This window comes from Alosa sapidissima, chromosome 2 (genome assembly GCF_018492685.1).
Source record: "Alosa sapidissima isolate fAloSap1 chromosome 2, fAloSap1.pri, whole genome shotgun sequence".
Taxonomy (NCBI): Eukaryota; Metazoa; Chordata; class Actinopteri; order Clupeiformes; family Clupeidae; genus Alosa; species Alosa sapidissima.
This window is the reverse complement of record NC_055958.1, coordinates 36,560,251-36,685,824: the sequence shown is the minus strand read 5'-3', so window position 1 is coordinate 36,685,824 and position 125,574 is coordinate 36,560,251. Positions and strand designations below refer to the sequence as shown.

Genomic DNA, 125,574 nt, shown 5'->3' with positions numbered 1-125,574 from the left:
AGGATGGAACACCTGTGAGTTCCAGCACCATCATCCCTGAATGCCTCCTCATTCAAGGGCCGCTCCTCTGCCCTGAACCTTAACTCATGAACCTCGGCTTGGAGCTGTGCATACTCACTTTCCAGTGCTGACAGTTGGAGCGCTTTTTAATTTAGAGGCCGGAGCGGCCGCTCTGTTCCGCTCCAATTTCGCTCCGATACCGCTCACACCATGAGTCTGAGGCATGCCCAAATCCACACAGAATTCATGTCTTCCTAATAAAACCAAGATGGAACGTTCAAATAACCCCCAGAGTTCAGTGTCCATCAGTCCCAACATTTAGAAACATAATAGACATAATAGAAAAGTCCAAGCGTGAATTGGGTGTGTTTTGATTTTGAGAGAGACTGGAGAAGGGCCGAATGTCTCACAGCAACTGCGATAACCTTGTTTCTTGAAGGCTATCCTTGCCTTCTAATATCCACATTGAATGAGGGTCGGCGACTCTCCCCATTGACGAATGTCAGTGTACGGCACCAAAGTGCATGTAACTAGGACAATCACATTCATTGATTTAAGTACAATGATAATTGTACTGGCATTTATATTAATACAGTAATTTCCCGCATACGCTGCATCATGCATAATCCGCACCAATAAAGGCCGCACAAGTTTCACATGGGCTAATTATGTAGGCCTAATGAATAGTCATATTATACTCTTCAGCCGTGGTCATTGCAAATTGATTGAATTTTGTTTGTGTGTCGTGTGTTGTTTAAAGTTGGGACGATTACTGTAGGCCTATGCTGCCCATATTGGAATAAAAAAATAAAGGCCCACCCTAGGCCTATACTTCGCAAAAGTCCACTCCGTTGAAAAATCCTGGCTACGCCACTGTTAATGACCTTGTGTCAGAATGGCAGGACGTTTGAAAAAAAAAGGTCAAGTGTCGCTACTCCGACAATGAAAAAAAAAATGTTGCAATAGTGGGACGCTTGAAAATCAATGTTAATGCCGCCACTTCGACAATTAGGCGCCAATGTCTAAGTAGCGGCATGTCGGAATAGCTGCATGTAACCGCTGTTGTTTGTATTGTTTCTAAAACATTCTCATTGAATTAGTCAATGAGGGGCAGGAAAGCATAGCGACCGTTTCTATGAAGAAAAAAAAACAAATGGGCTAGTGGGAGAGCATACGATAAAAAAAAAAAACGATAATGGTTTACATTAACAATCCCATTTTTACATTTCAATATTGGCCTTTACATTTAAATATCTGTTTAATGGTAAATGCATGCTGTCTTTGTATTTTCTGTGTCATGCCAGGTTAATGAAATAATTGAATGTCTCTTCAATCTGTCTCGTTTGTTCGTTTAGTCGTTCGTTCTCACACGAAGACCCCCCACCTGTTTGACTTTGGTCAGTCATTCTCGTTCAGTCAGTCCTTCGTTCTTGGCTACTACCCCAGAGTGATTATGGCTCTGTAGCCTAGGCAAAATGGGGACTTTTCATCAATATAATCTTTCTGCCAAGCCTTTAAACATGTTTGTCGGCATACTGGGTCTTTGTTCCTTTATGAATGAACACATTTTTAAAAAAGAAATTAGCTGATCTAGCCTAGTCTACTCTATTTACCTTCAATATGTTAATTTAATGTCAAGGTGAATGAACACATTAGCTACTGCTGCTTTGTCTAAAAGTACACATAATCATGAAGTTGCAGCTATATATTTGCCGCTACAACTACAGTGTTGTATTGACCGTTTGCACGATCGTTTGTGAACGAGGAACTGAGAACCTGCATTCCATGATTCACCGCTGAACTACGTCGTACCGGAAATGCGACTGAACGAACGATTCAGAACGAATCATCTTGGCGAACTGAACGACGCAAACTGTGTCATGAGAACGAACAATAAAATCCACCACTAGGAGCGATTTCACCGGAGCGGGATGATTTGGGGAAGTGAAGAGGGGAGCGAAATTGAACGGAGCGGAGGAGTGGCCGAGTAAACAGCCACCTACGTGAGGTGCGTTGAATTGCTCGACAGCTGCTTGATGACTAGGGTCTAACTCGTGCCGTGGCACCTACGTTATTTGCTCGACAGCTGCTTGATGACTAGGGTCTAAGGGCTGAGCTACACCAGGCGCGTAACTGAAGCGTTCTGTTCGTGTTGTGTCTGCTGCAACAATTAGCTTCCATTATAATCAATGGAAGTAGCTACACCAGACGTGGCAGTGGAGCGTACGTTCGAAAAAAATAGACCATTCATCTAAACGGAACGCTTCAGTTACGCGCCTGGTGTAGCTCATACCTAACTTGTGCCGTGGCAGCACTTTTTTCCCTCTAGTTCCATATAATATTTCCCTTGCGCACAAAGTGAAGAAACATGCTCCTGGTTGGCGGAGTTTTTTTTTTTTTTTTATAAGTATATATTTTTGGGCTTATTATGCCTTTAATGATAGGACAGTGGAGAGTGACAGGAAGCGAATGGGAGAGAGAGCAGGGGTGGGATACGGAAAGGACCACAGGGCGGGAATCAAACCCGGGTCGCCGGTGTACGGTGCAGGTGCCTCAGCCAGTTGCGCCACAGCTGGGGCTGGTTGCTTTTTGACACCAGCTTCCAAAGAGCTTTTCGTCTCTACCCACCTCTATCCAAGACCAGCGCCATTTATTTTTTATACCTTTATCGACAAGTTTGGTGTCTTCCCCTGGCTTCATAAATCTGCACTCTATGACTTTGACTACGTTTCGCGTTGCCAGTGTGGAAAACACATTCGTAGTGTATAGGAAACACAAAAGATGTGCATGTGAGATCACGCAAACCTGATTTTTTTTTTGCGTCAGTACGCTGGAAATCCGGCGTAGTGCCGGAGCGCTATCAGCCCTGTGACAGTAAACTGGAAAGGGTTAAAAATAGAAATGGTCCCCTAAATCCAATGTAGCCTACACACAGATAACTCTTACACCAACCTTATTTTGTGCCTTTTATTCACATTTGCGCAAATATTTCATAAGTAGGTTATATCCTTACTTACACCAACACGCTTATCCAAAATGTCTAAATAAAAAGACTGTCTGTTTAGCGTGTTTTTGCCATTTTAGCTGAAATCTAACACATCATTTTACACTTAGAAGTGTGTTTTGCAGCTGGAAGGAGAGTGGACGACCCAGTAACTGGGGGGAGAATGGATGACCCAGAAGGTGGAGGGAGAGTGGAGGACTCAGTAGCTGGAGGGAAAGTTGACGACCTTGGTGGTGGGAGGAGAGAGGAGTTGGAAGGTAAAACAAAGAAAAAGAATCCTCATTAATTACCACTTGCTCTTCCACCACCTCCTCCTCTGGAGGGTTTGATTCCACAACCTCCTCTTCAGATGCTATGATCCCCCACCTCCACCTCTGCTTGGTTTTCCTCCATCTCCTCTTGCGATGGATTTGGGTCCACTTCCTCAGGGACATCCTCTTCTTGAGCACCTAATTCTGCAACTGGATTAAGAACGTTAAGATGAAGGTCTCCTTCATCGATGGTGAGTGGCTTTGCTTAGTTTCTCGTTAGCCCTGAAAAGGGCTGTTTCATGCCCCTCCTCCTGCCCCTGTCCCGCGGTCAGGTCTCCTGCTCCCATCCCTAGCGGGACGGGGGGCAGCTCTCCTGAACGTTGAGGCGTCCTCCATTTTAGCCTCTGACACCAGTGTAACAAACCTGTTGAACTTGTGCTTTATTAAGTTCTGGAGCAGGGACACAGACCACAAACACAGTACACACAAGGGAGGTCAAGGATTCACGTGACACAAACATGGCGCCCACACAGCACGGTGCCTCTCACACGCACCCAAAAGTCAGGACACACTCACAACAGTCACACTAGAGGGCCCCCCACCCTCTTTCCCACCCAAAAGTCAGCGCACTGCTCCCGGTTCCAGTACGGCGCGAACCAGGCGCGTCCGCCCAGGCTTCTGCTCTCCCTCCGGCGAGCCTTGGTGCGCAGCTTCGGAGCCCTTACAAGGGCTGGTAGCGGCAGGAGCTCGAACAGCCCCTGCCCCCAGGATAACTCCCGGGACGGGGGCAGCTGCGCCGCACGCTCCCATAACATCAGAGGCTTCCATTGCTTTCACTTCTGACACCACTGTAACGTTTTAAGGTTCAGAGTCAGAGCTTTGTTCAACGCAAGCTTTATTCGTCAGGAAACGAAGGGCAGGGACACAGACCCAGAACACAATACACACGGAGCAGGTCAAGTACACACACACGCTACACATACAGGGGTGGACGCAGCCACCCACACAAAGAGGATCACACACGAGGGAGAACTAAAAGGGAAACATGTTACAATAAAGACGCTAACATTAGCTACACTGAGCCAGGGTCTACCCCCAAGAGATCTTCAGCAAAGCCATATTTAGACTCACTGGCATAAGGTTACCATCACTGTCCACCATAACTTCAACACTAGCCGATTTCCCTATACTTATTTTTCCAAAATGTCTTGCAACGTGTGATTGGCGCATCAACGTTCACACTCAAAATGTCATGCCGTCTGGAACACACATGAAAAACTTTGGCTCGTCTTCCCACGAATGATTTCAACAAAATCATCATTCAGCACACAGCTGTAGCCTGCTCTACAGATTCAATAAAGGTTGTTTCTGCTGTTGTAGTGAGTACTGTGTTACTTAAAAATATGCACACAGACACATTTAAAAACTCATACCAACAGTCCAGTTTTAAGAAATTGTTGCCCCAAACGGTCAGTGGAATGCTTGCGGTGGCATCAGCAATGATATAGGTAGCCTTGTTCATAATTACTTTTTGTCGAGTGACACCATCACCCTCTTCACACAACTTCACAGCTTTGCTGATGACATTGACCTAGAACACAGAATATTTTTTGTTTTAAAAACTACACATTACATGCACATATTACATGACTATCACATAAATAACCGAACAATATTCCATTCCACTTCAATCATCCCACTTCACCACCTAATAACTGTAGAAAAATAAAATTACATATGGCAACATCCACCTTTTGAAATTCTCTACAATCCCTTAATATTTCAGTGATCTTTTCTTTGATCCTCTCCTTGGCTACCTCAGCAAATAAAAAGTCCACTCGTTTAACACAATTCACAATGGTACGACTGTTGATCAGCAGATCATTTTCACCAGCCTTTTGCCTTGAGGAACTCATGCCAACATATACACAATCAATATTACATCGTCTTGCAGCACACCAAATTTGGTACAATTCGATCCATAGGGGGCGGTACAGCCTCCACCTTCATTCTGCTAAAGGGCACTTATGCCATTTCGCTTGGACCCCGACAATCTCTGCTTGCGAATATATTTAGGGGTCCAAGCAGAAAAGCTGCTGGAACCCTATTGTTTTTGTTCTGATTATTCATCCCTATTATTATTATTTTTTTTCCGTGGCAGAAGCGTTTCTACAGCCATAATAGGTACAGACTACAAATCTTTACTGTAGGTCTCAAATTAGTGCATGATCTCACACAACAAGAATTACTCATTTCTGTCCATAGGGGGTGCTATAATAATCACATTTATGTTTGTATCTCCAGAGCCATATGGACCCCGACAATCTCTGCTTGTGGATATATTTTTACCATTGTTTTTACTTCTTTGCTCTGTTTTTAGTCCCTCGAAAATGTTCCTTTTAGGTCTGGACCGAGCGTTTTTTTTTATTTCCTGTGGGGGTCCAGATGGGAGAGGCTGAGAAGGGAGGTCCTACAAAAGAAGCCGGAGATTGGAGGAAAGAGCCTCCTGGACCCCCACCTGTTTTTAGGCGGCAAATTCACCACCCTACATTTTAAATATACAACGACCCCATCCAGAGATAACAAAACAGCCACCATGGTGAAGTTCTAGATGGTGTCCTACCTCAGACAGTTGCATATTTTAGACACAGACCCCAGATTTTCAGTTGGTTTTAACCTGCCAAAAGATAGACATTTTTAAACAAATTTGATGTTTCAAAACCTGTTATGTCACCATTTTAACTAATGCCAAATCCCTTGTCTACATAGTGCAGGACCGGGAAACAGTGAGCGCCAGTCCTGGCTTCACAAGTGAGGCTGCCCAGCCCATGCTCCAGAACAAACTGAAGGATCTGGCGTGGATGGCGCTCCATGAGGTCCTCCCGATCAGAGCCGTGAAGCACTCCCGGGGCATGGCCAGGACCGCCACCAGCCCGCGGCCAGGATGCGGCCAACCTGAGACCGTGCGGCACCTGCTCTGGGAGTGCAGCGTGGCGACAGGCCTGTGGGCCATCACAGTCGCAGACTTCCCTGCGTTCTGGCTCATTCTCAACCGTATCAAAGCCGCACTGTAGACTAGGGCTGTCACTTTTGTGAAAAAATCCCGTTCGATTTTTGAGACATGTGTTCATTGAATCGATCGTAAAATCGATTTTCCATGTCTAAAGACGTTTCCATTTTCAACGCCAAATATAGGCCAATCCACGGAAAACTAACAGGCATTAGGATGAACGTAAAGAAGGCGCTTGAATACACACAAGCCAGCAATATTTCTGATTTATTGGCGTGAAGTTTCGTGCACAATGACAAACAGGAGTGCAACATTCTCGAAAAACGATAAGCAGAGTAGACTACCATAACATCAGTGAAAAACATTACTGCAGGCTTCAACGTGGCTGTTTACGATTAAAAAGGTTAAACAAATTTCGCCTATGTAGGAACTCATGACTGCACAGTTTGCATACCGCTTTGTCCTTCTCTATAGTTTGATCTACCCAAAACCCGAAGTGCTTCCATATCGAACTCCTCAAGTTATTAGGGTGTATCACTCGTCTCTCTCATGTCGCACAGGTTGATCGCGTTGTCCTCCATTTTTTGACAAAACACCAGCAGCAGCACAGCAGCCTATTGAAACAGCTGTTTCCGGTGCGTAAAATTGGTGGGAATTTTCTTTTTAGCTTTCGCAATGCCTACTGCACTTTCGGAATTTTTTATTTTCTTTTTCTGCTTGTTTGTGGGTTTTGTTACATCTATCTATTTATTTGTTTCATTCCTTTAAAATGAAAAGTACATATTTGGTTAAAATTGATTCCCTATTTTAGTTCTCGAAACTTGTGTTGGTTGGTCCAATCGATTGTACAATCGATTTTCGACCGTAAAGTGACAGCCCTACTGTGGACCTCCTGCAACCTGCTGGTGGCGAAGCGCGTTACGGCGGCTAGTTACATCCACGCAGCAGGAGGCACTACACGTCGCCATTCGGAGGAGGGGACTGGGGTCACACGCAAGAGGGTGGATTTTGAACCACTATGCCATTGGGGTGGAGGCAGAGATTAGGTGGTGATTGCCAAATCGCTGTTGGTGGATGAGCAGTTTCGGCGGGACTGTGGGGAGTTGTTGGGGGCATGGAAACTGTCGGTCCGCGTTCCCCACAGTGACTGAGTGGTGGAAGGCCATGAAGGAGCGGGTCGCCTTTTTCTGTAGAAGGTGGGTGGCAGCTGACAACCTACGGAGAAGGGAAAAGATCAGGGGGATGTCAAGGGAGTTGAAAGTATTTGTGGGGGATGCAGGGACAGGGGACGTGTGGGGTGAGGATCAGGGCATTGAAGGAGGAGATGAGGCAGTTCTTTGAGGATCGGGCCAGGAGGTTTGGTCTACAGGCCAAAAACAATGGCCATATTATGAGTAGACCTATATTTAGGCGATATAGCCTAGGCATATCCACTCGGACAGAGCAGGCTATCTGTTTTCTCAGCCGAACGTCTCATGTCATGTCCTGCAACATTGAGGCTACATAAACGAACGCTAGTTTTTTTTCTAACTTGTGTGCTCGATTTCCAGTGCATTTGCTTTGCTTGTAAATAAAGTTGTAGGCCTACTTTTCTTGTACAATGTGATTGTTGAACGATGCTGTCCAGAAATGAATATAGGCAAAAGTTTCTGTGTCATGTCATACCTCTTGTCTCATTGCTACTCTGGCAGTCTCACCTGAAGATGCAGCACCTGGGGGGGGGGGCGCTGTGGTGCAGCAGGCTACAGCGCCCATACCATATACAGGTCCAAGTGACCATGGGTACCCAGGTTCAAATCCAACCTGCGGTCATTTCCCGATTCCCGTTCCATCTCTTTCTCCCACTTACTTCCTGTCACTCTTCACTGTCCTGTCCAAATAAAGGCAAAACGGCCAAAAAATATACTTAAAAAAAAAGATGCAGCAGCTGGCAGGACGTCATTGCGTTAACTGAGCTGTTAGATATATAGAACATCTACTTCCGTGTAGTAGCCTACATAGGCCAGTCATTAGTTTTACAATCGCAGGGAAATGAAGCAATGCATTCTGAAGCTCTGTTTCTTGCGCACACATTTTATGACGTGGATGGTGAAGAGGTCTATTGTGACTTGTTAGGGGAGGGGTGCTTGGGGCGGGCCAGTTGAAGGCCTCTATGAGGTCAGGCCTGGTCACACTTCTTTACAAGAAGGGGGAGGAGACTAGGTTGGAAAACTGGAGGCCTATAATTATATATATAAGATCCTGGCTAGTTTTAGCCATCCATATGTGGAGAGTGATGCCACTGAGTTGTAGGGGAGGATCAGACCTGTGGGGTAGGGTTGTCGTTGTCCCTCTTGAGGGACGTCGTCAGCTGGGCCAAACAGCGGAGGCTGCCGTTGGCAGTGCTCAGCTTGGACCAGGAGAAGGCCTTTGACAGGGTAAGTCATGGGTTCCTTCTCCTGGTGCTTTGGAGTGGATCAGGCAGGATTTCAGGTGTGCACCTTCCTGGTGGGGGCGGAGTTGCAGCAAAGGTTTCGGTATTTGCTGATGATATGACCCCTTTGTATTAGTACAGATGTGGGCTTTAGATGGGTGTTGGCGGCGGCGTAAGAGGGGGCTTCTGGGGCGAAGGTCAATATGACTTTGACGGGGAGGGTGGTGGCGGTACAGGTGGATATCCTGCCATTGTTTGACCACTTGGCGGTGGTCTTCCTCATGCCTTTCATTTGGGGCAGGAGGTTGGAGAGGGAGGTGTTTTCTTTTATTTGGGGGTGGAGAATGGAACTGGTGGAGTGGGAAGGTGGCCATCAGGGGAGGGGCGGGGCTGTGCTTGCCTGCGAGTGCCACTGCCTTGTTTGTGGCCTTCCAGAGCAGTGTGGCAGTCGGAGTAGGGAACCATAAGGTGGAGTTTTGGGGGCGGTTTTGGTTGGGTTTTTTTAGTGTGGGGCCCCAAAGCTTTGTTCACTGTGCGGCTCAGACATAGGGACTGGGACTGTCCGGGCCGGGCAAAGACCTGTGCGGGCGCATGGCTCGGGTGGTGGGAGAATGGATGTGCCAGCAGCTGGGCTTCTGGATGGGGAGTTGGAGCTGCAGGGCCGTGCGGATGGTGATTGTCGAGGTGGTGGAGCACGTGGAGGGGGACTGCGAGGACGAGCAACTGGTAGCGGTGGCTGTGCAGGTGGAGCTGACAACTGCGGTAGGAGAAGAGCAGGCCTGTAGCAGCAACCAGCTTGCCGTGCTAGCTGAGCAAGAGAACCAAACAAAGGAAGCACATGTGGTTGCTAGCGCCTAGCGTTAGGCCCCTGATTGAGCTGCCAGGCCAGATGGGACCATCGTGTGCTGGTGGGAAGGTGCCGGTACTGCGAATCCAGGAGCCGTCAGAGGTTCACAGGATGTGTTGCAACAGGCGGCATGGGCCGGCTTGCCGGTTGTGGGGGTTTCCCAGGAGGAGGGGATGGACGTGACCTCTAAGGGGGCCTCCAAGAGAAAAGGGCGACCACGCTGCAAAAATGTTTTACACTGATGATGGTCTGAATGAGACTGAAAACGTTTTGCACTTCGTAGCACATGGTAAGCACTGCACTTTGCATCACTGATTGGATTAAATGTTTTGCATCAGCAACATTGGTGTGCAAGTTCTTTCTTGACTGAAGGACTTTCATTTGAAATGCTAAATAAATGCTGTTTGCTGCATTGTCGCTTTAAGAGCTGAGTCTCTCATAATGCCCTTTTGTTTGAGCGACATTCAAAGCACAAGACAAGAATGTGCACAATATTCTATGTGCATATGTGCTATGATTTACACAAATGTTTAATTCATTGTTCTTTTAATAAACATAGCAATACATACATTTAAAAGTGGCATGTGTGACATTTAATGTGATAAATGTAAGAGTGGTCAAGTAAATTCATGGACTACATTTAGCCTAGCTAAAGCACTAAAAACTATCAGAATAAGAAAAAAAGTTATGCACTCCAAATAAGTGAATGTTGAATTTCACAAATATTAGCCTAATGAATGGACAAATAACGAGGCAAACTAAGCACAACAGACTGGCCTACATTTACAAACTGGGATACTAGCCCTAGAATTCCTGCATATATACACTGCGTTCCAAATTATAATGCAAATTACATTTTTCTCAGATTTTCTTAAATAGTTGATGCAAATGATAGTCAGTATAATTTTCAAGTCATCAACCGAGTATAATTCACATTTTACTAAACAAACCTCCCAATGATAACACTTTTTTTTTTTTTTTTTTTCAAAAATAAAAATCTCAAAAGTCGCTGTTCCAAATTATTATGCACAATAGAGTTTCAAGACATTGTATAGGTTGTAAAAACCTAAAAATGGTCATTTGTTGAATTTGCAGCATTAGGAGGTGATATAAATTAAATCAAAAGTTATTTCAATCAAAAACATCTTAAAAGGTTACATATTAACATAGGACCCCTTCATTGATATCACCTTCACAATTCTTGCATCCATTGAACTTTCTTGAGTTCTTGGAGAGTTTCTGCTTTAATGTCTTTGCAAAATAGCCTCCCAGAGCTGCCAGAATGTCAGAATAGCCTCCCTGAGCTGCTGCTTGGATGTGAACTGCCTCCCACACTCAGATCTTTTGCTTGATGATGCTCCAAAGGTTCTCAATAGGGTTGAGGTCAGGGGAAGATGGGGGCCACACCAAAAGGAGTTTCGCTCCTTTCATGCCCATAGCAGCCAATGACCCAGAGGTATTTTTTGCAGCATGAGATGGTGCATTGTCATGCATAAAAATGATTTTGCTACGGAAGGCACGGTTCTTCTTTTTGTACCACGGAAGAAAGTGGTCAGTTAAACTCTACATACTTTGCCGAGGTCACTTTCACACTGTCAGGGACCCGAAAGGGGCCTACCAGCTCTCTCCCCATGATTCCGGCCAAAAACATGACTCTGCCACCTCCTTGCTGACATCTTAGCCTTGTTGGGACATGGTGGGCATTCACCAACCATCCATTACTCCATCCATCTAGACCATCTAGGGTTGCACGACATTCATCCATAAACAAAACTGTTTAGTCTTTAGTCGTCATGTATACCTGAGCCAGAGTTTCCGCTAGAAAAAAATGGTGCCGGTCAAAGTGACCGGCAGAGGTTTCGTTTTCCGGACATTTTGATGATATTCCGGTCAAATATCCTATTATCGCTTCTTAATTAGTCAAATTGAGGAAAACTGGAGACAGGCTATGTAGCTTAAAGAATTACATAATCAGGCTGTATAGAATGCAACATGTTCATTAGCCTGACTTAAACATGCCTAACAAGATCTAGCCAGTATCTTTTCATGGACAGCAAGAGTCCGCTGCTTCGTTCGTTGTTTTAAAAAGGCTACGTTGTTTGTTGCTGCTACCCACGTTCTCCACATCTCCAGTGGTGACTGTTTAACTTACACAGATGCGTACACACAAGAATGAGCGCTCACACCACTACCCCCTAATGCTATGCCTCTTTATTTGAAAACAATAAATTAAGAAATGTTTCCTATTCTGGGAAATGTTTAGTTTCTTTCCACAGAAACCGAAAATTCTCAGGACAGCAGGATGTGTCCAAATTTCAATCTTAAACGTTCTATTTAATCATAAACTATCTGAAAACAGGGCTTTAAGTGTAAAATACCGAACTTGTCCTTTAAGGCTAGTCTGCCTGGGCCTGGCCATGTTTGAACTGCCTCACTCATTTGTTCATTGTTTAACATGGACGTTTTAAGCGTGCGCTTCCTATTTAAAATGCAGCATAGGCTATGCGTGTTGTTTAATAGCTTACTTTTCAAACGGTAGAGCCTGTTCATTTAAAAACTTAGCCAGAGGACCTATAATATAGGCTTACATATTAAGGCTTATTCTCAAATTCAGATTGCATTAGGGGACGGGATTATTGGCCAATTTCAATCGGACAATTTGACCGGAGAGATTTAATTTTGTCGGACATTTAATTTTTTTTCCGGCCAATGTCCGGTAATTACCGGACAACGGAAACCCTGACCTGAGCCCACTGCAACCATTTCTGCTTGTGAGCATTGTTTAGGGGTGGCCGAATAATAGGTTTATGCAAACTTGCAAAGGATCCTACACCTTGAGGTTCCCGAGACTCCAGAGGCACCAGCGGCTTCAAATACCTGTTTGCTACTTTGCCATGTAATTTTTTAGCAGCTGCTCTCTTAATCTTATGAATTTATCTGGCAGAAACCTCCCTTCTCATGCCTTTTTCTTCACAAACCTGCCTGTGCTCTGAATCAGCGACATTCACAGTACGATGATCACACATACGTTTTGGGGAAATATCCAATGTTTTCTTATCTTGTCCAAGGTAGTCCACAATTTCACGCTTTTCAGCAGTAGAGAGATCCTTTTTCTTTTCCATATTGCTTGAAACCTGTGGCATGCTTAATAATGTGGAACATCCTTCTGAAATAGTTTTCCTTTGATTGGGCTCACCTGGCAAACTAATTATCACAGGTGTCTAAGATTGATTTCAATGATCCAAAGAGCCCTGAGACACAATACCTTCCATGAGTTTAATTGAAAAAAAAAAAAATGTTTATAACACTTAAATCCAATTTGCTTAATAATTTGGATCAGTGTAAATCTTCCCCTGGAAGGTACACAACATTTGGATTAACATTGCGTGCCGTCCAAGCGTTATGTCTCTCGCGTTTCATTTGAAGACGCTCTTCTTCGATTTCCAAGCGTCTTCATTCAATTCTCAGTCTCTCTTTCTTGATGGTCAACAAGTCGCCCGGAAAGTTGTGTTCCTAAATAGTGACCTATGCTGGTGCCGGAGCATGCCTTGCATTAACAATCACTGGTGTTGGGGGGAGTGGTGGGTTCATCATTATCATCATCACTCATGTCAGTAGTGCTGCTGTTAGGTGGAGGTAGGCCTATGCCACTCTCTATTCCCTCAGTGATTCCATCAATAGCTGTTGGCCCTAGAATGCCTAGCACTCTCTCCTCCAGTGGGTCTAAATCTTTGCTATCGTTCTAACCAGCCCCTGTCCTCAGCTACTCAAGTCGTTGCTTTGCCTCCTTCTTCTTTGCATTTGTTTAAATGTCCTGTCATATCTTTTTCACGTCCTGTGTGTTCCTGATCACCCCACTACTTACAGCATTAACTTTTTCAGTTATTGCATCCCAAGTCCTCTGCACTTTAGCATGTGTTGTTGTATTGGTTAGCTTGCAAAATAAAGTTTTTTTGTTTCTCTCTACTTCAGTAATTATTATTTTATTGTCTTCTGTTGTCATCCATGAGGACCAGACATGGGGTGCGGGGGCGGTCAGCGGCCTTGACTCTGGCCTTGATGAGGGACGTTGTGAGTTGAGTGGGGCAGAGGGGGTGCCCGCTTGCCGTCCTGAGCTTTGATCAAGAAAAGGCCTTTGATCGGGTTAAGCCCTCCTTACACTGACAGACTTTGCAAAGATTTGGAAAAGATTTTTGAAAGACTACAGTCTCAGACCCTCTCACATCTAAAGACAAGTAGTAGAGTTTTAAGTCACAGACTATGATTTTGCAATGACTAGGGATCTTGCAGGGTCACTATTTACAAGACTGCAACTAGATTCCTTACCCATTTATTACCCATCGTGCAATAGATAAACAGGAACTGAAATGATAGCCTACTAAACTCAGTCGTATTTTCGTGTTTCTGCAGCATTGTTTCATGCTTGACATCCCTAACCGATATAGAGTTGTTCTGTCACGTGGAAGAGCCGACTAAATATGTATAAGAAATGACAAATATTATAAGAATAACAAATAACTACATCTGTCGCCTACTTTGCCCCTTCCTGTTTGGTGTTGGAGAGAGGTCACTATTGTTTTTTATAGTTCACGTCACTATTTGCATTAGCCACGACTAGAAAGACTTGCGATAATATCAAACATGTTTGATATTGTTGTAACGGCAAAACTAGAAAGACTGACTCCGACTGACTTAAAACCGCTAAGATTGGCACTTTACACTTAACGATCTAGTTGACGGGGGCGCGCCGCGATTCTAGTACAACTCCCATGATTTCTGTCCGACTTTGGAAATGTAGTCGCCGACTGTGAAAACAGACCAAAATCGTACAATGTAAGGCTGCTATAAGTTAAAATCCCTAACTATATCTAACGTCTTATCTAACTTAAAATCCTCCCCTACGTTCTTCCTATCTTTTTTGTTTAAAACACAATTAAAATCCCCTCCGACAACTAGGGGAGCCCTCCCTAGCATGTGGGGCTGCAGGTCTTTTAAAAGGTCGTGTCTGTCATGTTTGTCATTAAAACCATACACATTAAGAACATTAAGGGCAGGGAGCACTCTTGCAGCAGAAATATATCTGCCTTAAGAGTGCTCAACAGGGATAAAATGATCTGAGCTCTCACTAGAGTCTTCTTACATTTATGGTAGAGATTGTGAGACTCATGAGCGGTATGATAAAAATGAACATGACAGAGTTAAAAGACTACAGAAACATTAAAACCAGGTCGAGATCAGATCTTGTGTGACACCGGCTCCTCCTTTATCACCAAAGAATGAGGTTCAGGAGGATTGCCGGTGTCTCCAGCTCCAGCTTGCGTAAGAACAGTTTTTTTTTTTGTATTGAATGTTTAATTCACCATTGCACGTTTACAGAAACATGGAAAAACAGAAAGCTCAGAAAAAGAAAAGAGAAAAAAGAAGGCTGAAACAAACAGGCACATATGCCGCATAAACAAAGCTCAGGCACGCAGGCCCAGCCAAAAAATAACAAACAGGTTAAGACAGACACACACAAACAACCCACCCACCCACAATACACTTGTAATCCCCCGACACGTCAGAACACACCCACAAACACAGAAACACAACCCCATCACACCAAACAAACTACCCCAAACCCATCATCCGTTTCACACTTTCCACATCCCAACCCCCCACTTGGGCAGCAGGGGGCGGCCTCACCTCCCTCCCAGGCACCAGTCCACTTCCCTCTCCGGCCACCGGGGGCAGGGCCCGGCCCGGAACAGCCACCGCCGCCTCCACCTCCTCCGCCACACTCCCTTCCTGCAGAGGGCGCTTCACCGCCCCCACCACCGCTGCCGACACGACCACCTGCACCGTCTTTGCAGGCACCTTCTTCACCACACCCGAAACCGCGGGAGCCCCTGTATCCGAAACAGAAGCCCCCACAGCGCCAGAACTCTGGTCGCCTCCCGAAGATGTCGACGGACGCTGGTCGTCACCCAACCGGAGCACCTCCGCGTAGGAACGAGGCTCCCCCCTCTTCGGGCACCCACGAAACAGATGCCCCTCCACTCCGCACAGACAGCAGGACTTCGGCTTGTTGCAGGAGGCCGCTGAGTGCTCCCCTCCACAAAAACGACACCGATTCCCCGGGCAGGCCGCCTTTTCATGGCCGAGCACACCACACCGCCGGCAGTACAGGGGCTGTCCAGGGTAGGTCAAGAAGCCCCGATCCGGACCAATGGAGAAAGACCCCGGGGGATGTAGAAAGCCTCCAGGCTTCCCCGGGTCCCCCTTCAGCCGGACCGTGAAGCGCCACCGCCCGGTCCAGATCCCGGATCCACGTCCCTCCACGCAGCTCCACCACAAACCGCAACAAGAACAGGGCCACATCCGAATCCGGGATGAAGGGGTTGTAGACGTGGACCTCCAATGGCACGAACTCCTGGAGGTAGAGCGGAGTCATCTTTAAGGACTCCAGGAGAGAGCGATCCTCCACCATCCCCCACCTCGAAAACTGCAGGAACGCAGATCGAAGAACGATAAATCCATAAATCCTTGGCTAGGGCAGTCCTGCAGACAGAAGACCCCCATCGGCTCCAATCCAAAAACGCCCTTCAGAAGGGATTCCACGAAGAAATCCCGACCTAACCCCCGCCGCTCCTCCGCCGAAGTCCCCCGAGAAGATGTTCCGACTGCCGGGCCTCCCACTCCGCCATGATCCTCTGCGCCGTCCTGAGTTCCGTGAAGGTGGCGTCCACGAACCCGGTCCCCACAAAGCCTTGGACACAATAAGCGTCCCTTGACTCCACCTGAAACATACCCCTCAATACCGCCTTCACCACAAAGTACCTCGAAAAAATCCTCCGTCGCTCCATCTGCCAACTCGATCCGAACAGAGTTCCTTAACCGTGCCACCAGGGCCGGCCTTACAGCGCCTTCTCGTTCCATCTAGTGATTTATTTTTTTTATTGAACTTTAACAGAGCGGGGCAGCCTTGAAATACAACACACAAAAGATACAGAAAAAAGTGCAGTTAAGACTAGAAGGCTGCAAATACGGGCAAACAGTACAGTACCCTGAAAAGCTCAGGCACACATAAACCCCGCCCCAACTAGGCATCGCCCTATTCCACACCAAAAACATACAACTTCCCCATCCCTCCCAATCAAACACATCCCCCATCCTCCCGAACATACCAAACTCCATGTCAAATAAGTATTTGTTATTGGAAATGACTTTTGACATGACCTTTTATAGTTAGCCTAGTGTAAGTTGGATGTGTGATTTCTGATAGGACGGATAATTTACTTTGGGTGGAGTGATGTTAATTGGTTTCAGGTAAAATGTAAGTTGATAATTGGTAACCATTTAGGGTTCAATCAGTTTTACACTTAGACAATGCAGGAGAAGGATCATTTGCTGTCCTGTACCAATCCAAAACCATTCTTGGAAATAACCACATGGCCATTCCAACCCAAATCACCACCAACAAAAACAACTGAGTACAACCAGGTATGTTCTCCTTCACCTTCTCCTTTTCTTTCTCCTCCTTATCCCTTTCTCTCCACTGTCAGCTGGAAAGGCACACATTTAAGTCATCATTCAAAAGGATTTCAATGCCACATCTTTCTCACCATCAAAAGTTGATTTGTTTGAAAATGATTGAACATCTATGGCACTCTTAATCTGACTTTACCTTGTGGACTATTGTATGTAAAAATGTACATTCAATTAATTGTATTAACAGCTAACTAATGTTCCCTTTTTTATTGTCATCAGATTCCATGACTGACGGTCAAGATCCTACAACTAGGAGAAATCAAACAAGTCCATGCCTATCACCAGAAAAGAAATGTGCACCCCTGCATCATGGCAGATGATTCAGGTTTTATGCAACTTGGTTTATGGCAAAATCAAATCACCCAAATTGAACTAGAGAAGACGTACACATTAACCAACTTGACTACACGCACATATCAAAATGAAACACAGCTTACTTTAACAACACAGTCCACAATCCAACAAACAGACAACATAAACTTGTCTGATTTCGACCTTCCACACAACACAAAACATGAATTACATGCCAAAATAAATGGCCTACATGTAGACAAGAAAACCATCTGTACACACTGCAACACTACACAAACAGACTTCATGTAGCGCCCTCAATTCAATGTGAGTGATTTAAAAAGAAAGATAACAGGTATGTGGTGTTTGTTCAAGAGTTTGGGTTGTATTTAGTTGTTCACTACATCAGCCACGCCAGTAGGTGACAGCAGAGCGCTGTGGAATCAGTCTGTATTCACGAGAATCTCAGCAGGGAAGTAGAGTAACTGCGTTCTTTGTTGAAGCAAGCGTGAATGTTCGTTGTGTCATCCTACTGAGTGTATTTTGATGTTTCTACAGGTGAGCTGGTGTTAAAAACAAACTCGTATAACCGTATTAGCGTAAGTGACATGTAATGATACAGAAATGAGATTGTATCCGTTTCATATGTTTAATTTAGAAGTGAGATATGTGCCGTTTGCCATGCTAGCTGTCTAGCTTGTTGTGTGTCATGAATAGCCTGCGTATGGTTTCCCTCCATTACATGTATTAGTGACGCATTGGCTATGAGTTTTCGATGTAAGAAAAGTAGTAGAGTAACTGCGTTCTTTGTTGAAGCAAGCGTGAATGTTCGTTGTGTCATCCTACTGAGTGTATTTTGATGTTCTACAGAAACAAAGATTCATTAAATATGTGGCATCAAGACCATTGAGCCTTTGAGTCCGCTACACACGCACCCACAAATCTAAAACACTGTTGCCCAAAGTGCAAATTTCTCATGCCCACAAACAACTACGAGATAAGATACAGTGGAAAACTACTCATTAATAGCATCACATTTACATGCACTGACACACCCTGCTATAGCTCACTACCTCAAAACATATCCATGTCATTACACCACAACTGATGACATTGAGGAACATTTCTTAGATCTGAAATCAATCATTGTGACTCATACAAAAGACTACAACATAATTGACCTTAAACCGTGTGACTTTGAGCCCATTGACACCCTCGAAATCCTAGAAATAACCGAATAGAACATTGGACATCCATCCTTTTTTTTTAAAAAAAATCTAGTAACCTATTGGTGTATATTTTCTTTACACTTTTTATTTTTCAATATTTGTTTAAAAAAGATCTTGTTGAAGCAAGTACATTGTACTTTTTTTCTTTTTTAAACTGCTTCATACAATGTATGTTTGTTATTGAATTGAACTCCTAGAAACTACTGAATAGAACATTGGACATCTTTTTTATTATTATTAAAGATGTAAAATCTAGCAATGTTTTGGTATGTTTTCTTTACAATTTTTTGTTTTCAATATTTGTTTAAAAAAAAGTAAAACTTTTTTAAAACTGCTTTATACAATGTATCTTTATTATTGAATTGATACTTGCTGATGACCATTAACTGTGACCAATAACACAAAATCTCAAGTCCCAACCTATCTTGCAGAGCTCAGACTTAATTTCGTCGCCTATTAAACAAACTGACTAGGCTACAACAACAAAATTATCTGCCTATTGATAAATCAGAATAATGACATCACTTACATTTGTAAAAGGGCAAGGCAAAAAGGCCAATGGACGCAAATGGAAAACAAAACCTCCGGCTTTCTCAAGTCCGTTGACTGATTTTACTTGACCAAGACCTTCACATGATGTAACTCTACAGGTAACTAAAGCATCATGGGTGCATAAGATTGGCTAAACTCTCTGTGACCCCAGATCTCCACATGAACCACAATGGGGGTCCACACTGCACAGCTGGATGCTTTTGCACACGGACATTTCTGTAGGCTACACGTAGGCTATCTGTGCACAGATCTCACAGTCCTTTGCACTCCACTACATGTTACGTGCACTTAACTGTACAAATGAAAATACATTTGCCTATAGCCTATAGACTTCATCAGGTCTCTTTCCACTAGGCTACTGTATCAAATCATACAAATCATTCAACCTAAAACGAATTGACACGCAGAGAGTTGCAATGTAGTTTATCGGCTATTTCAAATTTGAAACTATTTTGCATTGTCAATGGATAACACGTTATTATAATCGATACATGGAAACATGTTATATTTTATGTACCCTTTTTATATGTAACTATAAAGTTCTACAACAGAAGCCTAATCACAAATAAATGTCTAAGTAGCCTAAATAATAATAAAAAAGGTTACATTTTGACAATGTCAGGTAAACCTAGAAAACAAATGTGACAGTGTACAAAGTTGCAATTGCACCCAAGATTAAGTAAGTCAGCACCGTTTACAGCCCCCACCCCCTCCCCCAATGGAAAGTTTCAAAACACCCCAATGTTTATTTAGCAAGCTAACCAGTTATTCTATAACTTATAGTCTATAATAATGACTTGTGGACAAAGAATTAAATAATTTATTAAACAAAGATAAAACACAGACATAATCTAACCTATACTAAACACTAACCTATAGGCCTACATATAATAACCCATAGACTAGTTAAAATAAATCATTGAAAATAATCAAACAAATAATAATAATAAAATAATAATTAACTGTTATAAACAAATTAACAAGACAAATGAGTCACAAATGAGACCTAAAACTATTGCACACGAAACACAACAGCATTGATAATGAACCAACATGGTTGGACTAACAGAAAAATACAAATACAAACATTATGTGAACAATTAGGCTTTCGATAGCCTACAAAACAACAAATCAAGCCTCTTTTCCTTGCTCCTCCTCGTCTTCCAGTTGTAACCATGGCTGAGTGGTTGTTGGCGGTGGCACATGCACATCTAAAGAGTCAAAAACAATTTAAGCTTGTTTACGTAGACTGATGTCCTAAAAGGATCCTAAGGATCCCATTCATCCATCCTTTAGTCATTAGAGCAACTTTATTAGTAGGCTAACCTGATTCACACCAATCACCCTCATATAACGCCAGCCTCTCCGTCTTTTCCTTTAACTCCTTGGTCAAACTCTCAATTCTCTTTTCCAGGAATTTAGTCTGCTGGACTGGGGCTTTCTTTTGCCTCTCCGTTGAATTGATCAAGTTGATGGTGTCATTGGCAATCTTCACCACTTTTTGGGCCAAACTGCTCCTTTGCACGTTCTCATCACAAGACTTGTACTGTAAACAAAGAACAAATGGTAGACAAAGACAATAAGTAGCCTATGTTTTAGCCATGTTTAATCTATTGTCATAATGTGGCAGTAACGTTACATTCTAATCGTTACATTACAAAACAATTCTAAGAATGCAAATTCTTCTCATTATAGCCTAAATTATTTTTATTTTTCATTTTTTTCAGTAGGCTATAGCCTGTGTTCACGGTCCGTTCATGCTATGCGTCTGCTTGTGCTGTTTAGGCTAAACTATAGCCTAGGCTACGCTAGCATAGTTAACAGTTACAATTTTGTATGCATATACTTTTTGTTTCTTACAGTCAAAATTTGAAACCTCTCCCTCAGATAGGAATTATCTTCAGAGTCCGATTTTGCAATCTTAGACGGTGAAGAAAACGCCATTTCGACTTGAAAATGATAGTTCTTTAACCTACACTTGGGCAGCCGTGGCCCACTGGTTAGCACTCTGGACTTGTATCCGGAGGGTTGCCGGTTCGAGCCCCGACCAGTGGGCCGCGGCTGAAGTGCCCTTGAGCAAGGCACCTAATCTCTCCACTCACTAATTCACCAATTGGGTTAAATGCAGAGACCAAATTTCCCTCACGGGATCAAAAAAGTATATATACGTATACACGTTCTTGCTCGAACACTGATTTTCTATTGGTCATGCGTTATACTGCCTCTTACGCATACATGTAGTTGGCACAACAGGCGCGCAGACAGCGCAGGGATGTGGGAGATATGTCCTCTGCAGTGCTGATAAAAAAAAGAACCATCGTCCCCCTCACTTTTGATAAGGGAAAAGAACCTTATAGGTAGGCCTACCCTAAATAATAATAAGCTAAACACTAACTATGTAAAACTCTTTAGCGCAGTAAGCACACATCATTTAGTGACTTTATGCATAAAGCGAACACATTCGTGTTTGTCAATGCCAAGTATAGATTGCAGTCTAATGCAGATAAAGGCTTCCATGCTATTAATATGACACAGGTTTTGACCAGAGATGAAGCTAAAGGTGAATATATTATTGGATCAGCAGGTAAGACGAGACGTCCAAGTTCCACTCGCATGGCCAGACTCACTAACCCTAGCACAACTATTTACAGCAGTTTTGAGAACCACTGATGGGATGCTTAGAAAGACTTGTGATTTCTAGATGATAACCTACACAAACGAAAATGATTTCTGTCAATTAAAACTCTTATCAGTGCAAATTTATTTATGGACATCCTCATTTATTGTGATGTCCAAGTTGTTAGTTTTTGTTTGTTTCACGCATGCAGTATGTGATTTGGATGAGCCAAACAAGCAGCGTGCCTGTCTTCAGCTTAAAGTTTCTGGGGGCCGGCCTTTATTTGGCCTGGTATAAATAGAATCAATCCCAGGTATAATTTGAGAATTTATAGTAGCCTAGCCTGCTCATCCCAACATTAGCTGTTATGTGTATTGTTCATTGATAACAAACTCAATAGCTTACTAATCAACTCGTTTTCACTAACATATATAAAATATAAGTCTTACCCAACGTTATTGTTCTAAGACATTTATTTCAAACATTATATTGGCTACTTCAGTTACCTTGGTGCATAAATCCCAGAGAGTAGGCTACCACACCCCAGAGTGATGTATAGCGTTCTTATGCGTTCAGTGTGGGAAAAGATCCTTGATTAGCTCCGCTTTAACCCTCTGTGGTGTGGGGTTCTAAACAAGCTGGGAATTTAGCGATGTTACATGTACGTCTGTCAGTAGGCCTATCTATTTGATCATGTAGGCTATTTGGATCATACTGTAGGCATGATGAACTTTTGTTCATTCATGGCTTCATATAATATCAACATCCCATGTTGCTATTAAAGAATTCTACCATTGGCCCAAGTAGTGGGAAATAAATAAGTAACCCCTGCAAGTAGTTTTGAATCTCATTGGTAGCCCTATTGCATCTCATATTGTAGGCTATTTGCTGCATAACCATTAACATTCTCACCTTCCCTCCTTCTCCTTGTCTGCTCAACTTCTGCTGGCTTAATTCCAAATGATAATTTAGTTTGTTGCCGCCTTTTCATTTTCGGTCATTAGAATGAAAATCACAGGCAGAAATTAACATGGCGTCAACTTTATTTTGAGCAATGGATTTGTGGGTATTGAAGTTTATGCGAGATGTGCGAGACACTGCGTTGCGTTCTTTAATTGGTTTAGGAAGCACTCCGCTATAGCCGACTACTTTCGTTTTGAGATGGCAGTGGTACTGCAAGTACGTGTCACGTGACAGTCCGTAGATGCAAGGATAATTGTCTCGTCGGCTATTTTCACATCAAAATGAAACGAAACTTTAAGTAAGAAATACCGAGGACATGACCTCAGTGTCCTCAATGGTAGCTATGGCCATGCCCAGACGCTCACCTCGTAAGCCCCACTCCAATACGATCCGATATGCCACCAATCTACACTGTCTGGGGGTGGAAATAAGAAAGCAAGAGCAATCAAGGGTCAGCGATATTTAGTAATTTGGATAGATATTTAGTAATTTTAGTAAGCTGTGGACAATATCAGCCCATGGCTACAGAGGAGTGTTTGTGTTGTCGGGACTCGGACGTGTTTCGCCAAGGACTGGAGAAGTCCAAGGCACGCTGTCTTACAGCAATGGATGACTTTCTGGTGCTAATAAATCCTTCTGTTGTACAGACATTTTTTCACGTGCCTTCTTCTTCACTACTTTACCAGTAGTCACTTCCGGCAATAGATGTGCTCTGTGCGGGATCTTGCGCGATCGCCTGGTCTTGCTGAAATTGTTTTTTGATCTATCCAACGTTTTTAATTATTTTTTCCAAATATTTACAACTTAGTGTTAACTAATAATTGTTGCAAACTGGTACTACTAACAAAATATTAGTTAATTCCTGGAACTTGGCGTCGTTCAACTACATCCTTATGCATCGCTTCCTGCCAGGACTTTTACGGGCTTTTCCAAAATCACGGAAGTGACGTCGACGTTGCAGTGGCAGCAGAGAGTAGAAGCCATCAGGCAAGTGTTATTTAAACTAGATGTACCGCAGAGCGGTACAAAATATGACCGCCGCTCAGTCCAGCACATTTTTTCCAGAAAAATGCTTGTCAAATTGTGTTCATTTCCTACTTTGTTCCTTTTTTGTGTGTTTGTAATTGAGTGTCTGCAGAGTGTGTGGTTGTTTTTGTGTATATGTGTTTTGTGTGTGTTTTTTTGTGTGCGAGTGTGTGTGTGTGTGTGCGTGTGTTTGTGTTTGTATGTGTGGGTGCATGTGTGTGTGTGTGTTTATGTGTTTGTGTGCGTGTCGTGTGTGTGCATGTATGTGTGTGTGCGCATGTGTGTGTGTCTTTATGTATGTGTACATAAATAAAGCAAATCAGGGAACCACCTACTCTTTGCGATAAGTGCCATGGGATCTTTAACAACCGTGGTGAGTCAGGACCTTGTATCAGGGATCTCAACTCTCATGCATTGACCATGAAAAACACCTCACAAAGATATTTGTTTCCTCCTAATGTTATGAGTTGAACTGACAACAGAATCAGTTTGCAGGTTACACATAAACGTATCCTATAAGCATGGTAAGATGCCACAGTACTCTACATCAAAACAAGTGCGTATTATTTCAAATTCACACATTCAAGGATTAAAGTTCTCCGTCGTAGGATGGATTTCCGTCAATTTGATTTTAGAAATGTAATATTTGAGATTGATGCAGATCCGATGAGAAAAAAAATAGGAGGGGGGGGGGGGGGGGGACTGTCACCTTTGCTTTTCCTTTTTTAAGGCAACTACAAATATTAGGTAAATGATTAAAGACTTAATAGTGTTCTTGAGAACTTTCTGTGTCTCAATCAGTGACCACTCAAGAAGATAGCCTACGTCAGCCATGAGTTTCGCTTTGTTTATGTTGTACACACTTGTCTCGGGCGTTTGCTTAAAAAAAAGAACACGTATGGAGGACTATAACTGTCTAAAAGTTGGATTATAGTGACACAATCGAGACAGCTGATGAGGTTGGCCAATCCGTTTAACTTTTTTGGATATGATATGATGTGAGCTCTGTGCGAATTCGGAGAAGAAGCGTATGCTGTGTTCTTTCCGTGCATCAATGTAGACAATTTCTTACTATCGCGAACTCTTGTCAGGGGAGGTCATTCATTTTGGGTGTCACCTATGACTTGAACAGATAGCCTGCTATGCCACCCGATGTAGGCTACTGTTATTGTTACAGGTTTTAATCAATGCAACTAACATTATGTGTAAAGCGACGCAATACAAACCGTAGCCTATGCAATTTATTATCCCGTCTGTTATGACATGTACAACAATGTTTTTCACAATTTGCGACGGAAGGTTTTGACTGAGCGTGTTAACATACAATAGTAATAATATTGTCATCATCGCGAACTGTCGAGTAAGGGGGTCAGTCGTGTTTGTGACGCACAGACAGCCTTGTAGCCTATTTTGCTTAGGCCTCACTTTTAACGACAGTAGGTTGTGAGGGTATGTTGACAAAAAATAACCATACAATTAAAATAGGCAACTTAAAACTTTGCTATAAAATATTATTAATTTATAGCACAAAACCATAACCAGTAGGCCTACCAGAACCTCGCATATTAGCGTCATGATTTGTGTGCGTCTATTTGACAAGGCCACTAGCTGTCATGGATGCGTTGTTGCTAAAGGAAGGCAGGTGTCAAAAGTTAAAAAATAAATGGAGATGGGCAGCTGTTGGAAACGGGGGAGAACTAACAAGCCATGGTGTAAAGAAATTAAAGTGCCAGGGGTTTGCTTTTGCGCGGTTCGCTGCAAGAAAATTGTTTATGGATGCAATATGAAAACGTTTTAGCACGCCACCAATCAGAAGACTGCCATAAGGTTAACGTTCGTGCACTTCAGGACATCTTCCCTACCTGGTGCAACTAGCCACCACGACAGAGGTAGGCTACGTTTATCTATGGCTGACCGTTTTTACGTTTAGAAAGTAGGCTACGCATGTTCTTTCATAGCGCAACACAACCTGTCCTTCACCATATCGCAACCTCTTGTCAACCTTATACAATCTGTTGTTGAAGACAAAAGCGCCGTCTCCAGATTGTCGTTATCAAATGCGCAGACCTCCTGCATGAGCACACACAGTATTGCTGCTCATTGGAAAACTGAGTTGTCTGTAAAACTCAAAATTACCATGTTTTCATTAAATGCGGATGAGGCAACAAATGGAAATATGAACAATAGAATGTTCTGATTCTTTGATGAGGAAATGGGAAGTCTTGCAAACTTGATTTTATAGATTTTACTTGGTGTTGAATCTCCCCTTTAAACACTTTTGGCCTGAAGTAATTAAATAAGAGTGTGTTAAAGCCTTTCTACAATATTGCTGCAGTAGAAAATAACAGCAATGGTCAGGGATGGTACTAAAATATATTTTTGTTCATCAGGAAAACTCAATCTCAATCAAGAACACTCTCAATTCGCCTTATTCACATGGCGGCCATTGGCGGCTAAAACGAGGCTACAGGGTACACAAACCATAGGATTGTTATGTTCTATGCATTCACCTGTAGGTGGCATTAATTATATAGTAAGTGTACCCTGTAGCCTCGTTTTGGTTTAAACAATGGCCGCCGTGTGAATAAGGCGAATACTCCCTTTACTTTGCTGTTTGCATCTTTTTGTACATTAAAAACCAATAGGTCGTGACCGCAAAAGGGGTGCTATCTCTATAGGTAGATATGAACAACGTATGACTTATGGCCTGAAAATAATTCAGTCAAACGATTTTTTTTTTCACTTTAATCCCTGCACATTGCATGGACTAATTTATTTGTCAAAGAATAAGGGATAATGGACGACACAGTATTCGGTTCACAGAAAGAAATGCACGTTTGAGGTGGTAAAATGGCCCCAAGGCGCCAGCCGTCATATGCTACAATGTTGTTATGTTCTGAACATCTGTAAACTTATTTAACCTTCTAACACTGTTCCGGTCAAAAATGACCGATTTACTCATTCCCTGTACCATAAATATGGCATTTTTCATCAGATTGCCTCAAGATCTTATGATATCCTTCACAAAAGGCTTTTGAACACATATAATTTATTTTGACTACTTTCTTTGAATTTTGAGTGATTTATTCAAGGTAGAAACACTTTTTTTGTTTACGGTCAAAAATGACCGCCATAGGAAATGAATGGGAAAGAGTATACATTTCATCCAGGAGATAAAATATATCTCCTTACACACACTCCTACAACTTACCACCAATGTTCCCACACACATGGATGCATGCACAGAAGCACACACACCCACACCCACACAAACAGACACACATACAGTACACACACATGTACACCCACTCACAGACACACACACACACACACACACACACTCAGTACATGTTGTCATGTTGCCACTTGTACGTGTGAACCACCAATGTCCGCACAGGCATTCACGCACATACGTGAATAGGGGTGAACAGAAACACACCCACCCACACACCCATAAACAGACACACACACACATGTACACCCACTCACACACACATAACACACACACACACACAGTTCATGTTGCCACTTGTGCATGTGAACCACCAATGTTCGCACACACAGGCATGCATGCACACACAGAAACACCCCCCCACACACACACACACACACAGTTCATGTTGTCATGTTGCCACTTGTGCATGTGAACCACCAATGTTCGCACACACAGGCATGCATACACACACAGAAACACACACACCCCACACACACAAACAGACACATACTGTACACACACATGTACACACACACACACACACAGTTCATGTTGTCATGTTGCCACATGTGCAGGAAAACCACCAATGTTTGCACACACATGCATTTTCACACATGGAAACACTCACACCCACACACACAAACAGACACACACTCTCTCTCTCTCTCTCTCACACACACACACACACAGTTCATGTTGTCATTTTGCCACTGTGCATGTGAACCACAGTGTCTGCACACATTCACGCACATACAGAAACACACACACCCACACACACAAACACACCTGATGTAGATGTTAATGTTCTAATAAGGGTCTGTTTACAATAATGTTCTATTAAATAATACTTTTTGTCATGGTATTGGTATTTAAGAGCAGTTAAAACTGTTCGGTCAAATTTGACCGCGAACAGTAAATTAAGGGGGGTAGCAACGAACAGTGTTTAAAGGTTAAGCTGCAGACACACACACACTGCTTTCTGCCTGATGTGTTGACGCTTTAATTCACCCAGCCTGTATAGATCACAGCTGGTCAGAGACTGACTGAAAGTAACCTAGCCAAAAATAAAACGGGGAAGAAGACCCTAGTAGGCCCTGTACATAGCACTTCTGAGAAACAACAATTTATTTTTAATACTGTTCACATGATCACATTGAACCATGCAATTTGTTTCTAAATTAATTCCCTGCAATACTTAGGTTTTTGTTCATATCATTATTTTTATGGTTTTAATAACAAACAATCAATGCACATTACATATAATATGCCCCCCCCCCCCCCCAAACACACATTCAAACACTCTATGGCTGTGACCTCTTTTAGAATCCATCCAGAAGTAACACATCAGTGGATTCTTACCTCCTGCAGGCCCTTGGCCATCTGATTGAGATTCATCTCCTTTAAGATGTGAACCACGGTCTTCCCAGAATGTTCATCAGTATATTTTTGCATTATTAAAACTATGGCATCATCCAAAGCTTTCTCAAGCTTTGACCATGGAATGTCACACTTCAAATGGTGCTTGAACGTCTTGAATTCAGCATCGCTGAGGTTCTCTATGGTGCCCAATAATGCGTCCTTAACTGGGTTTGTGGTGTACTCTGTCATGTCAACTTACTGCATCTGAAAAAAAGTCTGTAGGAATCACACTTGTCATGCACAATACTCTGATGATACACCTACTTTTGCAAGGTCATATATTAATATTTTATGTTTGTCATCACACTGATGAGTTCAAAGCAAAGTTCAGGTCCAAGCTGGGCTCTTTAAAGTGCCTTAAGCCTATTCATATGTTTTTGTTGTTGTACACCTGCAATCCTTTAGTAATACCGTAAAACTCCAAATAATAGCCCGGGCTTTTATTTTCCCAAATCGCCAAACTGCACTGGCTAGTATTAGAGACAGGCGTCTATATGAGACAGGCCTTTAATTCCCTTTACACAAAACTTTTCCTTTGCAAAGATGTAAAATATTATCGAATTCATTATTTCAAACACACTGAATGTCTACCTATATGACTAGGCTATCTGATGACAATTACGTATCATCATTCATTTAGTGTTGAGATGTTGTTCATTGAGTGAGATACAGTAAGATCCAAATAGCGGGGATAACCAGAACAGATGAAACACGTTTTAATTAAACGTAATCTACAAAGAGATTGTATCACACCGAAAGCTCATATTTTGTCACAGCAAATAGCCTATATCTGTCCTTTGTCAAATACAGTTGCATTATCAGCCCTGACCAAAATTGGAAATGGAATTATAAATGGAATTATTTATGCAAAAGTGGAACGTGCTTATTGTTTCATTCTCCCTCCTTTTCGGCACGAATGAAATGGCATGAGAGAGCATGAACTATATTGTTTCTCCCGTTTTGTATTTGACAAATTTGACAACAGTCTACATTCAAATCATAGCCTACTTCCAGGCTCGCCGGAACATATTTTTGACCAGGGGTGCTGAATAACAAAATAATCATGGATGTCCGACGATTTCTCCACCAGCATATGATTTGAATTTAGACAGCTAAATACGCCATTTCATCGCCGAGCATGAGTAGGTCTAAGAGTGAGAAGTGTTATAATGCCCTGGGCAGCCACATTCCACTGCAACTATGCGCAGCACTTGCCACTCCGACTCATCAATAAAAACTGTGCGCGCGCACACCACTCCCATAGAAGCGCACTTGACTTTACATCATTAACCTATTTCAGTAGGTTATATAGCCAGAGAATGTCCGTAGACGGGCTCTGATATAGCCTAGTCTAAGGTAAATTCCTTTTCTAACTTCTTTCTCTTTATCTCCATGGCATTTAGAATAAAGAATAACGTTCGCGAACCGTTCTGGTTTTGTTGCCAGCATAAAAATAAGCTTACCATCGGCCTATCCGCAAATTTTAAACACAAGGGATGAATTGAACGATGACGAAGTCGGACATATAGGCATAGTTCATATTGGAAAAAAACGTTATACAATTTGGAACTTTTCCCCACCGCAGTCTTTTAATGCCATCTAATCATAACGTGCGCAGTCTGCGCCATACTTAAGCCCAAATCACACCCAAGATTCGCAACGACATGAGCAGCAACTTGATGCTACATTCTAAAACCTTGCAACTGTGACCAGACATGTGAATGCTTTGCGACGGCTTGTAACGACGTGCAACATCTAAATCACACTGCTGTAACCTCCTTTCTGTAACGGTTTCGTGTCATTGCGAATCTTTAAACAGACGATCTGACGGGTTTTAGAAGATTAAATACAACCCGAAACTAAAAAACAGACCAGGCCTCTACTGGAGACCTGCCTTTAACCCAAACCTGTAGCCACGGCAGGCGTTTAAAAGAGACAGGCGTCTCTTAGGGACTCGGCGATTATTTGAAGTTTTACGGTAGTATTGACTGATACAGTTGTAATTCCTAGCTACGGTCTCCTCTTGACTTTGGATACAAGTGAAATGAAATACATATAAATGTATTTAAATACAACTGAATTGGAATTCAACATAAATCTTACAGACATGTTCCATCGGGAAAGGAGTTCAGCAGTAGGTGAGTGTTAGTAACTGACCAGTGATAAGAAATCAGAAGAGGAGAGGAGACATACAGTACCTTATACATTACTTCTCTTCTCGTCTGTTCTCTTCTGATCGCTGCAGAAATGTGGTACGTTTAGTCCTCTCTCATGTTATTTGTATTTGTGTTTTCACTTGTTTATCTTGTTGATCAGAGGGAGGGGGAATTCTCATTGGGTAGTGCTGCATGTAGAGCGATAAGGTGCTAATGTTTCTATTGTATGTGTAGATGGTTTACTTGTTTTATCTTAGTTACGATATATGCAGGTTAAAACAAAAATAAATGTTTCCAGGAACTAATTTATATCATAAATTTACATGTTGAAGTATCTTAACTACCTTCTCTCTTCTCTTCTGATCTCTGCAGAGATTAAGTATGTTTACTCCCCTCTTATGCTACTTATGCTATGTTTCCATGAGCTAATTCATATGATAAAGTTATCATGCCCCAGAGTATGAGCTTAGGTGGACTGGCGAGCTAAAGAGTCTGTTCCACTCAGCTGCAGCCTATTTCCTCATTCATGCAGAGGGGGACAGAGGGAGGGGGGTGGATAGGGAATACTACTGTAGGTTAATACTGAAACTGTATTTAGACATTTTCACAAACACTCAAACTGTTTTGTAACTATTTCACAAACAAAGCATGTCTGGATCCTAAACTACTTCTCACATCTTGTAGGTGAGAGATAGTCAGGACAGGGAGGATACCCACACACAGAATGACAGCTTTCAGACAAGCAGTTTAGCTGGTTAAACTGCATTCCCTGAATCACTACCACTGTGATGTGCCAGATCTGTGATAAAACACACAGAAACACCAGAGAGAGAGAGATTGATAATGTATGCATGATAATGGCCAACATATAGACAATAGACATAGAGCATAATTATATGGTACTAAAACCATATATGGCATTTATGGTTATGTGAGGGATAATGTGGAAAGTCATTATCGGGAAAATATGTCCCGACCAGGCAAACCGGACCCCGACGGTCAGCGGAGGGGTCTTGCTTCACCCTGAAGGGACTTTTTTCCCCCGATAATTATTGGCGTTCCATTCATTATCCCTCTTATTATACGGCTACTTGCCAAAACGAACAAAAAAATGGTCTCTACATTTATTTATCATCATCGTGGCTTTTTTGCTGAGAAACAAATAGTTCGCAACACACGATGAACTTGAATCAAACACTCTTTAGAGCACAGCAGATGTTTCACTGTTGAATGAAGTTCCATTGCAAGAAGTGACCGGACTACTTACGGAGTGATGAGAATGATTCCGTTGTTTGAATTGGATGAAATTCGTTGTAATAACTAACTTGCACACACACACTTCCTGAATAGGATGAAATTTGTTGTAATAACTATCCAGCTCACACATTTCCAGAGAATGCATTCCTCTGCCTATTATCTGGTCACAGGGACACAAGACAGGGCGATCCAGACCCCGATGTGCGGGCAAAGGAGTGTTGCTTGCTTATTATACGGCTGCTTGTGAAAATGAAAAAATAAACTCCACGTCATGATATGTCTCTTTATATTTATTTGTTACCGTTTTGTTGTGGCTTTTTGCTGAGAAACAAATACTTTGCAACACACACTGAACCTGAATCAACCTCCTTGGAAAATGAAGTTGCTGCTGGAAGTGGTGTAGGTGGCTGGCCAGTAAGTGGCACTCTTCTATCTGGTCAAAAAAAACAATCCCAATGCCTCTGTGTGAAGTTATGGAGACACTGAACTGCAGGATCTGAGAATATGGCTCATTCACTCCCTCACTCTCCATGCAAGGTTATGAAATATAACAAACAGGTTTGGTTCTTTGCAGCAACTCTGTGGCTTGAATAGGATGACATTTGTTGTAATAACTACCCGCACACACACATTTCCAGAGAATGCATTCCTCTGCCTATTATCTGTGAGGGTCACAGGGACACAAGCTGTCCTATCAGTGCAGGGATCTCAAGTCTTATACAAGGATACAAGGAAGTTTATTGTCACATGCATATAGTTACTGGAAGTAAGAAATGCAGTGAAATTATGTCTGGTGTCAGCCTATTTGTGCATTAATGGGGGAGGGGGGGGGGGGGGGTAAAGAGTGCAGTAGAAGAGGGGTTTAGTAGATTAAGTGGCAAGGGCTGCATAAAAAAGGTGGGGGAGGATTGGGATTGGGTGGGGGGCACCAACAAGGAGCACCCAAGAGCAACAGGGGCAAGGAAAAACTCCCTTACCAAGGAAGAAACCTTGGGCAGATCCACGGCTCAAGGGGCTAACCCAACTGCCAGGGGTCTTGGTGTGTGTGTTGGGGGGATGACAGGGGAGATGGGATAGTGTGCTGTGTATGTGGGGAGAGGGCAGTGTGCAATATGTGTGTTGGGGAAGCTTCCTCATGAGACAATGTGCTGTGTATTGGGGGGGGGGGCAGGGACTTACTATTGCAAGCAGAGTACTGGATGTATGATGTATGTGAGTGATGACAGTGAAGATGTGTGTGTGAGCGGGAGGGGAGTGGAGCAGTGACTGTGTGTGTGTGTGTGTGTGTAGTGTGTGTGTGGGCAGTGTGCTGTAAGTATGTTGAGGATGTGTGTTGGAGAAGCTTCCTGATGAAATAATGTGCTGTGTATGTAGGGGGGGGCAGGGACTTACTATTGCAAGCAGAGTACTGTATGTATGATGTATGTGAGTGATGACAGTGAAGATGTGTGTGTGGGCGGGAGGGGAGTGGAGCAGTGACTGTGTGTGTGTGTGTGTAGTGTGTAGGTGGGGGCAGTGTGCTGTAAGTATGTAGAGGATACACTGATCATGAGCCAGACCTGCCTTTTCTGACGATGATGTCTTTGTTTCCTCCTAATGCTGAAATGCCTTTTCAACTAGAAAATTAAAAAACTGTAATGACCATTTTTTATATATCCATGGAATGAATCTTAAAATAACAAGAAATTATACTGTACCATCTCAGGCTACGTATTTTTTTATGAATGTTTTCTCTACTTCATATTTCTATGTCAGGCCTGTTACAGACAGAAGTATTATATGTACTATATAGTTTCAATAAGAAATATGAAATATGTTATATATACTGTAAACAGTATGAGCAGTATTTTAGTCCCTCTTTTCACTGGAATTACTTCAGATTTTAGATTTATTTTCTTTGATATTATATTTGTCATTCAAATGACCAAGATGTGACATGTTAACGATAGAGTGTGATGACATATCAATTCAGAAAAATATATATTTTCACTAGAGAAATATCAAAAGAAGAGCCTTGTCCAAAATACCATTTAAAATGACTTAGAAGGTCATTTCCATTGCCATTTTTACATTTTTTATCAAATGAATCACAGTAACAGGCCTAACATCACAGTAACATGACAGGCCAGAGTAACAGGAATGATGGGACACACATTCTTCAGCATGCATTTCACACTAGACATGATCTGAACTGTTTGGCAAGAGGAGATGGCGACATTCTCAGATGTTGGCAGACAGGTTCTGGACAGCATTCATCAAACCAGCTTGGGCTGCAGACCAGAATCCTTCTCCTGACATCAAAGTCGGTATGGTGGTGATGCTAATCGACCTCCAGTTATCACGGTCATTATGGCCAGGCCAATAGGAAAGTAACCAAGGTCTTTCCGGGCCCTGATGGTCGAGTGAGGACTGTTGAAGTTCAGTTAAAGGACCCAACCTATCACCCGCCTGATTGTCCAAGACCAAGATGACAACCCTGACAACCATGATGGACCCTATGACATTATTTTATCACCTGAAAAATATTGCCACGCTGAGAGACCTTATGTCCCAGTCTGACCTGGAAAAGCTTGTCCATGCTTTTATTTCAAGCCGGCTAGACTACTGCAACGCCTCTTCACAGGACTTCCAAAAAAGACCATTAGACAACTTCAATTAGTTCAAAACGCTGCAGCACGAGTCCTAACAAAGACAAGCAGAAGAGAACATATCACCTCTATACTTAAGTCCCTGCATTGGCTGCCAATTTATTTTAGAATAGATTTTAAAGTACTGCTACTGGTTTTTAAAGCACTACATGGGATGGGGCCAACAGACATGTTTAAATTTTACATCCCCCTCAGACCACAGAAAAGCCAGGTATTATGTATACCTTCTACTCGCACCAAACAGGGTGAAGCTGCTTTCAACCATGCAGTCCAGATATGGAACAAACTCCCTGATCACATTAAGGGCCAATCTCAATTCTCTGTTTTACCCCTTCCCCTTCCCCTATCCCTTCATCTTACCCCTAGCCCTTGTCCCTCGAAACCGAGTGGCAAGACATAGGGGTGAAGAATATTCCCCTTGGAAATGAGATACCACTAGCCAACCATAAAGGCTTCTACATACCTGACGCACCCGACCGGTAGCGCGACAATGTGACGTCAAAATGACGTAGATCTCTCTGGCGCGCCAGGGTTTTGGCCGTGTAGCGCGAGGTAGCGCACCACTCATTTTTTTTCAGACGAGCGCGACAAGGCGGAAACAGGAAGATGGACTAGTTCGAGGGCAAGCGAGTTGCAGTGTTTTGTTACAGTCGTGAATTTTTAATAGTTTGCTGGATAAGTTAACAAAGTTACCAGTGAGAGTTGCAACACATGGAATTAAGAGGAAAGAATAGAAACGATTTATTTTCAAACAAAGGATATCTATTAAGGCCTGAACAAAATCTCTTTCCTCTTCAGGAAATTACACAAACTCAGCCAGCTGCTAGCTAGCTAGCTAGCTAACTAAACTGTTTAAATTATTAAAATTTCCCTCGGGATGACTAAAGTACCTATCTATATATCCATCTATCTATCTATCTATCTATCTATCTACCTGTGCACACACCTTGGAAACTACATGATAATGATGATGGTAGTTGTGAATAGTAGCAACCAAAGTCTGAAGTACCATCACAGAGGCTAGCTACTGGTGTTTCTTACTGCAGCTTCTTCTGCTGTGTAAGTAGTTAATGTTAGTCTTTTCACAACAGCGACACCTCTGTTCAGGAGAATATTGCAACTAGTGTTGCGACCACCACGCGCGAGTATAAATGGTTACAGTGCTTCTGTGACGTCACATTGTCGCGCTACTGGTCGGGTGCGTCGAGTATGTGGGACGTTTAAGGGAGAGCTGGATGATTGAAACACTTGAATTAACGTAATTTACAGAGATCGTACCACACTGAAAGCTAATATTTTGTCACTAGCAACCTGTCGTCTGTCAAATAGGCTATAATTGCATTTTCAGCTCGGAATAAAACCGTTCAGGAATTATTTCAACAGCTGAATGTGCCTATGTTCGTTCGCAGCCTACCTTGGTCCGGGTGAATGAAACAGGGATGGGGGACAAAATAAACATGCAGTTTGCTATGTAAACATCCCACAACTCCTTTGATATTTTACAATAATATCCAAATGGTCGTTACTTGACATCAGAAGCAATCGCTACCTGCCTATGCGAGGAGTCAGCAGCAGGCCTATGCAGCATTCATATCAGACGAGCGGTAAAAAAGTTCAGCGAATTTAGCTGCTGTTGGACTTTACATTTCTGACATGGTATGCTGCCAATTCGCGGGGTAGACATGGAAATATGTAAAATGCGAGACATTCGCGCAAATAATGATGTGCTGTTAACATTCACAAAACAGCGATTTTTTGAAAACTTCCTCGTGAAGAACAGGACCTTCAATATATGGTCACAAGATTGAATGCAACATAAAACAATTACCATTTTAATTTTATAATCCTTATTAATGCCAACACTTCATGTCAATGAATCTCTCGGTGTGCTATTTTTCCGGTGTGAGCGGTGTATGTTGGGTATTTCTCTTACCCCTCGGTTTCAAGTAAGCTCCCGATCTTACTTGGTTTTAAGGGGTATGTACCCCTTGCCCTTATCCCTACCCCTCGATCGAAATGAGAATTGAGATAGCCCTTCGTCTCACGTGCACGCGCAAAACTAAGGGGAAGGGGTAAAATAGAGAATTGAGATTGGCCCTAAGACTGCTCCAACCATTGCCAATTTTAAAACCCAACTGAAGACCACCCTCTTCTCTATGGCTTTTCCTGTTTTTAATTATAGTGGATGGCTAGTTAGCATTTTTAGCAAAACTGCTAAAAATAATTAGCTAAGGGTTAGCTAAGTAAAATGGTTAGCATAGTTAGCATGTTAACATTCCAGTTAGCATAGTTAGCATAACTGCTAAAAATGATTAGCTCGGTTAGCTAAGTAACATGGTTAACATAGTTAGCATGTTAGCATTGCTAGCATAGTTAGCATGTTTAGCAAAACTGCTAGAAAATGTTAGTTAAGTTAGCTAAGTAGCATGGTTAGCATGTTAACATTGCTAGCACTGCTATAAAACATTAGCTGAGTAGCATGGTTAGCAGAATTAAAAATCTTAGCATAACTGCTAGTAAACATTAGAGCCATTCCAACTTTCAGTTATCACCATTACACTATTTGAATATCAACATTCATTAAACTGCTAGAAAACGTTAGCTAAGTAACATGGTTAGCAGGTTAGCATTGCTAGCACTGCTATAAAATATTAGCTAAGTAGCATGGTTAGCATAGTTAAACATCTTAGCATAATTGCTAGCAAACATTAGAACCATTCCAACTTTCAGTTATCGTCACATATCTACCTATACACAGCCATTAAACTATTTGAATATCAACATTCATTCAACTTCCAGTCTGTCAACAACTTTTAAACTATTTACCTTCAACTTTTAAACGGTCTACTTTTAAACTATCTATTAAACTAGCTGTCTATCAACAACTTTTAAACTATCTACTGTCTATCAGCAACTTTTAAACTATCTACATTCAGCTTTTAAACAGTCTACTTTTAAACTATCAACTTTTATTAAGCTATGTAACCACCATGTCTATCCTAGCATCACCGTAGTAACCATCTCTGTATTATCTGTTTTAACTATACATGATATTTTACATCACAACTTTAGCATTTTCATGCACTGGTAATTCCTTGGAATTGCATTTCTAGTTATTATTATAACCTTTTCTTTTTACCTTTTCAAGAATTAATGCGACTCTAACCGCTTAACATACAGACATGTTGAAATAACCGTTCTGAAGGTCTGGAGTGGGGCAAGAGAGTTATTTTTTCAGATTTTTAAAAAAGTTTATACTTTTTGAGAAATAGGGGATTAAAAATGGTAAAAAGCTCATTTTTCCCCCCATAAACTTCAAAGGCTGTGATGTCATAATGGCCTAAAGCCAGCTGCGCTCGTTAAGCTCCCAGAGTAGTTTCCGGGCAAATTAGAACACTGACACAGGTGTGAAATCAACTGTCTCAGCTTCTAATGCATACAATCTGGTGCTCCCTAAAACTACACATCCTGTTTAAGTGCTTCCCGTATATCAAAATAAAAGTCACAGCCATATCTCATGCTTTGCACATTATATCTCCAGAACGGTTTGACGCATATGCTTCAAATTTGGTACAAGTGTTTGTAAGGACTCAAAGATGAAGTGAGTTGATGTTGGAGGTCAAAGGTCAAGTCAATGAACACTCTGAGTGCGATATCTCAAGAATGCCTTGACATACATGCCTGAAATTTGGTATGAGTATTTGTATGGATTCAAAGATGAAGTGAATTGATGTTGGAGGTCAAAGGTCAAATGTCAAGGTCAAAAACACCTTGAGTGTTATATCTCAAGAACGCCTTGACACACAAGGTCTTTTGGTGCGAGGGTTTGTATGAACTCAAAGATTAAGTGATTTAATGTTTTTTTTTTTCCAGGAATTTCCCCACCAACATTAAGCCAGCAGCTTTCCATCCACTATTGTAATTCCTCTGGCATTACATTCTAGTTGATTTTTATTGTTTTTACTTATTCTACTACTGTGATATATTTTATACTTGTGATATGTTTCATACCTGTTTACTTTTATTTGAGGTAATGCTTAGCTATATAAAGCACATTGTGTCTACCTGGAGTATGACATGCACTATATAAATAAATTGCCTTGCCTTGCCTATGAGGCCTTTCCATGGTACAAATGTGGACCCACATTTTGGGGTGGCTTTGTTGGAAAGGCTGTGTGTGCGTGCATGCGTCAGTATGAACATTTCCCGACGTCACCTTGAGTTGGATGCAGCAGCGGAGTGAGAGGGAGAGTTATGTGTAAAATGTGTGTCATTGCTACAATGTTATTCTGTGTAATTCCTATATGTTTAGATTTCTTTAAACTTTGTGTCAGATATGGTTTGAGTATTGTCATGTAGTTTGCTTAGATACATGTTTAGAGTTTGTTAATAGAACCTAGCCTTTTCAGAGATTACCTTCACTTTGTAACCCCTTATAGTTTGTGATTAATGTCGCTGTCTTCCTAAACTGTTGCCTGTATATCTGCCCTACTGTATGTTAGCCTTTGGATGTGATATTATGTTTCCTTATTAGACATGTTTCCTACGACTTATAGAATGTACAGGATGTGGTGTGTTTGTAATTCAATTAATGGCCACATTCGTGGAAAATTCCAGAGCCCTTGTGCTCAGTCTAATGTTAATTCAGCTAGCCACTAGGTAGCTCTGTTGTATTGCATGTCACTGGTAAATACTCTTATGCCTTTAGAAATAGTCAGCATAGTACAGAAATGTCAGTTTATTCTAAATGTATGCAAATGTTTATATAAATTGATAATGAGACATTCATAGACATGTTATTTCTTATGTATTGTAATGTCAGACCGCATACAAATCCAGAAACATACAGTGCATGCGGAAAGTATTCACAGCGCTTCACTTTTTCCACATTTTGATATGTTTCAGACTAAGTTGATGTTGAGCAGCCTGACTATGTCAGATCTCCACGACTGGCTGATAGGCTCTTTTGAAATGCTGAGTTGTTGAGGACTGAGATGTACCAATATCCTCCAGGAGTGATATTGTCAATGGCAAGGAGCTCTACACAAAAAGGATCTAACTGTGGGGTCAAAGGTTGTTCAGGATTCAGGAGAATTGATCTAGAGGTCTGCGCGGGACTGATTTTTCAGTCCCGCACCCGCCCGCTCTCGCAATATTCTGTCCCGCTCCCGCATTAATGTGTCATTTTTAGTCCCGCTCCCGCCCGCATCTGTACCATGATGTCTCGCTCCCGCCCGCTACAGCCCGCATGCAGGAGGGATAGCCTATTCAGTTTTTCTTTCTGTCTCTCGAAAGGAGCACACACACCTGAGAAAGACTCCAGATGTCAGTTTCTTGGTTCTGAATGTCAGCTAACAACTGAAGTAAGCCTAGTCTGGTGCCCTCTTCCTCTGTCATGCTTTCGATTTCGAGTTTTGACAATGAGCAGCAGGAACAAATTGAACCCACGTAAACGACAATATAGGCTATAGGCCTGCTATCCGTCAGTTATGCTTAAACCCCGTTTTTTTATGCTGCCTAACAGAACATCCAGCTGAACTATAGTTTTGAACACTACTTTAATAATTTCCATATTTAATTTTACACACATATTTAATTTGCGGGAGTGCAGTGAATCATCGGTTTGTCCCGCACCCGCGAACGCACCTCTCATCCCGCCCGCTCCCGCAAAGAGCTTTCAAAAGTTGTCCCGCGCCGCACTCTTTTGCGTCGGGATCCGCGGGTCTACCGCGGGAGTGCAGACCTCTAAATTGATCTGCAACTGAGCAGCTCAAGTCCACTAGAACGCCCTGACACTGAGCACTGAGAGCTTACATGCCACAACCAGCAACTAAATCCCAGCACTGAATAAGCAACCAGAAGAAACATTCATGAAAAGTGTGCCATCTAGTGGCGGTTACCAAGCACTGTAGAAGGTTTGAAAGACTGCAGTAGATAGAGCAGTGGTACTTAACTGGTCTGGCTTTGGGACCCACAATTTCCCATGTTCATTTAGTCGCGACCCATATTTTTTTTTTTTGTGTTCAAGCCAACAGATGAGGTGAGCTACATGGTAAGACACGCAAAGTGCCTGTAGGCCTACTTGTTTAGAACATGCTGATGTTTGGCATTACATTTGTGAAGTCTTCAGGACATTAAGATAGTACTGTAGATCTGACAAAATAGCACATAAAATGGGTGATTATTTATTTATTTTTTTACCCACAAGCTCCACGACCCACCCAGAATGGTTCCGCGACCCACTTTTGGGTCCCGACCCACCAGTTAAGAAACACTGAGATAGAGAATGAAAAAAACGTACTTATAATGTATGTTTTTATCCCTATGCCTATTAATTTATTTGTTAACCAGGTGCTTTTATCTAAGTCATATTGCAAACGGTGCAGTTATACATTATGAAATGACCTTGGGGTTGCCTCCCCAATTCTGTATTTCATTGTGCAATTGTCACTTTATTAATCTGGAGACAAAAAGTCCGTTTTTAATCATAAACTTGTCTATAGTCCACATAAGAGGCATAGACACAATTGTATGCTCTTATTCTTTAACATTAATGTTTACATTGAAGATGTCACGTGAGGAACAAGACTGTTTAAATCTGTTCACATAACCACAGTCTGTGTAGATAGACAGACAAGTCAGTTACACACACACCCTTGTTAGTATGGACCTCTGAAGTTCGCCTACAAAAAAGCTGCCATCTTTGAGATCCGGTATCTGGCGATTTTTCCTATGGGAAAATAACATGGGGATTTTGAATTATTGCACCTGTTAAACTCTCGCGGGGACGAAAAAGTCTGAAATGCAGACATTTTCCCAAACACACTTTTGTCCTCTGCCTTCGAGTGGACACTGTGATCTCCGGTAAGTGAAGGTGGCACACTTTGATTTTTACTACCCCAGAGCTAACTTCCAATGCAACTTGCCATAGGTAATTAGCTTCAATTAACACCCGGATCTCCTTATATGGGCAAAGATAGCAGCTTTGGTTCTTTTTTGTAGGCGAACTTCAGAGGTCTATTTGAATGACTAGTGCCAACAGAAATGGGAAAAGAGACTTCATTTGAGACTGGCCAATCATATTCCCCTAAAAATAACCAAGCCCCACCCTTTGTTCGTCCCACTTCTCTGAATGAGGAAGTTCCCTGAAAGACACAGAGCACCTGCAGGTCATTTTCACAGGAGTGATAGAGCTTTTTGTTTGGACAAAAGTCATTTCAGAGTGAGATGTAAACTCTTATGGTTAACAGACGTGTTGGAGGTGGATAATCTACACCAGGAAATGGTACACACAGGGGTCATTTAGACTAAACCACATTTTCATTCTTCACCCTGTAAAAGTGAAAGTAAAAACTAACCAGACGAGTTAAGATTTTCATGGGAGAAAATGGCTTCAAAGCTTGAAGAGGAGTTTTGCTGTCCTGTGTGCTGTGACATCTTCAAGGTTCCCGTCTTTTTGCCCTGTGCTCACAGTGTGTGTAAAGCCTGTCTGCAGCAGTTCTGGGAGAATAAAGGACACCGAGAATGTCCCTACTGCAGGAGGAAGTGCTCTAGAGAACACTATCCTCCTAACATGGCGTTAAGGAACCTGTGTGAGGCTTACTTACAGGAGAGAAGTCAGAGAGCTTCAGCAGGGTCTGAGGTGCTCTGCAGTCTGCACAGTGAGAAACTCAAGCTCTTCTGTCTGGAGGATCAACAGCCTGTGTGTGTGGTGTGTCAGGCTTCAAAGAAACACACCAACCACAAGTTCCAACCTGTAGATGAGGCAATAGCTGACCTTAAGGTGAGTCATATTCTTGACAATTTGCAATAAAGTTTTTCTCAATTGCTAAAACACAATTTCTGAAACCTTGCTCCGTTTTCTTAAAACATTAAACACAAAACCTCAGCCTTAAGCACTATTTACAAAATCTCTGACTCAGTAAACAGATTTACTTGTGTTCAAAATCAAACTTTCGCTTCAAAACAGTTTTACTTGTGCTCAAAACCAAAAACTGCTCTCAAATCATAAACAAAGTGATCAAAATGATATACACTATCAAGCAGCAGTCAGTAAACAATACACCAGAAAATAGAAAACACATTGTTCAAAACATATAGTTCTCGGGGAGAAGTACATTTTTAATCTCAAAACAAATTTCATATTTTTCCGTCATTATCTTTTGATGAACGAAAACATCAAGTAGAAATTACTACTTTGCTTTGCTCTTTCAGTGTTTCCTTATGTGGCGGCCCACCACAATATCAACATTGACCACCACACAATGATTTTCCAGGTTGTACTATATTGTGCTTAAATCTTGCCTGGTCTACAACCAACCCAAAAGGGCACATGTTACCCCGCTGCTCATCCAGCTACACTGGCTACCTATGGCGGCCCGCATCAAATTCAAGTCTCTAACGCTTGCCTACAAAGTAGTCTCCGGTTCTGCTCCCACCTACTTGAATGCCCTCATACAGACTTACGCTACCTCCAGACCGCTGCGCTCCTCTGACGAACGATGTCTAGCTCTACCACCGGTACGCTCAAGCCAATCCAAACTTTTCTCATCTGTTGTTCCTCGTTGGTGGAACACACTGCCAGTTCCTACAAGGGCAGGGACATCCTTTTCCACTTTCAAAAAACTCCTGAAGACCCAGCTCTTTAGAGAACATCTACTCTCATAGCAACACTTACAACAAGTCTTACTGATCCTAGCACTCACCAGCCGTTAAACTGACAAGTAACTGTTAAAATACAGCACTCACCGACGCACTTATTCTTACTGTACTCTAATGTGTTTTTTTTAAACTGTCCTAAAATTGTGAGAATTGTTCTAAAACTTACTGTTTACCATGTTGTTAGTCGCTTTGGTTAAAAAAGCGTCAGCCAAATGTAATGTAATGTAATGTAATGTAAAGTATACAGCCTACAATGCACTGTACTACAGTGTCCAATAAAAATCCTTTTTCTTGCCATCCTCCCCTTCCTCCTCATCGTCCCCCACCTCGCATATGCACTCGTCCTCTTACATAGTTTCATCTATCCATTCTCATTCCCACCTTCAAACTGTTTGCTCTCTGAACTGGCTTATTTTGGTTTTGTCACATCATTTGAAACAAGTGAAATCAATTTTGAGTGGTTGTGTTTAATCAATGACATGTGATTTCTATTTCATTTTTGCCATTTGTGTTTACCAGTATGGATGCATGTGCATTAGAGTGCAAAATGTGTTTTGACAATGATAATGTGTTACAAGTTTTGCTAAAAATTGTAAGTGAGGTCTGCAAATTGTGTTTTACCATGTGAAATGGTTTAAAGGGACACCAGGCAACGTTTTCGTGTTAATTAATCATCTTCGTAAGTCGGTATATGGTTAAATGACTCATTACAGGGCGAATGAAGACTCTCTCGCCCGCCCCTACTGCCTGTAGGAAGAATATCCCACTTGCAAGTTCGGTGTATCCCACCCGCCGACCTTCAGTCTCATAGTCTCAAGTCTCGACATCACGAGAAGCAGGATCAGTTTACATCCTGCATCCCCAGCACAGAGGCAGGTTAGCGAAACGCTAGTGATTGTTGCAAACGTGTGTATAATGGCAGAACTGGCGAAAAAGCGTGCGAAAACCCTTGACGGAAGATGCAAAGAAAAGGAAAAGAGCTTCACACCGAGAAGAGAAAGATGCCTTTAGAGAAAAGGCATCAGGCTTGCCTGGTATCCCTTTAAGGTATTGACAACAGACTGAACGATTAGCTTAATGAGTTCAAGCAACTGACAACTTTCTTCAGCCAATGGGTTTTAGTGTTTTAGCAACTGAGAAAAACTGTAAAAAGAAGTACAAGTGCAAAAAAGTCCTCCTCCTGTCTGGAGTAATTGTAATGTTCATCACTCACCACTAGGTGGAGTGTTTACTCTATATTTTGTTGCATTGTTACACAATGAATGTACTGTTGGTCATGAGACAAACACACACAAACTCTCTCTCTCTCTCTCTCTCTCTCTCTCTCTCTCTCTCTCTCTCTCTCTCTCTCTCTCTCTCTCTCTCTCTCTCTCTCTCTCTCTCTGTTTACTTCAGGAGCTGCTGAGGATTAAACTAGAATCCTTACAGAAGAGGCTGAAGGTCTTTGAAGAAGCAAAACTCTCCTGTGATGAAACAGCGAAACATGTGAAGGTGTTGTCCTCCTGAATGTGTATAGCAGCAGCATGAGAGTGTTGTTGACCATCACTGACTGGTGCTGAACTGTAGAGGACTGGAGTGATCTGAATGGAGGGGGTAACACTGACTGGTGTTGAACTGTAATGGACTAGAGTGATATGAATGGAGGGGGTAACACTGACTGGTGCTGAACTGTAGTGGACTGGAGTGATATGAATGGAGGGGCCTCATCAAACACAACAGACTTTGTCAACTAACTGGGCCATGAATGAACATGCATACTATCCTTTTTATTTCTTTAATTTTTCTTAGGTTACAATCATATTAGTAGTCATTTTTAAATTCATGATTTGGGTAAAGAAATCATCCATTGTGTTTCAATGAAAACTAAGTTAAACGCTAAATGTGCTGATAGTTATTTGAATTAAATGGAATTGAAGCTAATCTACTATAACACATGCTGTATATCAGTAGTCATTATGTCGTGCCAGGACTAAGACCAGCAGCAGGGAGGTAGATACCGTATCAGGGTTCATATGGTGTACTGTACACTGAAATAGAACTCTATTCTATGTGTGCACTCAAATACACTCCAGGACAATGCTTTCAGCCAATCAGCTTGTTACTAAAGGAACACAGAGGGGAGGGGCACATTTGATTGGCTGTGCAAATTAAGTATACATTTCCTTTAATTAGAATGACAGACTGTACCTTTAACTATACACCTTTATGATGGTTTATTATGTGTGTTATTCCAGACTCAGGCCCAGCACACAGAGATGCAGATCAAGGAGGAGTTTGAGAAGCTTCACCAGTTTCTACGAGATGAAGAGGCAGCCAGAATAGCTGCACTGAGGGAGGAAGAGGAGCAGAAGAGTCAGAAGGAGAAGATTGAGAAGATGAGCAGAGAGATCGCATCTCTTTCAGACACAATCAGAGCCATAGAAGATGAGATGGGAGCTGATGATGTCACATTCCTGCAGGTAAGAACAAATCTAACTTTAATGGTAGATGTTCTTTTATATATTCATGCATGATTACTGATCAGCTAATCGTGACTAATTCCTAATTCATCTATTTGTTACTCTACAGAATTACAAGAGCACAGTGGAAAGGTGAGTGATCTGCCTCCTGTCTCTTGTTCTGAACCCAAACCCACAGCAGCACTGACTCCTGAATGTTATTCCAGAGCCCAGTGCACACTGCAGGATCCAGAGAGGGTTTCAGGAGCTCTGATCAATGTGGCAAAGCACCTGGACAACCTGAAGGTCAAAGTCTGGAAGAAAATGATTGGTCAGTATTAAAGACCCACTGCAGTGACTTACAAAACCCCAAACACTCTTCTCTAAATCTACTTCATTTTGAAACATGTTTAACTATGAATATGCAAATAGTCTTTTTCAGCCCTTTGTACATACCTTATTTTTGACAATGTGTAAGCAATTCATGACAAAGAATCCCATCCCAAAGGTATCTTTTAGCATCATTCTATGAGTGACATTCAGAGAGATTAGCATTTTATAATATATAAGGGTGACAACAGTGTGGTCCAAATCATCCCAAACAGTCACTGTAATCACAGTCCCTCACAAATTATGACATACAAACAAATGAATTGGACATACAAACATCTAAATGAGCAGTATAACTCCAAAAAACTGAATCTTAAAATGTAACTTGGCGGTTTCTGGCACTTTTAGGAAAGGACTTGTTGTTTGATTGGGACTATGATTGCTGTGACTGTGGGTGTGGCTATGAGATTTTTCCAATGGGAAAATAACATGGGGATTTTGATTTATCGCACATGTTAAACTCTCGTGGGGACGAAGAAATCGGAAATGGAGATGTTTTGCTCTACACGCTTTTGTCTTCTGCCTTCTAGTGGATACTGTGATGTTTGGTACATTAAGACGGCACACTTTGATTTTTGCTACCCCAGAGCTAACTTGCAATGCAACTTGCCATAGATAGTTGGCTTCAATTAACACCCGGATCTCCTTATACTGTATGGACAAAGATGGCAGTTTTGGTTCCTTTTTGTAGGTGAACTTCAGAGGTCTATTCGATATTTGGAGACCAAAAATGGTGCACTGACAATTCAAACCAGAAATTCAAAGGATTTATGTTTACTGTGTACTTTACTCATAATATGTGTTGAAACACATGAAAAACACCACAAGAACATTAGCCTGACGTTGTCATACTCAAATTCTAGTCAGAATATAAGTCTAATACTGCTCCATTGGCACCGATACAGGGGGGAATGCCTCTGCACTCAATTGGATAGACCCATGGGCGGACATGGGCGGCATTTTCCCGGTGGGCCGACGCGCCTTTTGGGCCGATAGAATAGGCTATATAATTAAATAATTTTGGCCAACGATCGGCCCAAAGGAAGGACAATCAGCGGCCCATTGGTTACATTTCCATATTGACACTCGACTGATCCAATAACAGCTCACATCAGGCCCCACCCCTCGCATTTTGGCTCAGAGCCAGGATTTTGTGAGCGCATCAGAAGTTAATCAAAGTTGCCTTCACAAAATTGCGGCGGGTGCCGGTAGTGACAATAGTGCAAAAGTAACACCAATGTAGAAGCTTCAAAAATACAATATTGCAAGTAGGCTAGCATATGTCCGCAACATGTTGAAGTTCATTGAGTTTGAACGAGGATGTAAGCAAGCATACAGAGCAGAGGGACAGTGAGCAGGTGGAGTTGAGGCTACATGATAAGAACTCAGTGGTGGAGCAGGTAGGCTAAGTGTGATATGCCATGCTGACGATGATGATTATGATGACTTATTAATTGCGATAATGTAATGATCTGGTAATGATAACATAGTAAGGCCGTGCTGTGATTATAATAACAAATAGCGCAACTTAAATGTTCTACAGTAAATGAATGATTTGCAAACCCGGACAGTAAAAGGGTGTCAAATCGATGTTAATTGCTGGTCAGATTGATCAGTTTCTGTCAGACGCCCAAAATTTAACCAACTAAGCTATATATACGATAGGCTACTGGAAGACATTAATGATAATTAGTTAATATAGCTATACTGTTCCAAAATGTACCAGCAATGTAGGTAGGTAGTATAGCCTGCAGCAGGGGTATTCAATTAATCTTCAGCGAGGTCCAGTTACGGAAAATTTCCTCAAGCAAAGGTCCGAAGCATCATAATGTTTTAGCGTGTTTAGGCTATGTATACGTATGCATGTATGTACTGTATGTGTGTGTGTGTGTGTGTGTGTGTGTATATATATATATATATATATATATATATATAAGGATGGATGGATGGATGGAGCCTAGTTGTATAGGCCTAATGTTTAATATGAAATCAAATAAGTAGCCTAAAAGGCAACATTTGAAATGAGGAGAAATAAGACAAGATAGGAGTAATTGGGCAGAAAAACTGAGTAGCCTTGGCTATTTTAAAGATCTTAATGTGAACTTAAAATAAAATTTGAGCTGAGACAAGGATGGATATTCCACAGCTGGTTCCTTGAACCCATTAATCAGCAAGTTCAATTTTATTTTTTTTGTTTTTTTTTGTGTTGACCCGAAATCCTGGAAACCCAGGAACATCACGTTGTTGGGCAGTGAATGCATGTAGGCTTCACTAGATTGTGGTGGATCAATCATATTGCCTTCTTAAATCGTAAAATATTCTGTGGTCTCAGTTCGCTGTTGAATGGGCCTAGCCTACCCCATTTAGTATTTAATTAGGTGTGCCCGACCGATTAGAGGGCTGCTTGGGCCAAATATGCCAGGGCCGATTTTTGGTCCCAGTCCGCCCCTGGATAGACCTAACCAATCAGAGCAACGAAATAGCTTACCATGAGATATAGGAAGAAAACACAAGCCTCCTTCTTCTCCACAAATGCCTTAACATTGTTTTCTGGTCTTTTGTAAAGTTATTGTGCCGTCAATATCTACAACACTCATTAGCAAATTCTAAGAGATACGTAGTAGGGTAGGCTCCGTTGAACACTGATATGCTTCAAACATGTTATAAACAGCTGGGAAATGCTGTCGCAAATACCTCAAATAGGTGCTCAATCAGAGATTTCAAACAAACGAGGGAACAACATGTCAATGCAACACGCTGTTTTCCCTTGATGAAAGTGAAACCATGAGTTTTCCCACATCTCAACTTTGGCCAAAGTTTTTAGAAATAATCGTTTTTAGTGATACAACCTCATTGAAATAATATGCATTTTCCATATGGGGTCTTAGAAGCCATCTGTCTTCTTCTAGCCACAGTGTTTTTGTTGCAAACATAATCAACCTAAGCATGCTCAGATAACGTGATAGACGAGGCGCTGTTACTCACCTGTCAATCATCGTAAAGCCCGATTTGATTGGTCCGCCCAGGTCTGGGCGAGCATAGTTGATCCACAGTGGAGCAATGCCAGACCGAACTTCCTGACCTCAAATGTTGTGGGCGGGACTAAGTTCGGCTGGCACTTGATTTTCACCACAGTGGGTCTTTCACAAACTAAACAAACTTCCACTAATACCCCACAATGTTAAGATCTACTGGAACTGTAGTAAACTCACAGATATGCAGACTGAAGGATATATACCGTAAAACTCCAAATAATAGCCCAGGCTTTTATTTTCCCAAATCGCCAAACTGCACCGGCTAGTATTTGAGACAGGCGTCTATATGAGACAGGCCTTTAATTCCCTTCACACAAAACTTTTCCTCTGCAAAGATGGAAAATATTATCAAATTAATTATTTTCAAACACACTGAATGTTTACCCATATGACTAGGCTATCCGATGATAAGCTTCAATTTCGGTTTGTGCCACATTTATAACAATTTAGCACATTAACAATGATACGCATACTATTAATAGAATAGAATAGAATATAAGCTTTATTTGTCATTGCATACAATACAGAGTATCAACACAACGAAATTCAAGTTGCCACTCTTGGTCAGTGCTTTTTAAAAGAACAATAAATAATTCATAAATAAATAGGTAAACATACAGGGGATGCTGCTACTGGAAGCAACTGGAATCCATGCATTTCCACAGAATTATTTTTGGAATCTGATCCCTTATCATACCTGTTCATTCTTACTTGTCGCTCGCTCGACTTATCAAGATGGCTGCAAACGCTAAACTTCTGAAGATATCTGTATAAATCGTCTTGTAAGTAAACTACCAGTGCTTGTAAATGGTGTAAAACAGTGATTTATTTGCATGGCTAGGCCGATGCCCAAGGCACCCCCATTGAAAAAGCTGTTGGTAGCATCGGCTAACTAGCGCCAGATTTCGGAGTGCAGGGGACAAGCCGAGATGGTCTATGAGACAGACGTTCACACTCGGTATCATGTTTCAACACACTTTAGGTCAATATCACACCGGAATTCTCCTTTAAGTTGGTATAAACAACCTTCATTCCTTCGGAAATAGAAGCATGTAATGACATGATGCTATAGCTAGATATTTTCTGTTTGCAATTAAAAGTGAATTATGAACCTGGTAGCCACTTAGCTATCTGAGTGGAATGTGTTTAAATTGGCATATCATGTGCTTCATGTAAATCCTTAGTTTAAGAGAAACAAATTATTGAAGATCTCAAAACTCACCAATTCCATTACGCAAAGGGCAAAGACAAAGACCACTTCATATTCTACCACATTCCACAGCCTGTCAAGCATGTCAAAGTGCCCTCTCACATTTTATAAATGGTCAGTAGTGGGAACCGGATAACTCCACAATCTCCTCTAGCATTGTTTTTGTTGTCCTCGTGATTTTATATTAAAAAAGGAGATATCAATTATCAACAATGACAAGCCAGCTGGAACCTGCCACTCTCTCTCCCTCTCATGCGCACTCAGACGTGTTCCCAAATAAAATGAGTAGCATAACGTTCAAGTTAGATCTGCTGCCTAATGGAGACTGAGAGAGGACCCAAAAAGTATCATCCTTGGGTCATTCCGTGCCAAATCAACAGATTTTAGAAAAATTTCCCGCCTGACCATCTTGGATTTGCTTCAAACTTTAGGTCAATAATGTTGTTATACCTAGCAACTACTGTGCAAAATGTTAAGCTTGTATCTACTTCGGTCCTTCGGTCATTACTCTTGAACGATTCATGCTAGATTATTGACATTTTCAGGGAGTATTCTACTATGTTAATTGTCTTCAACTTCTGAAATAATTGCCCTACAGTTGAATATATCTCAAGCTATGACTTGCTGAAAATTGCATTTATGAAAAATGTAAGTATATTTTGACCACAATATCTTCACAATGAATCCCATCAGAAATGTTTAATTTATTCATATAATACTACTGCTTTAGTACTTCCTTACCAACTAGGTTGCATGTCTAAAATAAATGGAAATATATAATTTATAGAGCATCAAACATGAAAAAAATAACTTCATGCCTAATTTTCAAGTGCATATTCCCCATGTATGACAAAGTCTACCACAAAAACAATCATAGCACTGAAAATAATGTTTTCATTAATATTGTGTTGGTACCTTGACTCAAACTATATCAATTAAGGTATCAAACATGGTTTTCATGGCTGAGGGTGATTGATATCCCATGGACATTTGTTTACTTATACCATGTGCTGATTTGTTTATACTAGTGCAGTGCCCGTAGGAAGTATGTATTCTTATAGTGGGAGCTGAAGAAGATTTTTCAGTTATAACCATTGTCGTGACCCATGTCTCCTCCCCACAAAGACATGTCTTAAGTGTGTATACACATAGTAACATACAAAATACAAATAAAGTTGGACTATAAAGTACCAGAAGATGGTACATAAAGAAAGACATAATTAAAATCAAAACAGTTGAGTTTTTAATTGAGGGGTGGGGTGGATTTCCAGACAGCTATGTCAAAAGGTTTGTTGCGTGAGCGTGCTTTACTGTGTAAGCACTTCAGTACAACATTGCTCAGAAAGTGGCGCTTTTTCTTTGTTTCTTCGTCTAGAGCAAGTATGCGAAGTCTGTTTGATCTGCCGACTCTGCTGGCGGCAACGTAGAATTGTCCATGGCAGACGAAATCTCTTGTGCAGAAAACACCAACACGCTGTAAAGATTGACCCTGTGACTTATCGACGGTCATGGCAAAGCAGGGTCTCACTGGAAATTGTTTACGTCTCAAGGTGAATGGAAAGATGTTGTCAGATGGTATGAGAGTGATTTGTGGAATTTAAAGAGTCTGTCCGGCATTAAAACCAATTACAGATTTTGCAACTAAGAGGTGTGGCAGTATTTGTTCGATGATGTATCTTGAGCCATTGCAATGTCCATTTTGTTGGTCAAAGTTTCTCAGTAGCATGATAACCATTCCAACCTTTAAAGTGATGTGATGAGGAGGCATTCCGGAAGGCCAGAGTGTGTTTAAAAATTCAGTTGGGTACATATGGTGACTCTCAGAATCTGCTGTGTCTATGCTGTGGCAAACGTGTTCTTCTCCTGGAAAGATCTTGGTCATGTACTCATTGACTGTGTCGACTTGAGTTAGTTGGGCATAATATGACACGTTCACATAGCCACGTTGGACTGGAAATGTTGGCCAGCATGTCTTCATACACCCAATTCACAATGGCTTTTAGTTTGTCACCAGGAATTGTCAGTGTGTCTGTAAGTTTAATTGAAAATTCACCTTCTTCTGGAACTATTGGAATTTTTGCCTCACCAAGGTCTAAGAGGAATTTTGCAAAGTCTTCTTCAGCTTGTTGATGTTCTGCAGCTTGAGAGATCCTCATGTTTACTGTTAAACGGAGAGTTTCAACATTTCCCCACAGGTATGAGCTTTTGCAACACCTTCCTAAGATGTCAGTTCGGCTACCATGTGGCACAACTGTAAGTATTTGCCTCCAATCGCCACCGAAGACCATTGTGATGCCGCCAAATGGTTTGTCTGATCCTTGGAGCCACTGAAATGTACGGTCTGCTGCTTCTAATGCACGGCGATCCATCATTGACACTTCATTACATTACATTTAGCAGACACTTCATCCACAACCATGAGTGTTGCCGTGCTGTCACGTTCACTCACAGTGCAAGTGGATTCATCAGTGAGAATGAGAGGACATCTTGTTCTGTTGTGAAAGGTGGTGCCTTTTGGCAGTAGGGTTGCTGCGATGCCACTCGCGGCTGTTGCAAGAGCCACTTTGCCTGCTGCGTGGACTTTGTTAACGATGTGGCACAATACAAAGGTTTTTCCTGTCCCGCCACTTGCATCAAGCGCTATCATCTTTCCAAGTCCCTGTTCCACACTGTCCATCACTGTTTTGATAACAGTTTGCTGCTTGTGATTAAGTGTGTTTTCTGTTTTATTAATATGAGCTTGAAGTTCTTCCATATTGTGCTCCGTCTCATGCTGGATGATGCGGGGAGTTTGATTATGGTCATGAAGTGGATCAGGTTCAGGGAGTCCAAAGTTTCCACTCAGTGTGAAGCCATGTCTTTCAACGTGGTCCTTGAGGTCGAGTAGCACTTGATTTAGAATGTTTTCATTTGGCTCAATCACTGCAGCCCTGTGCATGAAGTCTTCACTTAGAACACGTTTGTGCCTTTCCCAGAACTGCAAGTGCTCTCCTCTAAGCACAAACATGAGCATGTTGGCAAGTACTTCATGCAGTGCTGGGCCAAAGGTTCAGAATCCACTTCCTGGTCATTGTCAACGATGCCATGTGCAATGCAGGCAGCCAGATAGGTGTCCATGACCACATCGCCAACTTTTCGGAGGTCTCTGAACAAAGTTGGTCCTGGGACACGGTATAAAAGGATGCGGAGATAGAACAGTTCAGCATTGTGTAGGTTGAAGGCAATCATTGGAATGCGTCCGACAGTGTCAGCCATGCGGTCATCGTGGGAACTTACAGTGGGCAGTGCTTCGACTTGGCCAGCGTCACTCGCGGTCCGCGCATGGGATCACGCGGTATCACGCGACTTTAATTTGTATTTTTCCAGTGAGACGCTGCAACAACCCAAACAACCGGTAGATGGCTCAAGTGAGCAGGGTGTCTTGTAAAAAGAAATGGAGCCTGGAAAACCCTACACAGACTTCACTACAAACTTTAGCAGACTGGTTTAGAAATAATTTAATAGCCAGAAATATGCCTGCCCTGTCCTAATAAAGAAATATTTGGTTAACTGCGAGTGAATCCCGTTTGCAGCCGTAGAAGAAACGCAGGACAAATTAAACATTCTGGTTTTCTCCGAGTGCAACGATGATAGACAGACATCATTTGGACAAAATATACAGCATATTAACCTCCGTTGCTCAGCCAAATGCCTTCCTGTTACATCCTGTTATCACAGAGTTACAGGCGATTTTTGATGGTCACAAGTTTACTTCATAGTAATTGTATAGTGTATTGTATTGTATGTATTGATGTAATATCTATCTCTATCTCTCTCTTCACGCTGGCAGAGGACAGGTACAGGGGTTGGTCGTGGGGGGGAGGTGGGGTTTTCTGTGGGTGAGTGTCATTTTGTGCTTCAAAACGGGCGAAAAAACTGTTCAGGTCATTTAGCAGAGAGGTGTTGTTCTCACAGCTCCGTGGCGCAGGCTTGTAGTCAGTGATGGCCTGTATGCCCTGCCATAGGCTCTGTGCATCTCTGCTGTCTTTGAAGTGTGTTGTTATTTTGTCTGTGTAATCCTTTTTTGCCTTCCTGATGCCCTGGGACAGGTTAGCCCTCGCTGTTCTTAGGCCAGCTACATCTCCAGCTCTGAAGGCTTTGTCTCTGGCCCTCAGCAGTCTGTGGACGTCTCCTGTCAGCCATGGCTTCTGGTTGGCCCGAGTGGTGATGTGTTTTATTTCTGTAACATCATCGATGCATTTGGTGATGTAGGAGGTCACAGTGTCTGTGTATTCCTCAATGTCAATGTGGTTGTTGTGGGTGGCAGCTGTTTTGAAGATATCCCAGTCTGTTGTTTCAAAGCAGTCCTGAAGTTGTGAGACGGCCCCCTCCGGCCACATTCTCACCTCCTTCAGAACCGGTTTGGTGACCGGTTTGTCAACATGTAAATTAAATGTAACATTATTGTGAATCAAATTAAAATGTTCTCTTTTGCAAACATAGGCATAGTAACAGAATAATTTAATAATGCTACAAAGATACTACATCAATCCGTATGTTTCATTAGGCTACTAGGCTATTTGTTTTGCCTTGATTCATTTAGGCTAGGCCTTTTTATTCAGGGGCCGTATTCACAAAGAATGTTAAGGCTAAAAGTAGCTCCTAACTGGCGAATTTAGGAGCAACTCCTAAAAATAATGGGCGTGTCACTCCTAACTTTAGGACTCCTATTTTTTTCACAAAAAGTAATTAACGAAGCATTTTAGACCTAAAAGTAGAACCTAAGTCTGGGACAGCTTAAGTCGAGAGGACTCCTAACTCACTAAGACCTATTCATAAACAGCTTTTTTGTGGCATTTTACGTTGCAATGTTTTGAAATGCGTAGCCTATGCGCAACAGGAGCTTCCAATCGCGAGGGAACAATTTTGCATTCATAAAAGGGATGCAATAACGCCACCAACAACAACCAAAACTACTCATTGTTAACATGTAAATGTAACGTTTCATTGTGAATCAAATTAAAATGTTCTCCTCTTTGCAAACCTAGCCTAGGCATATGGTGACAGATTCATTTAATAATGTTGCAAAGGTAGGCTACTGCATCAATCCATAGGCCTATGTTTCATTAGGCTACTAGGCTATTTGTTTTGCCTTACTCTTTATTCATTTAGGCTAGGTCTTTTTATTCAGTTATTAATCATCTTCCGTCCTTCGCACTACTTGTGTAGCGCACGCATTCTCCGACCTGTCACCTGTCACTCATCATCGGAAGAGAGGTGTTTGGAATTCCCACGTTACAATCGTCAGCCAATCAAGGTGGTCACTTCAGTCAAGCTCGTGCATGAGTAATGACGTCATCCATAGCCACGAAGACTCACTCCTAGTTTAGGAGTTGTCTGAAAGGCTTTGTGAATAACTTTTAAGAGAAAACTCCAAGCTAAAATCTTTAAGTGCAATTTAGGAGTAGCCTACTCCTAGTAGTAAGATAAACGCCTTTGTGAATAGCCTACGGCCCCAGTTATTCATCATCTTCCGTCCTTGTGTAGCGCACGCATTCTGAGACCTGTCACTCATCATCGTAAGGGAGGTGTTTGGAATTATGCCCGCGTTACAATCATCAGCCAATCAGCCAATCAAGGTGGTCACGCTTGCCCATTTACCCAAATTAATGGTCGACTATTACTGATGATCATTGTTATTTAAGAACATGCAGTGTGCGTAGGGTACCAAAAACATCTTGCTCGTAAAAAAGCATCATAACGCACATTCTGGCGGGTCTGTTATTTACTGTAGGCTGCACAAACCACAGGCCTTTATTTTGGGCAAGCCTGCATTCATTCATTCATTCATTCAACCTTTATTTATTCTCGGAGGGTCATTGAGGGAAGCCCTCATTTTCAATGAAGCCGAGATTACAGAAGCGAAGCAAAGCATAAAGTTTTCGATGTCCCAAACGGAGAGCCATACTTTATTGTTTTTAACCCTCTAGGCGCCACAGGCGACTATAGTCGACAAGATGCGGCACGGAGTAAAACGGCCGAATTAGTCAAATAGGGTGTCATATTTCGTTCGACTTCCACTCCACTAGATGGCAGACATGTCATACGTCATCCCCGAGTCGAAAAAAGGACACGCTTTAAACAAAACTTTCTAGCTACAGCTCATTGAATCAGTGCATGAAATACCGGAGCTAGTGTGCATGTGAGCCACTTTGTCAGAGCGATATTGTCAACGTCAGCGAGTATTTGCATTAGATTATCGTCTAATGGCATCAAAAAAGTTTACCTGAAATGAAGTGTTGGGTCTTCTATTCGCGGACCCTGATTCTGAAGGGGAATATCTGCCTTCAGAAAATGACGGTGATTCGTTTAGTGAGGCTTCAGATGCGTCCCTGCCTTGCAATGATGCAGCTGGACAAAGTGAGAGTTTACTCCATAGTTTAGGTTACACCAAGCACAAACGTTGAATCGTTTGCCCAATGTCACTGGTGGGAATAATGTTTCACGGGTTCGGAGTGTTCATCGGGAAGTTAGCAGGGTGTTAGTGGTGTGGCGAACGAGGCTGGAGGTAGCCTAATATCCATAGCGCTAGCTTCTGTCTTCTGAACGTGTGCCTCTCCACAATCGCGGCGACAGTAACGTGGTGGAGCCTTTGTCTAATGCCACTGGGTATGTTAGACGAGGTCGAAGTGCTCATAGGACAGTTAGGGGGTAACGTAGTGGCAGTGTGGGGAGTCGCAATGAGAATGACAGTAGGCCTAGTCCGAGCTGCGCAAATTCTCTCCACTCGGCGCGCGCGAGGCAGATCTGGCCATGCTGCTCGCATGGTGGAGGTGGTGACACGCTCTCTCCCTCTCCCACACACACACACACACACACACATTAGGTCATGCATAGTCTATCACAAGATGATGGGAATGCCGGCCCTGTATGGATAGGGATAGGGAGTCATTATCTCTACAGCAAAAGGCCTGCTACATAAAAAAAAAAAATGTCAGCCATTTAGTAATGATTTACACTGTTGATTTGCTATCTACTTCCCTGATCATTTAGGACATACAGTACACTATGTGTTCCTTTTTGTGTGTTCATGTCCTTGTGATGTGTGTGTCTTTGTCAGCTAAGAAAAAAAAACAAAAAAACATCAACAAAAAGAAAAAAAATACTAACATTGTCTCTTGTCTTGTCTCGTCATCTCACTCCTGATCTGTGCCTTGCCGTGGCAAATGAGCTTTTGAACTAAACAGGTCTTGTCTACTTGTGTTTGTGTGTCATCTGAATAATATATATGTGGCCCATACATGGAATCAGAGTGCCTACTGTATGTAGTAAATGGAAAATCTCTACAGCAAAAGGCCAGTCTACCGCTACATGCATTTGGTTTGTTTCTGCCATTTATTAGTAATGATTTACACAGTTTGTTCACTACTTACTATTTACCTGAGCATTCAGTATTGTGCAATATAGCATACAGAAGGTGAGGGACATTTTGGGGGGAAAGAAGTGGTGCATTTTATCATTCAAACATGCGACTTTTCATGAAAATTCTATAATCCAAGATGGCCGCCACCATATGACGTCATAATATGCAAATTAGATATAAACATTTAATCTCTACATAAACTTTGGGTCATCCTTAATATTTCTCTAATTTACAGAAAGTCTCTATCTCTTATCACTTTTAAGATATAGCCTTTTGAAATGAAGATGTCAAAATTGATCGTTTCGGAAAAAAACCTCTGGCGCCTAAAGGGTTAACGATCTCTATGCTACTCACAAAAATGTAGGCATGGGGACATGATGAAGTAGGCTATCCAACTGTCGTGTGTTAAATTATTGTGATTACGAGCCAGTGGTTTTCAAACATTATGCGTGACTCGGACATCTAATTAAATGCAACAGGCTCATATCGTCCTCGCATTCGCAAAATGAGGACCAGTGTTTTGTCAAATTGCAAATAGCTATTCGTTTTAACTATTTTTTTATGATGGTATGAAGTGCTTTTTATATAGGCTACTATCTTTAATCTTGGAATATGGGGAGGGAAGTGGCGCGTCTGCAGTCAGCCAAATATGAATGTAATTCTGCGGCATAAAGCAGATGTATTTGTTTATTGTACAGAAAAATAAATATGACATGTCAAGCAGTCAATTGACTACATTGCAGTCAAGAAGTAGGGCAAATTAAGACACTGTTTTGATTTGCGTAGTTACGTTACCCCCAACACTGACCATAACATAGACAGCAAATTAAGATATTTTTTCGTTTTGTGGAGCGGCACCGGTAGGCTATCAAAAGCAGATTTTGATTTTCGCTACCACCGTGTAGTCAAGCCTTAAGCCATACCCAAGTAGCCTTAATCGAGGTAATGTTTAATTACGATTTAATTTGTTATTGAATTCGTAGGCTGGGATTCCTCTCGGTAACAATTACGTTTAAAGGTAGCCTAGCCTCCTGCTTTTTCAGAAGGGGCGGCAGTCAGGCTACTGACAGAGCGATGTACAGTGGCAGAGCGACGCATAGTGGCTGAAAGTGGTACTAAAGCTTCACGCAGCTTCACGCCTCGTAATGCGCGACTGAAGTGGCCATTTGAAATAGATGCCCACTGTAGTCTTTTTTTTCGCAATTGAAATGTCTTTTGTGTGTATGTGAAGTGTTGAAATACATCTGGGTACACAATGTGCCGCATGTGTGGATGTAGAGACATTGCTTCAAAAAAAGCAGTTAGCGTAGTAGCAGGTGGCCCTGCGTCCAGTAAGTTCTGGGCAGCGCCTTCATCATTGAACGTGATGGCCTGTTTATCCTGTAGGTGAATTGCCAGCATCCTTACTGGTGGTTGTTTTCGTTGGATGGGGAAATCGTTTATTCGCCAGTAGGCCTCAGATGCAGTGATGTAACGTCCCAACTCATAGCGTGTCACTTCATCGCGTTGAAGTTCTTCCCGGGTCTCGTCAGGAACATCCAACATTGATCCAAACATTGATCTGGACCTTTCTCCAAGTATTTGTACAGATACTTGACACTGGAGACAGCGCAGATTGTAGAGTACAGTAAGAATAAGTTCATCAGTGAGAGCTGTTTTTAACAGTTACGTGTCAGTTCAAGACGGCTGGTGAGTGCTAGGACTTGTTGTAAGTGGTACTATGAGAGGAGATGTTCTCTAAAGAGCTGGGTCTTCAGGGGTTTTTTGAAAATGGAGAGGGATGTCCCTGCCCTTGTAGGAACTGGCAGTGTGTTCCACCAACGAGGAACAACAGATGAGAAAAGTTTGGATTGGCCTGAGCGTACCGGTGGTAGAGCTAGACGCCGTTTGTCTGAGGAGCGCAGCGGTCTAGAGGTAGCGTATGTCTGTATGAGGGCATTCAAGTAGGCGGGAGCAGAACCGGAGACTACTTTGTATGCAAGCGTTAGAGCCTTGAATTTGATGCGGGGCGCCATCGGTAGCCAGTGTAGCTGGATGAGCAGCGGGGTAACGTGCCCTTTTGGGTTGGTTGTAGACCAGGCGTGCTGCCGCGTTCTTGATCATCTGAAGGGGTTTCACTGCGCAGGCTGGAAGACCTGTCAGGAGGGCGTTGCAGTAGTCGAGTCGTGAGATGACTATTGCCTGAACCAGAAGTTGGGTAGCATCTTGAGTCAAGTAAGTCCTGATTTTCCGTATGTTGTAGAGTGCGAAACGGCATGACCGGGCGACTGAGGCAACATGATCTGAGAAGTTTAGTTGGTTGTCGAGAACAACTCCTAGATTTCTTGCAGTCCTGGTAGGTGAAACAGACAGGGAGTCAAATTTGATGTTGATGTCGTGGTGTATGGTAGGTTTAGCTGGGAGGACCAGCAGTTCAGTCCTTGAGAGGTTCAGCTGGAGGTGGTGTGCCTTCATCCATGTAGCTATGTCAGAGAGGCAATCCAAGATCCGTGCTGAAACCAAGGGATCATCAGGTGGAAAGGACAGATAGAGCTGTGTGTCGTCTGCATAGTAGTGGTATGAGAAGCCATGCGAACGGATAATCTGTCCCAAGGAGGTGGTGTAGATAGCAAAGAGAAGGGGGCCCAGCACTGAGCCCTGGGGGACCTGTGGTAAGATGGTGAGGTGCAGATAGCTGACCAAGCCATGATACGTTAAACGAGCGTCCTGTGAGGTAGGATTCAAACCAGGAGAGAGCAGAACCGGAGATTCCCATGTTAGCGAGTATAGAGAGAAGGATGCGGTGATTAACCGTGTCAAAGGCAGCCGATAAAAGGGTAGTGTGTCACGCAGAATAAGTACTGATGACCGAGCGGTCGCCCTGGCTTCTTTCAAGGCTTCTGTTACAGACAGCAGAGCCGTTTCGGTAGAGTGGCCACTTTTGAACCCAGACTGATTTGGATTCAGAAGGTTGTTCTGTGAAAGGAAGTCAGAGACCTGTTTGGAGACTGCTCGTTCAATGCCTTTGGATAGGAAAGGCAGGAGTGAGACAGGGCGGTAGTTCTCGACTTGAGTAGGGTTGAAAAAAGCTTTCTTAAGTAACGGTGTTACCCGGGCCATTTTGAACGCTGTTGGAAATGTGCCGGAGGTTATCGAGGCATTGATTACATGTATGATAGCTGGTGCGATGGTCGGGCTGATGGACTGAAGTAGGCTCGTAGGTATATGGTCCAGCGAGCATGTCGTAGGACGGCTACATGTCAGGAGTCTAGATACTTCACTCTCGGAGAGAAGCGCGAATGCTGAAAAAGATGTTCCAGCAGCCTCTAGAGGTTGTAGGAGTGCAGTATCTGAGTCAAATGCGTTGTGTGGGCATGGAGGGAATTGACTGCTGATTGCCGCCACTTTGTTTGTAAAAAATGAGGCAAGGGTATCCGCAGTAAGGCTGGATGGAGGAGGAGGCAGCTGAGGGTTGAGTAGCGATTTGAAGGTTGAGAAAAGTTTTCGAGTGTCTGTAGCGCTGTTGATTTTGTCATTGTAGAAAGCCGTCTTAGCAGCAGTGATGCTGGCTGAGAAGGAGGTCAGGAGTGTCTGGTAGTTTTTGAGGTCATCAGTTAGTTTGGATTTGTGCCATTTCCTCTCCGCGGCTCTGAGTTTGATGCGCTGCGATCGGAGAGTATCATTTAGCCATGGATGAGAGCGTTTGGATCGAGCTGGCCTTGTGGTAAGAGGGCACAGCTCGTCAAGACACAAGCTCAGTGTGGAGCAGAGCGAGTCTGTGGCCTCATTAACCTCCAGAGAGGAGAAGGTGTTGAGTAGAGGTAGACCGGAGGCAACCACAGAGGAAAAGTGCGTTGGAGACAGGTTCCGGATGTTGCGGCGGAACGTGACCATCGGCTGAGGAGCCGGAGGCTGTTCTGTCAGGCTGACGTTGAACTGGATGAAGAAGTGGTCAGAAAGATGGAGAGGCGTCACCATGAGGGTGTCTGTGGTGCAGTTCCGAGTGAGGATCAAGTCAAGCTCTTTGCCAGCTTTGTGAGTAGGTGGGCTTTAAGCCTTTAGCCGCCAGGGTTTAAAAAGAATGAATTGGATTTGTACATCAAAATTTCAAAAGGCCATGGCTTGCAAGTGGTCAGAGATAAAGTCCTACTGTAAAGTGAAAATCATTTAGTATGAACAGAAGTTTATGAAGGGGGTAAATGTACTCATCTAATTTGCATATTATGACGTCATTGGATGGTAACCACCGTGAATTATGCACATTTCAGTAAATACTAGATGTTGAACATATTTGAGCAGTTTTACTTTCTTTTTTTGTAATTTCACCGACATGACAAATGAACAGGAATACAGTCACATGTAAACCAACAATAGTAAACTATTACTATAATCACAAACCCTATGCTACTATACAATAAAGTAGCCTGGTCAAATCAGTTCCATATCGTGGGTGACTTTGAAGTTCTTCAGAGCCCTATTTTTACAACCCCTGCTGTCTATACCACGTCCATTACGGACACTATCATCACTACTGTCACTGGCACCTCCAGCTATGTTGGGAAGAGGGTCGAAATAAGCATGGTATGCTTAGTGGACACTGTCGCAAAGACGTACCTCCATTCACAGACGCACCGTGACTATCAGTCAATAGACGATCGATCATATTCTCCAAAAGGCAGATATTCTCCTTCAGAATCAGAAAAGGTGAATAACAGATCCAAGACTTCATCACACGTGAATTTTTTTTTCAACATTTGGTGTATTTCTCCTTCAATTTGTGCAAAACTATGGCCCGCATCGCTTCCGCGTTATGGAGGAAATGCACGTCTTCTTCGTGTGTTTCTCGCGTGTTTTTCGAATGCTTCCTGAAAACTTTGAAAAAAAAGGTTGAGCTTGAATCGAAGCTCTGGGTGTCTGCCAACTAGTGGTCAAGAGTACAAATGATATTTTACACTGTACTCGCGTCTATCATCTGTTTTATTCAGTAATGACGCTTGTCGCAATATTGCGACATGGACGGTTAGAGGGTTAAACCAGTGAGGTCAAAGGAGTGGATCAGGGCCAAAAAGTCCGCTGAGCCTGGGGCATCTAAGTGGATGTTCATATCGCCGAGAACGAGAAGCGGACAGTCATGCTCAGGGATGGAGGACAGCAGAGTGTCAAGTTCGTCCATAAAGTCGCGTAGTTGGCCTGGAGGGCGGTAGATGACCAGCACATAGAGTTTTGCTGGGGCGATCACTGTGATGGCATGGAATTTGAATGAGACATATTTGTTTGAAGGCAGTAGCGGGGTGAATTTCCATTTGTTGGAGATCAGCAGGCCCGTCCCACCTCCTCGTCCAGATGGACGAGGGGTGTGGGATAGCGTAAGGTTAGTGGAGAGTGCAGCTGGGGTGGCAGTGTTCTCTGGTTTGATCCAAGTCTCAGTGAGAGCAAGGAGTTCCAACGAAAGGTGGTTGGCATAGCCAGCTATGAAATCTGTTTTGTTGACTGCGGATCCACAAGCCCATGGAGAAGGAGGTTTCTGTAGGTGAGGACCGTTTAAGTTGCTGGAGGTTAAGCAGATTTCTGCCCCTTTTGGCATGATGCCGTTTTCTGCGATGGCCGGTGATAACAGATATGGTGGAACGGCACATTTTTTTGCCTTTGTCGGCGCCTGTGCTCGGTGAACTTGCACAGATAAACTTGCTCGTCTTGACCGCGTCCGTCTGAAACGTGTACGGCTGAAACGAGGGCTGACGCTTCAGCAACATCCTCTATTGTTATGCTGACAGGAATTGCATGCAGCTGTCCTCGCGTCTCACTAATGATGAATCAGTGTAGACCGCCCCCTCTGACGTTAGCACAGCTTAGATTGTTCAAAAGGGTGTTAATTACGGTCAACTGAAAGTCTGCTCGCTCACACCGACCGAAACTCGCAGTTTCAAGTAGCCTCCTCCCTCAGCTGTTCCCAAACGCCCAGAGTCCAATTCTAAAGAATTGGAGAGGATTGGCCAAAAGTAGCCTATGTGTTCTTCCTTTCTCTCTCTCAACGCACTGCAGTTGTTCACAGTACAACAATAGTAAGACACAAGACTCCAATACACCCAGTGCAAGTGTCTATCACACTCCAGGACTATTCTTCACAACATTTTTCAGAGACATCAAACACTAAATAGCATAGTGTTGTGCAGCTTTTCACCTGATATTCAGAGAGATTCATTGTATGCTAGACTTCTACATAAGGGTGATGAGATCATGTGCCAAAATAAACAAGCCACTGTGCACATGCTCTTGACATCTTATTACATAATTTAGATGAAGAATATCTAAATGATCAGTCTAACACTACAATTTCAATCTTAAAATGTAGCTTGAATGGTTCTATTGGTTATGGGTAATGACTGTTTTTTTGGGGCTATGAGAACTGTGTTTGTGGGTGTGGCTATGAGATTGGTCACCCTGATGGACGAGACTATCATGCAAAGCTATGTTTCAATGCACTTTGAATTGAAGTGGTATATACATGGCAATGTATAGTAAATCCACATTTGGTGTATTTCTGCTTCAATTTGTGCAAAACTATGGCCCGCATCGCTTCCTCGTTATGGAGGAAATGCGTGTGTTTCTCGCGTGTTTTTCGCGAGCTTCCTGAAAACTTTGAAAAAAAGGTTGAGCTTGTGTGGGATAAATTTTATATGTCTCTCATTGAATGTTTAGTATACCTTACATACATGTAGTGAAATCTAATTGCCATCACCCTACTCTGACCCTTGTGTCTTTTGCAACTCCTAGGTTAGAATGTTTGGTTAACTTAACCCTTGTGTCAGCGTATTTGGGTAACCCCAGGATGCGGGGTCATGAACATTTCTTATCTTTGTCAATACACCAGATGGTTAAGTGGGGTTGTAAACATTTCGTATCTCTGTTAAAATATTAGAAGGTTAAGTGATTAATGGAGGGCGACAACTTGTGATTTTCCATGGGTGTGGGATAAGGTATAAGTGTTGGCTTCACCCACAGATGTGTGGGCTTGTTACTTTGACATTTCATGTGGGTAACATGCTCCCGGCGTCGTGAATAAAGCTGCAGTCTCACACCAGTTGTCTTGGATTAATTTTGACCACACTTGAATCGAAGCTCTGGGTGTCTGCCAACTAGTGGTCAAGAGTACAAATGAGATTTTACACTGTACTCGCTTCTATCGTCTGTTTTATTCAGTAATGACGCTTGTCGCAATATTGCGACATGGGCGGTTAGAGGGTTAAGGGGCCATGTCAACCCATCCCATTACCACTTATTTCATGTATAGCGCCACCTAGTTAAAAATTAAAAAACAAAAAATTAGGTGTTTTAATCACTATATCTCTGGCTGACATGGTCAAAACTGTACGAAATTGAAAGTGTAGGATCATTATGACACCCTCCGAATGCATGCCAAGTTTCATGAACTTCATTCATGGGGGGCCATACAATAAAATAATTTATATGTACATTTAGTGACCGTACACCAACAGAGTTTTCTGTGAATATCTTGAACTGTAGGGCCTAGGATGACCAATTTTTTGCGTATGTTTGCCTCCAGGGGTCATGTTAACCCATTCCATATGCACACATGTGCATAAACAGATACACACGCACACACATACATTCACAGTAATCATACGTATGACACATACTCACACAGTAGACATATGTACGCATACAGGCACATACGCAGGCACACACACACACACACCCACCCACACACACATAAACATAAACATGTACACGCACACAATTCAAGAATTTCTCAGAATTATGAACAGGCAAGATGGGGGTGGGGTTGTATAAAATGTATTTTACAAGTGAAATCATGTTTTGATACTTGTTGTCTAGCAGATACCAGTGAGAATTGAGTGTGCATAATGCAATTCAGTGAGACAGATAGAATCATATATGCCTTTCAGCGTGACTTATTTTTGTGGAAAAAATGTGCTGGACTGGGCGGCGGTCATATTTTGTACCGCTCTGCGGTACATCTAGTTATTATGTAGCAACACCAGGCATGTAAAAGGGACAGGCGCCTATTTGGGACTCAGCATTTATTTGAAGTTTTACTGTACAGACACATGCATACCACAAATCACTACAATTACAACTGTATAAAATGCAAACAGATTTCTTATATTATTACTCTATTCTATTACTATTTTATATCTGGTTTAGATTTCATTTCAGTGTGGAATTCTGAGTGTCCTGCACATGTTCATGTGTGTGTTCTTTTATCTGCAGCTCCTGTGACTCTGGATCCCAACACTGCACACCCAAATCTCATCCTGTCTGAGGATCTGACCAGTGTGAGATATGTTAAAAATAACCCACAGAGGTTTGATAAGTATGCCTGTGTCCTGGGCTCTGAGGGCTTTAATTATGGCACTCACTGCTGGGATGTCGAGGTTGGAGAGAACACAATGTGGTGTGTGGGTGTGATGTCCGAGTCTCTCCAGAGGAAGGGAGATTTTATATCCAAGAGAGGACGGTGGATTTTGGATTATCTAGATGGTACATATAGAGCATGTGCTCCACCACTGCCCTACACTCCCTTCACAGTGCAGCAGAAACTCCAGAGGATCAGAGTGCAGCTGGACTGGGACAGAGGAAAGGTGTCATTTTCTGACCCTGATACTAACACACACCTACACACTCTCACACACACTTTCACTGAAAGAGTATTTCCATACTTTTTTCCTGGCACCTCTTCGTTGAGGATCTTACCAATGAGTCCTCAGTAAAAGCAGCAGCACTGATGGAGTTGATATGTCTCTGACTGGACTGGTGTGATGATGAGGGTGGAGGTCAGATAGGCCTGGCTGATGAATGTTGTGGATGTGTGTCATGCTGAACAATCTGAGGGGTATTTCACAACTGTGAGAGGTGGGGACAGAGACACTATTAACTGAAACACATGGCTATATAAACAAAACATCACATGGTATAAGTAAACAAATGTCCACAGCAACATTGTAAAAAGACAATCACCCATAGCCATGAGAACAGTCTCAATTGAACTCAACTAATCACTCCAACTAACTAACTAACTGCCTCCTGAACTAAGTCATCCACTATAGATTTAATCTAACAAACCTGACAAAATCATAGCTAGTGGAGTCTTTGACCTAGGGGTCAGCGACCACTGCCCAGGGCCGTAGTCACCATAGACATTGAGGGGGACGTGTCCTCCCCCAATATTCAAATATGACCAAAATGTCCCCCCCCCCCCCCCCCCCCCCAATATACGGACATAGAAAAATAAATAAAGAAAAAAAACTCTACAGGAAACCAACAACCACCATCATCTGAAATGTAATCAAACATAAATAACGCACAAATTAGTGACCTAGTGATGGTTCCAGAGTAGCCTACACCCCTGAGTGGTTTGACCTGGTGGTTTTCCGTTTTTCTAGGGTGACCTGATTGTGTCCTCTTTTTAGTTTGTGAAAAAGAGGACATAAGAGTAAACACTGCCTCAAAAGTAGGGTTGGGCACCGAAACACGGTTCTAATATGGCACCGGTGCCGACGCAAACGGTAGTAACTGCATCGAATAACAAAGTGGATTTCGGTGCCTCATTTCGGTGCTTAAATAGCATTTTTTTTTTTTTTTTTTTTTAATAGGCATCGCTGCATGTCATGCGCCATCTCTAACGTCTTGCTCTGATAGCAACACATCCAGATACAGTTACCAACACAAACACTGGATGTATAAACCAGAGGGGTGCACTAGGAGAGTGGATGGACAGTGTTTGACAGCTTGTGTGAGCCCAAGTAGCTTACTTTAAAGCGATATCACGAGCTCCTGTCAAAATCTAGCAGTGGGCCTAACTACACACAAGCAAAAGGCTATGAAACAACATCAACAGTAGGCCTATGTTACACAATATCCTTGCTAATGCGCTAACTGGCATTTATTTAAAATGTTATCAGCAAAGTTATAAGGTGAAAACTTTATTTCAAAGTGTGTTCTAAACAACATAATGGCATGATATTAATCTTTCATGTGCATGAGGCCCATATAGCAATGAATATGAAGATTATGTTAAAAGTTAGCTGGCAAAAACATAAATATGTAGGTTACATACCTGATGTCACTGTCACTGAGCTGTCAAAGAGGCTACGAAACCATCTCCGTACGTTATCGCTAATTAAACTCAGCTGACTGGTGTTAGCGCATATCCCATAGTTGCTGTTAAAATGGCTACCAGGCTAGCGTTGGGAATCTAAACACTTCAACACCGACATGTAGCCTAACATGTTCAAAACTATTGCGTGTTATGGGGGAAGACATGAAACTTCTTGAAGCATTTGGGAACACACTGAATTAACTGGAAAGTAGAGTCCCTGTAGATTAGCTTGCTTGCAAATGCCGTTGTCCATGACCTGGCAGTTTTATGGCAAGCGGTTTTAACATACCTTATGGCAAAACGCCCACACTGGGTAAACTTGAAAGCAGAGCTTTAGCCTACCATTGTGTGTGCATGCATGGCAAGCTGTTTTAACATTTAAATGTATTATTCGTAGGAGCAATGAGATATTGTAAATTGAATATGCCAGTTCAATTTCATGTTCAAATTTGTCTTATCAACAATAAAAAAAAGCAATTCATGCTTTAGACCATTTTAATTTAAAACATTTTAAAAACAAAGTACCGGTTCAGGCACCGTTTCGGCACCGGCACCGTTTTAAAAGTATCGATTTAGCACCGGTATCGGATAAAACCCAAATGATACCCAACCCTACTCAAAAGGCTATTTTGAACTTATTTGTGAACGACAGAGGAAAAACGCAATGCAATTTCGCTGTAAACACGTTTGAGGCTCTAGAATAACAAAATTCTGGACGATTTGTAAGGTCTCAAAGAGGACATGCCCTGGAAAAAGAACCCTTCTGGTCACCCTAGTTTTTCGTTAGTGGCGTGCGCTATCAAAAGCTTCCATTTGCTGCACCCTACCAAAGATCCTTGATTACTGTACTAGCTCCGCTTTAACCCTCTCTGACCCTACTGCGGTGAGGTAGGGCTGGCAACAATATCGCAAAAGCTCACAATTCTCACAAAACTTGTTGGAAAGGTGTAGCACAGGCTAAGGAAATCCCATACATTTTTGGAGCCGATCAGACACAAAGGGAACTTTGAAACATTTTCCATATTGTAACCTATACTCGCAATGATAGTGAAAGTGAAAAGTTTTATTTTAAATGATGAATTTGTGCAAGCCTGTGTCATTCTTTGCTTTCACATCATACAACATAAATAATGCATTCATATGCTAGTACTAATGCCAGGAATTACCCTGTTTATAGGCCTCTTAGAAATGGTTGTTGCATCTTGCATATTATTTAGATGCGCACTCGATCGTGCATCCATGCGGGCAAAACGTAGGAATCAAATGTGGCTACGGCACACAAGTTGGAAAAAACGTCGTAACAACTTGTTTGTGATTTTTTAATCATATTTTTTGCATGGCCCTCAGACCCCACCACAGATTTGGTCCCCCCCAATGTTGACATCATGACTACGGCCTTGCCCATAGCTTGTATCAGAGACACACACTTAAAGAAGGCACCCTCTCGCATTGTCTTAGAAATATGAAGCAATTTAATGAGCAGGCATTCCTAAATGATTTGTATTGCAGCAACATCCACAGCACCTCTGAAAATCTCTGATGTTACGCTAGCCCTGGACTTCTTTCGCGAGTCCTTTCTCTCTATTGCTGACATCCATGCCCCCCTTAAAAAGCACAGAGTACAAAACAGATCAAATCCTTGGTTTTCTGTCCATTTTACTTCTTTCCAGATGCAAAGCTTGGTCGTTGGCCAGACGTACAAAAATCTGACCTCGACTGGGCCACCTTCAGAGAAATCAGAAATAAATTTACTTCGAAGGTCAGACAAGCTAAATCAAATTATCCTCTCAACTTGCTTTCTAATTCCTATTCAAATCCCACTCTTTTCTGGAAAGCATTTAAATCAATCACCTCCAACGCAACTGCTTCCATCCCTTCCTCTATAATGCTTGAAAATAACATTTTACAGAACCCCACTGAGATCTGTGCAGCCTTTAATAACCTTTTTGACGAAAAGTCTAGTGAACTTAAGGACCACCCCTGCTCCCATCCCCTCGATGAGGCCCAGGCAGGTACCTCAACTCCTGGTGTTCAGTTCTCTTTAACCCCCTTTACGGTTAGTGAAGTCCTAGGGGCTCTGAATGGCTTGGATCCGAAGAGCTTCACTGGAGAAGACAATCTTGACCCCTGTCTACTAAAGTTATCTGCTCCAGATATTCACAGAAAACTGTGTCTGCCCTACCCTCCTTTCGGGGGGTCCAGTCCAGCGGGGGGGCTACAGATCAAAACGAAAAACGATGGTTCCACGCTATCCATGTGGGGCTACATGCCCACCAAGTTTCGTGTACCCCGGTCTTTCAGTGTCCCGGGAATCCTTGATGGAAAATTGGCCATGCGAAAAATAAAAAAAATCTGACTAAACCTATATGACCGCTGCTTCGCTGCGCGGCGGTCATAATAATGTCAGGCGTCTTGCACCTCTCAAACTGGGCTATCAGGTACAGTAACCTAAAGAAGAATTGAAATTATGAAATATGACTAAGGCATTAAAATGCTGCTTTTTTGTCAGGATACTTTTTCACTGATTTATTTTTAAAATATGAGCTATGAGTGTGAATGTTATATATTCCATCCCCTAATTCTGTTTTACTGGTTTATTTGACAAATAATCTATATGGATTTGCTCTATAAAGACCTTATGTCTGTTTGGGGTTGTTTTGAGAGCCTATTGATGTATCTCAGAATAAAGGAATGTCTACAACATTAGTGATGTTTTTTTTGTGTGTGTGAATGTATTTTACTTAACTCATCAGATGTAGTTGGATACTCATGAACGCATGTCTCAGCCACAATAGGAGCAATTTTAGCAACACCGTATTTTGTGTGGCCCATAACGACCCAGTGGATCATGAAAACGTGCCAAATTCCTTGCTTGTTGTTGGTACATTAATCTTGTTCAAGGTGCACACCATGGCTGTAAATTGCTCAGCCCCAAAGCCCCCCTCCACCATGGTTCCTATATTGCCAGATTCAGGACAGTCTGCCCTACACATGAAAAAGATGAAAGTCATGTCCAGCTGACAGAGATACATTTCAAAATAAGAATGGTATAATACACTTTTTGTCTTTGTATTGTTTAAAAAATCAAATCAATGCAAGTATTAATATGAATTGGTGGCAGATCTGGGTAGCCTAGACTTTTCTGAAAACATATAGCATGTGTAAATGGCACTTACAATGACCAGGATAAATGCTTATAACTAAAGGTAGTGAGAATGGCCAAAAATAGAGTAGGGCTAAATAAAACAAATGGCATTTATTTCCGTAAGGCACACACCACATATTTTTCACATTTGCTCAGCCCCAGAGAATCCCTCCACCATGACAATGATATTGCCAGATTCAGAACAGTCTGCCCTATGCACACATGTGCCAGCTGACAGCTTGCAGTGGTGAGATACATGTCAAAATATAAGAATTTTTATAATACACTTTTTGTATTTTTATTATTTAAATCAATGCAAGTATTAATACATGAAATTGTGGCAGATCTGGGTAGCCTAGACTCTGCTGAAAAAAACAAACAATGTATAGCATGTGTGTATGGCACTTCAGTCTAGGGTTCTAAGGGTTAATTTCTTAATTCAGAGCTATGTTACTTACAGCCAAGTACTTGGAGTGGATATCAGAAAGAAATATAGTTTGGCCATTAGTATAAGATTAAATATCTATATACAATATCTGTAGTATTTATTATTGTTCTTTGAGTTAACATCATTTGAATAAGACTGATTAAGTAAGGTGCATTATCATAATGTACTTTTTTATAGCATTGGCCTATTTCTGGAAAATGTGTTTGAGTGGACAACAAACTGACCTGTGTATCAGTGTTGGCTTTACACAATGTATTGATGTAATCTTCAAAACTTTTTGAATAGTTTTCAAATAGTAGTTTTTATTCCCAAGTGCCACCCCAATAAAAAGTCTGGACCCAGCTGCCCCCCCCACCTCCCCCCCCCATAAAATATTGTTTGATCGTGTGATCGTTTAGTTTCCTCGACTAGTATTAATTAACTCTCGACAAAAATATCAATAAACACGACCCAATGCAAGCATTAAACAATTTATCTGATAATTAGGTCCCTTTACGACCTCTATCCATCACATTGTATTGCTCCTGATAACCAGTGTTTCTCTGCCTGACAGAGAGTCCACCCATCAGGACTGATCCAGCCTCAGATCCGGACTGGCTGATCTATGTGTGTGTGTGTGCACTGCCTGTGCAGTGGCCATTCTCATCGTCACCATCATCTGCTTCTGCACACTCAGAGGTCAGAGGTCAAACAAACAACATTCATGATCCTGCATCACACGCAACACGCACAACACATCCAGGTGTCCAGAGCAATTGCACATCATGGTTTTGGCCAGATATATTCATATCAGTTTCAGGTATTGCTATGCCTGGATTGAGGCCATGAATTGTGTTGTTGTTACTACAGCATATTGTCTCATGCTATCTGCTATTCTACAGGTGCACATCACTTCACAGGACACTGCCTCTGCACTGAGTTACTGCGAAGCCAGTCTAGTCAGGTGATCTGATCCAGACCACATCGACTGGATGATAGGCCAGTTAGTTATAATGACTGCTACAGCCATGATCAATATACATTCCCTAGCGGTACTAGCGGTGGAACAACAATGGACATTTGTAGATGAAATGATTATTTGTTTTTTTTTTTGTATCAATTTGTAATGTACTATATGTGGTAGCCGTCTTATAAAAGCAAAAAGCCCCTTGAGGCCGTTCTATATCGTGAATACAGCTGAGGGTTGTCTAACGACACTCAGCTTCACTTCGCTCGCTTCGTGCCTACTGTAACAACACCCCGCAGCTGTGCTATATTCACGATATAGAACGGCCTCTCGGGGCTTATTGCTTAAATATACTGTAAATGAAACCATCTGACATTATTGTTGAACCTAATTTTTCATTATTTCAGGGCAAGCTGAAAAAGAAAACAGATCAGGCTATATTATGTAAAGGCGAAATCCGATGAGTTTTCACATAGATCTCCATTTCTTGAGGTCACCCAGTACTGTTGGTATGCAAAAAAATTGAAAACAATCGGTTTTACTTAGCTTGTGTTGCTTCAGCCAGCAGCTAACGCAGACAAGCAGCTACTGTACTACCGATTTTTTTAGTTTTTTCTTAAATTTTTCATACCGACAGTACTCGGAGACCTCGAGAAACGGAGATCTATGTGAAAACTCGCCGGATTTTATTATTTAATTCAATTTTATTGGTGACATTTTGTGTCATTTTTCAATAAAAACAGTTCAAATTGAATGTGTGTGATCTGTGTGCGTTTTTGCTGTTACTACAGTTTGTATTGGGATGTAACCAAAGATGGCTATTATCCTCCATAGCACCATAATCATGGTGAGGATTAAATCTGTGACAAAAACATCCAGAATGTGTTTACACTAAACTGTACCCTACACTATAGTGTGCCACTAGTAATTGCAACACATTTTGAATTATTTATTATTTGCATTTTAGACTGCAGTCAAGAATGCAGAAAATATTGCCGCGATCACAACAACACTGTTCCAGTGTTGTATACCTGACTACAAACCTTGATATATGAGAGATCAAAAGCAGACCACAACCTGGTGGTCTGTTGGGGGTGCAGGGAGACATGTTTCCTGTACACAGCTAGCCCACTAGTTTCCATCGTATGCATGGTGCTGTGTGTGGTGGACAGTTGAGGGTGTACTGCAGGAAATGGAAACATGGTAACCGCAGCCCATGTAATCATGTGCTCATGCAGGCTGTACATCTAATGTGTGTGTGCGTGCGTGTGTGTGTGTGAGAGAGAGAGAGAGAGCTGGTGAGAAAGGCTTGGGGAGGGGGCAAGGGCAGATTTACAGTATATCTATGCTGCTAGACCTAAAATATGTCAAATTCTGATATAAGGTGAATATTTAGTCGTTGCCTAACTCTTCATGATGGAGAAACAGACTCCAGTCAAAGCCATGTTGGTCCTCCTGCTCTTACATGTTCTCTGTCTGGGTGGCCATGCTGAAGGTGAGTTGATCAGACTCTTTACCTCCATGATATTAACTGCTAGATTTGAATCATAAAACAAAACATCTGGTGGCATGTTACAATAACATGCCATAATAAATAGCTAAGCAGGCATTACCTAATAGCTTGTGAATGACTGCTGATAATACCAATATACCATTTTGGTATTGCTAAGTACTCTTCTTTTCATTATTTTATGTGCTAGAATAATATCTTGCATAAATTAAGATAGTTAGGCATGCAACATTCCCCGGTAATTAAGGATTTTGAGTAAGTTGTGATGGAATCTTTATTTCCCTCCTGTTTTACTCCTGTGTTAATAAATATCAAATCTATTTTAATGCAATGAGAATCATTGTTTGTTGGACCCTTATAAAAGTAAGCCTGTTATCATTGACCTCAGGGAGGGTTTTGTGTATTATTTATCTTTTGCCTTCTAAGTTAATGATTTTGTGGCTGCATGTGTGCGTATGGGTTTGTGTGTGTGTGTGTGCAGAGGGATACATATGCTGGCCCTCTGCCCCAGGCTAGTACAACAGATGATTTTAATTGTGAGCTCATGGCAGAATTGTCTGCACTCTCGGTGACTGGGAGAGCGATAGACATGAGGGGAGAGGAAGGGAACAGTGGTTTGATGACTCAGCTCTGGTGGTCGAGCCCAGTCGGTTGGCTGGGTTGCTTTCAGTGATGTATGAAGAATCTCCATAGTCCAAATGCTGTGTTGATCAGATGTTTGACTTCCTGTATGAGACTTAACATTAGCTCTATGTCAATTCACTTTGTCTCAAAAGGTGTGATTATTTCATGTATCAATGTACAGCTTGAACAGTTTTTTTCCCCAAACTTCTTCAATGTTAATACATCTCCCTCTCTCTCTCTCTCTCTCTCTCTCTCCCTCTCTCTCTATCTAGCTCTCTCTATCTCTATCTCTCTCTCTCTCTCTCTAGCTCTATGTGAGGGCAGGGTTGTGAAGGTTCCTGTCGGCCCTTTGGTCAGTGTTGAGGGCCAGGCTGCGTCCCTTCGCTGCGATGTATCCGACTATGAGGGTCCCAGAGATCAGGACTTTGAGTGGACCATGCTGCAAGCGGGGAAGGAGTTACAGGTTGTGTCGACGTTCGACAGCGCGTATCCCGACGCCCTCTTGAGGGACCGCGTCTCCAGTGGCGACATAAGCATCAAGAAGCTCAGCAACTCGTCTGTCGAGCTGAAAATCAAGAAGGTTCGAGCCACAGACAGCGCCACCTATCGGTGCAATACTCCCAGCACGGACACGACGGTCAAAGGGAACTACTTTGCAGACGTGGCACTCAAAGGTAAGCCTGAACTCATGCAGAAATTAGGAGGAGAGTTGTGTGGATGTATGTTTTAAACACCAACGCTATTAGCCTACTGTACATGGACACGTTATGTCTCTCCAGTTAAAGTAACTGGAGTCTGTGTGTTTAAATGAGTGTTTTTGTTGTTATTGAGTGAATCAGGAGAGCCCAACTCTCTCAGCACGGCTCTCTCAGACCTATTGCCACTCATCAGTCAGCAGTGGCATCTCTGCTGTTGGGCAAATGCAGTTAGGCTTCAGGGAATGGGGACAGGCTGTGGTTTCTAAGAAAACTCCTGAACTCCTCAACCTGTGGTGCTGTGCCGATGAAGACTGGATAAAACTATTAATCTCTTCTAAAACAAATGCCTCCAGTATTTCTAGTATCTGAGGTCTTACACACATGCACACTTTCTATCTATCTTTCTCACATGCAAACACACACATACACACACACACACACACACACACGCACACTTCTCCCAACCGCCTCCCAGCTCAACACACCCCGTCCTTTCTACAGACTGTGGATGAGGTTATTTCAGGTTGTTCTGAACCTTAAGCAATTTTTAAACGCCTCCCTCTGCATCATCAGTGGATGGTGTTATTGCTCGAAATGAGCAAAAAAAGTAACCAAACAAAAAGCACGTCTACTGTGTTATAAAACACATTTCGTTTTTACATGGAAAGACTCCAATTCACTTTCTAGAAGAGTAGAAGAGTGTTGTGGGAGCGTTTTGTGGACGTCCAGTTTGAAGGGAAGTCACTTCAGACTTCAGCTCTTTCTGGGTGTCCTCTCCATTCAGACTCTCTCAGATGTAGTGAAGGAAGTGGCTTCAATGTTTAGGGAAGTATCACAATAACTGCTGGGTGTGAGGTCTCTGGTCATCGCTGTCTTCTCTGTCTCACTGTCACAGTTATCCGCAAATCCCAGGAATTGTGGGGAGGTTCCCTGAAGAGCCTTGTACACACACACACACACACCTTAAAAACAGTGGAACAGTCAACAATATGATTCATATCTACCTTAATCTCCTTTTGGCATGTGTGTGTGTGTGTGTGTGTGATGGGGGGAGGAGTTGTGTGTTATGCATGCCGCGATTAGTTGGTGATTAGCTGCCATGGTAATATCCTGTTTGTAGGCCTCATATAAAATGCCCCTCTAGCGTCTTGGTGGTCTGTGGTGTCATAGAGCTCAAATAGAGACACTTCCTTTTATGCTGAAATACACCACCACAAGCACTCTCCTGCTAGTGAACCCCAAAGGTCACTGTCAGTTTGAAATCAACTGTTTAGATGTGAATATTTGCTCTCTCTCTCTCCTCTCTGTCTGTGTGTGTGACCAACAGAACAAACACAGTCTCTTTTTCCATTAGAATGTGCAATGCTAGATTCCTTCTCATCCCATTAGAATGTAGCCTGACGAGCCAGACCCACATTAAAATGTAGGGTCTGGGGACTCACCATTCGCAGTGCTCAGTCCGAGGGGTGGGATAATCGGTTGTCTTTTAAATTCTCTCTGCACGCAATAGGATAGCACTACAACTAATGAGTCCCATGCATTTTCCCACCAGCGGAGCTAGTTGGCTAGTTTAAACTTTTGTCAACTTTAAAAAAGCTTAACTCGTGTCACGCTGTTCGCCTTCAGCAACATCCACCTTTTTTAGCAGGGAATTCACGCCGAACCTTTTCAACTCTGCCATCAATCATTATGTTAAGCCCACCTAACGACTCTATACACAATGTGATTGGCCCTATCGAAGTTTAATTTTTCCAGCTCGCAAGCCAACGGAGAGTTTGCTAGACTAGCCCGGGCTAAATTTGCTGCCGCTAGGGTGCGTCTAGATAGGCTAATTAGAATGGGCCTTGCTATGGGAATAGGAAGTTTGTGGCTACTGGAGTCTTGACCTTTCTGCAGTAGATATGTGGTGTTGTTTGATTTTAAATTATTTTTTGTCATAATAAGATTAGGTTACATTGGTCATCATGGCCCAGCTGGCAGAAGGCCAGTGAACAGCTGGGCCATGATGACCACAGGGCTTGGCTTAATCAATGGGAAACTAGCCCTATGCTTTTTAAGTGGATCTCTATTTTAGGTTAAGCTGTATTTTAGTAGCAACTTTTAACATCTGCGTTTTCTGATTACAGTGATAGGGGACAGCCTGAGGGTGGCGCTGTCGATCCCAAAGCCTGTGGTGTCTGAAGGAGACCAGCTGGAGCTTCACTGCAACACCACCAGAGCTTTCACCGAGCACACCTCCCTGTCTGTCACATGGTCCCACAAGAAGGCTGGCTCGCCAGCGTCGGAGATCCTGACCTTCGGCCCTGACGACAAGGTCACGGTGGCCGCTGCGTCTGCCGAGCGCTATGCGGACGGCGGGCTCCGATTGGACCTGCGTGGAGGTGGGTTCTACGGGCTGGTGCTGTCTGGGGCCCGGCCAGAGGACCAGGGGAAGTACGTGTGCACGGCCAGAGAGTGGGTGAGGCAGGCCGGAGGCTCCCTGGACAAGATTCTGGAGAAGAGTGAGGAGATGGGCAAGGTCACCGTCAAACCCGGTGTGTGTGTGTGTGTGTGTGTGTGTGTGTTGGGAAAAAGGAAAACATGCACAAGGAAGAGTGAGAGTCTGTTTGTGTGTGTGTGTGTGTGTGTGTGTGCTAATCGTAGTCATACTTCAATAGGTCCTCACTTACATGAAGTCCTAAGTAAATGTGATGCGACCAAGCATTAGTGATAAAATCTTAAACCTTAAACCACTTAAACCAGCTGGTAGCCTACAAGAAAATACAGAAAAGTAATTCTTGAATCTTAGATTTCTATGCCTCAGTCTTCTCCTCATCTGCTCATACTAATACACAGACCCCCCCAAAAAAGTATTTTTAATATGAATTTATTAAAGAAGCCCTATGCAACAATTTTAGCAAAAATGACCTTAATTATGCAGGTTGAGAGTCATTCTGATGGTTCTACAACACTTTTTGGGTCGTTTGGTGGGTGCTTCGTCTCCCCCTGGTGCTTCTCCGCGAAAAAAACGAATATGCAACTTTCTGGTCGCGGTCCGAACACATCCAGATGTGACTCAGTGGCAGTATCCAATCGCGCCTCGAAAATGTAGTCAGATTGTAGTTTCTAAGAAGACTGCAAAATGGACTCCAACTTGGCTTTGTTGCTGTTGAAATTGTAAGTAGCCTACCCTTGGCTGAACTTCGTTTTTGTAATGTGGTTTGATAGTCTCTTGAACAATGTGTTTGCTCGACCGTTTTATTGTGAGCCCTGTATGTGTTTAGCTTAGTTTCTTGCTAGTGGGGGTTTAGCGTAGCAGTCACTTGTTACCGAAGCTGCAGGGGGAGCTATGTCATGAAAAATGCAAGCCCAAATCAGGCGAAAACCCAGAAACAGCGAAGGAATAACCACTCAAGACCTGCATAGGGCTTTTTTTCGGCTATTTTGAATTAATAAATGAAACGAAACTTGATGAGAGAGACTGCAACTATAATACGTGACACGTGACAGTGTGTTGAGGCAAGGATAATTGTCTCGGCTACTTTTACTCAATAAAGAAAAAGAAACTTAAAGAAGGAAATGCCGGGGTCCTCTGGTAGATACGGCCATGTTACTGCAACTAGGCTACGTGACATAGATTAAACCCTACGTTTCTCGTTCCTCCTTTCGGGGGGTCCAGTCCAGCAGGGGGGCTACAGATCAAAACGAAAAACAATGGTTCCATGCTATCCATGTGGGGCGATATGCCCACCAAGTTTCCCGGTCTTTCAGTGTCCCGGGAATCCTTGACGGAAAATTGGCCATGCGAAAAAAAAAAATCTGACTAAACCTATATGACCGCCGCTTCGCTGCGCTGTGGTCATAATAATGTATAATGTAGACAATATAATATAACAAAACTATGTCAGTGCAAGAATAGGTTGAGGTAAAAGGGTTACAGCCATTGGTCAAGTATTGAGTATAAGGTATTAAGCATCAAGTATGGCCACAGTCCAGGAGGGAGGGAGGGGTTGTGCAAATGTGCTAATATAGCATGTAAACAGACTATGCAGAGAAGTCTATCTCTCCTCTCCCCTTAAGTGAAGCATTGAACAGTTCAATGGCCCTGGGGACAAATGACTTCCTCAGTCTGTCGGTTGTGCATGACAGTGAGCGAAGTCTCCAGCTGATCAGGCTCTTCTGCTTTACAATAGTGCTGTGGAGTGGATGACATTCATTGTCCAAGATGCTGATCAGTTTGTTCAGGATCGTTTTGTCTGATATTGAAGTGATGCACTCCAGTTCGGCTCCCACAACAGAGCCAGCTTTCCTTACCAGCTGCCCAGCATCCTTCTTCTTTGTGCTTCCTCCCCTGCATACCACAGCATAGAAGAGGACGCTGGCAACAACAGACTGGTAAGTCCTGAGGAGGTTACTGCAAACATTGAAGGACCGCAGCCTCCTCAGGAAGTACAGCCAGCTCTGCCCTTTCTTGTAGAGTGCTTCAGTATTGGCTGACCAGTCTAGTTTATTGTCCAGTTGTAAGCCCAGATACTTGTAGGTGTTTACCACCTCCACATTGACCCCATCAATGGAGACTGGTAGCAGAGTGGGCTTTGACCTGCAGAAATCCACCACCATCTCCTTGGTCTTTGAAGTGTTGAGTTGTAGGTGGTTGAGTTTGCACCATTGCAAAGTCCTCCACCAGGCTCCTGTACTCCTCCTCTTGTTCGTCCCTGATACACCCCACAATTGCAGTATCATCAGAGAACTTCTGCATGTGGCATGACTCGGTGTTAAGTGTTAAGTGTGGCATGACTAGCTAGGTGTTAAAGGAGAAGTTCGGTATGAAATTGACCTTAGCTGTACTGAAAGATGTTGCCGAGTACTCACATGTGTCCAATAGGCCTTCGCTCACCCCCTAGCATTCCAAATTACGCCGTTTTTAGCCGAGTAGCTGTGGGGGCATAGCGTAGCCTATGCAACTAAATCGCTATTTTTACACCATTAAAAAGGTTCCAAGTAACTCCACACAGCTGACATCATATATTGCAAGACAAAAAAACTCACAAATGTATGATAAATAGCAATGTGTTGGTAAATGTATGACTTTAATTTTTACAATTTACACACACACACACACACACGTGTATTTTAAACTTTTTTGATGATAAATGTATTGTTTATTGATGTCGTTGCAGAAGTGTCCAAATAACAACCCACTGACAGGTACCTGCCCGATGTGTTATTTTACTGTATTTACTAAGCAGGTTTTGAAGCCATATCTGGATGTATGGTGTTGGTGATCAGAGCAGTGCTGTGCTGCAGTGCCCTTCTCCTCACCTACTGGATCACCAAATGCACATATCAATACAGGTAAAAGGAGAATTCAACCACATCATCTATGATAGGTCAGACATGTCAGCTTCATGCTCAACATACACAGTCCTGCCTCCTGCCTGGACATTTGCTGTTTTATGTACATGCATGTATGATGTATGTTTATCTCTCTAGATCAGAGAAGAGAGGGAAGGGCAACTTGAGAAATTCCGATGAGCTCTAAAGAATTAAAGGACACATGGAACCTTTGGAATTAGTTTGCTATTTTGCCATACTTTGTTGCCATTTGCCATTCTTTGTTCCTGACACCAAATATTTTACATTTGTAAACACCAAATTGAATATATGGGTCTACTTTACCAATCAGATACAATTTGGATTTGCATTCTATAGGAAGGACTTGAAATTCACAGGGCCCTATTATCGTGGTCTAAAACGCAAGGTCACTAGTCAAAAGTTTATTTAAATTTAATGGGATGTCCAGTTCACAATGAGAGTGTTTTCATTATCAAACGTTGGGCAGATGGCGCAACATGGCGTTCCTAAAATCAGTCATGGGTGTGTTTTAGGCATAACATAATTTAAACCAGTGAGAATGACATCTGTCATTCCCTTTAACAGGTAAGCAGCGCAGCTTCAAACATTGCTTCGGTATTTTGATAGTCAGCAGCGCATTTGAAGGAAAAGTAAAAAAATCTTTAATTGCCACAACCCTTGGTGCGTTGCTCAAAGAGACGTGCAAGATCAGAATACATTTTGCGTTGGGATAATAATCCGCTTTCAGCCAGGTTTTGCATCACGAAAATAGGGCCCACAATGTTTAGGCTGAACGTTTTCTTCTAACGTTAACACTATTGAAAAATAATAAAAATGGACTGCAACATGCTGCCAAGAGACCTTGGCTGAAAAATTTAAATGTGAGATGTAAAGTCAGAACCTTGTGTAAATAAAATAAGTGTGACAGACACAAACAAAACACAAGGTGATGGTGAGGGAAATGATTCAGAAATATGATTTTGAGTTCTGAAAAAAGGTTTGAACATGTTGCTGCTGCTACGCTTTGCTGCGCTTCGCAATTGCTTTGCCTCGCCATGCTATCCAAGCATAAAACGAAATGTGGAATTGCTTTCTTGAAATATAACTTTGTACGAGACATAATCATTTTTGAAATGTAACTTTGTACGAGACATAATCATTTTTGAAATGTAACTTTGTATGAGACATAATCATTTTTGCAATGTACTCCTATATGAAGTTAAATGGAACCTGATATATTATACTGTATAATCATGTTTATGTACATGTGACTGGGTAAGAGGCAGGTGCAGAACAAAGTGGGCTGTTTAGAAAAGCCTACACTAAACAAACCACAATAGAACACTGGGTGCTTAGAAGATGTCTCAGGGTAGCGGTACTCAGAAAAACAAGCGCGACAGATGCAGGAATACGGTCAATCACCTGACTGAAATTAGTACAAAAATAAAATAAACAGACAAGACCACCAATCAGAAGTATGAATGGAGAACCATACCATATTTAGATAAGGGTGTTCACATATGTAAATACGGAAGGGGGGTTTGCCCTTCAGCCTTGTATATTCATTCGTTCATGTTAAGTGTATTCGCTGTTCAATTAATTGTGGTTGTACTTCGGATTATTTTCACACTTCCTTTCATTTTTTTCAATATTATTATTTTTTGATATATACTTTTCTGAATTTTATATTTTATACTCTCTTTATTTTGGACACAAAAAAAGCAATAAAACTACTTCCAGTAAGGAAGGGATAAAGGCATTCTCCCTTGTCTGGGTGTCTATGAAGGTTTTTTTCCCCCTCCCGGTGCGCATGGAATTACCCTACTCTTTCCTTTGGATATATAAAGAAGTCTTTGTGGAATTATCGTGTTCCTTTTGTGTTGGAGACTATGACAGAGTTCTGCTGGATTTTATCTGTCTGGAAAGAGGGGTAAGTCTTGATTGTCCTTGTTTCCCTTCCTCTGCCTGACGGGGGGAGCTCCAGCTACACAGTTGAATAGGTTGGGCATTGGTGAGACATGTTGGCCGAGGTGTTAGCTGTAAGAAACACTTGTGGACTAATATAACTGTTAAGGCAGGTGTACAATGCGCAGAATGTTTTTAGGCTGAGTAGGTAATAATTCTGATGTTTGAGTATCCAAAATCCTGTGGATGCTATTGTGGAAATGTTACAACGCTTACAGTTGCACTATCACTTTTTCACAGTTTAGATGTATTTCTATGGAGTTTGGTATGGTATGTGAAACTCTATACAAGTTCAAATGTGACAAATATGTCAACATATCGATGTGTTGCTGAAGTGATTTCTACAAACAGTGTTGAGAAGTTGGGTATGCATTGTTTTTAAAGCTTGCTTTAAACTCATAATAAACTGGGATCATGGAAAACAAAGTCTGCAGAATGTTATTTGCACTACCATGAGTGTGGCACTCCACTTTCCACTCAACACTCAATTACAGCACTGAACACCAACATGACATTTTGCCACCGCCACCGTGTTGATTACGGTTCAGTCTTTTTTGGCACTGCTCAAATAAATTCAAAGTCAAAGTCAAAGTCAAAGTCAAAGTCAAAGTCAATTCATTGTTCATTCATTGTTTATCAGATGCTTGTCAGTTACTCATTTCTATCTCTCTTCTATCTTTCTATCTACCTATACATACTATGCTATTGGCATCAAGGTTTGTAATGGTGAACGCCAATGGCCAAAAGGAGCTGTGTGGTAATACTCACACTCCCATATCTGCTGTGAGATATTAAGAATCTCTCAAATTGCATACTCACCACTTATTATAAATGGCCAAAACATGTGCAGTATGACAGCTATTGGGAGCCACATGAAAAATAGAGACAACATATCCATATGTGGACCTTAGGTAATGTAAGCATGTATGTCAGTGAGTAAGAGAGAGAGGACCTGAGACTATCGCAACCTTGATTACATTCTCTGCAGCTACAGCATTATCTGCCCCATTGCTCTGTCTGTCCACTAACTGCAATCCTATATGTGTCCAGTAGATGGCCTCCTTGCTCTCCTGATCACCTCGCCATGTCCTTACTGATCAAGCTCACACACCTGTCCTACACTCCCAAATCACCTGTCCAATACAAATAAGGCCTTATTTTCACTTCATCTTCCATGTGCTGTTTGTGTTAAACTTCTACTCTGTCCCCTGGATTCTCAGAAGTGGCTTGCCCTGCTTGTCTGCTATTCCTGAAGTACCTGATCTGTTTACTTAACCTATTGCTGACCTGTTTTTTTCACTTTTCACAATCTGTAGACTCCCTGCGTGTGCTTCTGAGTCCCAGCATGACACAGAGGAGAAGCGTGCAGCTCAGGGCCGTAGTCACCATAGACTTTGGGGGGGACGTGTCCCCCCCAATATTCAGATGTGACCAAAATATCCCCCCCCCCCAATATTCGGACATACAAAAAAATAAAGAAAAAAACGCTATAGGCTACTACAGGAAACCAACAAGTCCCGCCATCTGAAATGCAATCGAACGTAAATAACACAAAAATGTGTTACCTATTCATGGTTTCAGAGAGTACACTGTGAGTGGTTTGTCCTGGAGGTTTTGCGTTTATCGTTTGAGCCAGAAGAGGGACCTGTCTTAGTAGCCTATTGAATCCCATCCCTTTCAAACAACCATAAAATTGTGTGATTAGCCGCCAGAATAATAAAATAAAAATACAAAATATGATTGGGCTAGGTCCAAACCTATGAGTAAGCATGCAGTGTAATATAGAGGTTATCAAAGATACTCTAGTTTGTATTTTCTTTTAAAATATACATTTTGGAGACAAATGGAGTCATACCACAGGTCTATATCCAGGGATGGATTATTGAATGGACCTACTGGGCCCAAGAGCTCAGGGGGCCCTGAAGCCTAAGACTGTGTGAAGTTACTTCTCCGCCCTTCTCTTCTATTTCCACAAAACTCACAAGTCGTCATAATATAAAGGGTCATTTTTTTTTTTAAAGTCTTCCGGGGAAGTATGCCCCCTGGCCCCCCTATCTTAACAGGGGAGGGTTTTTTTGCATCTATGCCCAGGGGTTCATAATCCATCCGTGCCTATGTCCGTCAAAAGTTTGGTATATCCTAATTGACTGACTTAACTAATGACTTGTTTGTGATTTTAATACTATTTTTGCATGGCAGGAAATGTATTGAAATTCTGTTATTGAAATTCACACCGCACCACAGATTTGGTCCCCCCCAATGTTGACATCATGGCTACGGCCTTGGTGCAGCTATGTGTTTATCACGCCTCAGCAAAAGTGTGGACGTGAAGGCTGTCAGCTGCCCTGGGGGGTATCCCAAGTACATGATTTAGTGACAAACCTGGGTGAGTAAACTCAGAGTAAGAGGTAGTGGGAGAGTTTCAGGCATTATTGTGTGTGTGTGTGTGTGAAGGCCATGTTTGAACATTCAAGTCCGTTTGAGATCCGGACCTACAATTACCTGGGCAATGTCCGGACGCCATGTGTGAAAATGGCTAAAAAAAAACATTATTTTAGTACTGTAGATGTACATGTACACTCTCTCTATCACACACACACACACACACACACACACACACACACACACACACACAAACAAACAAACAAAGAAACAAACACACACAAACACACAGACACACAAACAAACACACACACACACATACAACGGCTATTGGATACCAATGAATAGTCGTGTATACTTTTAAAACTGTGTCAATCCAAGTGTTAACTAATGTCATCAGTTCAGAGGATAACAGCAACATCTACACTGAAGTCTAGACTCTTTCAGTCTGTTGTTTAGCTATCTATTCTGCCACACAATGAAGAAAAACAAATATGGCTGTTTTGCAGATCTGAGGTGCTTGGCGGAGTTTTGGACTTTACTGAGAGCCATTGCAGTTTCTTCATTCTTCAACATATTTAAAACATTTTTTTTTTCGATGTCAGCACTTTTCAATGGCAACTCTCTGTCTCTGTTTTAGCATGGAATGTGAGGAGCTTAATGTGAGTCCCTGCCACCAAATGTACAACATTACACCAAATTAAATGTATGTGTCTTACATCCCTCACCAATGTCTTCCACTTTGGAGATGGTATTACGGACAATATAGAACTCACAGGGCTACCTTCCTATGCATGGATAACCCTCGATCAAACATTGTTGTTTGATTGTTTTTTGTTTCGTTTTTTTTCCAGTGAAAATCTCTATTAAAGTTAGTTCCCCTTTAATCTAAGACTAGGCTTAGTCCATGCATAGGAAACTGGCCCACAGTATCCAGGCTTAATGCTTTCCTCTTGTTTAATAAAATTGTTACATCTCAGCTCATGTGTACAGGCTAAAGATTGTTATTAATTCAGATGTGAGTGCATATGTAAAAATAGCATAGGCTTTGCTGGCCAATCCACTTCCTACAGCTTATCAACATAGCTAGCTGAATATATATATATATATATATATATATATATATAGTTTTTCTGACTATCCCTAACCACATTCTGTCATCTGACAAATATGGTAGTTGCAGACAGTTGTGGGTCACAACTTCACAAGTACATTTGGTAAGAAGACTAAGCAAAACAAGAGCACAGTTGAAACTAGATATACAATTCCAAAGAATTACCAGTGCATGCAAAGCCATTGCTAGGATGTTGCTAGGGCAATCTAAGTGGTTGCTAAAGTGCTGCTAGGGTGCCTAGTATCAATATTAATATCAAAATAGTTTAACGAGTAATTGAAATTGTGATAGAGAAAGAGAGCAAAAGTGAAGTGAGTGAATCCATGACTATGACAAAATCAGGAAGTTGTGGTCAGAAGTGCTGCATGCACAACCCCCTCATGAGATATATCCACCGTACACACAGCTCTTTCTGTCACAGCTATCAGTGCAAGCCATTTCGTATATATATTCGGAATTTCGTAATAAGTATCATCAAGTATCAAGTGTCACATCTGAAATGTACCTCTCATTAGGATGAGCCGTGTTTGGGTCATGCCTCAACTCTGGGCCCTTCTTATTTTGGCACCAGCATATATGTGTAAGTTGAGTTTCTTCTATTTGTCTTAGAGTGACCTGACCAAATATAGTGTTATGATGTGTCTTTAAATTTCAAATGAATAGACTGTGAATAAACTGTCGATAGTAGTAAATATAGCCTAGTTGGAGTAGCCTAGTTAGAACTTGGTGAGAGCCATATGTAGCCAGCTATTTCCTATCAGTGTCTGTTAAGTTAAGTGCAGGGATGTAGTGGAGGCTAAACGCAAGTAAACACAGTTTATCCACCTCTGAAATTTCAGAAATAGAGTTTATCCACCTCTCAAAAGAGCTTGTTTACCAATTGCAACTTTTAACATTCAAAATTCACACTGTATTATCCACACTCACAATATATACACTAATCAACTCTAGGAACCATTTATTACCACTGGTATTGTTATAAACATTGGACAATAATAACCTCCACCATCATCAAACATGTTCTGAAAGCAAAAGTAAAGATTAAAAAGCAATTTAAAAAAATAGGCCATGACGACTTTTGGGGATTGCCTCATAGGGCCAGTTCAAGTAGTGGGGGACAGAGGGGCTGGGGGGCCAGTCAAAGGAGGGGTGGCAGGCCTGAGTCAGCCGCGGGCCTTAGTTTGGTGACCCATGGCCTAAATCACCACGTTTAATTTTCCGTTGGTCTTATTACGCTTTCTAACTTGAGAGGAGACAAGTTTTAAACAGGAAAATTACCGGAAATCTTTTAAACGTGATGCTAGCAGGCGAGATGCTAATGGTTTAATCCGATTCAATGATCTATGCTAGGCTGGAGCTAAAAGTGGTATTGCCAGACTCAGAGATAGGGTGGCCATTTCAATAACACCAAAAAGGAGGACACTTTGCGGCATTTAGTGAGGCAAGAATAATTAGGACTCTGGTGTAGGCCTAGGCCTACTCCAAACTACAATACAATTTTGTCCATGATAACTATCATGATACAGTGATTCTGAAATACTCTATTCATTGCAAGACAATTGATCTACAGTATGCTATATCCTGATGTACGTGCAGAAGAGGAAAATTAGTCCTGGACAGGCTAATAGTGTTTGTTCACAGTACTTACAGTAGTAGTATAGTATTTATTCAATACATTGGGCTGTCTGTTTCAAAGACTGACCAGATGAACCTGCCTTGCACATTTCTGGACTGAAAATGTGCAAAGTAAATTCACATAAAAAATAAATAAACAAATAAATGAATGCGAAAAATACACATTTCAGTTCTTAACAAGCATAAAGAACTTGTTTTTAAAGAACAACAAAAGAGAGTGTGAAAAAACAACATGCATTACAGTAACATTGAAGTGATACTGTCAGGAACCTGCCTGGACTTTGGCCATCTTGGTGGTCATTCTGTGTATTACCTTGTGTTTGTGTCTTATTCCCTTGTGCCATGTGTTCATGTTTACCTGGTCATGTGTTCTGTTCTTGCCCCTTGTGTATTTCCTGGTTTGTCATGTGATGCCTGTGCTATGTTATGTACTTCCTGTTCTTTGTTGGTTTGCCATGTGCTTAGTGTTTCCATTTTCCTGTCCTGTCTGCCTGTCCCCACCCCTTGCCATATTTGGACTTCCTGCCCTCCGGTTTGATGTTTGTCACCTGTGCCCTGTTATATCCTCATTGTCTGTAACTTGTCTTGTATTTAAGTCTTGTGCCTGCCTTTGTTCTCTGTCGGATCGTCGTCTTTTCTGTCTGTTAGTGCCTGGTAACCAGTGAGTTTTGCTGAGGTTTTTTTTATTTGTTTTGTGATGTTTGTTTGACCCTGGAATCCTGTGTTTTGCTGACATACGACTCAGTTAATAGTTTTTGATCCAATAAAGTTCTTCTCGGAGAAATCCACGTTTTTGGCGTCCTGCATTTGGGTCCTCCATTAAGAAACGTGACCGATACAGTGATTCAGTCTATTGGGGACTTGTCTGCAGTGTCTTCAACTTTGTGTCTTTATGTGTGCAGCAGTCCACCTGCATTTTTAATCAATTTACAGTTTTTCTCAGTTGCTTTGGTGCTTTTCTCACATCACTATTAACATTTGCACAGCAGTTAGTGCATTTCTCAAAACAATTAGTGCAAACTGCAAAACCTAGTGGATAACCTGCAAAAGCACGTCACTTGCCCAAAATGGATAATCCATTCCTCAAAAGCAAGTATTCATGACAATGAAACTGCCAGTGTCATCAAAATGAGGAGTCTTGACACCATTGTTTATGAACAAGATAGTCAAATGGCTTTGTCATGTTTTCATTATGACAGTTTATTCTCTGTGTTTTCCAATGCAAAAAAGGTTAGAACTCAGTGACACTACCTGAACATGCTCAAGACAGCACTATACAGTACTTGTACAGCCATTTGAAAACTACAGTAAAGTTACACATTGCTGTAGTTAGGGGAGTAAATGAGTACAAGACACTGAATACTTACGTTTCACATTTTTACTGTATATGTTCTTTGCAATTCTACAGCATTGTGACAGAATTTGATAACTAGTTCAACAATTTTGTATGTAATGACTCAAGCAATGAAATGAAGACTATTCGTTTTATTGGGAACGACTATTCATCATCCTTAAGTATAGTTCATTTTGACTGACATGACATAAGCAAATGTATTATAATAACAAATAAACAATTGTATTAGGCCTACAATAACTTAAAAACAAAGTCATTCTGCCAAAGTTAATTTATATGCTTCCCAATTTTCTATTAAAGTAACAAGATGATAGTGCTCCTGACTGAACTACAGAATTAACATGTATTCTATTGACGATAATTTGCTTTCCTGTGTAGATGTTGGCCAGGCGCAGCGTATGGTGACGATCCAGGACGGCCCGCTGTACCGAGTCAAGGGCTTCCACGTAGCCATTACCTGCAGCGTCAGCGGCTTCAAGGGCAAGGCTGAGCAGGACTTTGGCTTCTCGGCCTACCGGGCCACCCGGCCTGAGCAGGAGATCCAAATCATCAGCACAGAGGGTGCCGGCTTCACCTACGCCGCCTTCTCGAAACGAGTCAGAGGCAAGGACATCTGGATCGAGAGGCTGTCCGGGTCATCGGTCGTCTTCCACATCAACAATGCTCTTCTGGAGGATACTGCGGAGATCGAGTGTCATACCCCGAACACAGATGGAGCCTATTTTGGAACCTACAATGCTAAAACATCACTGCATGGTGGGTTATCTAAAACCATTATTAGCAAGCAGCTTTTGCAAAGTATTGCAATATAAGCTTTTGTTTTTTAAAACAAAACAAAAGCAGAGAGAAATGTTATCATATATCCACTATAATATACCAAGTATGCAAAACAAATGAAACCAAAAGTAACCATGACTGACTGAAAAGTAACCATGACTGATTTAACAATGAACAAAGCTTGTTCAGCTGAAAATATGCATTTACAATGTAATTTCAAGTAGTCAACAAGTAACCAATTCAAGTATCTGTAACCAACTCCACATGGTATACTAAGACAATGAATAAATAACAAAAACTGACCACAGAATTGCGTAACTTTTTATTGAGAATGAGCAACCCGTTTTGCATACTTCCGTAGTGCTTCCTAAGAATGCAGCGTGTCTGGTCAGTTTTTGCTTTAAATTCAGACGTTCCTGCTATACCAACCAGCATCGTTGTATGTATCCACTGTGTACAGAGATTTCTGTTTAATTAATAAATAACATTTCACTGATCACTGTTCCATATACAGTGGTGGAGGACACCCTGACTGCCATCTATTCTGGATCCAGCTCCAAGTCTATGTTTGAGGGAGACCCCCTTCTGCTGGAGTGCCATGCCTCCAGCCAAACCTTCCAGCATACCCACTTGTCTGTCACCTGGCTTCTCCATGGCAACGGTGAAGCCGAACCCCGCCCCATCATCAGCCTGGACCGTGATCTGACGGTGCGGCCGGGGGCGGTCTACGAGGAGCGCTACAAGTCGAGGCAGGTGGTGATCGAGAAGGTGGAGGAGACCCGGTACCAGCTGCGCATGGTCAAGCTGCAGCAGGGTGACCAGGGCAGGATCTTCTGCCGGGTCCAGGAGTGGATACAGGACCCCGACCACTCCTGGGTCAATGTCGCCGAACGAGACGCTCAAGCTGCAGACGTGGCCGTCAAAGCTGTCGGTGAGATTGTGCTGTGCTGATTGTGTCTTTGATAAAAACATGTTCGGTGACCTCTGTGCAACAGTGTGAAGTGCTTCTGCTTTAGAAAGTCCATCTGTGGTTGTCATGGCATATCTGACTGAAATGGGAAAAATGGCTTGTCATCTTACCATACTTCCTGTCTCACCAGACGTAGCTGCAGACTCGTTCGCCGCTCGCATCGATGTGGCCAAGGCTGACCTCCAGGAGGGTGAGGCAGTGGAGGTGCGCTGCAGCGTCCAAACCCAGAAGCTTCCGGAACTCTTCTTCACCGTGGCCTGGTTCAAGGGTGAGCAGGAGCTGGTGCGCCTGGGGCCGCTGGGAAGACTGACCGTTGCTTCAGCATACGAGAGTAGAGAACGTGAGGGCGAGCTACGGGCGGCCAAGACCACAGAGAAGGACTACCTGCTGACCCTGCGGCCAGTCAGTGCGGAGGACCAGGGGGCATATCAGTGTCGGGTGTGGCTGGAAAAGAGGGGCCCCAGTGGGGTGTTCAGCCAGGGTCAGAGCAAGCAGTCTCAACCCCAGCAGGTCACCATCACTCCTAAAGGTCAGAAGCCAATTCAGCATGTAAACATTTAATATCAAAATAAAACCTCAGTGGCAAAATCATTTTTTTGCTGTTTCTCAGAGCATGCAAGAACATCACAAGAAAAACAAGTTAAAAGTTGTATCAGCGATAGTGGGGTAACGTCACTTCTGTTGATGTTCAAACAAAACAGAGAGCTAGCTCGCTACTCCCTCCCTCCTGTGCAATTGAAACTCTCCTGAATGCACATCTCGTCCGTTATTGGTTGGAACATTTTATTTTGCCTTTGGGTGGTGGGCAACACTTGATGTCAGCAATTGTTTTTGTATGCAGATCTCAGAGCCTAGGTTGCCTACAAAGACACATTTTTTTGACGGCCTGCTTATGGGACGGGCAGCTAGCGGATCGTTAGGAAAGATTAGATGAATGTGATCGTTTATGTTTGAGGCTTTTTTGAGCCTGTAATCGCTGATACAACCTTTAAGGCATTTTTTTGATGAACAAAAACAATCTTGCAGACTTTACAGAAGCACCCAAGGGCATGTTATAATATAATTTAAATGTGTATGGCATGGCCCCTTTAATATAATTTCACAAGTCACTATCAGTCACTTCTGTAAGGGTCATTCCACGTCAGTTCAACCAGGGCCCACGCACTTAGGTCTCAAAGAATTCTGAAAAAATTACCAGGTGTACCTATGTTACCCAGGAGACACACTGTAAAATTACTCTTATGTAAGATCAATACTTTCCAAGATACAGCCAGTTTTACAGGGGGAGGGGGCGTCGATTTTGTTCGGCCTCATTTTTGGTCAAAGTTCACAAGCCCACAGCGCAAGAACTAAACCATGTAGGAGGCTCAAATTTTGCATGCTGGTACAAATAGGAATAGTATGTAGCAAAATCGTCACGTTTGGTCTGGATAATCCTGCATGGTCATAGCTGTCCCTCAAAGTTGATACAAATTTTATTGGAGTTTTTGGCTGGGCTCTGTTTAAGCCTTCAGAAGACATATTTGTACTCAACATAGGCTCTTGATTTAGTTTCCTTACTGAGATAAGTAGAAACACTCTCACAAAAAACAATGAACAGAAAATAAATCATTTCAGGGTCTGAACAGCAGACCTTACAAGTGTAACAAATCATTTTGGTTCTCATTTTCAGAGCACCTAAACACCTTGTGGGAATATACAAAGATTTTTTAAATATTTTTTTCTTTATTCTCCATGATCTTTTCTTTTTAAAAACACCAATTTGACTTGTCTTATGCAAATCTTTCTTTTTCACTATCCACCCTGAACATGGGCAAAATGCACCATTGACATCAATATGTTTTGTATAGAGCTACCACAGGTAACTCTATACAACCACAGGTGGCAGTGTGGTGACTATGTAAAACATATTGATGTCAATGGGGCATTTTGCCCATGTTCAGGGTGGAAAATAAAAAAGAAAGATTTGCAAAGACAAGTGAAATTGGTGTTTTCAAAAAGAAGGAATCATGGAGAATAAAGAAAAACCTATTTAAAAAATCTTTGTATATTCCCACAAGGTGTTTGGGTGCTCTGAAAATGATAACCAAAATTATTTTTCAGACTTGTGAGGTCTGCTGTTCAGACCCTTAAGGGATTTATTTTCTGTTCATTGTTTTTTGTGAGAGTGTTTCTACTTATCTCAGTAAGAAAAATAAATCAAGAGCCTATGTTGAGTAAAAATATGTCTTCTGAAGGCTTAAACAGAGCTCAGCCAAAAACTCCAATAAAATTTGTATCAAATTTGAGGGACAGCTATGACCATGCAGGATTATACAGACCAAACGTGACGATTTTGCTACATGCTATTCCTATTTATGTACCAGCATGCACAATTTGAGCCTCCTACATGGTTTAGTTCTTGCGCTGTGGGCTTGTGAACTTTGACAAAAAAAAGAGGCCGAGCAAAATCGACACCCCCCTCCCCCTATAACACTGGCTGTATCTTGGAAAGTATTGATCTTACATAAGAGTAATTTTACAGTGTGTCTCCTGGGTAACATAGGTACACCTGGTAATTTTTTCAGAATTCTTTGAGACCTAAGTGCGTGGGCCCTGGTTGAACTGACGTGGAATGACCCGTAATGCATATCTACAGTACAAACAAGTCTACAGTGTGCATTTATACCTTTTACTAAATGTTCACAGTAGTTTGCAGAAGCTTATATTACTTGTTGAGACCACAGACATGCTATTTGGAGAAATGTTGAGATAAGGGATTGCATTCAGATACTGTACATTCTAATTAGTTTTAACCTGTCAGTCTGGGAACCTTGTGAGCAATGGCCATAAAGCAATAGCACAAAAAAAACATTTGCTCTTCCCTTTCCTAGTGAGTGGACTGAGGGTCTCCATGGTACCGAGCCTGAGTGTCACTGAGGGGGCACCCCTCACCCTGTCCTGCAAAGTGTCCGGGCCACACGGCGAGCTCTCTGTCGCCTGGCGACACAGGATGGACTCACAGGGCAGCTTGTTCAGCGATGTCATCAGCCTGAGCCGTGAGGGCGTGATGGAACTGGGCCCCCAGTTCAGTCAGCGGCCAGCGTTGCGGACGTTCCAATTGGCTGATGGCACCGTCGTCCTGGAGATGGGTGAGGCCGGTGTTGCGGACGCCGGCGTCTACGAGTGCACCGTGTCCGAGTGGAGCAGGGACAGTGGCGGAGAGGTCAAGACAACGTTCAGCCCATCGCAGGAGTGCTCTGTCCAAGTGACGACACTTGGTATGATGAAATATTCTCAAACACTAAACAACGTTAATAAATACATAAATAAATACATAATTAGCATCAATAACCACCCATAGTTATGCTGTATGTTGATGTTGACAGTGTTTTTTTTTTTCAACCAAGTAGAGATTTTATGCATAGCACCATTTCATGCATGTTACTTGTCGTTTTCCCCTTAGATGAACTGGTAAAAGTGGCCTTGAGAAGTCGTACTGTCAACGTGGAGGTGAACAAAGAGATCCGGCTTCTGTGTGATGTGAGGGCCCCCAAAGTGCCTCTGTCTGTGACCTGGCTGTACCTACAAACTCCATCCTCCAAGCCACAGACCGTGGTCTCGTTGCTCCACACGGGGGACGTGATCTGGGGCAGAGAGCGGGGCGGGTACCAGCTCAGCACCATCGTGAGCGCGGAACACATGCAATACGCGCTGGCCGTGACCAAGGCAAGCCTCCGCAACAGCGGCCTCTACAAGTGTGAAGTGGGCGCTTACTTGAGGCAAACGCAGAGAGCCAACAAGCCATCACACCCTCTGGGAGTACAAGTATGGAAGCCAGGTACAATGTGAAAGCCCCTGGCCTCATTCAGGAAGTTATTTGTAGAACAACATTCAGGAAGTATGCAATGTGATGTTCCTGTGTGCACTGCTGTGTTGTTTCCTGCTATGCAGCAATATCCAGCTGGTGATCGTGGATTAGCTCATAGCAACAACATGTTCTACATCTGGCAAAGTTTGTGTATCTTTTTTTGCTCTTTAGAATGATAATCATTCATTCTTCTCTTTATTGCAGCCAGCACGTCATCAGTCACCCCCTCCCCTCCCCAGAGAAGCGTCTTCAACTCTGACATCCAGGTGTCGTGCACGGTTGCCAAGGCAACCTCCAACTCCTCCCGCTTTAATGTCACCTGGCATGTGGGCGGCCGCGTGGTCGCCGGCAGCGACCGTGACGGCAGTGTGATGCTCCACGACGCGGGCAAGAGGACGGGCATGAGCACGCTCCCGGGGCCGACCTTTCAGCTGGCGCTACGGCAGACAGGTGCCAGTGACAGTGGCGTCTACATGTGCCAGGTGCAGGAGTGGCTCCAGGACCCCTCTGGGGAGTGGTACTCCCTCCCGTCCCAGAACGCTACCGTGGATGTGACGATCAGCGAAAAACGTACGTAGTGCACGCTCAGGTAAAGGTGTTGTTTAGCCTGCAGTGTAGGACCCAATCGTCACTTACGACACTTACGAAGAATATGGACCCTTTCAAGAGAGTTCCATTATCAGCATCATAGTTGGCCCCACAAGACTTCCGTTTTAACATTCCATATGTTATCTTCAGAGGAAGATCTAGCAGAGGAAGTAGATTGGGGCCCAAATAGAACGTTCAAGCATTGTTTTTGTTTACCTTGTTGAAAGGGTCTATAGGACACCCAATAACACGACAGCATGTGCACGTGGATGCACAAACACACAGACAAAGTCTGACAAGGTACAGAGGGAACATGAGGGTTTAAATACACTGGGCTAACAGGACACAGGTGAAGTCAATAAACCAATGACCAGTGACAGAACTAGACACAGGCGAGGGGCGGAGACAGGGATACAAGGAACAGGAAACACATGAAGGGTAAATACAGAAGCACATGGCCACAGGACACAGGAAGTAAACAAAGGAGACATGATGGAATAGAAAATCAAGGTACAGACAGGACAGGACCAGACAGGACCCTTACAGTTGGGGTGGTGATAAAACCCAAACTGGGAGCATAGATGCAAAGTGATTACAGGATGCCTGTATCCTGACTCACCAAGAACAAGAATAACACAATCATGTCTGAGAAATGAGACTTTTCTTTGGTGTAGCACCAACTTCTGACCTCTGACAGACCTTTGACCTCAACTTATGATTTTTTGAGGTACAGTATGTTCTCACAGGCCACTTGGAAGTTTTGGTATGGTCTTCCAATTTGCTCTCATGTTGTGTCAAAAGATAAGTGTCCAGCAAGCACAAACATCCAAAGAATCAGAATTGGGTGCTGGGCCAAAAACTAAAGATAAGACAAGATAACTATACAGAAAGTCTGCACACCAATTGCTCCCAAGCAAATATATTATTCAAAATTGTGGTTTGTTATGGTCTTCAAATTTGCTTTTATGGTGTGTGGTCAAGGGAAGGACAGACGAACCGATCATTGTGCTGACTCATGCCATTGCACTGTGACAGAATGAGCACCCGCTGCAGCTTTTGTTTTCTCTGTCTCACTTCTGCTTTTGTGAGAGTGAGATTGAATATGAGAACTTTGAGCCATCATGTCACCCGCAATGATTCCTGTTAGTTCTTGTCCTGTGCTGCCATTTCTAATTGGCTGAAATGAGTCTTATAATTCAAGGTTCAGACTTTGTGCTCCGTGAGGCACTTTCAAAGCCTATGGTAGGGTAAATAACAACAATAATAACACCAGTATGGTGGATATAAGAGATAAGAATTACAGCATAAAAACTAGAAGTATTTGCTAATAAGGACAGCAAGCCACATGATAGGTTAGGAGAGCTCAATGTAAACATCCAAATGGAAGGTAGAAACAAAACATAAACACATACAACATACTACAGTCTACTTGAATGAAAGTGCCCTCAAGCATAAGGCTTTTTATCTGAATTGCTACTAGACCAAAATGTTTTCTTTGACCGGAAAATGAGTTTGTGTGAACTAAATCTGTTGAGCAGAGTACAGTGGTTTATGTTTATCAATAGTCCTCAGTGTTTCCTCTCTGTGAGTTGACACAGTGATCTTAAAATGAACTCAACTTGTTCAGCTGCCAGACACCAATAGCCTCTGTGCAGCTCATATACTTCATTCAGACAAAGAATACTAGGCCGGTAGCAGCCTCAGACAAAAGGCAGTTGTGTGTTTGGCACTCTGTACAGATGCATACTGTGTGTCTACACCAGAATAGCCCCAACAAGGTATCTGCACACACACACACACACACACACACACACACACACACACACACACACACACACACACACACACACACACTCATCCTCTGACGGCTGTTTGTCTCTGTGTTCCAGCTGCTCCTGTCAAAGGCTCCCCGGACGTCACGATTCCCGTGTGCATTGTCATCATGTTGATTTTGGCCGGGGCCTTGGTATTTCTGGCTGTGATGTTACGCAAGGCAACCAAATCTCAGAAAGTCAATAAGAACTCCCTTTGGGCCGAGAGCAACCCAGCAAACCAGGCCGAAAGGTTTTTAAGACACGAGGAAACAAAGGCAGAAGCAGCGATGTGAAATGTCGAAAGCTTGGTCTTAACTCGGAGGTGCACTCAGGGTACCTTTCCTTTCACACAAGACTTCTGCTTGCCTTCTCAAACTGGCTGCGATCATACGTGTGGCTTGAAGCAACAATTTTGCACCGCTTTTTAAAAAAATCAGAAAACATATTTTAATATTTGCTCTTGTGGAGAACATCAGTGTTATGACGTACAATTACCAAAGAATTAGGAGAATGGGGAAGTGAAATTGCGGAAGGAGTTGCCACAGCATTTCAGATGATATTTATCACAGCCATGGACTGTGGAGAATAATGCCTTATGCTACAGTAGCGTTGCCTTTTGATTTTGAAGCCATTGCATGTCATCATACACCCCCCCCCTCTCTCTCTGTGTCTACTTGAGTGCTGTGATCATCTCCATCACTGCATTTGAAGGATAGCAGGATGCAGCACTTTCTCAGATGAGTTATGTGTGTTCTTCCCCTAACTTTGAAGTGCACTTGTTTTTTATTATGTTCATCCCCAAGTTGTGCAGGATGCTGCTGTAAAGAAGAAAGTGGGTAAAACTTGCGGTGAGGTGGCAGAAGTAGTATACCATACCAGTATAGAAGTAGTGTACCATACCAGTATAGAAGTAGTATACCATACCAGTAGTATACCATACCAGTATAGAAGTAGTGTACCATACCAGTATAGAAGTAGTGTACCAGTATAGAAGTAGTGTATCATACCAGTATAGAAGTAGTATACCATACCAGTATAGAAGTAGTATACCATACCAGTATAGAAGTAGTGTACCATACCAGTATAGAAGTAGTGTACCAGTATAGAAGTAGTGTATCATACCAGTATAGAAGTAGTATACCATACCAGTATAGAAGTAGTATACCATACCAGTATAGAAGTAGTGTACCATACCAGTATAGAAGTAGTGTACCAGTATAGAAGTAGTGTATCATACCAGTATAGAAGTAGTATACCATACCAGTATAGAAGTAGTGTATCATACCAGTAGTATACCATACCAGTATAGAAGTAGTATACCATACCAGTATAGAAGTAGTGTATCATACCAGTATAGAAGTAGTATACCATACCAGTATAGAAGTAGTACTGTATACCATATACCTATGGCATAGGGATGTGAGATGAGCAGCAGAGCTAAGTATGTGGGTTGCGCCCATGAAAAATTTGCCAAATCTTCTCTGCCATGACAGTCCTGCCATGACTGCCCTTCACCGTCAGGCCCGTTTGCGCTGGTGTCAGCAACACGTGCTCTGGAACCTGAACATGTGGAGGAACGTTATGTTCAGTGATGAGTCCAGATTCTGAGGTGCCAGGCTGTTGTGGTTGAGTATGGTTCTTCCACACACTACTGAGGTTCCTGTTTGTGAAATGAATAAATTGTTAAATTGCCAAAATGTCTTGTTTCTTCAATCTTCAATCATCCAATCCACCAAACATCAAACGAGTCAATGGCAGAATAAGCTGTTTGGCAATGGCAGAGAAGATTGGCAAATTTTTCATGGGCACAACCCATATACTCAGCTCTGCTGCTCATCCCACAAGTGCATATTCCTTAGAATTTGGGGCACCATTTGAAAGGGAACTAAACAGGCTTTCCAACAGTAAAAGATGTATTGCCAAAAAGTATTGTTACCACAGAGAAATAATCTACCAAACACAAGTTTCCTTACTTTTTGTGCAAAGTTTACATAGGCCAGACACATCATCTTCATGCTCATTATACACAGTCTTGCCTCCTGCCTGGATGTTTTATGTTTTATGTGTATGTATGTATTATGTATGTTTATCTTTCTAGATCAGAGAAGGAAGGGGGACTTGTGAAATTCCAACGAACCCTAATGAATTGAAGGACACATGGAACGTTTAGGCCACTTTGTTGCTAACACATATTATACATTTATAAACACCAAATTGAATATATGGGTCTTCTTTATCAATGAGATATAATTTAGATGTGTCATTATATAGGACATGAAACTCACAATATCACCATGTTTTCTTTTAACTTATAACTCTTACAGCTGAAATATCACTTTTTCACATTTTAGATGTATTTCTGTGGAGTATAGAGTTTGGTATGGTATAGGTATTGGTATGGTGCTATGTAAACATTTAGATGGATGTGTTGTTATGCTTGCTGAAGTGATTTCTAGAAACGTGTTGAGAATATGTTGTATATGCATTGCTATTGAAACTTGCTTTACTCATAATAAACTGTGATCATGGAAAACAAAGTCTGATATTGGATGTTTTTTACCTTTGCAGTAATTCCGAATCTTAACCCTCCTGTTGTGTTCATTTTATGTTTACTAGTTTTGTGTTACTAAGGAAAGGAAATGCATGCGTTTAACCAGCAATGCAATGTTTGCTAAAATGAATGAAAATGGCACGAGGATGTCAGTGAAAACAAATGCATTTGTAGGGGCTTGACGTGCTGGAGATAGAACATGAATGCAAAACAGATGACAGAAAAAGCAACCCAGCCGCTCCCTTTATCAGACAGCGTTGGTGTGGCAGGGTCATCAGCAGGTGAACTTGAATAAGGACATGGTGTTTTTTTAGTGTTAGCTAGTTATAGACCTAGTAAATACTACTGGTCTTCTTCGAGATTTGAGTCGTGCTATGTCACTGCTCATGACATCAATATTTTATTTATAAAGTGACAGAGGAACCCCGGCCAGGTTGTTGCTCAGATAGGGGAGATTCTGGGCTACAGGTACATTTGACATGGTGTTTTGACTAAATGTTTTACTGCATGTGCATCAGTAGGTAATGCATCATACAAAGTTAAAGTCAGGCACGCATCATATATTATTATTTTTTTTTATTATTTTTTTTTTTTTTGGGGGGGGGGGTAGTGTCCCCACCAAAGCTCAGACCAAACCTACGCCCTTGGATTCCAAGGTATAGAGCAAGTATTTTTACATAGAGGGGGTGATGTTGACAGAAAGCTCTGCCAACGAGAGCTTTTTTGGATCCATACTTTGGAGACATTACAACCTTTGGGCCTAAATGAGGATTTCGATATGAGTGTTTTTTATGCTTTGTTTTTATGACGGCTGAAGCCTGATGTGTACATTGCATTGATTTGTTTCTTGTTTCCTGTTTTTAGATAAGCTTCATCGTCTATCTATGGACTGCATTTCCCATTATGCTTTTTTGGCATAATGGGAAATGTCATGACTCTGTAAAAGACTACAATTCCTAGAATGCACTGAAACTGACACAGGTGTCATGAATCATTATATGTAACCTCATGCACTGTTTCACTTAATGTGTTTTTACTCTGCCTGAAGAAGGTCATCTGACCGAAAGCTTGCACATAGAGTAAAAAAACTTGTTTGCAAAAGACTTGAGTGTGCAGATTTTTCTTTACTTTTTATTGAGTTACTTGTTAATCCAGCACCTCAACAGATGAGCGGTGATTTTTTTGACCTTTTTACCATTAGTTATTTTTCCAAAATTGCCATATAATAAAGAGCATCCTTCGAGCCTTTTGTATAACTGAAACAATATGATCATGGGGGAAAATAGTGCAAGAGCCGTTATAGCCAGCGTTTAATAACACACAGTGTTTAATAGAATAGCGTTGCATAGGCTACAAGTAAATAGGCTCAGACTCATCAACAGAATAGGCTCAGACTCATCAACAGACTCACCACTATAACAGGCCTAGGCTAGCCTGACGTAGCCATACTCAATTCTAGTCAGAATATGAGTCTGATACTGCTCCATTGGGACGTAACTATGGGGCGTGTTTCAACCGATACGGGGGGGGGGGACATTGTTTTCTGGTCAAGTTATTGTGCCGTCAATATCTCCTACAACCACTCCAAGAGATAGGTAGTAGGGTAGGCTATTAGGAAAAACTGATAGCCTATATCTCCTCCGTTTTTAAAAATAATTCTGTTGAACACTGATATGCTATAAACATGTTATAAACAGCTGGGAAAGGCTGTTGCAAATCCCTCGAACAGGTGATAAAACCTCATTGAAATAATATGCATTTTCCATATGGGGTCTTAGAAGCCATCTGTCTCCTTCTAGCCACAGCGTTTTTGTTGCAAACATAATCAACCTAAGCATGCTCAGATGACGTGATAGACGAGGCACTGTTGCTCACCTGTCCATCATCGTAAAGCCCGATTTGATTGGTCTGCCAGATTTGGGGCGAGCATAGTTGCTCCACAACGGAGCAATGCCAGACCGAACTTCCCGACCTCAAATGTGGGCGGGACTAAGTTCGGCTGGCACCCAGGCTAGGCCTAGGCTTCAGCTGAGTGCAAAATCTCATCATCACTGAGTCTTTCCATTCATTTCGAAATGTTCTTGTATCCTGCTCAAAAGCAAATTGCACATACTGATAATATCGCAACATTGCATGTAGGCTATGTGATCGCTCCAAATGTTTTTTTTTTTTAAAGTACATAACGAATTCTAACACATTTACGAAGTGGCTAGGTATGGCTTTTAGTATTTTGTGCTGCTCTGACAGTCCACTTTTATTGACAGTTAGTCTACTGTTTGCAACGACAGGCTGTGAATGCCGACTCCACAACCAGTGCCGCCGCTACCAAAACGCGCATCATGCACTGTGCCTAGGGCACCAAGGGGCGTCGGGGGCAACAACATTTAGCCAATAAATATAAGTACTGCGCAGCTTTACTTCAAGCTGCTTTTCATTCTTCCGAACGCTTACAATGTCAAAATACAGCAACAGTGCAATGCAATGATGATATGGGCCCTCTCCATCTCCACTATGCAGTAGATGAAATTTGAACGGCAGGGGCGGAGCCAGACATTTGAAACATTGAGAGGCTTAGCCCAGTGTCACACACAGGAAGGCTAGAGGGTTCCCCCCCAGCAGAACATTTTGAAAAATAACCCCTTAAATAATGACTTCTAGTGAATTCTGTGTAAACTAATGGACACATTGAGACTTTAAAAATGTGAGACTCAAGGTATATCTGACTGGCACTTTGGGTCTTTCAAGAGGGCTCTATAGGCATAGCCTATCTGATCAGCATGCACTTAAGGGGGGGGGGGGGGGGGGGGGGTAATGTTTGATCGTTGTTTTGGTATGAAGCATCTTTTACGTAATGAATGCGCACTCTAGAAAGTGAAAGTAGCCTAACGTAGGCCTACTATGTCGGCCTACTATATATCATTGTTTTGGTATGAAGCATCTTTTACGTAATGAATGCGCACTCTAATATATAATAATAATAATAATAATAATAATAATAATAATAATAATAATAATAATAAGCTTTATTTGTATAGCACCTTTCATACACAGAATGCAGCTCAAAGTGCTTTACATTTGAAGCATGTAACACAATAATAGTCAGTCAGTCATTATCAATCACTTTTCTTCATTGCTGCTGTTTATGATCCACTCAGTAACATATCAAAAATATAGAAAATAACATTATTACATATATAATATATAACAATAACAGCCTTAACCCTTTACCCCCCATAAGCACGCCATATGGCAACTGTGGCAAGGAAAAACTCCAATATTCCAGGAAGAAACCTTGAGCAGAACCTGACTTAATAGGGGGAGCCCATCTGCTTCTGACTGGCTGCGCCCTCCAATGGCAGCAGATGTAGAATAATCTGAAAAAGTAGTCTACAGGATAAGATGAGTTAACTAAAAGCTTTCCTGTACAGGTATGTTTTCAGATCTTTTTAAAAAATATTTACTGAACTCGCCTGCTTGATGTACAGAGGCAGGGTGTTCCATAGTTTGGGGGCATAATGGATAAAAGCAGCTTCTCCACTTTGTTTGTGGAGCACTTTGGGTACAATTAAAAGATTAGAATTGGATGATCTAAGTTTCCTTTGTGGTTCATAAGATATTAGCTTTGTAAGTAATTAACATAACCTTAAAATCAATTCTATAGGAAATAGGGAGCCAGTGCAGTTCAGCCAACACAGGGGTGGTGTTCTCTCTTCTTGGTCTTAGTTAAAAGTCTAGCCACAGAGTTCTGTATGAGTGCCAATTTCTTTAGATGTTTTTTGGGAAGACCAGTGAAAAGTGCATTGCAGTAGTCTAACCTGCTAGTGATAAAGGCATGAATTAGTTTTTCTGCATCTTGTTGAGTTAAAAAGGGCCGCACTTTTGGCAATGTTTCTCAGGTGGAAATAGGCTGTCTGAGTAACTTTACTGATATGGGGCTTAAAACTTAACTCTGCATCTAAGATGACACCGAGGCTTGTTACTTTTAGTTTGACCTGGTGCGCCAAGTTCCCCAGATTACTAAGAACAATGTCTCGCTTTAGTTTTGGTCCAACCAAAAGTACCTCTGTTTTGTCATCATTTAGTTTCAAAAATGTTTTGCTCATCCACTGATTAATGGAGGTTAGGCATGCAGTGAGGGAGCAAAGGCCATCTGGGTTAGTTGGCTCCACAGAAATATACAATTGGGTATCATCTGCGTAGCTATGGAAGTTTACATTATGCTGACTTATGACGTTTCCCAACGGAAGCAAACTGTATATAGGGAAAATAGCAGGGGACCAAGGCAGCTCCCCTGGGCCACACCAAAAGGCAAGTCATGTTTTTCAGACACATGATCTCCTAGACTGATATAAAAATCTCTGCCAGTAATGTAGGTTTGAAACCAGTTTAGAGCATTATCAGAGAGACCCACCCACTTCGCAAGGCGGTGAATTAGGATGCTATGATCAATGGTGTCAAATGCCGCACTCAAATCCAGAAGAATAAGGTTGAGACTTTGTTTGAGTCAGTAGCCAGTCTAAGATCATTGACTATTTTTACTAGAGCCGTTTCTGTGCTGTAATTTGATCTAAAACCTGATTGGAATTTTTCAAGGATACTGTTTTCGTTGAGGAAGGTATTTAACTGATTACAAATGACTTTTTCAAGTACTTTGCTCAGTACTTGCTTTTTAGGTTTCACAACAGCAGTTTTAAAAGCAGTTGGAAATATACCAGTTTCTAATGAGGTATTTATTACCTTGAGAATAAAGGGAGCTAAGCTATCATATACATTTTTGAGGAATTTAGTATGGATTGGATCCAAAACACATGTTGAGGAGCCGGTTTGAGTTATAATTTTACCAAGCTCAGACTGAGTAATAGTGCTAAAGAACCTTAACTTTGGGGGGCTGTTTTTGGGTGTACTATCAAACATATTACTTGTGTTACCAATAGCCTCCCTTATAGAAATGACTTTGTTTTTGAAGAAGTCTGCAAATTCTTCGCATCTTAGAGAGGATGCCTGACTGAGTGTATCAAAAGGTGTTTGATGCAGTAGCCTATCAATGGTGGAGAACAACACCCTAGAGTTTCCACTGTTTTCAGCAATTACCTTAGAGAAGTGGTTCCTTCTCTCAATAGCTCTATTATAATTTGCTATAGAAAGTGAAACACTTTCTACTCTAGAAAGTGAAAGTAGCCTAACCTAGGCCTATATGCGCTCTGTGTCTGAGCTGTGCACGTCTGCAATTGATTACGTTCCTCAAATGAAGAACACATCGATCCCATGGTATTTTTTGCCCTAAAATGCACGAAACATGCACGTTCAAAATCCCGCCGGTAGCCACGTTACATCTCCGTTTCATATTTGCCTAGGCTACTAGCCTACAATAAATGAATTGAACGAACTCAACTGACAACAGGTAAATCTACTGATTCGGTCATTGAGACTCTATGAATTCAGTACAACAAACTTTCTGTCTTTCTGAAGTTTATTTTTGTATACCGGGGTACAGTAGCCTAGTTGCCTAATGTCTTGACAATAGTTTTTCTTACCGGCTTGCTGTTTAAACTGATTGCGCCGCTCTGAACTTTCCTGCCAGGTTTATGACGTAAACCGCTACATCTCGGCTCTGGCATTGCCTAAACTCATCGTGTGGGAAATCCAGTCCAGTGCCGCCGCTACTACCACGCCCATCACGCACTGTGCGTAGGGCACCAAGGGGCGTCACGGGCACCAACATTTAGCCAATAAATATAAGTAGCCTACCGCAGCTTTACTTCAAGCTGCTTTTCATTCTTCCGAACGTTTACAATGTTAAAATACAGCAACAGTGCAATGCAATGATGATATGGGTCCTCTCCATCTCCATTATGCAGTAGATCTCATTTTAACGTCATGCTACTTCATTTAATTTAATCTTCAGCGGGCACAAGAGAAGAGAGAGGGAGGAGAGAGAAAGTGGCAGTGCTACCTTGACATTGTTAATAATGTATCTCCTTTTTGATATAAGAAACGTTTTAAAGGAAAGCATGAAGGCAACAGAGATAAAGGAGATTTCGGAGTTAGGCCTCCGGTTCCCACTACTGACCATTTATAAACTGCGAGCATGGTCGTACCATAGAGGACACCGAGATAATGTCTTCAGTATTTCTTTCTTCAAGTTCCGTTTAATTTATGTCACGTAGCATAGTTGCAGTCACATGGCGTAATTAGATGACACTGGTAATTCTTTCTTTAAGTTTCGTTTCATTTATTAAATAAACATAGCCAACGAGACAATTATCCTTGCCTCAACGCACCGTCAGGTGTCACGTAGTCTAGTTGCAGTCACATGTCCGCATCAAGTTTCGTTTCATTTATTAATTCAAAAATAGCCGACGAGACCATATTGCCTCAACGCACCGTCAGGTGTACGTAGCCTAGTTGCAGTCACATGGCCGTATCTACCATAGAGGACACCGGTATTTCTTTCTTTAAGTTCAGTTTAATTTATTAAGTAAAAAAGCCGACGATACAATTATCCTTGCCTCACGTGACACGTAGTTGCAGATAGGCCTAGGCGACCTCTGACATGTCAAAACGAATGAGAAAGCTAATGGTTAAATACAATGAAGATGCAATAGGGCCACCAATGAGATACATACAGTGCCTGTAGTGGAAAATGTGATGCTGAAATTCAGTGAGAAGCACTTATCTAACCTGCACTGAACCTTAAGTTATATTATTTTTTTTATATAGGATGGATATTTAATGTTGTGATGGACATTATCTAAGCATAGCCCAAACATAACCTATTGTCAAATTATATTATTGGTTATTTAGACATGAGACAGGAGAGAGAATTCAGACAACGAGGACAAAGAGTTAGGAGAAGAGAGGGAAATCTCACCTTGTCAGAAGGTATTCAACATTTCTAGCGGTATTTGAAAAATCCTGGCTACGGTCTTGACTGCGAGAGGGCACTATAACAGGCTGCACTCACTATGATTTCAAAGATTTGTTCCCTTAAACTAAGCATTTACATGAAGCACATGATATGTCGATTGAAATGCATTCCACTCAGGCTAGGTGCTACCAGGCTCATAATTCACTTCTAGTTGCAAACAGAAAATGTCTAGATAGCATCATGTCATTGACATGCTTCCACTTCCAAAGCAATGAAGGCTGTTTATACCAACTATTATACATATCATTGTTAATATTGTACTATAAATGTAGCACAAACAATGCTAGAGTTTGTTTATTAGCCATAGTCTATATTTGAAAGGAGCTGGCAAAAAGTCTATGTAGACTTAATCAGGGATGGGCACAAATACATCAAAATGTATTTCCAAATAAAATACCAAATACCCGCCTCAAAAATGTATCAAAATAAACTACAAAATACAGCAGCCAAAAATTATCAAAATAAAATACTGTATTTTTGTATTTTCAAAATACTACAAAATACTTATTTCTAAAAGCCTTTTTCGTCTATCCCTTCACTTGTACACTACCTGGAAAAACATCTGGAAGCAAGAGACTCCTTCCATAATCAGTCAACAGATTAGATATGCTGACCCCTCATGTTAGACATCCCAATATAAACCTCTGCCCTGAGAAATGTTTGGTAACTCAAGGAACCCTTCCTTAAGTATACTTATTTACTCTATTGGTGTATTAGATTGCCCACTATGAATCAGTGACAATAACTCAAAGATAAACAATCCAAATTGATGATTTATTTAGAAATTTAAACTAGGTAGCATTTTAACCTTTTAAGTTATTTAACACCATCACTACCACACTTATGGTGAGTTTCATCACAGTTAAATAATTTTGTATACACCTGAAACTGGTGTGTGCACACAACCTCTATCAATGTACATAAAAAATCATGTTGTCACATCAATACCATCCAATCAGTTAAGCCAATTAGAAGCCAATAGTTATGACATTATCAATCATTTCTTATGTAAAATGTGCAAGATATTGGAAATTATCTTGTCAAGTCACCATAGCACTGAAATATTTCCCAGGTCAGAGAACATAGACAAACTTAAAGTCTAGAAAAAAACTGTAAAATAGAAAAAAGAAAGGAAAATAGCAAACTCAAGTGTTGTGATCTAAGCTTGTGAACTCAAGCAGACTTTCTAATGAGACACAGCACTCAAAAAATCCTCCATAAAAATGCATGGGGTTTGTAACTGCCAATATCAGTTGTCTACACATATCCCGCCCCTTCCACGGCAAAATGTTGACATGTGTGTGATGTGTGTGATGTGAATACATTGAGCCAATCATATGGTGTGTTGTGAAGACATCGTGCCAATCATGTGTTGTGATCTCGTTGCTGGAGCAAGGTTGGTGTCGTGAAGCCTTGCGTACGCGCATTTCTGCCGAAATAGATGCCCAATAAGTGCCCAAAAAGCGTTGCAATATGGCCACCGAGTGGAGGGACTTGCCTAAAAGGACTTTGACTCAAGTCCTTGTGCTGTCCTTGTGTGAGCAAAGGCGTGTGTGTAATGGTGTCTCTTCAGTTGATGCCCTTAAGCACAACTAACTTCTCAAACAGTGTTGCAGTCAGTCCAGCAAAGGAAAATAAACACTGTACTGGAGCAGAAGACGGAATGATGGTATTGAACCTTAACCTTACAAAAAGGTTTTTGATGAGGGGATACTGGTCCAAGGATGGCAAGTCATTCCTTTGGTCCTCTAAAAAATGAAGTGACTCTAGCTCAGTCTTGCTGTGAGTTGACTTCAGGAAAACCTCCACGTCTTCAGTGAAGATGAAGAAGTCCAAGTACAAACAAAGCACCAAGGACTCAATCCAATCTGCAGCACTGCACGTTTTGCGTTGTGATGACTAGTGCAATGTGCATGCCCAGCAAGTGTGAAACAGCGCCAAAATTCTCTAGTGACCGAGAGCGGTATCACAGGGGCTTGATCATGCAAGGGTGCCACAGACAGACAGAGACAGAGATTCCGTGTTTTATAGATAGATAGATGTCATCACAGTGTTTCACAGAAAGTATTTTACAGTATTTTGAAAATACAAAAATACACAACACTGAAGTATTTTGATACAAAATTACAAAGGCATTTTCATCATCTCAATAAAATGCAAATTACAAAATAGTATTTTGTATTTGAAATACATATTTTAAATACATGTATTAGAAATACTGCCCATCCCTGGACTTAATGCCCTTAAAGTGACAGTACACCATTTATACTAGTACTTCAAACTAGTACTTCAAACTTCAAACACCACAAAGCAGTGACACTGTCCACAACTGTCACATTTCCCAGTCAGATCCATGAAAGGCTTTTTGTCACTGCATCCAAAAATGTCTTCCTCTGGATAAAGCAGGTTAAGATCCGAGCTGTGTTGCGCTCACTAAAGGGCGATTCCATCTCCCCTCTTAAAGTAGCCTACATGACCCAAAGCACTATACTAACGGAGCGGAGCATGGAGTTTTGTTGGAGTGCGGAGCGCTTTTTAATTTAGAGGCCGGAGCAGCGCTCTGTTCCTCTCCAATTTCGCTCCAATACCGTTCACACCACGAATCTGAGGCATGCCCAAATCCACCCAGAATTCATGTCTTCGTAATAAAACCAAGACCATTAAATTTCAAAGATATTGGCCATAGCAAGTTCGTTGATGGGGATGGAGTTCGCTAAATATTTTAGAAAGGAAACTGACAAAACAACTAGATACTATCCTATATAGTAACAATGTAGAGCAAGAACAATGTGATGACACTGTTTTAGTGAGTAAAGATTCATTTTGGAATCTAAGAAGACACATTTCGCGGGAACATGAGAGTGTGATATGGAGAGCAAAGAAAAATGTGAGCAATTTGAATATGCTTCATATCAAGTAGAAGGCTAAAATAAAACGTGGATGCTAAACCTGTATTCTTTAGTTAATCCCAATGATCCCTTTAGTTTTAGGTTTATATGTATTGACGTTGCCAAGCATTGTTCGTTGTTGCACTGTGTTGCACTATCTTTTAAAATAAATGTTCTATGAGTGAAATATATTGCCATTGCTCTTAGTTCTTTGGGATTTAAGTTTTCTGTTTAAGGTGACAATTCGGCTAGTAGATTATTTTTCCCTCTTTTAAATTGGAGTGGGCGTGGAGCGATTTCACTGGAGCAGGATGATTTTTAAGTGGAGCGGGGAGCAAAATTGAGCGGAGCAACCTGACACGAATTTGAGCGGCTGAGTAGCCTAAACAGCCACTTGAGCGAGGAGCAGGATATTTGCACTGCTCAGCTCCGCTCACTAGCTCTGTTAGCACTGGACAATATGGGAAAATATAGGAAATGCGACGTGTCAGTTTGGCCCTTTATTTACGGTTTCTGCTATTTAGATCAACAGCTCATGCATTCAGCTTGGGTGCTTGGGTCATCCTGCGGTCAGAAACGCGAACAACCTTGTATTTTCCATGATCTTCCCAGATCTATCTTGAGATCTGTTACTGAAGTTCTTATGCAGCGGTGTCTAAAAACCCTACAAGATTCATGCTCATTTGGCATTGCAGGAGTGGTGGTACGTGTATCGGTGGCACTCGCTGCAACGGTGTCCGAGTGTGCAGAATCCTTCTTTATCACTCAATTTGCGCACACAATTAACAGTAGCATAGCTGACACACGTGTCAATCCATGTCATGTTTCATTTTGAGTAGGCTAAGTGGCCAACATCAGTGTTCAATATGGATTTAATTTCAATCATAGCCGTAATAATATTTAGATGTTTTTTTTATGTCAGGGAGAGAACTCAGTTGGGGGGGGACACTGGCCCCCCCTTGACTCCGACGCTGGCTGGCAGTGGCGGGGTTACTAGGGATACGATTACATTTTCTATGCCTGCACATCAGGATTTGCCACCGCTAGACTTAAAGGAGAATTCCGGTGTGATATTGACCTAAAGTGTGTTGAAACATGATACCGAGTGTGAACGTATGTCTCATAGCCCATCTCGGCTTGTCCCCTGCACTCCAAAATCTGGCGCTAGTTAGCCGATGCTACCAACAGCTTTTTCAATGGTGGTGCTTCGGCTAGCCATGCAAATAAATCACTGTTTTACACCATTTACGAGGCTCAATGTATCTCCACACTTCATTGGTAGACTTCCGAGGGCCCTTGACATTTAAAACGAGACATTGAGAACTTTGAAAAAGCACTGGTAGTTTGCTTACAAGACGATTTATACAGACAGTATCTTCACGAAGTTTAGCGTTTGCAGCCATCTTGAATTTAGTCACGATAAGTCGAGTGACGAGTAAGAATGAACAGGTATGATAAGGGATCAGATTCCAAAAATAATTCCGTGGAAATGCATGGATTCCAGTTTCTTCCAGTAGCAGCAACTGGAATCCATGCATTTCCACTGAATTATTTTTGGAATCTGATCCCTTTGACCGTGAACATAACTGGAGGGTTAAGGCCCCTACACTTAGGCGACAACTTGAGTGTGTCGCACTCCGCTTTCAACTCTAAATTACATTAGATTCAGTTGTTTTCAATACAACCCTGCACACCAACATCAACATTTTGCTCCCACCGTGACAATTCAAATGCTATTTCTGTTGCCGCAGCTCAATAAACTGTTCTGTGTCACCTTTAGGTGGAGCTGTTGCGGTGGGCCGTGCCGGGCTAATTGGTGGGCTGATGAGAGGGTGTATAAAATCACCACCCGCCAGTCCGCTCGCTCTCTCTTTCTGCTGCTCCGGCCTGACGACGAGATGAACGACACTTTTGGTTGGCTTCCTACTTACTCACTTCTGCGAATCATTTGTTAATAAACCAACATATTCTGTAAACATTACGTTCAGTGTGGTCTCCCCTATGTCAGCTCTACTTTGAGCCAAGTGGTCGTGACAGTCGGTGACACGTTTCCCACACTGTATTGTTGTATCATCAACATTTCTATCTCTCATTCTTTAGACTTGCCTTTTGTGTCTAATTTCCAACCTATTCTATGTGGATTCAATTAAGTATATGTGGATGTATGGATGTGGTTTATTTACGACTTCTTATGATTCTTGCCTACATGGTCAACAATTTGTTACTTTGTTGTTTCATACTCAACTCCAGGATCAGGTTAATTTGCCTGTGTATGTGTCAGAAATAAGTCTTTCTGTTTACAAATGATCCCACATCATACCAACCAAATTTTTTGCAACATTTTATTATAGATTTAGGTTAACATGACACTTTGTTAGCAAATCTCATCAACATTAAAATTAATTTAGTCCTGGGGGCATTTAAAGGGAAACTTGGCAGGATTTCCCCCTCTGCTGGAGAAATTGTGCATTATGCTATTTCAAACTGTGGGAAAAGGTGATGATAAAGCACATGGATTTGTTTACAAGCTAGCGAACGGTTAGCATAAGTTTGGCAGAACTATGTGGATGTGACAAGGTAAGAAACACGATTTAAAATGAGTTTCTTGTTTCTCACTTCTTTTTCTGGGACGGTAGTCTCAATGTTGCAAGGTTGGGTTTCCGCCTGTGGATGCTAGGCGCAGCGGGGAAAGTCACCATTTTCACCGGAACAGGTCATTTAACCATCCAAATGATTTCTAAACGTGTTTATTACGTATCCAAGGTCCCCTTTAAAGCAAGGGAAAAATAACAGTCTTTTCCAGTGGAGGGGGCGTGGCAATAGCAGGGGAATAGACCTCTGAAGTTCGCCTACAAAAAAGCTGCCAAAAGCTTTGACATCTGGTATCTGGCGATTTTTCCTATGCACCTGTTAAACTCTCGCTGGGACGAAGCAGTCTGAAATGCAGACGTTTTCCTGAACACACTTTTGTCCTCTGCCTTCGAGTGAATATTGTGATCTCCGGTACGGGAAAGCGGCACACTTAGATTTTTGCTACTCCAGAGCAAACTTGCAATGCAACTTGCCATAGGGAGTTACCTTCAATTAGCAAACGGATCTCCTTATATGGGCAGAGATGGCCGTTTTGGTTCTTTTTTGTATCCAGAGATCCAGAGCGGAACGAAGGCCGGAAAAGAAAGACCACAAAAACCTGAGAGAGAGAGAGAGAGAGATATTTATTACACTCAGCACTAAATAACAAAATTTAGCCAGAAGGTCTAAATGCTTCCCCCCGTTGTTGAACATTTGTACTGATGTTCTGAGGAGCAGACAAGGATGTTACACTCTCTAACATAGCAAAAGATTGCGGTTTTGATACACAGTAGGCCTGCAATGTAGGATTTTTTCGTAAGAGAGATGTTTTAACAGTGCTATAAACCATTAAATATCTAGAGGGGGCTGAGACAGCTTTCATTCACCCTGTAATGAGCCATTTAATAGTGATTACAAAGCTGATAACATAAACATAAAACAGCATTAAAAAACCCAAGTTCCATGGGAATGAACATGTTCCATGGGAATGTGTTTAAATGTCCACTGAAATGTATGCAAATGCCCTATGCATAAGCAAAGCATTTGTAATTAGAGCTGAAAATTGCAATCTCAAAAGTTCTTTGTATCCTGCAATGTAGTATGTTTTTGTTGGTTTGCCACACACTGATCTGATTCCATGATTTTGTAGAGGGTAGCAGCAAAGATGGGCTACAAACAGAGGAGGAGGAGCCAGCAGCAGGAGCAAATAGGTCTATTATGACAGCAAAACAGCAAGTTATTAGAAGGACAAGAACAGTTGAACTGAAAAAAACAGCAAGTGATGCCAAAGACTAGTGCAGGAAGATAGTGTGAGAAAGACAGAGAAACCCCAGTAATTGATGAACCATAAGCAACTGATGAGGGCACAGAGAGTGATGAAGATGAGAACAGCTAGTGATAAGAACAACAGAAAACAATAGCAAGAGGTGATCATGATCTGTTTTCTGGTCTTTTTGGTAGATCTCTGGCATAGATCAAACAACAAAAGAGCAGTCAGGTGATGGAGAGAGAAGGGAGATCAACAGAAGGAGGTGCAGAACATTTGCTTAAAGGCACACTATGCAGGTTTTTTAGCTTAATTTGCAAGTTTTTTCGCTTAATTTACCTTCATTTAACAGCTTTAGAGTCATTGGAATGGTTATATGACTTTTTTCGGGTTGAATGGTGGCCGTCTCGCTTCCCCCTAGCGCCTGTGAGCGGAAAAACCACCCTTGCAACTGTGGGCCGGCAGGCCGACAGCCTCAGTGTCAGGAAATATAACGAGTGTAACGAATTGCTTTACTGCATACAAATACACATACACACCAGGCACCGGCTAGAAAAAGGTAGCGATGGAGTTTCTCAGACATTCGTCATGACAAAGCCAGCGAAAAAGAAGCAAAAACCGAGAAAACAGTAAGGAAATTGCCAATACTGCATAGTTTACCTTTAATGATACATTACATGCAACCTCACACTTAAACGTGTATGTAGTAATTCAATAATAAATCATTTGGGCAGTCTAATGTAGTCTGTTGTATACTACAGTATAATAACACCTTTTATTTAATATATAAAAAAAATCCTCAGCTAAGCTTTACATTTACATCCGGTCCAGCCGGGCTAAGCCCAGGTTGTCCTTAAAGTCTAGAAACGCCCCTGTCTATCATTACTCTACTTCTAGGCTAGGTAGCATATCCTTATTAACCAATACATGACTCCAACTAGTGGCATGGATAAGTATCACATATCTCACATATCCCCCATAATAATAAAACACATAGTAGTACATCAATAGTATTTAACAGTGTAGGTCTATTCACCTTGTAACCATACAGTATATCAAACCAAGTATATAATATTTACCACCACTTGTATTTAAAGATATGAGGAGCAATAAACTCATTTAAATGTTTCCAGCTCCGGAGATTCTTATTTTTTTATTTTATTTTTTTTTTAAATGTGAACTGATCATGTCAAAATGAAGAATGACTTGAACCTTTGTATGATTTATCCCATCCTCTTTATTCAAAACTAGCATTAACAGCATACAGCCAACTTGAGCATTGCATAGTATATCCTTATTCCACCTAGTGGCATGGATGAGTATCACATATCTCACAACTGCACACACTGGCACATTCAGTTAGCCATTCCTGGTTACTTAACCACCACCTCTGCTGAGCTGAGAAACCTTAGTGTCATAGTCGACTCTACCCTCTCCTTTGATTCGCACATCACCAAAACAGCTTTCTTCTACCTGAAACGCATGTCTAAACTCTGTCCCTTTCTCACTCCATCTGCTGCTGAGACACTCACTCATACTTTCATCACCTCCAGGTTAGATGTCTCATTGGCATCTCATCCAAATGAATAAACAGCCTACAAAATATCCAAAACTCTGCTGCTAGGGTGCTCAGCTGTTCTAGGCCATGGGATCACATCACCCCCATCCTTCAGCAACTACACTGGCTCCCAGTTCAATGCTGCATCCGATACAAAATAATTCTGCTTGTACACAAATCTCTCCACAATCTGGCTTGCATTCTACAGTACACTCTTCAGATGCCCATCTCCTATCAATCCCCCCTCTAAGCTTTGCTCCAGGGGTGACAGGGCCTTCAGGACCTAAACTCTGGAATGCTCTGCCACTAGCACTGTGCAAATGCACAACACTGTCCACCTTTAAAACCATGCTAAAAACATATCTGTTCAGAATAGCTTTCCCCCTCTGCCTCTTAACTTCTTTCCACTGCCTCAAAACTGCTTTCATGCTGTTTCCTTGTTTTGTCTTATTTTATTACTTATTTCTTTCCTTACAGTACTCTGTTAGGCTACTGTTACTGACCTCCAGACTAACCCCCCCCCCTCCCCATAGCGACGCTCCTGCTGACCTCCACCCATGTTGTGCAGTGCTCTTGCAGTACTGATCTCACCACAATGTTTTCTTTCCACTATGCCTTGTGTCTGTGTATTCTTGTTCTCTGGTGTGCAGTGTCCTCTGTGTCTGTAATATGTGTCTCTGTGTTTGTAATATTTGCCTGTATGTAATGTATAACGTACATGAACAATTTCATTGTAGAGTGTCCTTGTGTGTTTTATGAGTTGTGTTTGTTGTTTTATGTAATTCATCAGGCTGTTTATCAGTAGAGTGCACTAAGAGGCTGAGGCCCTAGTTTCAAATATACACTGGAATGGTCACATAGCTGAGGCTCTAATATGTAACAATATGTGAAAGTCAGGTAAGATGCCCTGCAGCAAAAGGAAGTTGTGGTTAGAAATGTTGCATGCACAACCACATCTTGGCCTCATGAGATATACCAACTGTAACCACAGCTCTATTAGGGCCAGCCATTTTGTGATGAAGTATCACTTTTTTGAGAGAAGTAGGCTCTTACATGAAGCTTACATTAGGATGAGCCTAAATCCATGCCACCACTTTGGGTCCTTCTTCTTATTTTGCTATCAACATATATGTGTAACTTGAGTTTCTTCCATTTGTTTTCGAGTGAACAAACATTTTATGATTTTATGATGTGTCTTTGATTTTAAACATATAGACTGTGAGGACGCTGTCAATAGTAGTAAGTATATAGTTTGTACATTATAATCGAGAATGGCGAAAATATGTTTTCTGGGGAATTTTTTAAAACAGAATCAGATAAAAATAACATTTCCAAGTTTTTTTTATTGGGCAAGATCACACACAGCACTTGTCAGAAAGTATGTTAATGTTGTGCTGGATTATAATAGGTTAAGCTTACTTTGTTGCTTTGTTACAGTATACCTACCTGAGTTTTACTTTACATTCTACTCCGGTATTTAGCACTTTGAGTCCCTTTTCTGGTTTGTTTTGGATGAGCTAGAGTGGTGGACACCGAAATTTTGATGATGGGTCCTGTCTCGACTTTCTGACAAGTACATTTATAAACACCAAATTGAATATATGAGTCTACTTTGGTTGCTATACTTTACCAATGAGATATAATGTCGATTTTGCATTTAGGAAGGACATGAAACTCAATGTTTAAGCTTAACATTCACTTAAAACTTAATCACTTTTTCACATTTTAGATGTATTTCTATGGAGTATAGAGTTTGGTATTGTATATGAAACTCAATGCAAATTCAAATGTGACAAATATATCAACATACAGTATGGGTGTGTTGTTATGCTTGATCAAGAGATTTCTAGAAACAGTGTTGGGAATTAGTTGTGTATGCATTGTTATTGAAGCTTGCTTTACTCATAATAAACTGGGTTCACTGAAAACAAAGTCTGCAGAATGTTACTTGCACTACCATGAGTGTGGCACTCCACTTTCCACTCAACATTCAATTACAGCACTGAACACCAACATGACATTTTACCAATTGAGCAGTGACAGTTTTTTGTGTCTATGCTCAATTAAATCTGTTGCTTATCAGATGCTTGTCAGTTACAGTTATTTCTATCTCTCATTCTGTCCACTAACTCTCAATCCTATATGTGTCCAGTAGATGGCCTCCTTGCTCTCCTGATCACCTCACCATGGCATTACTGATCAAGCTCACACACCTGTCCTACACTCCCAAATCACCTGTCCAATACAAATAAGGCCTTATTTTCACTTCATCTTCCATGTGCTGTTTGTGTTTAACTTCTACTCTGTCTCCTGGATTCTCAGACGTGGCTTGCTCTGCTTGTCTGCTATTCCTGAAGTGCCTGATCTGTTTACTTAACCTATTGCTGACCTGTTTTTTTCCTCAGACATCACTTTTCACAATCTGTAGACTCCCTGAGTCCCAGCATGACACAGAGGAGAAGTGTGCAGCTATGTGTTTATCACGCCTCAGCAAAAGTGTGGACGTGAAGGCTGTCAGCTGCCCTGGGATGTATCCCAAGTGACAAACCTGGGTAAGTTAACTCAGAGTAAGTGGTAAACCTCCTAATAGAAGAGCTGCATGGCTTCATTCTCCTAAATAAAACAATGCCATAGGGCTCTTGTTAGGAGGGTTACCACTATCTCTGAGTTAACCTAACCAGATTTGTCACTAAACTCACATACTTGGAATAACCCCGGGGGCTTCGTGTTTGACAGCATATTTTGCCGACAGTGCATGCGCACTGAGGCCAGAGCAAAGTCAGACGCACAAAGTGGGCTGAGTCAGGCCCAAGTTAATTAATAAAATATAGATAGATAATACAGAATTTAACACTGGTTGCATATGATTGCTTTACTTAATTTTTTCTTCACCTGAGAGGTCTCATCCATTTCAGAGTCCCTGCCTTGATGTAGTTTCCCACTACCTATATCGTCGCCAAACTTGGGCCTCAGGTCTTGTTGCCTTCATGGTACGTCTGTTTAAATGTGGCTGTGATGCTTCGTTCATTTAAAAGGGAAAATATGTATGCCTTTGTAAAGAAATCTTGAACAGTCTCTAGGTTCTTTTCACACCTGTTCTCAAGATGAGAAGAAAATAAAGATCTTTGTTTTATACATTGTAGTCCAGGGTTTTTCAAACGGGCCTCCACTGGGGGGCGCCAGAGAGCCTCAGGAGAGGCGAAGCATGGAGGGAAAGACACATCTGCCCGCGGACCCTGAGGGGAGGCACACACTCACCCAATTTACAAACCCCTGGAGTAGACTCCAGTCGACTAAACTCTCTCATCCTGTTTAACCAAAAACATGAGGGGGGACACAACGTGATGCTCTGAGTGAGTGTGTGTGAGCACGTCCCCCTCAATGTCTATGGTGACTACGGCCCTGGTGTGTGTGTGTGTGTGTCTGTGTGTGTGTGTGTGTGTGTGTGTGTGTGTGTGTGTGTGTGTGTGTGTGTGTGCGCGCGCGTGTGCAGGGGTGTAGTTGTAAAATGTTTATAACAATCAGTGGTATTACAGTAAATGGTTCCTAGAGTGTTGATGAGTGTACATATTGTGAATGTGGATAATACTGTGTGATTTCTGAATGTTAAAGTTGCATTTGGTGAATAACCTCTTTTGAGAGGTGGATAAACTCTAATAAGAGGTGGATAAACTCTATTTCTAAAATGTCAGAGGTGGATAAACTGTGTTTACTTGCATTTAGCCTCCACTCCAACCCTGTGTGTGTGTGTGTGTGTGTGTGTGTGTGTGTGTGTGTGACATTACTGAAATGGATAGCTACTGAGATCAAGGACAGCATTCCTTGTCCTGCAAAAACAAAATCTGATTCATTGCACATGTCTGAAAGCAAGAGGCATGACTCATTCTGGTTACCACATCACTTATCCAAAGAGCGACGACAGGGAGGGTGTTTCTAAGAAGGGCATTATTTACAGGAAGACCTACTCATGCCTCAGTGCAAATAGGTTCCTTACACATACATGTCTGAAGGCGTGAGGCATTATTCTGATTACCACATCCTAACTTTCGAAAGGAAAGGTGTTTCTAAGAAGGGCATTATTTACAGGAAAACAGATGTCAACATACTTATGTGTCAGTGCAAATAGGTGACTTCATTAAACACTAATGCACTTCACACAGACAGGTGCCCCTCATACATCCTTCCATCCACTGTTCATCACAGACACAGGGTGCCTCACTAATGCATCGCCTTTCCATGGGGGCCCTCATACAGGGGTCAACCTGACCTAAGGGTCCCTCATACAGCTCTTACTCTGAGCACACTTCCTTTAGCATCACAGCAAGCCCTTTCACTTCTGGCATTATGTAGCAACAGGAGAAAGCATTCACCCCACCTGGCCTCAAACCCCAGTACAAAACCTGCACTCTGATTGCATTTTATTTGTAGAGCGCTTTATCATGTACTCAAAGCACTGAACATTGTGGGGTAAAAAAGGGAGGCAGGCAGGATTAAAAGTAAAAAGAAAGTAGAATGAAATAATAAATTAGGAGGCTCACATAAAGTGTACAGGCAGTGGCAAGTGTGGAAAGAAACAGACATATGCCAGTACAATTAAAAAGTAAAAGTATTACATATTTATAACTCTGTTTCTAACAAATGCAGACAATACATTTGCCAGTTTACTTACAAGTATAGGCAATGTATTTGCTCACATGGGTTCCTATAATTTACACAAGATTGACTTGTTTGGCAGGTGTGGTTCACATTGGGGGAGAAGTACATTAGTTCAAGAACACACCGGGCTCCCATAATTTACTCTAAGCTTTCTTGTGGAAAGTATGATTCATGTGTAGAATGGGCACACGAGCACAGGAAAGGTGTAGGAGTGCGTGTATGGAGATGTCTTTCATCTCCTTGATGAACATTATACTCTTTCCCACTTATTTCCTATGGCGGTCATTTTTGACCGTAAGCAAAAAAAAGTGTGACCAAGTTGAATAAATCACTCAAAATTCATAGAAATTAGTCACATGAATTTCATGTGTTCAAATGCCTTTTGTGAAGGATATCATAAGGTCTTGAGGCAATCTGATGAAAAATGCCATATTTATGGTACAGGGAATGTGTAAATTGGTCATTTTTGACTGGAACAGTGTTACAGTAGAAGGTTAAAGCAACACCAAAGCACTTTTCCACTGTCGCACGCATGCTATTCGTTTATCCAGCACCGACAATGTCCACAGACAAGGTAGAGTATGTTGCATGATTTTATGAAAGTACGATGTATTGCGACATCAGAAGTAAGTCAAATGTGTAGTTTCTTATGTCTCATTCCACATATCCGCTATCTGGCAAACTTGCATAGTGCAGTTAAAGCCAATAGAGGGGTCGCGAAGCAAATGAGGGAGGGCCGTTCACCCTGTTGCGAGTTGATGAACCACTGAAACGATTTTGGAAACATTATTTTAAGGTTCAAAAAACTCTTTGGTGTTGCTTTAAGAAAACGATCCACTGACATTGCACCAACGTCAAGAGACATGATCACTTGAACTCTGGCTTAGATGATAAAATGTTGATGCTGATGACGTTGTTAATTAACTTAAACTTTTTTGTTTTTTTACTTTTTTTCAAGCTGTGATCGCAGACGCCTCTTCAGCTCCCTGGAGTGCTGAGGCAGAAAGAGAAATGTTTGTCTAGAAAGGGAAATGTTTGTATATAAAAGGAAATAATTGTGGGAAATGTTTGTCTAGAAAGGGAAATGCTTTAAATGCTTTTTCCTTCAGCACTAAAGAAGACTAAGAAAGCAATATTTTAGTATTTCACAACATCTCTTGTGCAAAAGTCTGTGTGTGCCTTGTGTGTGTTTGTGTGTGTGTGTGTGTGTGAGTGTGTAACAGAGATATATAGAGAGAGTGATAGAGAGAGAGAAAGAGAGATTGTGAGCCTTATAATTTAAATGGCGATTTTATTCATGTTATTAAATTAGCTTAGTTACACTTAAGACATTCACATTCACACACTTTCTGTTATTGTGATTGTTTTTATTTGGCACCTGCTTCCTTGCTCTAGGCAGTTCAGGCCTTGGTCTGTGGTAAGTGCATCAAGACAATGTTGCATTTAAAGAAATGAAATTGAAAGGAGTATGGCAGCATTGGGCATCAAAGCTCATGCATGATTAACAGTCTATAAGATGTTTCTTTCTTTTATAATGCTAGGTCACGTTACGGGCCGACTGCCTGTGAGAGATAACATTGTTTTATATATATATATATATATATATATATATATATATATATATATATATATATCTTATAGTATATATAGTACTCTTATAGTACTCACTTATTGGTGTTTTTAAGTGGAGGTTCAGGAGGAGCGTGACGAAATTTGCCACGTCATTATCAGGTAATTTATTTCCAGCCTTCCTGTCAATGCTGCAGCATTTGGTTTGATCCCTCACTTTCAACCCAACATCTTCCCTCACATCACTCAGACATACTCAGACTCAGTCATGCGGATTTCCCCACTGATGCCCACATTTCCCCACTGATACATCCCTTGCTGGCCCAAGCACAGAGAGGAACACTTGGAAGGTTCCCTACGACAGTGAGAGCAAGCAGGCAGTGTGGTCGCGGAGGCTCATAGACTTCTATGGGAGCAGATTCTTGGCCACAACTTTCACAGTTTTCTGTTGGTTCCTGCTTATGATAATAAGGAGAAGCGTGACTCAGACATATTCAGACTCAGTCATGCGGATTTCCCCACTGATGCCCACATACGTCACTTACTGGCCCAAGCACAGAGAAGAACGCCTGAATGGTTCCATTCACTGTTGCTTGGGTGTGGGATTGGAGTGTGATAAGTAGTTCCCCAACCAGAGTCTCCCTCCATGCAAGACATCGTATTGACACATGTTGACTCTCTTCCCACAGGGCAGTGGCACCATTTCATTTTTGTAGATGATGTTTACATACAGTACATGCATACTTGTGAAAGTGAAGTACAGAGAGAGGGAAAGAGAGTGAGAGAGAGAGTGAGAGAAAAAGACAGAGTTGGAGGGAGAGACACAAAGAGAGAGGAGAATTGGTGTGAAATGGATGGTTTTGTGTTTCACTGTTGGAGGCCATCTATCTGTAATTTATAAGCAGTTTTATTTCCATGTACAGTACTTATTTAGGCTAATAAAGCAAGAAATATAGGCTAAACACAAACGCATATGCACATACATCTCAGAAACAAACAGCACCTTTTTGTAAATGAAAGTGTCCTGAGACAGACTGCACTGTTGCTCCTTGAGTCCAGAATGTCAGTCACAAAATTAGAAACAGCAGAATGAACGTGTCTGCAACACCATGGAAAAACGTGTCCATTGTTCTCCCGTTAATGTCATGGTGTCTATGGCTTTAGTTCCATGGGCTTTAATCACACAGTGTCCGTGGCTATGAGGGGACTAATGGCAAGGTATCACAGAAAGCTTACGGTCACATCTTCAGTGTACAGAGGGAGGTCGAGGGGCGGCTTGGGAAGTGTAGGGAAGACTGTTCCTTGTTAGTTTACCGAAAACATTTCTTACCACACATTGATAGAAGATTGACATAAAAAACTAAAGTTGAAATCAGTCCAGGGGTGGCCAACGCAAGCAGGCAGTGGGGTCGGTGAGGCCCATAGACTTCTATTGGAGGAGCTTCTTGGCCACAACTTTCAAAGTTTCCTGTTGGTTCCTGCTTATGATACTACAAATGAATGATCAAACACAGACACACACAGACACACAGAAACACACACACACACACACACACACACACACACACACACACACACACACAAATGAATCAGTTAAAAGCATATACTGTATATCCACTATTTCATTACAAGTCAATTAAGAAAACAGAGAGGTGACACTAGAAAGAAAGAGTGAGACGACCCTTTCATGAAGGTCTGAGGACATGACTAGGTGTTTGATTTTGATACACACAAGTCTGAATGATAAATTCTGTGAATAAGTTGTGTCCCGATAGTTTTGGCCGTATAGTATCTCTAATATGTGACTGTTAAACATACCATTTCCTAAGCATGATGATGAGAATAGCTCCAAAAATTACACTGATGATAATTATCACAGAGAGTGGTCTCCCAGATGCCCCTAAAAGAGAAAGGATGAGACCATTTAGGTACATTTGTTTCAACAGACAGCCATCCCAGATAGTGACATCCAGTGTTTCCTCGGCAGTCAAAAATCGACATGTTAAAAGTGGTCAACAATGACAATCTAAATCAAACAATCAAAGATGACCCTAAATGGGTTAACCATTTGCACTATTCTTGTGTACTATTGTACTGTAACTGCCAAGTTCAGTTTATCCACTTGAATAAATAAATAAATAAATAAAACATCTGTGAGTGTAATAGTGAACAGCCAGAGAGTTTTAAGGATATCCTGTTGTTGATCAATTCTTCTGACACTAAGCAAAATAGTCGCACACATTCTGTCCACACCACAGTATGGGCATCTTACCGGTGACTGCATACAGAGTGTGGTGACCTTCCGCAGTGCCATAGGAGTTTGAGGCCTTGCAGGTGTACAGGCCGTTCAGCTCAGGAATGAAGTCCAGGTACAGCCTGTTGCCTTCTGCCCTCACCCCACTGGGCAGGGGATGGCCCTCTCTGAAAAAGAGTACAGCTGGTGTAGCGACGTAGACCGATTGTGTGTGTGTGTGTGTGTGTGTGTGTGTGTGTGTGTGTGTGTGGGGGGGGGGGGGGGGTCTCTAAGGGGAGAAGGGTTATTCGAGCAGGCTGAGGTTTGGGGATGGGTGAGTGAGACTGAGAAAAAGAAAGCACACACACACCCTTACAAATATGACATCATGATATCAGAAAAGTGCTGAGCTTTGTGTGCAAAGGGTAAACAGAGGGCAACAGGGCAATCGACAGCATGTGTGATCATTAACACATTATAAAGTCACTGGAGTGTGTTAGTGTGTGCAATGTACACATTAAAGGAACCGTATGTAAGAAATGTATTTCAATTAATCATAAAATGGCCCTGATATGTCACTTGACATTAAGAAATCATGTTAATTTCAAATATTTATTTCACTGACAACAGTAGTCCGGCCAGGATATTCTCATTTAAAAAGTGAAGTTGCAGCCCTCAACTGATGTTGATGTTGTGTTTTATCATGTCATGTTGTGTTTTTGCCTGATGCACCACCCTCTACCTATCTACTAATCACAAAGTCAGTAGTGTTTCGGCATCCGGTTTGGCAACCTCGAGTCAGGGGGGAGGGGGAGGGGATACCCCACTCTACAGTAATTTGAAAGTGATTGCAGTACCAGTTTTGGCCACAATCTTACATATAGTTCCTTTAAGCGCAGGACTTTTTACATCTGGTGGATTCTGGGTGAACCCAGAAGAGTCTGTGAGTGCATTATTTTGAATTTACTTTGCAGGTCTATCTTTCTGAAATCTCATTCACAACTGCTTGTTCGGCATGGGGCGGGCTTTATATGATTAACAGAGTACTACAGTCAGCAGTGCTATCAATGCCTGTACTTTTCTTTGGAACTGGAGTATACAACTGCATTCAAAAACTGATTTGGAGTACAACTGCATTGACAACCTTTGTTTTTATTATACCTCTGAAAAAAGTTTATAATGTACCAATTTAAGTTTAAATTCACAGCTGACTCCCAAATGAGTGAAATAACCCCAGACACATGTTCAGTCTCAATTGAGGATGGTTTGTGGATGACCAGGCTAGGTCTGACTGAACCTTCCAGAAGTCCTGGCCAAATGCCATGTAACAGTGAAAGAAACTGAATCTTCATCTTTTATTTTTTTAAGAATAGAACTAATTAAGTCTGTGAGTACCTTGCCCATGTATAATCAGGTTTGGGGTTGGCATCTGCACTGCACTGATAACCATCATCCATCTGTGTGATCTTCACAGACTGAGGTGGGTCTGAAAAACACAAATTAACCTTTTTTTCTATTACTTAAAATAACAAAATGTAAAAATTCCCCATTTCATCAATTTTCAACCTACTGGGTACTCAATGCTAAGAGGTTAATACATGCTGGCCACCTTCAGACAATAAGAACTCTCTCTCTCTCTACCTCTCTCTGGTTTTAGTACTAGTTGACTGATAATAAAAGAAAGTCAAAGGTCTCTCTCACTGTCTCATACTCTCTCTCTCTCCATGTTTCTTTGTTTTTCTCTCTGTCTTGTTAATTGCAGTATAGTGTCCCCTTAACCAAAACAAATTTTAGCCTAAAAAGACAAACTTCACTATTTACAACTCTTTCAAATATCTCTCAATGTGCCAGTCCATGCATTAAATAACAGTTCTGTCAGGCCCACTTAATTAAGTCAAAAATACACAAGAGAGAAATAGATTTTAAAGCCAACTTAATTTGTATTTGGCGGTATGGCTCTGTCCAGAGGAAGTTCCCTGTATTTCTATGGGCTCTATGAAAAGCCAACACAGGGAACAGCAGCACCCTCAGGCGACTAGTAAATCTATTGCCCCTAGAACAGAGCAATTAACGATGACAACAGTATGTCATTATTTCAAGTTAAACCACTTTGAGGTGGAGCTGGGGAGGAGGTGGGTTGCAAAGCAGCAAGATAAGAAAGCAGTGAGAGTAAACAGACTGATGCAGCTTAAATAAGGCGCTGTTATGAGAGAGGCCACTTGCGAGTGAAGGGAGCGATCAGCTGAGTGGAACAGCTGATGTGGGCTGGGCCAATAAGAAGGTGACAGCGGGCTTGAATATGCGGCCTGCCAGAACTAATGCAGAATGCTTGATTTACCTAAGTGCCGCATTGATACATCAAAACAGATCAGCCAGGGCCATTGGTAAAAGTCATATGATTTGCCAAAAGGCTGATAACAGTCAACAAGGCCAATAGGAATGTTAGGCTGATACACAGTGCCGTTGTACGATTGACAAGGTACAACAGTTGTGAAGCATCATGGTTCATTATGCGC

The 125,574-nt window shown here is 42.0% G+C and overlaps 4 protein-coding genes across 13 annotated transcripts in view; 3 read left to right on the top strand and 1 right to left on the bottom strand.

Annotated features, from left to right (window-relative positions):
- Positions 1 to 41,580: 41,580 nt before the first annotated feature.
- Positions 41,581 to 66,674, top strand: LOC121690514 (E3 ubiquitin-protein ligase TRIM39-like). Of its 2 annotated transcripts, none has more exons than XM_042071104.1 (6): positions 41,581 to 42,210; positions 44,484 to 44,573; positions 45,323 to 45,547; positions 45,657 to 45,679; positions 45,754 to 45,857; positions 65,796 to 66,674. In XM_042071104.1, the coding sequence occupies exons 1-6, from the start codon at positions 41,815 to 41,817 to the stop codon at positions 66,293 to 66,295; spliced, it is 1,338 nt and encodes a 445-aa protein (XP_041927038.1). In that variant the 5' UTR covers positions 41,581 to 41,814; the 3' UTR covers positions 66,296 to 66,674. The 2 variants fall into 2 exon arrangements, with proteins under 2 accessions (XP_041927038.1, XP_041927037.1); XM_042071103.1 differs by having other exon boundaries at positions 44,484 to 44,579; positions 65,796 to 66,672.
- A 6,858-nt stretch (positions 66,675 to 73,532) lies between these two features.
- On the top strand, positions 73,533 to 81,500 carry LOC121700099 (immunoglobulin superfamily member 8-like). 2 transcript variants are annotated; one of them, XM_042082809.1, is made up of 5 exons: positions 73,533 to 73,717; positions 74,629 to 75,030; positions 77,181 to 77,588; positions 80,283 to 80,388; positions 80,527 to 81,500. In XM_042082809.1, exons 1-5 carry the CDS (start codon positions 73,636 to 73,638, stop codon positions 80,573 to 80,575), a joined length of 1,047 nt encoding a protein of 348 aa, XP_041938743.1. In that variant the 5' UTR covers positions 73,533 to 73,635; the 3' UTR covers positions 80,576 to 81,500. The 2 variants fall into 2 exon arrangements, with proteins under 2 accessions (XP_041938743.1, XP_041938752.1); XM_042082818.1 differs by having other exon boundaries at positions 73,534 to 73,717; positions 74,665 to 75,030.
- Positions 81,501 to 86,267: 4,767 nt separating this feature from the next.
- LOC121700089 (immunoglobulin superfamily member 3-like) lies at positions 86,268 to 97,790 on the top strand. The gene is made up of 8 exons (XM_042082785.1): positions 86,268 to 86,429; positions 89,217 to 89,594; positions 90,130 to 90,546; positions 90,716 to 91,114; positions 93,459 to 93,845; positions 94,031 to 94,405; positions 94,640 to 95,005; positions 96,913 to 97,790. Exons 1-8 carry the CDS (start codon positions 86,366 to 86,368, stop codon positions 97,128 to 97,130), a joined length of 2,604 nt encoding a protein of 867 aa, XP_041938719.1. The 5' UTR covers positions 86,268 to 86,365; the 3' UTR covers positions 97,131 to 97,790.
- A 23,924-nt stretch (positions 97,791 to 121,714) lies between these two features.
- Positions 121,715 to 125,574, bottom strand: part of LOC121700144 (poliovirus receptor homolog) — a 72,838-nt gene continuing 68,978 nt past the window's right edge. For 5 of the 8 annotated variants that reach the window (XM_042082945.1, XM_042082936.1, XM_042082928.1 and 2 more), the window contains 3 exons: positions 123,098 to 123,246; positions 122,644 to 122,725; positions 121,715 to 122,315 (listed from right to left, as the gene is read on the bottom strand). In XM_042082945.1, the coding sequence (XP_041938879.1) occupies positions 122,255 to 122,315; positions 122,644 to 122,725; positions 123,098 to 123,246 (292 nt within the window). In that variant the 3' untranslated portion in view covers positions 121,715 to 122,254. Of the gene's footprint in view, positions 122,316 to 122,643; positions 122,726 to 123,097; positions 123,247 to 124,453; positions 124,545 to 125,574 lie in introns of all 8 variants that reach the window. The other 3 variants (XM_042082981.1, XM_042082952.1, XM_042082959.1) reach the window with 3 other exon arrangements.

What these genes read in the sequence shown, in the direction of transcription:
- LOC121690514 (XM_042071103.1), top strand. Translation starts at nt 41,815, where the DNA reads ATGGCTTCAAAGCTTGAAGAGGAGTTTTGCTGTCCTGTGTGCTGTGAC. An exon ending in AGGCAATAGCTGACCTTAAG is followed by an intron (nt 42,211 to 44,483) that starts GTGAGTCATATT and finishes TGTTTACTTCAG; the next exon opens with GAGCTGCTGAGGATTAAACT. An exon ending in TACAAGAGCACAGTGGAAAG is followed by an intron (nt 45,680 to 45,753) that starts GTGAGTGATCTG and finishes ATGTTATTCCAG; the next exon opens with AGCCCAGTGCACACTGCAGG.
- LOC121700099 (XM_042082809.1), top strand. Translation starts at nt 73,636, where the DNA reads ATGATGGAGAAACAGACTCCAGTCAAAGCCATGTTGGTCCTCCTGCTC. An exon ending in TGCAGACGTGGCACTCAAAG is followed by an intron (nt 75,031 to 77,180) that starts GTAAGCCTGAAC and finishes TTCTGATTACAG; the next exon opens with TGATAGGGGACAGCCTGAGG. An exon ending in CAAGGTCACCGTCAAACCCG is followed by an intron (nt 77,589 to 80,282) that starts GTGTGTGTGTGT and finishes TTTACTAAGCAG; the next exon opens with GTTTTGAAGCCATATCTGGA.
- LOC121700089 (XM_042082785.1), top strand. Translation starts at nt 86,366, where the DNA reads ATGAGCCGTGTTTGGGTCATGCCTCAACTCTGGGCCCTTCTTATTTTG. An exon ending in TGCTAAAACATCACTGCATG is followed by an intron (nt 89,595 to 90,129) that starts GTGGGTTATCTA and finishes TTCCATATACAG; the next exon opens with TGGTGGAGGACACCCTGACT. An exon ending in AGTACAAGTATGGAAGCCAG is followed by an intron (nt 94,406 to 94,639) that starts GTACAATGTGAA and finishes TCTTTATTGCAG; the next exon opens with CCAGCACGTCATCAGTCACC.